This window comes from Pestalotiopsis fici (genome assembly GCF_000516985.1).
Source record: "Pestalotiopsis fici W106-1 unplaced genomic scaffold PFICI_Scf_5, whole genome shotgun sequence".
NCBI classification, from domain to species: domain Eukaryota; kingdom Fungi; phylum Ascomycota; class Sordariomycetes; order Amphisphaeriales; family Sporocadaceae; genus Pestalotiopsis; species Pestalotiopsis fici.
This window is the reverse complement of record NW_006917095.1, coordinates 2,317,248-2,452,829: the sequence shown is the minus strand read 5'-3', so window position 1 is coordinate 2,452,829 and position 135,582 is coordinate 2,317,248. Positions and strand designations below refer to the sequence as shown.

The window sequence follows — 135,582 nt, the reverse complement described above, 5'->3', positions numbered from 1 at the left end:
CCTCCAAGCAGCCTGTGCCCAAAGGCTATCTTTATATGACGAAGAAAACCGAGAACCAAGAGACCAATTTGAAAACCCAAGAAAAGAGCAAAAGGAAAAGATTCACCGTTGGGATATATGTCGTGAATCAAACAAAGATGCAGCGTGGAAGCACACACACACACACACTGATGGAAGTGGGATTGATATTCCTATTATACAACCATCTGCGAAAAATTGTCCACAGGGGATTCGCCCGGCGGCAGAGCAAGCAACCAGCGCAACACCATCCACCCATCCCTGCAAGAAGATAAATTGGTCGTACAGCAGGGTACACTGTAGGATCAAGAAGAAAGGGCAAATTAACCCACCCATATCGCATGGGGACCATGTATCTTTTGGCCCACTCAACGGCGCGGGGATACATGGCCTCGATCAAAAAGCTCATCTTCCGCAACCGCCCTGGGCAACGTCGCCGTGGAAGGACAAGCCGGGGAGAGGAAAGAGGTGGGAAAACCCGGGAAAGACGACATGATTGGCCGCTGCATTTAGACAGCCCCTGTCCGACGGAGAACGGGTAGACGACATGGGTTGATGTATGGAACAGCCAAGCGATCTGCAGCTAGGGGGTCGTCGACATGGGGTTGAGCTCGAGCGGCCTATCTGACTCGTCCGTGGCCGCGGCCCAACCTCGTCCTGCAAGCGCCCTTGGGGGGTCGACTTGCCATCGACCACCACACTACTCTATTTCGTACCACTTTATTTCATGGCGGGCGTACAAGATGGTATAATTTTCCCATGTGTCTGTACAGCAGCAGGTCGCTAGCTAGCTGATGGACAGGCTGCGAATTGGAGGGAACGCAGCGGCAAAACGCTTCGTGTTTTACACGCCTCGAGGGCTCTGATGGTCAGGTAGAAGGTCAGGGAGGCCGACTTCCAGATGCCATTTTGGGAATATCGTTTGCTGCTCTGGTGACCACCTAGATGCTCCATGGTGGAGGGTTCTTGCAAGAACAAAGCTGGAATCTTGGACTGAGTTGCAATCTACCTACTCATTCAGACGTCGTGTACTACCCAAGATGAACATGGAGGGAGGGCGAACATCAGGTCATGTTGACGCTGAGTTGTTGCAGTAGCCTTGAGGTATGCATTGCAGTAGCTCTTCAACAAAGCAAATGGGTCAGAGACGTCTCTCGGGTATGCGATCCAGATTCGATTTTTCAATGTTCTTGGGAAGCCTGATGGACCTTTGGGTCAGCCAGCAACAAGCAGCCAGCTCATTCATCGTTGCAGTCCATGGCTGACGTGCATATCGAGAGAGTATTCCATGGTAGGTACAGTATGTAGGGCCAGTCCAGCCAGACCAGTCCGGTTCCCCCATCGCCGCTACGGGAATACCCACACACAATATCGCTGCAAGCTGCCGATAGGGTCAAAGAGATGGCGCGGAGAAAAGAACTGAGTGTCTTTGCTGCCCCGTGGGTCACAAGCCAATAATGGCCTGATGTTAAAGAGGGGAACACAATAAGAAAGAAGAGCATCTGTCAAGTACGGACCAATGAAGCGCGCGAAAGCAAGGGTATCCTACAGAGACAAGTGTCCCACTCGCCGAGATCTTTGCATCTGGAAGAAAGGTGGGTTAATCTCGAGTCTGCAGGGTGCCGAATGAGAAATTTGCCCGATATAATCTGCGCGAGGGTGGAGCAAACAGCGCTGGCGCTTAGGTGCTAGAAATAGAACAAGCGCGCAAAGACACCAAAATAACTCTCTGTGGAAATCAAGGTTAAGCTTGGCTTTGGATCTCGACCATGCCGGATCCGGTCAATTTGCCCACTTTCTTCTCCAGCCAATAAACAAACCTTCTCCAGCGTCTAAGTAATGTAAGTCATGGTAGAAAGCCTTGTTTTCCGCAGCATCCATTGTCTTGACCAGGCGTGGCATCCGATATATCTCCATATTGGACTGCCAAAAGCGGACATACCGCAATATAGTTCGGCGGCTGTTGAACTCGTCCATCCTCGCCAAAGTCAAGTATGGCTTGCAAATAGATATCGAAGAGAGAGATTTATTACATGGAGAACATTACTACGCCAACTGGTGTACATGGTAACCAACCCGCCTCTGGAGTTTTGCCAATTGTGACTGGTTCGAGCTTTCGGCCAGCAGCATTATTCCAAAGAAACAGCCAGCCAAATAGATCTTCTCATTCATATGATGGTGGTATCAGAGCCTGTTTCTTGTATTGACTACTGAGACAGACGTGGACGTGTCGGTCTCGCTTTCAAGCAAAGAAAAAAAGTATGGCCGCGTGGCAATCTGGGGTGAAGCAGAATGCAGCTCGCAGTCCACCACCGTGCGTTCATAGCCAATCGCTTGTCTGCCGGGTTCGGATTATTGCAGCAGGTCAATGTTTAAGCGCTCCCTTGATTACATTGCATACATGAAGAAAAACACTGGTGGGTGTGTGAGAGTTATGCTCCATTTTTAGGCTGCTTGGTGCTGCCATCTTCGCGGTTTTCTTTTCCTTCCGGCGCGCAATCTATCATGTGGAGCACAAAATATACTTGAATCGGACATTAAGAACAGCAATATCACTTGAGCATGTCGACACATTGTAAAGATGCCGTGTCCCCGCCATGACATTGCCAAGTGTGTATGTTATACATTATCGCTGAGACACTTCCGCAAATGGAAGCGTTAGAGGCTACTGGTCGTACAAGTGTCCCAACTGGGCATTGATCACATTAAAAGCCAGAGTCTTCTTTCCACTCTCCGTGGCTCGATCCGGTGCCTCCTTTGCCAGCCGTCCCAGCCAATGCTGCAGCGCCGGCTACGCCTTGGCTCAAATGGCTCGCGTGCTGCTCGGCATCTGATGTACCCATCCAATACAGTGACAGGAACACCAACAAGTGTAGCGCTACACAATAGGCAGCAAAAAGATTCCGGCTTGTTCTTGAAGCAAGAACCATCCGCGTCACTGAGTAGACGACGCGCTCAGGTAAGCTCATGCGCTTGTAGGCCCGTGCTGATTCCCGACCCCGGAATGCTGCAAAAGGCGAAATATTTGATTCGTATGCTTTTCGGTATCTATCCAGAGACATCCCGGGGTTTCCAGAGCCTCCTATTGATACTGTCGAAGGGTTGGGGTTGCTGGAATAGGCAGAGGACGAAGACGCCGTACCCCGGTTGTATGTTGAGACGTATCTCGTCTTTTCATATAGTTGCAGATTATCTTTCTGGAGTGCGGCGGTCTCTGACCGCAGCTGAGATATCGTACGGTGAGATTCGGACAGCTCATTTTCAAGTTGTGTTATTCTCTTCTTGAAGCGGTCACGCTGAGCAGTAATCATCGGCAGCATGCCAGACCCGCCTCCATAGGCTTCGCCGCCGCCATCTCGAGGGTTGAAGCCAGAGATGATGGAAGACGTGGGCGAGGTCCTGCCACCCCGCCTACCAGGCGCAACCGAGGGTGCATAGCGGGCATAGGTTCCAGCCACTGAAGCTCCCGACGGGAAGGCGTTCTGTCCCTCTGCTTGTAGATTTGCCAAGTCGTTCTCGAGCTGTGTATTGAGGTTCTGTGCTCTCTCCAGATCGGCATTGGTCCTTGACATTTCTTCTTGCAGGTTCTCCAGTCTGCTTTGCAGATCTTGATGCGATACCCGCAATATAGTCAGTTCATCACTGAGCTTCTTGTTTCGCGCTAAGAGAAGCTGTTCCAGCGTGTCGCCTTTACTCTTGCCAGCACTACCGTTTGAATCGGCTTCTGCCATGACTGCATCATCATCGTCACCTGTAGCAAACTCAATACTCTTGAGCACCTCGAGTTCCTGCTTGATATCGTCATAGTCGTGCCATTTCTGCACCTTGGCCTTGAGATTGTCACGGTCTTCCTTGAGCAGACTGACTTCTCTCTCCAGGCCTCGTAGTTTTATGTCAATATCGCGCTTGAAGCCCTCCTTCTCCAACCTGGCTGAATCGAGTTTTCGAATCAAGGACGAGTTCTCGGAACGCATGCGCATATAGTTGGGGTCGTCTTCGAGGACGGGAGCTTGAGTAGACACTTGCGATTTCGACTGTGCCAAGTCCAGGCGCAGCTGCTCATTGCGTGCTTCCACCTCGGCAAGTCGCGTGCTCGTCCTCTCCAGATCCGAGTGAACCATTTCCAGCTCGGCGCTTGTGACGTGCCCTCCTTGTCCCTCGGATTCGGCATCTCCAGACCCCTTCAGGCGTTGGTTGACTTCATAGCTGGCCTTGATCTCAGTCATCAGCCTCTCCTGGTTCTCCACCTTTTCTTCCAAGGCCTTCTCCTTTGCCTCCCAGTTGTCTCTCTTTTCATCCAGGACAGCAGTCCATGATGCCTCGACCTCCTTTACTTTTTCGTCCAGATTGGACTCGAGTTGTTTCCGAGCAGCACTTTCCGACTGTAGTTTCGACTCGGTCTCTTCCAGCTGTGCGGTCAGCTTCGTAATGTTCTTTTGCAAGTGCTCGTTCTCCTCGGTAAGCTTTGGGAGGGTATCTTCAGACACCAGCATGGAGTCTACCGATGCTTCAAGCAGGGGATATGGGTCTGGCGCGTCGGACAAGGCCGAGTACACCTGAAGGAATGCCGAATTTGTTGATTTAGAGTGGTTCGTCAGAAGGTCGATAAAGGTTTGGTAAGCTGCAAGGCATATCGCATTTCAGTTCAAGTCCTTAGGTGGCAAGTTGCATTTGGGAATAGCAGGCATTACTGACCCTTTAGCAAGCCCTTTATTTCAGTCAATTTGGTCGCATCGTCCAACTTTCTAAAGTCCTTGGTCTTCTGGGCGAGATCTTTTCGTTGAACGGTGGAGTCTCGCTGGTAGGCGACAATGTCTGATGCCGTGTTGTCCAAGGTCGAGACCAGTGAGGTCAAATCAATGTCTACGGTCTGTCAGATCCAGCTCAATGCCCCATACTCTCCCCCAAGCATCAATGTTCTCTTACTTCGCCATGCGGATATGGCATGCTGGAACTTGTTGGTGCTTTCGACGGCGGCAGCAGACGGAGCCGAGGGCTTGTCCGCAGTCGCTGCCTCTGGCATGTCGAGGGCCGTGTATTCGGACACGTCGGCCATTGTGGCTGTCAGCTATGGCAGAGGTCGCTGCCTCGATGACGGCGGCATGAGCAAGTGAATGAAGCTCTGCGCGGATCTATAGATCTGCCAAAAGTCCGGACTATGCAATCACTGAAATGTTGCTTCTTGTCCGTCGGGGAGGTTTTCAAGTGCTGAGAAAGTGTTGGACCATATGCAGATTGCATCAGCTTGTTGCCAGTAGGAGACGATTGAACGTGTTCGCTAGCACCAACGCCAGTTGCCAAGAGACACATATGCAGGGGTCCTCCTAAGCTATGCTAAAAGAGTGGGGCTACAAGACCAAAACACCAAAGCGAATCATCACGGGCTCATCACAACCATCACCACAAGCACCAGTCTGTCTCACACCTTGACAGTATGATTTGCTCATTTAGAGACGTAAAAAGACATCATTTCGCAACTCATGTATTGGCGTTTTTGTGTGTCCTCTCTTGATCAAATTTGATCTTGGACAGACTAAACAAGCCTGAGGCTACCCTCTTTCTTCTCACTACTGACTCTCAAGCCCAGAGACATTTCATACCTTTTTTTGATCGTTTTCCTTGAAGTTGGCCAAATGACCAAACTTCCATTTTCTTTCACAGCAACAACTGCGCCCCTCCCTTGAGGAGCAGGGGAAAGCCAAGTGTGTCTACGCGTGCGAATCCCATGTGCCACCAGGCTCAAAAGCAGAGCAATTCATCGCAAACCATATGTACTCCCCCGTTCCATACTGTGTTTGAACAGGGTTTTTGATTGAACCAATGTCCGGATTCCACCGCCCTCCGTCCTACTGCTCATATGTCTCCTTGTCAGTGGCCAACGATGATGACAGCAAGTCTCGATGGCGAATGTCCGATCGAAGCAACCACCCCGTTGATCATGAGCAACCCCATTACACAAGACCACTAACCCCAGTCAAAATGCAATGTAGGCAGAAGACATGACAGCAGAGGCGGGATCAGACGAAGCGGCGGATCTGAGCCTGCAGGTTGGCCATGTGAATGTCTCGAGTCGAGCCGCCAAACTGCGAACTGCCACGAATACCCTGAGAGCTCTCCTGACTGGTGCCGCGAGCGCCCAGATCAATGCCCTCCTTATGGACACTGTCCTCCTCTGGGCGACGGCGCTGTATCTTGGCTAGGAGCGTGCGCATCCAGGTCGGCAGGTTTCGCTCGTTCAACTGCCAGTGGTAGGCCTCCTTGAGGTGGTAGTTCTCTGGCACCCATCGATGGCCTGAGGCGTGAACAATGATCCAGATTGTGGTATTGAGGACGACGTAGTTGAGCATGCCACTAGTATTGCATGGTCAGTCTATGCAAAGAAAAACAGAAAAGCAATTGGGCTGGGACGTACGCGATCAGGCCATAGGCGACGCTGTAACTCATTGGCATGAATGCAAGAGTGACAAATGACGGAAGAGAGTCACCGATATACGCCCAATTGATCTTGACGACCTGACGAATCATCATGCAACCGACCTGATATCCCGGGATGATTAGTTGTGCAAGTCAGAAAAAGAGCGAGCGACTTGACCTACAAGAATGAGTGTGCAACCAGTGGCCCAGGGCGGGATGGAGGCAAAGATGGGGGCAAAGAAGACTGCCAACAAGAAACAGATACCGGTGGTGATTGCAGTCAGTCCAGTGCGGCCACCTTGCATGATTCCCGAAGCGCTCTCAATAAAAGCGGTCACAGGAGAGCAGCCGAGGAACGAACCGATCGAGATAAAGGCGGCGTCTGTGCAGTACGCAACAGTTGAGCGAGGGAAATTGCCATGATCATCGACGACGTTCGAGAACTTGGCCATCGAGGCCAGAGTGGCGGTACAATCGATAATATCGACGTACAGGAAGGTGAACAGAGCGAGGACAAAGTGGGTTCCAGCGTTGCCACTAAGATCCCAATCATGGAGAAACGTCAGGCTGCCGATCGGACGAAAGGTAGCCACCTGCTTGAAGAACTCGAATCGCTCATTTCCCTCGTCGGTGTAGGGAAAGTAAGTGAAACTGGTGTCGCGCCTAGCCAATGGTGAGTACGATGTGAGATGAGATGATATTGGGGCACACTTACGGCCAAGAAATGACGGTGACCAGAGCGATGCCAATGACGATTGCGCTTCTCATTCTGAAAGCCATCATAACCGCAACGAGGATGCCGCCAAGTAGAATACCAATCCACATCTAAATGACTCCAGTTAGACGGTACCACGATGAGACTTTGGCAGTCCATAACTTACAGCAGGGTTCGTCATGACACCTCTTGTACACATGTGTGTCGTCGAATCCAAGTCCTCGATGCGGCAGCCGCCGATGGCGAGAGGCGTGTTGACTCCACCCGTGATGGCGCCGATACCAACGGAATAGCTGAGGCCGACCATGGTGAGGAAGAGACCGATACCAACGCCCGAAGCCGTCTTGATGGTGGAGGGAATAGCCCTGACCAGCCACTGTCGCATTCCGGTGAGAGCTAGGCCCATGAAGATCAAGCCTTCGACAAAGACGGCAGTGAGAGCCAGAGGGTACGAGACCATGCCACTTCCATTGAATCCAACGACCTGGTAGGCAAAGTATGCGTTGACACCCATACCGGGGCTGGCTGTATTAGTACTTGTATCGATAATACTTGGCAAGCCAGAGCTGGGAACTTACGCCAAGGCGACGGGCAGGTTAGTGAACAGACCAAAGGCGATGCTGGCGGAACCAGAGAGAAGAGCGGTTGCAGTGACAAGATCGCGCTTGAAATCTGCATTGTTGAAGTCAGCCAGTGATTATTCGTCTCGAAATCGGCAGTACTGACCAATCTTGCACTGATTGTAGACGTCATTGTCCTTGCAGAAAGTAATCTTGTCATCACAGGGACAGTTTCCGCCAGTCTCGGCGAGAACCTGAGACTGCGGCGATTCAGTTAGTCTCTCGACTACAGGACCTTGCAAAATAGGTAGACGAGGGGATAGTGGACTTACATTGACAGCGAGAATGTAGGCCATAGTAGCAAAGGTGGTTAGACCGGCACGAAACTCCTTGATGAAGGTGCTGTTGGCGATCTCGTTGGGCTGTAAGACGTTAGCAAAGGCACAAAATCGACCTGCGCCGAATCCCCATTTGAGTATCGGAACGACATATAGATACAGATCTTGATGAACCTAGAGAAGAAGCCCATGAAAGGATGGATAGCCGATAGGTGTTTTGACTTACATGACCCGAGCCTTCGAGTCGGAAGAATCGTCCGACGCGCGACTGAATCAGGCGAACCTCGGCATCGGCGGCCAGACCGCGGGCGACGTCGCCAACAAGGCGGGCCCAGCGGAGGATTACCATCTTGATGTATGGCGCGGTACACGGGTCCTGCGTGGAGTAGGGCGACTGCAAGATTACCTAAGTGAAAACAGGGCAGTGTTGGGGGTTTCTGGTTGATGCGTTACAACGTATTGATGACTTCGCGATGGGACGGATCTATGCAGATCCGCCAACCTGAAGAATGGATGAAGATACCAGAAAAGATCGAAATGATGCAAAGAGGAAATGGGAAAGAAACGGGATGGAATGAGGACTGCCCGGGCTTGATAGCAGTCAGGTTCTCCGGGCTGGAGCTGGGTGAATAAAGATCAACTAGGCGGGCCGGATGGTGGTACCAGATTGTTGGCAGGTCTCAACCTGGGAAATCGGAAAATATCTGTGAGGTTGGCTGGTCTTTTTTCGAAAACAATCAAAGGAAAGAAGGGAATTACGGGGCACTCTGTTTGCAGAGACAGTCTAGCCAGCCAGGTTGTTGGAAAACTCTGCAACTGGAAGGTTTCCCGGTCGATGGCCTTGATCGAGGACGACGAGATCAAATATGGCGACGACTTCAAAGATCTTCTTGGCCTTGCTTCGGTGGATTGAGACCATGTTCTGTTAGGGGTCCTGCATCGCCTGTGGCTTTCAGACGATTCAAATAGGGCCCTCAGGAATCCGTCGACGAGAGGCGTGATACTCTCTACGCGACTATATCTCATGGGGTTGACTGATCTTAGTATACTGATCATATTTGGTGGCCAAAGTAAGGAGCTGGGATATTGCATGACAGCCGTCACGGGATGCCCAGAGCCGAACAGCATGACATCGATCAAAGCCCAGTCGTTTTGACGGCCTTTGGCATTTATCAAAGAGAGATCAAACCTGCCATTGTAGAAAGAAATCATCGTGTCCTTCTTGTCATGAAAAGCTGTGACTTGTAACTGGACATTGAACACTAGGTAACAGTGGACATTGGCCTGCCAATCTCGGAAGAGTTAAACAAGGTTTAGGGCATACTCTCCTGTCTTCTTGTGCTGACATGCTTTTGTCTTGACATAGCGACTATATCGAATACAATGTCGAATTTCATGTGCATTTTGTGGATATCCAATATGGTCAACACATTCACCATGATCTGGAAAGGATACCGTGCTAAACATGCGGCTAAGCATACTTCATGTCGGATGCCGGCCAGCAGCAGGAGCCCGTAGAAACGTGTGATGGCCGCACAGGCAGGACATGGGTAAATTCTACGCATAAGCACATTGAAATCATATGCAAGTGACGGGTGTAGTTAAAGGTGAGCGCCTATAGATGGAACATTTGTCCGGTGCAATTCCGTCTGGAATATCTTTCTTGCACTTGTCCTTGCACAGATGGAAACTGGGTGAAATTCAAGCTGGGAACCCGTATATTACCCTGCAAGTCCTAGATGGATCATTTGGAGATACAATGAGTTCCCTTCTGTGGGTAAGAGTGCCTTTTGCCAGGTAGGGTCACATGAGACAGGTAACACAAGTGGTCGGTTACGGCATCTTCAAGTCGCACCCGGCAGAATGAGCCAGGATAATGGTGGACAGATGAGACGATTAATTGGGCGATAGTGCACATCCTTTGTTTCTCTCGGCTCGTGTATGCTGTGTGCAATAGGTCTCGGAATGCGTTCTTGCAGAGATGATTAGCTTGGTGCTGCATGTTATTGGCGTGTCTTGATTAAAAGCTGTTGTCTTTTGGGTATATTGCCAGATATTTACAGTACTTTTCTATATCTCCGCAGCGTTATCCATCATATCAACGTCTGATTGTTGATTAGGACATGCGCAATGGTTATTTGTTTGTGATTCGTCTGAATCTCGGCCCATAGGCGAAATCTCAAGATAATCCCACGTGAAAGTGTATATACGTCTCGGCGTCGCCTACAAAAACGACACAGAACCGCCTCCAAAATTGAGCAGATTATTACTTCTTTCCAGTATTTTGCATCACTGTCAAGTCGTCCTGGTGATTTGAGTCCACTAACTCCGCTTTTGCCTTTGTGTGCTGCAATGCTTTCGAGTTGTGTTCGCTGTGCCAACCTACCTAGGTAATTTTAAGCGCAAAGAGCCAATTACAGAATTGGTCTCTACGATGATAAAGAAGTGTCCAATCACGGCTCCTCTTGAGTGCCTGCGCACCAATCCGAGCTGCCACTGCTATGAGGATACACCTCCAAACATGGACTTTTCTTGCATTGACATTTACAGCCGGAGAAGCACAAATCTGACATGAACCAATCATACAGATGAGCCATGATGCTGGTCTACAATTAATGGCCTTCATCGATTTGCCATTCCAGCTTCAGAAATTGATTGACTCTTTGTGCAACCTGCTCCCCTCTTTCTGTACGCCCTGGCATCAGGGGCAAACTGCGGAGTTCAGCAGCAAACAATTCTTGTGAGCGTGCCCTCTTACTTTTCCACACACCAGGACGTTTTATAGGTGTCTAGTAAAACTGAAAATCCGTATTTGCGGCACGATTCATTGTTGGTAATCCAATCAGATGGGGACGTGAATCATTTGACCTTTCAAATTAAAGACAAGCATAACTGAAAAGCTTGTCTTGTACACACGTACAGAACAAGCCAATGCCCATCCATACCCTCATACTCACGTCGAGAACACAGAGAGCTCAGAGCTCCTTGCATTAGCTCCTATTCATCCTACCTCATGGTTGATCAGAACAATGCCGTGTACCAGCCGAGCAGACCATGGACTTGGTGGCCAGCTCTGATCTCAGCCTTGCTGCTAGATTTCCTGGCTTTTTTCTCGATTAGATCCATGGGTAATGACATGAGCTGATGCAGGGGCCATAGGTTCATACAGTTGGCTAGTCTCCAGACTTCTTGTTCACCAGTGATTGGCATCTACCAACAAAGAGACTTTGCAATATTCACGGCACTCTATTCGTGAGATCGACGTGATATCACTTCTCTAGTCAAATATTGGTTCACAAGCTGCACAATTATCGACAATAATTCAGTCACAGAGCCCTCCTTTCTGTAAGTCCGTCTACTACACAAGTAGCATCTGTAATGGTACTTACTCAAGATGTCTTGATGATGCTATCGTCGCTCAGCCTTGCCAGATCCAGAACCTATGTAGTAGAACACGTGAAGCACTGAACCACATCTTCCCAGATCTCGTCGTCAAGCACGAGGCAAGCTTGACAGCAGTCCGGGCCCCGGCAACCAATTTAGAAGTCGTCGTCTTCTGTCCACGGGAAGGTGCCTAAGGCAAGGACCTGCTTCGTTCGTTCAATTCCACCACTTCTCGAATTCTGCAACTACCTGCAGCTTCCCTTGGACTCGAAGCTTGACCCAGCAGAACTGCTTTCTTCCACTCCTGCACACCCAAGCCTCTGCTCACAGGATCTTGACCTGTGCAGCTTCATTCTTACTTGTCCTCGAACATCTATACATTGAACAATTTCTTTTTACTCTGACTTGGAGTCTCTTGAAGTTCCGTCATAGAAACGCGCTCCTTTGCCTGGAAGCCATACCATATTTGATCCAACAATCACCACCTTCCGTCCCAACATCACCATATTTCACGTGCACATTCCATCTTTCGTCCGAAGTCTACCTTGTTTCCTCTGGCGTCTACCATATCTCGGTTGCAAGTCACCGTATATCGAAGAGAAGACCACTCCTACCTACAACTAATGCCACAGAACCAGAAGCCGTGGTATCACAGCATGACCGACTAGCCCGAGTATCAAGGAGGCAAGACTGCTTGATATGCGCGTTGCAACCAGAGACTGAGCAACCAATCTGGAAAAGCTACGGCACGGAGATGGTAGCATCTTCTGCTTTGATCTGACCTTTCACATAAACCCTTTTCAATATCGTGTCACGAAGCAGTTGCGCGGCGCAACAGTTTCTACCAGCGCCCACCATGTATGACGTCTATTGGAACGATGACAAGCCTGAGCTCGTCGGCGAGCGAAATGCCCGCAAGGAGCGCGAGAAGCGCGAGGCATCGGACAAGGCAGCATCAGAGAGGGCACCCTCGGTGCGAAGCGATGATGCCAAGAACACTAACAAGCGACATTCATTTGTTTCGATGCCTGGATCTGGTCACAGCGAGAAGAGCTTTGGATTTCTATCGATTAATGGTCGAAAGCGCGCAAGCACGAACACTGGAGGCTCCATGGAAGTCAAGTTTAATGCAAATGGCTCCAAGAGAGCTGCTAGCGACGAGAGCAGCATCATTGAGGATAACACTGAGCTCAACCCCTCATTGGGAGGAGGAGAGAATGGTGTAAACGCAGGCATTCATGGAGCTCAAGACGAGCAAACGGCAGGCGACCAGTCCTGGATTTCTTTGCGAGGTAAGTGGCCCACCCTGATTTCGCACTTGATGCTGGCAACTTATACTCATTTGCGCATCACAGAGTCCTCAGTCTCTCATTGGGCGACCCCTTCCCTTGCCGCCTCTAGTACACTGGCAAGCAGCTCGCGCAACTCGCAAAACACGTCAGACAATCGAGACTCTGGAGATTCGCGCAGCATGGTGGACTCAAAGTTGATCAAGTCTGAGCATCATCTCCAGCAGCTGGACGCATCCTCGTTTGTCTCTCAGGACAAGCAACTCACCGTTTCCTTGCGACCTGCTAATGACAACGGTGACAACAGTGTCACCTCTGAAGTTCGCATCACTTCAGATAGCAAGAAGGCTCCCATGCCTGCACTGAAGCCTCTCATGCTTGGGTTAGTTTTTTCTTCGTTTGTTTCTTTCCAGTTTTTCTTCCCAAAAATCAGCTCCTACCACGAGCTCAACTTGCTGATACCCTTTGACCAGATCCACTGAACGTTACGAGGACGTTGACAACTCTATGCTTCTGTCCTACCACGAGGCAACCTTTCCCGAGGGCACAGTGTTTGGCCAGCCCGACGAAGAGCACGATTCATCCAGCATCTCCGCTGGTCCGTCCTCCCAGAGTGTTGGAGGAAATCAGACAGAGTCTCAGCGATCCTCAGTCTCCCTCGATTCAGTCACCCTCCCGACTCCTGTCGCTCTCCACGCTCTCCCTCCTCCTCCTGGACCTCCTCCCAGAGGTCCCCCTCCTGCCCCTCCCAAGGGAAAGAATAAGCAGAGAGCTTCCGCAAGCATTACCCAGAGCGCCATGCCGACTCCTTCGCCCCAGGCTCAGAGACGCCAGGTCCGAGGACCTGTTCAGCCCCCTCCTCTGCAGACTCCCATCGTCAGAGACAGCGTCTGGAAAATCACTTCCAACTTGACAACCGTGCAGAGAGACATTATCATGATGGCCACCGCTTCTCCCGAGGTCCTGCTTGCCAACGTCAAGGCTGATCCGCCCGCTCTCAAGAACGCCAAGATGTATGAAGAGCTCGAGGCTATCAAGAAGCGATGGATGTTTTCCTGTCTCTACCAGAACGATGTCTATGCCAACTGGCTTCACCAGAATAACTTTGACCCCCAGAACGTAGAGGAGTCTGCCAGTGTCACACCCAGCATCCTCGCTCTGTACGAGAGATCATGTGAGTTTGCCCTGTGGAAACAAACAAGACACGAACTTTTGACTGACTGTTGTACTGTAGCTTCTGCCTCATTCCTCGCAGGTTTGAACCCGACCATCAGCCTGACTCAGATCTGGACCGTTCCCACTCAGCGCGAGTTGTTCCCCAATCTACATCCCGTTACCGCCCCGACTCTGCAGGCCAAGCTCGGCTTCAGCAACCTCAAGCACGAGTCCTTTACCTCGGTCACTTGCCTGCGCATGGGCTCCATGCTAGCCAAGTACGACGTGCCCATTGTCCTGGCCGAGATCTACAAGCTGCTCAAGCCGGGCGGCGCCCTGCACGTGACCCTCATGGACCCGTGCCCCGAGGAGCAGGTCTGCGGCCCCCTGATGCGCAAGTGGATGCGGGACAACCTCATCGTCGAGCTCGAGAAGCACGCGCGCACCACGAGCCCGAGCCGCGACGTCCCGGCCTGGATGAAGGCCGCCGAGCTGCGCGGCCGCGGCAGCCACTATACCCAGTACCACGTCCCCGTGGTTCCCGCGGGCTACGACCGCATCCAGGATGACAAGCAGTGGGAGCCCGCCATGGGCGAGGCGCGCTGCCGAGTCATGGCCATGCTCTGGTACGAGATTTGGGGCAATCTCATCCATGACTGCAAGTGGTGGTGGGACGATGAGGATATCCTCAAGGAGTGTGCCGAGTACGGAACCTACTTTGCCTACTTTTTTGTCACGGGCGTCAAGGAGGCCAAGCCCGCCGCCAAGAAGGCCAAGAAGGCCAAGAAGAACTGATTTGAGGTTTTCTTGCTGATTCCGTCTGACCATGAGACTTGGAGGACAACTAGGGAATCGGAGAAGGTACTGGGAAGGACGGCTTTTTTTGCTAACTTTCCAGACCTTGGAGTTGGCTCACTGAGCACATGGCACTGCGATTGACATTATGGGCGTTGATGGATTGACCTTTTGAGCATTCATGGACAGAGACGTCCTTGTGCATTTCCCCCCAAGCTGACCCAGGACTCTGCTTCCGTAAGTGGTCATTTCTATAAATCCCTTTCGTTTTGTACAGTCATTCTGAACAGACTCTGGGCATATATAGACGGTTGAGCTCAGAACCAGGCAATGGAGAGGGATCACGACATTGAAGAAACAGAAAATTACAAAAAAGGATATGGGCAATGGACGTAAATAAGCACTCCATAGACTCCAAAAATGAGTCTCTAAATAGGTAGCTGCCAAAGAAACAATGATCTGAAATAACCTTCGCGATGCCGTGACTGTTCCCATCGACTTTCAACATGTTATAGTCTTCTGCCACTGAACTGGAAGATCAGACTTCTCTGCAGAGTATATTGATAAACCCTGAGAGGAATGAGAATGCCAAGTAGGGTCGGTCGATCAATTGCAAGCTTAGCACTGTAGCTTGGGATCTGTTGTAGCTCTGATCCGGACACGGCAGCGGCTCTTTTTCGTCTTTCGGCCCTGTCTCAACGAGATTTATGTCCTCTACTATGTAAATCACTATGTATCAAAGATCTACCCCCTGCCTTGACTATTGCTGATCGTGCCAAGTTTGCGGAGAAGTTGGTCTTGGTAGTGTACTATGTAGTATCCAAGGTGGAAGTGGAGCACGTGCATAGTCTCATGCGATGCCCTACCCATTGTCAATTGACCCACCGGCGTGGCAACATGGTGTATGTCCATGGCAAAACATGGCAGACACGGGCATCACAGCCGGGATTACGAATTAACATTTTGTCACGTATTCCTTGACGAAATGCAGTGTATAGAAAACCCGCACTGGTCTTAATGGATACTGCTATAGCATGAAAAAGAAACAAGAGAGGTCGTGTCATGGATCTCGAAACCAGGTTATGACGATGCCATCTACAACTGGATTAAAGTCTCATGCAACAGGTGTCTTGCCAGCCTCCATCACTTTAGGTCCGGCTATCGCTGTGAAAGCGTAGTTCCCATAGTAGTAAAAGAGGCAAAGTTGTAAAATCGGGCAAGGTCTCTAACACCAAAACATCCTATACCAATACCAATACGGTCTAGCCCGTCTATCTAGACAAGATGTAAACAGGGTTCGTCTTCAGGCACCAAATACTTTCAAAAAGTGCGAGCTTTTTTTTTTTTTTTGCCCAGGATCATTGAAACGGGACCAAGGTGATATGGCTGTAGACTGTGCATAAGCGAGCTGCGTGAAGAGAGCTTCAGGGCAAGTCAGAAAGATTTTGCAACCTCACAGCTAAAAGCTCTTTTTCTAGTGTAATGGCAGCCGGGTGTATCCTAGACGCAAGCCGGCTTCCGCTTTTGTGTATTCACTCGGGCCGAAATCCAATTGGCTGTGCTGATTCTTCCTAGAGATTATGATCGCCTGGTGCCTATAGAATTTCTCTCGACTATTTGCATATATCGAGATGAATCGAGATGATCTCAGTAGTTCTGAGCAGTCTGCAGGAAAGACTATGGATTTCTCAGTCTAGCGTCTCCCAATGATATACTGTCAGAGTCTGTGTGTGCTGATTCTTGTCCCCTACAGCGGGCGCCCGACAAGGGACAATAGGAGGGGCTACATACCGGGGTCCGCTGACCCGGAGAATATCTCCAAAGTTGCATGACTTTTTTCCCCCTACATAGCATGGTTGGAGAAACGGCAGCAGGGTAGTATGAGATGCGGGGAAAGACGACACCTGAGAACAGCAGAGGAAAAAAAGTACATTGGGTTCTCCAAGAGTACTTTGATCCTCCGGGCCCAGAAGTCTCGTCTCCAGAACTCGCGAGGAAAGGGGGAAAAAAGATCTATGGCGCATCCATTGAGATGAGACGGTGTGCATCTTCACCGGCCGGAGGAGACCACATGGCAATGAGCCGGGTTAAGCTGCTGAGTGGCGGCGGCTTCGACTTGTATTCCCACCGCTTGAGACCAATTCCTAACTCTGGGCAAGCCACAACGTGGGGAGCCACATTAGAGAGAAATTTAATCTCATCTTTTAAAAGTACGCTGAGAAGAAACATAAGCACTATCGTCCAGCCCCGAATCCTTATTCGAAAACAACCGCCATGGTAGGGCTGGCGCCAGCGATGCGGTGAAGTCTTACTAATAGAAGGACTGATGACAGCAAGATGCAGCCAGCAGAAGTAGATGTTTAGACAAATTCTCAGAAAATCTCTGCTCTGGTATATAAATGGTGCTGTAGGGGATGCAATGAGCGTATTGAAGAAAACATGTCGAGTGTATTTGCTTTCGAGAGTCCATAGTACTGAAATATCACTTTAAACAATATTGATCGAAAGCGAAATTGCTTTTTGCTTTGACCATCTCATTCTACAGCCTCATATAAGCCAACTCTCAGTGGATTTCTATTTTTTGTTTATTATGATCCTGACGGCGCATTTCTCACTTTCGCATTTCAGCTTTATGTCTTGTAAGTTCTACAACCATTGCTTGACAAGTCGGTCCCGGTCGAAGAGGGTGACGGAATATGATAAACTCCAATAAACGGCTGCCCTCCCGCTGTCATGAGAATTGGGACGGAAATAGTATACAAAGGTAAAGTGTTCAAGGCATGTGGAAAATCTACGGTCGGCTCGCCGGCGTCTTGAGGCACTGTACAAATGTGACAATATTTGGCATGGTATTCCCAGTCTGGTGATACAGAATCTTTATCTGAGGGATGACTTGTTGTTTTTCAACACATTTTCAAGATGCCTCAAGACTAAGCCTCCACAAAATCCTGACGTGTTGCCGTGTATTCGGTGAGACATTCCTCAAATAATAGCCACGACGTGCACAGCGCGTAAGTAAGTATTTTTGGGGCATCCCACAGACTCAGCTGAGCAATAGCGCTATGTTCCATCATGATCCTGCTCACCCAAGCGCGCAGTTCGGCAGCCTTTGAGAATCAAGCTGTATCAAGGTGCTGTTCCAAGAAAAAAGAGGAAAAGTGTAGAATCATTTGTTTCACTCAACCTGACAGGCTTTTGTTACGGATGGCTTCGATATTGACTCTACACTGGACACATGCGCGACTCCCACGCCCTTGTTTGATTCTTACTTGCTCTTAATCGAGATCATCTGGCACTTCTTAATTTTGTATCATGAATGTCTTTTCGTGGGATAATAGTATCGTCTAAACACGACCGACTTTCGTAAGCCGAGAGGTTTTCTCCGTGGGCATTATAAAATGTGGGCCTCGGCTCGGCATTCCCTCATCCGGGAGGAGCTCAACAATCGAGCAGCAACCACGGGACCAGTTGCTGCGCACCAATCAAGAATTGATAATAGTAATTGAAAAGAAGCGAGGGATTCACCAGTCGCATCTTTCCAATGACCCTTCCATAGCCCGCGATTACAGCCTTCTTGGGAAAGGTTAACGAAAAGGCGACGTCCCTTCAGATGGTGTGCATATTTTGGGGTTGCAGATAGAAGGTTGCGTCCGTGCCGATTGGTCCGACGTTGACTAGAGAGTGGTTGAAGACCCTAGATATTGCTTTCATATATACCCGATGCGACCAGACAAACCGCTCGCTTCGAATTAATCGATTGGGCCAGAAGTAGAGACGTCGTAGTAGGGTCTTCTTCAGATGCCAAAACAAGATACCTCGGCGTCGGCGCGGCGCCTTGAGCGCTTCGAATGCGCCAAGAACGAGAAGAATGGCATCCTCCTCTATTGCGATGGGATCATCTGAGTTGTTGAGGCGACTCCGCTTGGCACGAGTTCTGTGTAACATATTTGAAGATATTCGGGGGAAGATGGTTAGCAAGATATAAATCGACTCATGCCTATCATCGTATCTGGTCTATTGCTTGGACCAGATTTCCATCGTTCTACCTGCTCCAAGAAAAGACGTTAGCGAATTTTCCTTCTCAAGATGAAGTCGACATCTCTCATCGTAGGCCTCAGTGCCGTTGCGACAGTGTTTGCTCTTCCCGAGTATCTCAAGAGAGACGGCAACGACACCTGGGTGCCCCAGGAGTGGATTGCCCCTGGGCCGGACGACTGTGAGTCTCCTGACGAGAAAGAAGACGCTGAACCAAAGCTCATTAGAGTAAACCCGCAGCTCGCGGTCCATGCCCGGGACTCAACACTCTGGCCAACCACGGCTACTTGCCCCGCGATGGTCGCAAGATCACCCTTGATTTCCTCAGAGACGCCATGCTCAACGGCTTCAACATTGCCCACAGCGATGCGGAAGGCCTGTTTCCTCTGGCGCTCCAGACCAGCCCAGACTATCCAAACACGGACACGTTTGACCTGGAGGATCTAGGTCGCCACGATATCCTCGAGCACGATATCAGTCTCAGGTATGAAGCACAAACTATGAAGCCGCCTTGTCGAGTAGGCAGCGACGCACTAACCTCGAGCTCGTGACTAGTCGTTCCGATGCTTGGTTTGCAAGCCCCGACCCTTTCAACGAGACCGTCTGGGCCGAGACGACGTCGTATTTCACGACCGACTTCATCACCGTTCAGCAGCTCGCCGACGCCCGAATGGGTCGTCTGGCCACATCGCAGGCCACCAATCCCAACTTTACCCTCTCTGGCCTGGCCGACGGCTTCAGCTGGGGCGAGTGTGCCTCCTTCTTTGAAATCATGGCCGATGGCACTACGGGCACGGTCAACAAGACCTTTATCGACTACTGGTTCCGTAAGTCTCCATTTAGGACGTGTTTTATTTAGTCACACCCCTATACAAGTATTGTAGGTAGTGGCAATGTGGAAATGTGCTGATGACTTGACCGCAGGCAACGAGCGAATGCCCACTGAGATCGGCTGGTCCCGTCGCCCGACTACTATGCAGTCCTCTGAGCGCGAGTACTACACCATGTTGTTGATGCAGGCAGGTGGTGTCTTGCACTAGATACCATTTAAATCCGATGTCAATATATAAGGTTCCGACCATGTTTTGATGATTTCTTGAAGTCAATAAATATGATCATTGCCTCGTTATCACAAACTCGTACCAGTAGGGCGCAGACCGCGCTCTGGAATGGGAAACTTACCTAGCATTAGGTATCTTCACAACATACGTGACAAGCTGCCCTCCAGTTACGGTCAATGTTTCCCCATCAAACAAACATGTCTTACGGAACAGTTGGCTCCACTTGTATCATTGAGCGCTCTGATGACGATTGCACCAGAGGTCTCGGTAGACGTATCACATTGATGATTGATCAGAGACACGAATATCGTAACTCCGAGTCTAGCCACTGACAGCTGTTGTGAGCCAGAAAAAAGAAAATATGTCAGCGGCAGTTGGTGGGAGGGTATGGACGCGATACAATGGGCAGGGATGACGCGGATGATCCGGTGGACCTGGTATATTCTGAAACCCTAGGCACCGAAGCCACTAAAATGTAGCGAACGATGTCTGTTCTCAGTACCCTAAACACGGGTAATTTACATTGTAGAGATCTGTGGTAGCGCCAATCTCCACCACCCACTGCCTTCGTGACTGTGAGCGTGCTGAGCTTTGTGTGCAGACTGAGAAATACATGTGCAGTCCTGGCGACTGTGCGATGTTTTTGAACGAAGCAAAATTATCATGTAATTACTCTGAAAAAAAAAAAAAAAACGTGAGGACGCTGTTTGATGAGTCGAGGACATGTATTCAGACCTACCTACCTAGGTTAGGTATGTAGAGTCAGACGCCAAACATGAGAAATCGCAGACAAAGTCCAAATACCGAGGAAGTGGTGTGATGCCATGCTGCTTTTGAACCCTGAAATGAACAACATGACTGACTCTCTGGTTTGATGTGATGAAATTGCCTCTGCATTCATGCAAAGGGCAGACGCACCCAGGCCCGGATAGAATAGGTCTCGGCTTATATTTTGTAAACAGGGGGACCGAGTCAGGTTGCCTGCGATACATGATACCCCGGATTCGAAGAAAGCCCCAAAAGCAGATTAGGTGGGCCCCTTTAGTAGCTCGCTGCAACCCATGAGCGAGTGAGAATTTCTATACTCGAAGCGGATTGAACTGACGCTGCCCACCCTGGACACTTTGGATGAGAGACTCGCAACCCAACTCGATGATCTTTGATGCGCGAGATGCGTGCTTATGCAACTTAATTGCCGTCCTCGTCAGCTACTACGGATTAGCGTGGCGTAACAAGTCGATAGTCGCGTCGTTCATAATTCCAGGCACCCTGTGATTTTGTCGTCCGATCTTACGCGCAACATGATCAAAGCAAAAGAGATGTGGGACTTTCGGCAGATGTCGTTGTCGAGACTTGATACCTGTGCCCTCCCAAAAGCTGGACGATTTTGAGTGTTGGGACAAGATGGATGGAGGGGCGGCACGGAGGACATTTCCTTGGTAAGAGTATGGACCGTATCCAGCATGCCGTTACGCATGGCGGGGAAGACGCCGAGTCGACCAAAACCCCAGCCCACGTATATCGTGTAGATGTAACCCACAATGATCTGGGGTAGACAAGCAAAGACAAGCAACGACATACCTTGGCATCGGAAGCTGGGCTTGTCACCAAGCATTGGAAACTGTTTCGTGCCCGTGTCTAGCGGGTCGATTGTTGTGCAGGGTTTCTGGGGGGGAATGCAAGGGGGAACAACGACCAGCGCCGAGGTGATTACGGAGATTTGGGTCATTGTTCAGCAACTTCCTAGTCAATCCCATCAGACGCCACGAGGCAGGGAAAGACTCCTCGGTCGGATGCACGGAATTGAGGCTATTTTCAATGATCCAATACATTTCAGAGCCAGACCTGTAAAGTACCTAGGTAAGTAGCCGACACGGCTGGCCTCTACTCTAGAATGGATTGATTCTCCTACTCCTTCAAACCGTCAATGAAGGACATGATTCCTCTATCTTCTCACATATTGTCTGTGTATCTGTTGTAGCAAGGCACAGAGTTTGGAAGGAAAACAGCGCAAGACTGTGCAAATGCAGGACACTTTGCGCGTCAATTTGTGCCTTGCCAAGCAAGTAAGGGGGTGATAGATATACTATGTATCTAGATTTTTTTTTGTTAAAGTTCAGATATTATCCATGGGTACAACAACAATAATGCTCTAGAAGTGCTGTGCCTCGGTGTTGCTTCTGACTGGCGGGCCGATTTCATCGTTATGTGACAGTCAAGTGTGACGGGTAACCGAGAAACATGCAGAAGTCTTGCAAAAGACTTCGTTACTTGCCTGTTCACAGATAAAAAGTGTGCTCTAGAACAGCAGCACATACATACCTACGTGGAAATGAACCCTTGTGCTGACACTGGCCCATGTCATAGTGGCGTTTTTTTGTAAAAAGAAGGTCATTGACCTCCCTGATTGCATCGAGACCGCAGCAGCAGCAACGGCTCCCCTTAGTACGGAATATTTTGCTGATAGTATTGAGGAGATCCAGTGGCTTGGAACTGACAAAACTCGCTTGTGGACAAGCCTGGCCCGTCATGATCAGCTCTAAGCGCAATTACGCGATGTTACCTAGGGTGGTGACATCGCCGCCAGTGTTTGCATCGCCCTTATGCAAGGGGTTGGAGAGACTGGAATTTGCACTTTGTACTTTCCAAACTTTGGGCATTCTTGACTCCTGACCCTCGGCCCAAAGATTCGTAGAATGGGCACAAAAATGGATTAACTTTATGTCTGCAAATAGATGTACGTCATGCACAGAGAGGATTAAAATATAGAAAAGTCTGTATAACTAGGCATTTGAATTAAATAAAATAATAATTGCAGCATGGCTATAGCTAATGTAAAGCATCGCTGATTGCATCCGGGTACAAACCCCATCCAACACAAACTATCATGGTGTCTGTCGTTTCGACTCATCATCAGAGTTGAATCTAGAGGGGACGGCCAGCTCCGTCATGCTTTCTGTGTCATATAAATGTTTTGGCTTGCGACTGGGTCGTTTATAGCCAGGATTCCTCCCAGAAATGCCTCCCGAGAGAGTGCTCGTAGTGCGTTCCGAAGTTTTTGAACGGTGCCTTAATTCGGAAAAGAAGTACTTGCATGCCGACCATGAAGTCGAAATGTAGATGACGGCGTTCCAAAAGCCCTGCAGCGGCAGCACAATTGCGCTCATGAATTCCAGTGGGATAGAGGCCTCGCCTGGGTGAACAACGCTAAACACACGATTCGCCGAAGATGGAATCCATGTGATAAGAATCGCCGTAAAGAAAAGAATTGCGCAACGAGCGTATGACCATGCCGCTGTGTTGGCTTCGAATGCTGCTCGCCGTCGAGTCCGAGGTCGAGCTGTCGATGGCTCGCGGATTTGCACATTTCCTGAAGCGGGCAGCTTGAACTCTGCGCGAGAGAGGCGGTTGGCCCGAACTTCGGACGATATAGTTACTGAATACGCAGCGCTGGGTCCGGCGCCGTGAGAGGACCCTGCGTTTTCTCCATCGCGTCCGAGCGTTGTAAGATCGATATTGTCACTACTATCGACGGCATCTTCAGTAGTGACCATGACTTCGGTGGTCTTGTGTGAAAAGGGGTCATCCATTGTAAGGAGATCGGGATCATGGCTACTATTGAAGTAGTGAAGTTGTTTCCGCTTCTCATAGATATCGCGCCCTGCCCGGAGGTATATAGCAAAAGTAGCTATGATTATGAGCCTGCGAAAACATCTGTGTTAGAAACAACGACATGCCAGTATTGACATGGGTTCTTACCAGACTGGCCCGTAAAAGGTAGCGATACGGAAGATGTCCCACTCCTGCGCGATCCAGCACCAGAGCGCCGCATTTCCATACATTCGACCCCTTTCATCCGAAACAAAGATGAAAGAAAGAGCAGGCACGAACGGTAGACCATAGCAGATCAGAAAATACCATATCTCCATCTTGCGCAGTCGTTCGGCGTCGAACTTGTAGTAAAAGGTGAGATATACATTGACAGCCATGGCCAAGGTCCATAGTGCATCCGCCGGCAAGAACCTATGTCGACAGTTAATACAGAATAAAGAGATATAGACGTGAAATTGTTTCGTACATCTGAATCAAGAAGGCCTGAAACTGACAGCCTGCCGAGTCACGCGCATCGACAAACTGTCTGGCCATGAGCGTGGCAATGTTGGTCATCATATTACCAAAGGATGCATAGAATACCAGTCGGTTAATAGGCTTATGGAAGGCCTTTGACACTGAAAAGGTAAAAATGATGAATATGCATCCTATTATCGATAAAACAGAACCGGCACGTTCGATGGCATTTATGGCTATCTTCTGCTCCAGACTCAAGGAGCCAGGATTTGTCGACGACATGGTGGAAGAAAAATCGGCCAGCTTTCTTGCAGTGATCGTCGGATTATAGAACCTGATCCCGCGTAAGAAGGATTCAGGTATGCGCAAGGGAAGGAGCGCACAATCGCCGGAGGGATCCGATCTATAACAAAATAAATGCTGAGATCATTGGTAAAGATTTGAGAAAGTATTGGGATATCCTTTGTCGACGTTGGTCAGAGGCAACCAGCCAGTTGAAGTAATGTCGAGACTCTGGGGGTAAACCTTGCTTGTACGATGAGATGACTCGCTTTCGAAGAGTTCAGATGGAGAGTCTTTTGGTAGAGTCACTCAAGGACTGCACTACCCGGGTGTTGGTACTGATCCCCAGCGGTTTTATCCGATGCTGTTTATTAAAAAAAGATTCCCAGCAAATATGACAGCACAAATATCGGATATCCCAAGAGGCAAACGACGTGGAAACAGTTTACAAGAAAAAGGTCAGATCGGTTTCCAAAGGCGAGGCCCAAGAAGGACAAAAGAGTCAAAGCACCGACTGAAGGGAACCATAAGTAGCCTCAGCTTAACCACGAACAAGATCTCCCAAGTCGATCAAGGCCATGTTCGCAGCAGGGGTTGCAAAGGGACGACATATGAAAACGGCGAAGAGTATCTTGATCCTTGAACAGGGGAGTTAGTGAGGTCACATACGTGCCGGGTGGAGAGAAATGTGTTCGAGAGCTCATGGAGACCGGGCAAGGGGGGAAGGAGAGGAGGCCCTTCATAGTCTAGTCTGGCTGGCAGAATTGCATCGTATGTATTATTGCTGACTGCTGCTGCCATGGCCATTCCGTCTCAGCGCGGCTACTTCAAGGATGGAGGGAGGGATACACTGGGCTAAGCAACCCGTGTGTACCTTTGGGCCAGGAGGAGTACTTGTCCGCTCGGACACCTCGAGACAGGGCAGGGCAGGGGTGGTTCACAAACGCGGGGGGAGGGAATAGGCGAATGAAATGGTCTGAGAAGACTCTTTTGAGGTTTTGTTGCTTTCCCAGCGCTGTTTGGCTAATGAGTTCGTTGCTCATCATATTTTCAGCCAGGGTAGACTTTGGGACCCAGCAGCAGGGAACGACGCATCCTACCCCAGCTTGGCATCTCTCGGGGGAAAGGTTTTAGTGTGCAAACCCTGGTTCGGCAACGCACAATTGGTTATAGTGATGCATTTCTCGGTTGGGCACCACCCCGATTCGACCTCATCCGACCGACTAACTTACCTAGCAAGTGACTTTGACTGTAACAGGGTCTTGCCGTGTTATGTTCCCAGCGAGCTCAAGTGGTAGCGTCACATCCATGGCTGTCGCTCCAAGTCGTCTCCAGGTTTGAAAGATTATGGCTACGACGGGGTTGAGATGGGAGATTGTTGATCAAGGGCACAGACGAACAAAATCAACACGTTGCGACACTAGTAACGGCAACCAACGCAAAGGCATTGCTTGCTTCATATCCGTAGGGCAAGCTGACGTGCACAGATGCTGCTGCTACAGCTGCTACTACTGCGCAGTGATGTGCTTTGCTCCAATGCCGTAGCGCAGCGCGACTGACCAGCTATGCCAGCTTTTTTACTATCAAGACAATGTACTGCATTGGTTCAGGTAGGCGAGCTTGGCGAGGTATGTAGGTGTGCTTGTGATGGTCGTACCGGCCCCCCTCGCAGCGGCACGCTTGTAGCGGCCGCAACTTTAGCACTCGCTCGGATAGCTCCAAGTGGTCATCTTCATAGCTTTGTCTCAAGACGGAACGTCAAGTGCGCTCTTGTTTTAACGGGGCCCAGAGGGAACATGAGACCTTTTTAGGTTGACGGGCTGGAAAAGAAACGTTCTTTCGTCCCGAAACAGTTGCCCAATATTCAATTTCCAGGGAGCTCCTGTAGTAGATGAGATGCGTCTTCCCGCTTGCGCAATCGGTGCATCGTCCAGCCGTTGACGCATGGCAAGCGTTAAGCTTCTTTCTTATCTAGTTGAGAAGAAAAAGAAAACAAGAAAAAAGCACCCTCAAAGACACTTGACCAAATCAATGTGGCGGCTAGATTACAGACATTAAAGTGAGATCTCTTCAAAATAACAACCAAAGGTTCTCAGATTGCTCGTGAGGCTTTTCCTCCGCTGTCAAGAGGCCATAGAATACATAGGTAAGAGAGTGGAAAAAACCACAATCCCGAAGTGACACTACGCTCGTGCGAGTACCCAGCACGGTTTTTTCGTGCCAAGGAGAGTAGGATCGGGTCAAGTCAGCAGTAATGAAGAGCGCAGCCGTCCAGATCCTCATCCGGCCCTGCCGGGTCTCGACAGTGCTCTGGATACCTATGTAGCCCTTTCACATCCTCCCACGACTCAAAATGGAATGACATTGGCTCTGAGCTGCTGCGATGCCATGGCTGGGGAATGCAGTAATATCTAAAGAAAGTGTATAGCCATCACTACTACTATCATTCTTGTCGATACACTCGTATGCATTGCCTCTACGGTACGTTGAGCAACTAACCGTGTCAGAGTTTTACAGCATACACAGTACGGATGTTTGACAGGCGAGGCGAATATGGAGTTGTGTAAGGAGACACAACACCAAGCAAGCACTGCTCTTAACGACGTTTGCTTCCCTCGGGAAGTCCTGCAGCTGCCCATGAGCCTGTCAAGACGTCCATGTGTACGACAAATGACTCGATATCATCCAGGTCCCACCTCTTGACAACACTCTTCGTCCTCCTTGTGTGCGAGTCAAAGGACAAGACTATCATCAATTCCACTTACTTGACAGGTCCATGTTTAAAAAGCTGGGGGTGGATTATCTGGCATGACATATCTCTCTCGCACCAAGGAGATCAGTCAAGACGTCTACGTGGTGTTTCCGTCGGTTTCACCAGTCAATAACACATACTGAAACCAGTATTATTGATATATGCCTTGCATGGACGGTGATTCCTAGCTGGCAACTCTCATTCACACAGCCCTTTGTTTGAAGCCTGCTCTGTCAATTTCTTTCCTTTTTCTCTTATCGTAGTACCATCGTTGCCTTCGGTTTCAACCGATTTGATTGCTTGAGCGACTACAAGACAACAAAATCTTTCAAGGAACTGTACAGGGCAGAAACAAAGCTGTAAAATGATATTACTTGTTCATGCTATTCTTTCCTACCCTATACACAACTTTTTGACTGATGGGACTGCCATCGGAAAGATAAGATTCATGAGATCCATTGATATGGCAACTTCTCAGTCAAGTGATTCTTAGTCTTAAGCAAAGATCCATCTTAATTCCATCATGGTGTTCCGGTATCTTCGCAGTCCTCGTCTTTGATATTGAGAAAGTTTCACGGAAGCCTGAGGATCCCATTCTTTCAGTGTTTGAGATGCAAGAGCGGGAGTGCTGCTGAACTCCAAGTGTCGCAGAAGAACAATGGTGTCCAAAGACATCTCCATTCACATTCTCTTTCAGGCAAGTGAGAATGTGCCAGAACAGATAGATCGATAGTACGGGCAGCAGTGACCACGCTTCTATAATCACATTGCTTCCCAACTTACTTCACCGGCGTTCTAGAACATTTCTTTTCTCCTTCTGGTCGTCTAGCACCATTTCGTACTCAACTACAAATACTCTTCTACATATGCAGCAGTGAGCCGCGGCATGACAAAAGCCAATGTAGATTCTCATTTCAGCTATTTACAGGCTTTGGACCTAATGTGACCTAGATGGCGAATATAAAGTCCCATGTCGAACCACATCTCAACCAATGTGATTGAAACCACGAAACTCAAGAATGGCTCGCAATAGAGGCAACAGAAGCAGGCAAAACAACCGGCGCGGCAGAAGTGAGGAGGGTAACAGTGTGCGTGACAGCTGGTCAGCTCGAGGCGGCCACACCAGCACAAATCATGATTCCAAGTTCGGACGTGGGCGGCAGCACGACAGGCAAAACAATTACCATCAAAATCGCCGCCACCATCTTCATCAACATCACGCCTATCGCCCTGGTCAGCAGGCATGGAACTGGCAGCAAGGTCTGAGCAGTGAGGAGAACGACACGACGGATAGCTCAGACCTGGACACGTCAGATGCTGACATGGTCAGCTTGAATCAATTCCCCCCAGCCGAAAATAACGTCTTCTCCCTCCTCCTGCCCCCAGCATCAAGATCTGCGGCAGCCGCGACGAATAGCACGTTCCGGTGCTTGCGAGGCGACTGTGCCCGGATCAAGAAGAACCTCGACTGGATCAAGCGGAGGGACCGGCGGCTCCGCCGCATGATCCGACTCGCGCTGGAGCAGCTCGGGCCTCATCTCTACGACTTCTTGTTGGACAGCGACGAGGAGGGCGGTGGCCATGATGAAGACGTCGAGGACGATTCAGACTCGATGGACTGGACCCCAGAACCCACTGTACACCTCGTCGTCAACGCCACTAGTACCCCCAGCCTCGAGTTCTCGCCCCACGAGCGCACCGGCGAACATACCGGCCTCGGGATCATCTGGAACACGACTCCCTATCAGGCTCATTTCCCGCCAGAGCAACCGCCAGAGCAACAGCCATCACCATTGGGCGCTTCCCAACAACTGTATCATCATCAGCAGCAGCAGCAACAACACTCGAATATGAACATGGCTGGAAGGCCGTCGCCACAAATGCGTCAGCAGCCACAGTCACCTTATCACCCACAATACCAACAGCAGCCACAACCATTGGAGCACGAATTGTTGCATCAGCAACAGCAAACATACAGGCAGCATGCACCAGCTGTAGACTGTGTCTCCAGGATGCATGCTTATAGATCCGATGCCCACGTGTAGGAGCAAATACTGTGAGAGCTGTATGGGCCAAGAAAACGTGGTATGCACAGTGCAGTGTTCGTGATAAAGGAGCACATGTGCAATCTTTGACTGGGCCCCAAATTCTCTGAGGAAATCACTTCGTATTCTCAAATGGTTCTGGTGCAAACTTTGTACCGCCCGAATTGAGAGATCCGTCAGACGGAACATTCCGGTGCGCTCCGTGTATTATACTTTGGGATATGCGTCTGAGCCGTTGGAGTTGTTTCAATGCGGGTCGAATGCATGACGGATTTGATTGATGTGTAAGCAAGACTTGCAGCAGATAGTCACACAAGATCATAGAGGCATGAGTTCGGTAGGTGGTATCAGCCGTTTTTTTACGCCTTGCCGCCGATGAGAAAATGCATAGAACTAAGCAAAAATAATGACCTGTTTTTCCCCAACGCCATTTTCGCCGATGCCTGGTAATATAGGCGCCAACCACAAGAACCCTGAAGGAGTATTCACACATTAGAGACTGCTACACAGCACATCATCATTGATCCAATCTCTACGCCCAAGGGAGTAGTTATTTCGCCTCCTGGTATTGACCGATAACGATACAGTGATCTCTGTTTGGGTATTAGTACAGGAATGTAAAGGGTTGCGCTAATGGTATGGGGAGAACTGACCTCTCGTAGGGCTCAAGGGTAAGCTGCTCTTGAGGCTTGATGCGCTCTGCCCTCAGCTTCTGAACCTCTTGTGCGAAGACAGCCTCAGCGGGAGCTGTGCTGTCGATACAGTTGGCCTTGATGGAGATAACAACACCACCACCAACCTTGAGGAACATGTGGGCGTTCAGGGCAACGATACGGGCCTGGTCGGGCTGGGCAACGTCGGCAAAGATACAGTCGACCATGGGGACGAGCATTCTGTATCTGAGAGGGTGACGGGCATCCTCAACAATTGGGATAACGTTGGTGCGGTTCTGGGCCATGTTGACAAGATCACGGCCAGATCTGTGAGAGAATTCGACGGCGTAGACGTTTCCGGTCGGGCCAACAAGGTCGGCAACGTGACTGACGGAGGTACCAGAGGCAGCACCAAGGTAGAGGACCTTGGCACCGGGGTGCATGTAGATGCGCTCAATACCACCTGTTTATTGTATTAGCACATGTCACTTGCGAACCAGGACTCTCGAACTGTTCACAGCAGTTTACAGTAAGAGAGCGACAGACTTGGTTCACTTACCAATAATACCAGCAGCCAGCTTGCTGCGGAAGGGGTTCCATACACGGTACTCGACCTTGGTAGAAACAGGTGCACCGTCCTCACCCTTCTCAGAGTTCTCAACAGTGATGCGCTTCTCTCCGTAGACCTCAAGGCCGGGAGCCAAGCTGCGAGTCAACAACTGCGACTGAGGTTAGTAATTTTCCCACTGCAGAAGATACAATGTTACTTGCGTGATCCTCCTTTCCTCTCGAGACAAAGACACCTGCGTGACGGTGGGGCTCCTGTAAATCTTGTCAGTTATACCATTTCGCGAAAATCTTGAGCAAGAGTGAACTTACAACGACAACCTTTGCGCCGCCCCGGGCACCACCTCTGGCACCTCCACGGCCGCCACCACGAGGAGCTCCGCGGCCACCACCACGAGGTCCTCCACGGCCACGACCGCCGCCAGGAGCACCTCCACGACCACCGCGGAAACCACCGCCGCCGCGACCACCACGGTCGCCGCCGCCGCGTCCTCCTCTGAAGCCACCACCGCCGCCACGACCTCCTCTAGGCTGGAAACCCATTGTGTATATTTAATAAGAAATGATCGGTAGCGAGATTCGTATCGATGGGAGGTAAGGACGAAAAGTCGCGATCGTCTGGTGGGGCAATTGGTGAAGAAAAAAAATCCCAAATGTCTTTGGCCGTTGCCTCAAATCTTGGAGCGAGCGACACCTCTGCAGAGCTTGACGAAAAAAAAAAGTTTCTGGAGCTACAGACTCGGTCGATAAGATAATCCGCGGTGGGGGAGCCGATAAGCTATCAGTGGGCCCTCGACCCAATCACAGCGGGGCGGGGCGCTTTGGCTAGCTGAGCAAAAGTTCGTAGGGTTGTCATTTTTAGCTCGGGTAAACCACGGCCACCAAAATTTCAGCGGGAAAACTTCAATTCTCTGTTTGGGTATCGCTCCGTCGAACTGCCTTCACATCCAGACCCGAACATTTTTCGACGACAACCCTCGACACCATCTCTTACTAACGTCAACAGCAAAGATGGTATGTGCATCTCGAATATTCCGAAACGATTGGCAAGAGGAGGAACGGAGCTTGCGCCGCTGCCGAATTCTTGTTGCTCGAATGCGCAGCTCCGCTGGGACTTTTCTGCTGGATATGGGTACAACTTGGCGAGATGCGGAGGGCTGACGATGGATTCCCTTGACAGGTTCGATACGCCGCCACAGAGATCGCTCCCGCGAAGTCGGCTCGCGCCCGCGGTGCCTACCTCCGTGTTTCTTTCAAGAACACCCGCGAGACCGCCCAGGCCATCAACGGCTGGAAGTTGACTCGCGCCGTCAAGTTCCTCGAGAACGTCCAGACCAAGACCGAGGCCGTGCCCATGCGCCGCTACGCCGGCTCTACCGGCCGCACTGCCCAAGGTACGACTTGAAAATGAGCATTGGCATGTCATTTTGAAGCACGCCGGATGCAAGAGCATTTTTATTCATGCGACAATGCACTGGCGGGGCGGAAAAGAAGAGGACGCACGACCGACGCACATATATCGAAAATTGACTAACGATAATTCTACTCTCCAGGCAAGCAGTTCGGTGTCTCCCGCGCTCGCTGGCCCACCAAGTCTGCCGAGTTCCTGCTCGGTCTCCTCAAGAACGCCGAGTCCAACGCTGACGCCAAGGGTCTCGACACCTCCAACCTCATCGTCAAGCACATCCAGGTCAACCAGGCCCCCAAGCAGCGCAGACGTACTTACCGTGCCCACGGTCGTGTATGTTGAAAGAATTCCAGTCTTTTGCAGACGAGAAGGACTTAAATACTGACTTGACAACTAGATCAACCCCTACATGTCGAACCCCTGCCACATCGAGCTGATCCTTACCGAGGGTGAGGAGGTTGTTCAGAAGTCCGAGTCCGTCGTTTCCCGCGAGAACGCCCACCTGAGCTCGAGACAGCGTGGTGCTCTCCGCCGCAAGGCTATCACTGCCGCATAAATGTGTGGCATGAAGGATTTAGGTGATGGTTGCATCGGCGAAGGTCTCGTTTGAGGGTTGTATTGCTTTCACGGCTGGTGTCAAGGCGGTCTCAATCGTAAAGCATGGGTTTGGTTCAGGCATTGCGATTTGCGAAAATGGTATATCGCAAAAATTCCCAAAATAAAAGAACTTCTGAACATTTGCGGATGAGGGTACGATTAAACAAAAAAGGGCAACTGCTACCTGTGATGAGTCTTATGGCAGCTAATCAAGACGACGATTCTTACGAGCCAAATGCACACCCGGCAACCTGTGGCAGACTTGACATGGTGCATGTGGGAAGTCTACTGATATTGAAAAACAGTGACCATAATGCCAGCGGTAGGACATCGATGGGCGGATTCAGGTTGTACCAATATCGCCAAACTTTGAACCAATCCGCAATAACACGCCGAGCGAGCTTTTCACCTTGATCAACAACAGTACTACTCTGGCGTTGACATTCATCTCACTGCCGACACCTCGATGAATCTTAACATCAATACAGACGCCATCCCTGCACATTATTCTTCGTCTTCTATTGCTGAATCGAAGGTGATGAGCGCTACGCATTTCAAGATCACACGATGTCACCAACTGCATCCGTATCTCAGGAACGGCTCTAGATCGTCAAGTCTTACTGATAATCATATTCTTCAGGTGGCGATGTTTTCTTCTAAGGCTAAGCTTAAGTAAGGGCTCACAGTCCCTGTGGGCGGACTAAATCGAATGATTTGAAAACCAACAGGTCAAAATTCGCGTGGGATAATGAATACACGTGATGATGGCAGACGGCTTTGGTCAGGATTCTGGCTTCAATCTCCCGGATTTGAATAGCTGCAAGGATTCGTCAGTCATACAGCATGCAACAAGCCAAGAGTGACATTAGCTAAAGGCCGTCATGAACGCTCTGGGCCACATGAGGACAGTGTGCATTGGACCAACCACATACCTGCTATTACTCTGCATTATGTAAAATCCACACACAAGGCTCTGCCCCAGCTCTTCCTGCTTCAAGATCGGTCCGTGTATACCCACAGAATGTCCAACTTCTGCCACATCGGGAATAAACTCGATAAACTCCAGAGCTTCAGCTTTCGTGGCACCTTTGATATTTCGTTCGGTGTTTTTTTCTGACTTCTCATGCTGTACCATAGCTTGACTTCTCGATGCATAAGAACAGAATTACTGCCATCTCCTACCTGAGTTGACATCGAGATGACTACAGAAATGTTGAACTTGGCCCCAAGCTCGACCAGACCAGCCATTGGGTCCGGTAGGCTTAAGCCCAGCACGATGTTGTTTGTCTTGGCAATTGATGCTTCTCAGGTAGCCTCACCGAGTGATCTTGATCCCCATGATCATGTACACGGGAATTTTGCGTGGAACTTCCCCAATGGATTGAGGAGCTGACTGAATACTACAGCGTGGCAGCCATTAATCTACCGACGGGGTAAAAGTTACAAAGCTGATGGTTTCGAGCTCCCCAACGCAAACAAGTAGTCTTGGCGTCGTTTTTTTTTTAATGCCCATTGCAGACTTTGGCACCAAAAGCCGCGGGAGTGAATATTTTCGCCCCAAAAGCCAAACTATAGACCACGATCGCTGGTAATGTTCACCTGGGAGCCACTGTACTCCTTCTTGTAGAATCAGTCTGCTAGGAGTGGCTCTGTCTCCCTGTTAAATAATTTTGAGCTCTTGTAGATTTGATACAGTCGTTCCAAACTGAACTCATTCTTTCATGAACTCGATCTAGTACTCATATCATTAGCTTAGTCTGATGACGACCACCAAGCTCCTCATATCGAGAACAAGGGCAAAAGGGCTGGCGACTTACGCCGCCGTCTACACGATTGAGAGCAACTGCGGCGTGGATGAATTTATCGGTGCCAGAGTCTGTGACTCGACCAGTACGTGCCCTCGAAATTCCGCCACAGTGTACAAACTCTGTTATTGAATAATGCAGTTCCATCACAGAGAGTTTCCGATCTTTGCCAAGATATAGCTCAAAACCACTTGCCAGAAGATGAATGACTTGTATTGTGCTTTCACCGACTGCTGGATTCCTGCAACACTGTAGAAACAGCAGTGTAGGAGGTTACTCTCATTCCCTTTGCTAAGCACCATATCCTTGATGAAAATGGCAGCTTTCATGGTACGCGTTACATGCAAATAAATTATAATTACCTAGTAGCTAACAGAGAATGGAAAGCACGGGCAGTTGTGATGCAAGCTGTTGATGAGCTATTGGAAAATGCATAGAAACCACTAGCAGAGCCAGTCGAGAACCAAGTAGAGCTTCAAGATATAGTCCAAGAGTGGACGTAAAATTGAGAGGATACAGGCAGGTTCGTTGACAAGTCGACCATAACAAATACGCAGTAATATATAGTGCCAATCTGAGCCAAGAAACGACCTGTGGGGACATGCCGTCCCCACGGGCCATGTTTGTATACTCTTTTCTTTCACACAGACTAATAGTTCAAACACATTTTTGTTAGTGACTTGGATTAAACCGCGAATATCCTCAGACTCGCGCAATCTTATCTATATATAAGTGAAGTTTGAGAAAAAGAAAAAGGAAAAAATCTCGAGCCAAACGCGTTGCTACGTAAGCATCAGCGAAATTGAGTTTCTCCAAAAACCCAGTGGTACTATACTATTGATCCAACCAAAACCCTCATGACGTCTTTCATCGAGTCTTGCGACGTCATTTACACAGGCAAATAGGACATCATCATAACCACCCTCATCGTATATAGCTTTTTACAACGATCACATTTCTGGTTTCTTTAATACATGTCGCATAGCTAATTGGTTACCCGTGACCTCTGACACTAATCCTTGCCAGAACCAGACAACAGTCAACACCATATCATCAGACACACACACACATACACACACACACATACACACACACACATACACACACACACACACACACACACACATATATATATATATATATTAAAACCTCCATATTATCAACACATCCATCATGCCTCCTTCCGGTACCGAACAGGCCAAGCAAAAGTTCCAAGAGGGCATTCAAAAGACACGAGCGCCCGCCGACCGTATGTCTCTTTGTTGCACTTTTCCTCAGACCCCCTCGACTAATCTCCATTTTTTCGCATAATCGACAGCCTCAAGTGGTCCGACAGGTACAAACCCGAAACTGGGTGATTTCGTGTCGAAGCTCGCCAAGGGTGAGACGGAGGCGTCGACATACACTGCTAAGGGTGGACCGAGTGGAACCGACAGGACAAAGGAACCAGGTGGTTTGTAGGTTGTGGGCAAAAAAGTATGTATGGATTGCAAGATTGAATTTTCGATTGGTACAGCCGGTTTTCTTTTCATGAGAAACTGCCTTCATTCTCTATATTTGTGGTGAAAACTGTATATCCTAACTTGTGTACATTATGTTCGCATGACCCTGGAAAAAAGCAGAAAGCAGATGTAACGCCAGCTTTGTCCAAGGAGTTGTTCCTTCCATGCATGACTAACAATAAAACTCATGTTTTCCATCTTCATTCCTCGTGTCTTCACTTTCTCAATGTGTGTAAATCATAGACTCATTGGCCACAGACTCGGGAATTACTCCTAAGGATTTTAGTCATGGAACCGCTATTCCCGGCGCTCTCTACGGTACCCAGCACCTCTTCTCTTTCTTCTCTCATCGGCATAGTCAACGACATCTGTGCCGCCGCCCTGACTGCTCGAGAGACCAGGAATGACGTGGTGATAAGACTTGGTGCCGAGGTCGCTTTCCTCCTCCTCTGCGATCAGATAGCTGCTGCTCGTAATCTCGCTACGTGAGCTGCGTCCAACACTCTCCTCGACAATGGAGTCGCCGTGTCTGAAACTAAACTCTCGACCAGGCCGGCTAGCTGCGCGGCCCTTCTCTTGGAGTCGGCGCGCCTCGGCTCGGATACGCTCCTGCTCTCGTGCCGCATTCCGATCCGCGACACTGTAGACCTTTCGGATACCAGCTGATTTCTTCTCGGGTGTGTTGGTCGGGGTGCTCTGGCGATCGCTCAGCAGGGTCGAGCCGGCGGTGGATTCGCTGGGGTTGGTCGAGCCGTCCCACTGGCTACCCTCGGACTCCTTGTTCAGGCCACCGACACGAGCGGGTCGCTCATGGCGATACTGGCGCATAGCATCCTTGGCCTCGGCTTCGGCCATCTCGTCAACCAGCGCGCCATCTTCGCCGACCTTGCGGCCGCTGCGCGACTTGCGGTCCTTCTTCTTCTCCTTCTCACGCTCGCGCCTCTCTTTTTCCAACTTCTTCTTCTCCTTCTTGGCCGCACGCTTCTCTCGGGCGCCAATGTCGCTTGGCCCGGCTGTGATACCCGATAGTGTGGAACCTGTGTCGCCGCTGAGCTGCGTAAGGCCACCCGTATACTCGGTCATGCCGTCGTCGACATCCTTGTAGATGCTACCGCCGCCCAGCTTGGTGCTCTTGGTCGCATTGCTGAGGATGGTGCCGTTAGGTCCCGTACGGCGCAGCACGGTGGACTTGTAATCGTCCCAGTCATTTTCCTGGAAGTAGAAGCCGCCGTTCTTGGCCCAAAAGAAGAACCAGATGCCGATCACGACAAAGGCAACACCAATCAGGGCAAACAGGGCAAACATGGCATTGTTGTTGATGTTGTGCGGATCGATGACGCCGCGCGACGGGTCCACGTCTGTAGATGAGGCATCATCACGGGCGAGTAGTAGCGAGCGTACCTGGAGTGGTCCGAGATGATCGACTGGAGAGCGCCCGTCAAGCTTCTCACTGGTGGCCGATGAGCTCATGGCACGCGTGAGCAGAGTGCGGGCACCAGCTGCAATTGTTGGTAGCAGCGGTGCCATTTTTGTTGAAGATGAATATGTGCGAAGCCGAGTGTTCAATCAGGTTGATAGAAAAGAAATGAGTTACTTGACTCAGGAAGAAAACGAGATGACTCGGCTGGTAGAGACTGGTGAGTACCAGCCAAGTCAGGGAAAATAATTCAAATTCCCGTCAGTTGGTGGTCAGAGACGGGAACAATCAGGCGATGCTGCACAAAAGGTGGAATGGTTCTGGCGACGGTCGAGATGATGCAGTTGGCGTTTGTTTGCTATTGACGCAGATGATTGCATGAAAATGGAAAGAAAGTATCTTGCAACAGCCGAGTTCCTATGGTGATTTGCAAGGGAGATCTGCATAATGCACGGGGCTGGGTTGGGCTGGATGGTCTCTGGACATATCGGGGAGGTTGGGTGAATCAGATGTCAGAACCAGGGTGGGACGTCATTAAGTAAACAAGGGCCCCACCGTTGCCAGGCAACTGTGGACTCCTGCAAGGGCTGCAATGGAAACAGCAGGCACAATTAGGTGGGCAGCCCACTGGAGCTTTGGGAGGGTCCATCACTGGAGAAGCCGCCCAGACTGCTTGAGCTCTTTGCGTTAGTGCTGCCATTCAATTACCTGCCCCAACTCCACCTCCGCATTTCAATCCGAATGGGTGTCCACGATCTGTTGCTATACTCCATGTACAAGGCGGGTCTTTTGAACAGATGGAATCCATTCACTTTGTTCAAGCTAGAGTTGCTCATGAAATCAATAATTGTTCAAAACAAGACAGTATGACAGTCTCCTAGGCTTCTATTGAAGTATATTCCCTCATAAAAAGCCATGTTTAGCCTGATGCAATCTTGTTCTCGCTAGTAAACGGGTGGGTCAATTATGAGTGCATACGCAGTATGGTAATGAGCTTACTGTTTATTGTGTAGATGAGTACAGTCCAGTATTCTTTTCACCCCGGTCGTTTTCAAAACTCGGTGAGTATCGCTTGCCGCTTATGGGAAATGTTTCGCTACTTGAATAATCTGCATGAATTGTGAAATATTAGGCGCCGGCTTTACTCAATGAGCGACCTCGAAATTTGGCCCTCCGTTTCCAATTCTACTCAGACTCGAATGCGCAGTCATGAAACAACAAGTCCACAATGACAGCCACATACCTGGGTGAAAAGTGCTTTGAAAAGTTCACAGGCAATGGCACGGCTCTTGTGGGCTGTAAACCATCTTATTTTATTGGGTAGGAGAAGGGATTGTCCCGTAGCCATCTCGTATATACCGATCATGCCATCTGTGACCGTAGAAAGTGCCATGTCAAGCCATCTCAAGGCTTCTCTGCCCTGACTTAGATCCGCACAACTCCAGCATTCCAGTCTTTGCCTCGTTGTGCTACCAAGTCCGAGTTGACGCTCTCAAATAAATAACCAACTCTTCCAAATGCGACTGGCAACTTTTCCTTCCCATTGCGATATGTTCACGCATCCTTGCCTAATGAATCCAACTCCCAGCCTAAAAATGGCCTTTTCCACATGAAGAACAAAATCCATAATCAGTTAAGATGGCGTTTTCGTCGTGGTGCAATATCCCTTGCCAACAGAAGTGTGAACTTCAAATGCACTCGTAGTCTATCAATCCCAAAGAAGCTTTACTCCATGCAAATGCGAATAACTCGGCTGTAAAGCACAGGGTATCGCAACAAACGACATGGCACAGCCACCTCTTGTGTAAAAGCTCAGCGAAACGAAACATCGCATAATCGATGAGATGAAAATAAAGGAAAAGTAAAGGGCAAAAGAAAAGCGCATGATAAACCTCAGGCAAGCTTGCCTCCAGGGGGTTCAAGGCCAAGCGTAAGAAATCTGTATCCAGCCAACGGACTGGCCTGCTCCATGACAATGGAACAGACGAGTCTCTTCATGCCCCCGTCATCTCATCAGTCATTTCTCATATACACAAAGCCAGTTGCATTAAATCCTTCCACAAAAAAAAAAAAAAAAAAAGTGGAGGGTGAAATCACCCTGCCTTCCCATCTTCGCCGTCCTGTTCTTCTGCGCGGCAAGCACTTTTTGTCTCCCTCTCCGTGCATATTGCACAAGAATGTAGATGCAATCAAGACTTGATGAAGGGGTGGAAAACACAAATGGCAGCGCTCAATGACAATCATAACGAACAATAGAAGGAAGGAAAAAGAAATCCCCAAAAACAGAATTGGTAGAAAGGGTGTTCCGCATCAGAACCATAAGCTCGTAGTGGGTCCATCAAACGAGTATAGCTTCGATTTCGCAACAGACTATGTGTCGTATACGTGGTCGTATTCATCGTCATCGTAGGGGTATCCGTGATAGGTAGCATATTGTGGGATACCAAAATACGTCGCGTTATCAGGATAGTCCGCTGCATGATCGTGAGGATTGGGCGACATAATTGCGCGAGGGCGACGCGCATGTGCGGATTGAGAGCTTGCCCGCGGTCGTGTGCCAGATCTCTCCGTCCTGTGAGCATGGCTTCTGAGCTCGTCGCCATAAATGGTACCACGATCGCTACCGCCACCGCCTCGCCCAAAGGTCATTTCGCCCCCTTTCACACAGTTGATCTTGGCGCCGCCATATTCAACTACGGTACCACTGGGGACTTTGATAGTCATATCGTCATCATTGCTGCCAGACCTCGTTGTCTTGGTTGTCTCGGACTGCCGGAAGCTGCTCTCATCACGACTACCACTGCTGCGGGTAGAACGACTGCTAGTGCTGTTCTTGACTCGGCGGAGATTGTCTGGAGTCAGAGGTGCAGGAATAGCACTCGCGACAGCATTTTGATATCTGTTTGCGTCATTCATCTTGTCTTCGACGCTATAAGACACGGAGCGACGGTTTGGCCGCCGAGTCTTGGGCCCAGCGGGTTCAATTGCATATCCTTCCCCGGGGTACTCTCCACCAAGGCTTTGGCGCCGGGTGGTGCTTTGGCGCCTATTCCTGATAGGGAAAGCTTTCATAAAGTCGATTGCCACGCCATGTGGCGCGTCACGAAAGAGATCAGACTCGCCGTCTGATGATACATCATCGAACCCGACCGACTTTCTTTGTGATGGCGGCGGCGGCGGCGGTCTGAAGTGTTGACGAGGGCCGACCGTGGAAGGGCGCGGGGGTGGAGGCATTTGCCTTCGATCCTCATTATTCTTAGTCGTCCTTTTGGACAATGATGGCTTCCTGATAACTGTGCTTGGCCTAGAATGGGGCGATGGTGCGTCGAAATCGGTATATCGGTCCTCATATGACGATCCATAGTTGCCCATCGAGGACCGCGGCCGCGCTTCGAACCTCGAGGCTAAACGGTCGGCACCACCAGTATCATAGTCGGCTCTTCCAGTAAAGTAGTCCACAGGATAGGCCATGGGCGATGTGCCAAGTGGTGAAGAGCCTAGTGGTGGCGGCCCTCCCCATTGGGGAGGAGGACCATACGACAATGGACTCGCTTGGAAAAAGGCCGACTGCGAGAGCGGCGGTGCCATGTAGCTTTGAGGGCGAGAATTGGCCCGGGGACGCCCGGAGGAAACTGCGATTGCGCGATGAGGCACACTATAGTGAGCAGAGTCTTCTGCATAATGGTTGCGCATTGACGGTGTTGTTTGCGCAGTGGTTATGCGCGGTCGTTCGGGCACCTCTTTGCCTTTGCGGCTCGACCTTCTCTCCCGGTTCTTGTGACGACTGGATGACGAGGCATGCTCCGTCGCATCAGAGTCATGTGGTGATGTTGTCGCTGTCGCGTGGGTCCTCTGGGACGATGACTTCTTCCGACCAGTGTTCGGCTCTTGCTTCACAGGGCTTCCAGCGCGGGAGGGAGCAGCAACAGACTTGGCAGTCTTTTTGGTATGAGGCTTGACGGTACCGTCTTCGTCGGCGTCCTCCATAAACATGGCCTTGCTGCTAGCCATTTCGATGTGTCGAGACGATTTCGTTGGTTATCGCATCTACATCAGAGAGGGAAAACGTAAATATGTATGTACACTGCTGGTTGAACTTCTTGAGGGTTCGGTTAAGGCGAAGAAGGAGCAGCGCCGGAAGCAGCAGCAGCAGCTTCAACTGCAGACGACGGGAACGACGACTGCGTGAACTGTGCGCTCCTTGTAGAGTCGGGTTTCGAGTACTACTCGTGGTCGAGAGTTTCTCCAATAAGCATAAAATCGAGTTGAAGCCAATTGACAGCGGGGCAGCGACGCTCTTGTTAGCGCAGCGGCATGCAATCGACGAATGTTCCTTGGGTCTGGCTGATAAGCCGCTGTCGCTAGAAGGCGGGGCGGACCTTAATACGTATTGGATGATAGTCCAGAGATTGGACACAGCAGTAAGCAGCAAGAAACTGATGGGGTAGGGTGGAAAATTGTCGTGGGCAGCTTTGACAGGGTTTGCCTTAATTTTGTTGTTGTTATCTTCTTCCTCTTTTTTTTTTCCTGGGGCTTTTGCTTCCGAAGTAGGTGGTGGTGTGGCAGCAAGAGTAATACGGACGGACGTCTTGCTTGCAACGGCGGGTTGCCAGGTCAGGCAGGGAATGGCGGCGGCAGAAGACCTTTTTCGCTTGTTCGCTTGTTGTCCAGCCGTCTGTCTCCAATGCTAGGTTGGGTAGGTATAGACAAATTTTGTATGCTGTGTCACACCCGTCCCAAAAAGAGGGGAGATAGGCAGTGTGAATGGACAGAGGACGGAATGGGCACAACTCTGACCGAATAGAGCCGTAAAGGGCAGAGTTCAGATTGAGAGAGCTCTATCTTCTCTCTCTCTTTCTTTCGCCGGCAGGGATTCGGAGGGAGAAGGGAGTCACTCTTTTTTTTTTATCGATAGTGGTCGCAACGGGGACCTGGGGGATCCTTGGTGATCGACTTTTAGGGACCGATGTCACCCCAAAGAGAGCTGGATTTTCTGATTTAGATGCCAAAGTCTTCCCGCACGCGGGCAGCGGATCGGTGGGTTGTTGGTTAAGGTAGCTAGTAGCTACCCAAAGGTGGATCGGACTCCGAGTTTGGCTATATTCTACCCACAAAAATATCGAGAGGAACGGGAAGAGGGGAGGGGGAGAAAAAAAAAAGAATGAGCAAAAAGAAAAGTGGATTTTGACAGGATTCGTAGCGACTGTCTCTTTTTTCTCTCTCTCCGGGTTCCTAGATAGACGTCTGCTTATTGTTTTAACTTTCTTTTTTTTCTATTCGTTGCAACTTTGAACGGGTCATTGGTGACTTGAATCCCGTGTGTAAGGATGTTTGTCGAACTTGACGAGAGCCAACTGAAGGGGTCTTTTTCGGAGTGGAGTTGGGATCGAAAACCCCCCTGTAGCTAGGCAGAGACTAAGAACTGACGATTGAGCGAGTATAGTCCTGAAAGTTGACACAATATTCACCGTCTGATCTGATACAAGACAGTCAACCGAGACGTTGGGCTAGCGTCGAGTTAATAATTGCCCTCTGCCCTGTGTCGCGGATGAGAATGGCTGAACCCTGTTTATTTTTTGATTTTTCTTCCCTCTGGAAAACAGTCGCCGGGGGCCATGGACAGGTATAGAAAGGTACCGCACTCAAATGGATCTGAAGGGTTCTAGAAGCCAGCAATTCTACGTACCGACTGCGGGTCGAGGAAGAAAGCAGACGAGCGACCAGCGACCAGCGACCACAAAAAAATAACGCCGGTCTTTGGATATTGCGGCGGGAAGAAGCCGGATAGAGGGGAAAGTTCTCCAGCTAGTCTTTGCACTCGGACGCTGGGCCGGGAGAAGCTGGAGAAGGAAGGGTGGTGGTGGGTGAGAGAGGTGGATGCCCGACTGAGCACTTTTGGCCCCTTGGGTATCAATTCGGCGCTTGAGCGACTGTAAAACAGACCAACGGCGTTGCGGCAAGCTGACGTCGTGGAATCAATGGGCGGCAACGGCAACTTGAAGCAAGAATCTAGAACCAAATTCAAAACGCTTTGCTTTGTGATGCACCAAGAATTATGAGTCGCATAAGGGAAAGATTGGAAGACACGGGCCGTCTCTTGGGAACGAGGGGAGCAGGTAGGCAGCCAGAGACAGAAAGACCCGGCATACATGAGCGACGACAGACGTGGCCATGGGAATACCCGGGAGGTCTCGAGGGGACGGGTCATTGTATCGTCGACTCCTGCTGGGACTGCAGCTTCTCAACGGCAGCCTTGAGATCCCATTTGCCAGCAGGCACGGTAGGCAGAACAGTACATTAGCGATGCCAGCACATACAAACACCGGACCCTTTCCATCGTATTAATGATCACGTACTCTGTATGCACGTAATCATTCAGCCTGGGCTACCAATGTCTATCTTGGGATCTTTTCTTCTTCTTCTTCTTTTTTTTTCTTTTTTTCTCTTTTTGGGTGTCAGTTTGCAGCAATCGTGTGTCTCTCCTTGCCGTGGGGTCAGGCCGTGTTCAACGCCAATCGCGGGGTCGAGATATACTAAGCAGAGCATCGTCAAAGGGCCTAGTATCCCGTCTCAGATGTTGGTAGATAGAAGATACAGAGATATGTCATATGTAGGCATGTATGCACGTCACATATGCAAAATGTCATTGTGCATCAACATGCTTGGATCTTTCCAGGCACCAGAGTGTATTCAGTTCGTCCACGCCAATTTGATCATCTTTCTCCCTTGACACGGCGACAACTAACTTTGAACGTACTAGGTTAGCTAGGTAATATACCTCTCGTCCCGTCCACGTTTATACCAACGTTGGCCTGGACGAACAAATTATACTTCAAGCATAATTCAGCATTCCGTTGCATCACAGAATGCATGTTTCTTCTGTCTTCCTGATACGAGAATCATCTTCACAAATCCTCCCCAGAATGTTTCAGTTTCTTAAGCGTGCGGTATTATTATTCTTTCCAGCTCTGCGGTTCATAATTAGATTGTTCATGAAACAACAAGTCTTAGATGATGGGACATGATAGTTCGTGATGATTCGCATTGGGATGCTGCACAGTATCCCAGTAGCTGCATATCCATTGGCTTACAATGCATCCACAAGTTCTGTGCCTTTTTCATCACACATGTCAGTCACCTACGTCAACTGTGGGCGACACTATTGTCGATCAAGCAGCTACCCTCAATTATGGTGTATCTCGAAAAGAGTGAAAACCCGTGGTCAGGATTCAGGCTCCAGGTCTTCTGCTTCCTTTCAAGCACATAATGGGGAAATCATTCTTTTTAAGAATGCTAATTCACGCCCATTTGGTGAAAGCAGCATTCCGCGCAAAGGAAGGTAGCTGCATAGAAAGCATTGACGCAAAATGCGGGCTTCCGAATACAGCTTGGTCAAGTGACAATATCTATTGCCTCCGGGCCAATTATATAAAGACCTTTTTGCTGCGAACATCGGCATATGCGAGAAACGACCTGGCCGGTGGAGTGGATCTTTGTCGTCAAGTAAGATGTCGTTCGCTTGGTTGAAATTCCAAAAAAGTGAGGCTTAGAGCATGCAGCAGAAGAAGTTGAGTCTGCGGCAGCCTGTCTGTCAACCACGAGGTAGCAGATCTCTTTGAACCCCCTCCTACAATTCCTCACTTGATCTTTACTACTGAATAGCTTCGTACATAGAACATACAACGTGTTTTACTCATGCTCTGTGAGGCTTCATTTGCTAAAGAGATTGAAAAGCAAATTACCACAATAGGAAATCTGAAGACGGGCGGTGAGATTCAATGGGTGTGTTGGCGTCGAGAGTGCAATGCGCTCTTTTTCCCCTGGTTCACTTCTTCGCTATCAATCTGACCTCATGTTCGCGCGACCACTCTGATGCCGGACCCCCCACCCTTCAATGCCGAACGCCAGTGACTTATTAGCTGTTGTGCGACCCTAGAATGGCCAGCAAGCATATATAGGCGGTGATTTCCAAGCAAGTGGCACAAAAACCACATACGTGTTCAATCCGGTGTTGTCAAGTCCATGATTGTGGCAAAATCCTTTTGTCCGTGTTCAAGACGTCTCGGCTGCGGCAATGCATTGCATACCTAACTCTGGGTAAGCGGAAACTGCCAACAGTTCCAAATCTTTGCCGTATGCGGCACGATTACAGCACTCAAGACAGCGGCAGACAGTTTTGCAGCTCATGCGGAACTGCTATGACGAGGTCTTTTTGCAAGATTGATACAGAGAGACAGTCTGAAACATGGCTTTTGCTCGGGTAAATCATACACGTCTTGGGTCGCCGAGCCGCCGCGTTGACAAGTCCGCGTTCAAATTGATTGATTGGTTCAGTTGCTGGAGAGTAATACATGCTATCATCATTCGTCAGAGAAGATAGCTCCAATCAATAAGTGTGGCGTTAATTTGGCTTGTCTGCAGTTATTCATTTATGAACGTTTAGAACAGATCACTATGAAGCAACCGGCAACTATCGTCCCTGGATTCCGGTGTTGCAGCTTTCAGGACACCTGCAATACTTTCTTTCAAAAATAAAGCAAAAACCAATCCCAGTAAGCAATATCATTTCGTTCTGATTGGCCAAAATCAATATCGTGGTCACTCAGGAAGATATGGAGGTCATCAATTCTCTGAAGCGCCGGTCGCAAGACAATGTCGTCCTAAAGCTCAAAGATAGACTTCAGCAGAAAATTAGACTCTTTCTGTAGTAGTCTTTAAGAAAGCAGATAAACATACATGGGTAGAGGGATTCGAAGCAGTTACACCAAGAACGATACTTCCTGCTTCCTGTGTCAGTGGTTATCAATGTATAATGAGATTGAAGTATGAGTATTATGTCTTGCTGCTCCAACAAATTTCTCCATTTGCGTTGATTCTGATGATAATTACAGTAGACTCTTGCTTGGGACGAGCACAATACAGCTCAAATTCCACTTGGGTAAGTCAAATTGCTGCAGGCCTATCGAGTGATATATCCCATATGACGAATCAGTCTCGATTTATCCCTGTATTCCCGAGTTGATACACGCTTCCTGACTGTTAGATTGGCCAACTGATCGATGTTCTCGTCCAGTAAACAGCGTTTGGTTGAAACGGACTGCCTTCAAAGATACAGACTGTATTCGACCAGCGGTAACCCAATGCATTTCCTCCGACTTTGTTGAACCACAGCGAAAATCACAGAGTTGATGCTTCGTGCGAGATAAATATGAATAGGGTAACTCATTATGTTATTTTGATGTAGCATGGTTCCTATAGTGTGGAGAGCGAGTGGCATCACGAAACCTCAATCAAGAGGATACCTATTAGGTAGGTGCTCCTGTAACTCGACCAACATCACAGTTGAACACGGAGTGTCAAATTGCGTGAATATCATTTGACTTTTATATTGCTGATAATTTCGCCAGTTACTGAATTCTTGTGGCAATCGATTGTTATTGTTTCATGGTGGTCTTCCGTCCGGCTGCATACGACTTCGTCAGTGGTATATGTGACTAGAGCAGCGTAATAATGATGGCAGCATGGCGGTGACCTACAGGCAGATAAGATATGCTCAGAAGATGCGATAATGTGAGTTCAGAAGATATCCTTATGGTTACATGAATTGAAAATGTGTAGTGATATATATCAGCATTTTAATACAATGCCATTGCAGCTTTTGGAGCACAAATGGACGCCACCATAATTGCTTCTCAAGTTAATATATAACAGAGAACAAAATTAGCTATTTACATACTGTTTAAAGACATTATTTTATACTTCCCAGAAGTTAAAAGAATATTAAAGCCCCATCTCCAATATCTGTATCCGAGAGTCCTCTAAGAGAATGGACGCATTTATTTAGGTTTATTTTGGAGATAACTGCCACAAACATGAATTACTATTCATAGGTGGCAATCATGGGAATTTCATACCCATCAATTAGTAGGCAGCTTTGCTGATGGCTATTCCAGAGGCTTCCGTTTTATAACGAGCGACGTCAACAGCCGCAGCCTTATCGGTCTTATATAAACAGTAGTCAACTACTCGACCTCCATTAAACTTTTGACGACACTCACATTTAGACTCGCCTGTGTCCTCCTCTGAGATTACAATTGCCCTTTGCGAACAATGATTGGACCGGCGTTATATACAAAATTAGTCAGACTGCTAACACCAGCAGTAAACTCATCCCACTGACCAAAAGGACTGGCGCGGGCATGATGGCTTTGCCCAAGCTCCGGTTCTTCGGGTAAGCAGGATAGTTGAACTGAGTTAAATTTTAGAGCTACTTCATGGGTAGTTCGCGGGCACTATGCAATAAATTTCCTAGAGTTCGCGAATTATACCACTGGAACGTAAAGTGAATGGCTCCTGAGTTTTCCCGACAACGCCCTCGACGCGGGGAACATGGAATATTTATGGCCTCAAGTCTTGATATCTGTCGCCGGTGCGATTGTCATCAACAGATACGAATAGCGTCCGTCGGGATCAGATGGATGTTTCTAGCGACGGCACCATCTCAGAGCTCAAGGTACTGAACACGAGCACTCTGAGTCACCATGCTCAAATGTGCAGAGCAAGTCTCGTTCATGATGATTAACTGCACTTGAATCTGAACTGAAAGCAGGCACTGTAATCTCAGCAGAACATATCGTCCATAGCAATGCAACGTCCCAAGCTCCACATTGGTAACTTTTCCCTACGTCTTGGATGCGGACAATAGAGCAACTGTCATTGGCTTTGAAGCGGTTGAGCGGGTATTTTCAAGGCTGCAAGCGCTAGCTATGCGCCTTTAAGTGGCTCCTATGTCTTGCTTTTCCGCCGTCGGCCACGCCGTCATTATAGACCCAGCATCATGACTGTATCCACTGCCTTCACCAGACCAGCTCTGCCGAATTGTCCATTCTATACCTTATACCTCCAACGCCAGTCTGATGCACATCTACGAGACGAGAGATGTCTATATTCAAGTTTCTGAAGATAAACAGCAGTAGATCAACGAGGTTGTTCTAGATGGAGCCCTCTAAGTCATGGGCAGCGTTGTACCACATCCTAGCTCAAAGCCGGTAATTTTGCATGGAGTGAGACGGGCAATCGCGATCGCTCCAAAGACGATTCTAAAAGTCTGAACATGAATCTGAAAGTTTCATTGTTGATGTTTAGAATGATATTTGAACGAACAAATCGACAAGTGTCATGAGAGAATACACAACGGCAGATGCCGGCCGTTCTGCCAATTCCCGAGGTCTCTTCCAAGTTGAACGAGTGCCTGAGTCGCTTGGCAGCCACCGAAGCGCCATTTCCCCACCCTAACAATCCCCCGTCTCATCGCTCACTCAAGATAAATATGGCTACATTATTAGATAAAGCATGATAGGATTGAAATCGGTAGCTAGTGTATTCCGTAGATGAGATGGGGGAAAAAAAATCGCATCATCCCCGCAAACCTTTTTCGTTTCGCTTGGTGGCACGGTGGCTAGGTGACATTAATCCTACAGGCAGAGCCGCCTCAGCATGCCTATTCTAGACCTGCGCAGCCCCGGCCGTTTCTTGTCCTGTCCTGCATCGCCCATTGGTGTGGTGGTATCGGAAGCAAGGATACAAAAATCTAGATGGCCTGACTTGCAGACTTCTAGAAACTCGAGACGAGACCAGGCCGCTTGGCTCTTATCTTTGCGTTTTTCTTGGGTGTGCCAAGTGAAAACCTGGGGTGTTCCGCGCCCGAGATTCCCCGGACTTGCAGGATATGGCTACCAGATCAAGTAGTATGATCGACGGTCGCACAGAAAGATCTTTTCCCATCTCGCTGCCAATCTGCGCACAAAACAAGCACTGAAGCTTGACAAACAACCATCGGCAACAAGGCTATGGCCGGAGTGTGCCACACTCGAAGCTTCAGAGGCTGGGGTTGAGCATAGCTCGCCACGGTGGCCCTCTTCTTTGGAAGGGAGGGGTGACGGAAGGCGGCCTGGCGCTCAAATACTCGGCAGTCGGAGGATGCGCTCGCCTGTGCTACGTTCAGCTCAACGTTGGACGGCGCGAGATAGACACAGCAGACAGCTGACAGACTACAGAACACAAGAGGCGGTACACAAGAGAAGGAAGAGGCGCAAGAGGGCCCGGTCCGGACAGGGTCGACATGGTGCCGGGTGACGTCTTTTGTGCAGTGGACCGCGTTCTAGTGTTTCCTAGCGTTCTGGGTAAAGGAGTTTAGGGGTCTTCGGTGCCCCCGCATTCGGCATCCCCCATGCTTGTAATTGGCCGGGCTGTACTGGCCTCGACGGGAAGGTTAGGGGGGATGGGGTGTGCGAGGGTGGGCTTGTGGGGATAGGCTAGGATAGGCGATGCCGCTACTGTGGTAGAATGGCCACCCTCGGCGTTATTCCCAGTTGACCGCATCTCATGTAGGGCGTGTGCGAGCCTTACATATTTGAACAACGTGACGGATCAACGGGGCTTTTCAATGCGCTTGGGGTTAGATGTTTTTCTTCTCTTAACCACAAGACTGTATCTAAAAACAGATCCGTCTCTTGTAATCATCTTTGGTCCGCCATTCTTTGAAACCAAAGCTACCATTCACTCAGCCACATGATCTGAGTACAACCTGCTCGTGATTTCTCAACTACCTCGAGGAGCCAGCGACTCAATCTTGACCCATCAATTGAATCGCGACCCCTGAGAAATCAGTTCTTGACACTCTCATTTTCTTACTTCCTTATCATCAGAAAAGGAGCAAGCATACCAAAACGCCCTCCCTTCACACAATCAACCAGCCATCATGGGCTTGTGGCGAAGAAAGCACTCGGGGAGCTCTGGCGAGAGCAGCAACAGCGACACATCGGGAACCGTTACACCCGTCGGCAGCAGCCAAGAGCCGGAGCTAAACAGCAAGAGATCGGTGCGCGTCATGCGGTCCTTGACCAACGGGCTTCGGTCAAACAAGCCGAAAAAGGCCAGCATCACCAACAACTATCAAGAAATGACGCCTCTGGAGAGGCGGATCAACCGTCCCTTTACACAACAAAACCTGGAGCACCAAAGAATGTTTGACGACTTCACATTTGACTTTGGCAAGAGGAAATCGAGTTACGGGGGCCGGAGCATCATTAGCGGTATTAGCCCGTGCGCATCGCGGACGGCCAGCATTGACTCAAACTATGCTCCACATTCACACCACCAACACCACGGAGATCGGAGAGAGACACATGCGCACTATAGAAATTCGCTGGTCGAGGATGTACCGTGGGAAGTATCAGGCGAGGAATCCGACAAGGACAGACCCAGCATGCCCCCAGCCGATGCTTTCTCGAATCTTTCCCTCCACCACAGGAATTTCCACTGAAGTGGGCATCTGCCAGCCTAAAGTGGCTGGATACCAATTTGGTATATGCATGACCGCGTGAACCGGGTGCATCACATAATACGATTGAGCAACGAGACATGCAGGGCTGAAGCCTGGAAAGGAGGCATGGCATTATGAGCATTCACGGTTTTTTTGGTCTACATGGCGTCTAGGATTGGTCTTGGGTATAGATCTGGATATGGATGACGGTTCTGTTCCGTTACGCATGATTACGATTGTAGAAGACTACAACATGGCGAAGAATGCATGTGGGATATATCTATCTCACCAAGATCTTTTAATTACGAGCTATCTACTACTTCATCAGCTGGCTCATCCATGCATGAGCTGGAGAGAGGCAGTCACTGGTGAAGAAGCAATTACTACAAGTACTGCAACTACGTCCTGCCGATGTCTTCCTTGTATTGTGATATCTTTGACTCATCACCAAGCATCCCACCAAGTTTGCAAAAATGTTCGAGTCTGCCCGTTACCTTGGTCAAGTATACGCAGCCAGCAAAGATATTCGTGTACGCGCGAGTTCAACTGACAAGGTGCTGTCATATACATGAGAGCGCATTCAGTTATACTTTTCTTGAAAAAGAAAAAAAAAAAACCACGCAGATTATTGGCCACGGGTCATCACATATTGAGCCTCACCTGAGACATGTTCATAGACTGCATATGAGCTTACAAGACTGTAAGTAATACCTAATGAATGGCCAAGAGGTTCCTTTGATAGTATTGGAGCCTTCCTTGACCTTTTCATATCAGTATAGTCCATCACAAGACTTGACTCAATCATCTTGTAGATCATGACAATGAGCTTGTGTATTAGTCAACTAGGATTATCAAGAGGCCCGGCAGCCGGATTGTAGACAGCCCACATTTTGTCCTTATTGGGACATCTCATGTCCATGTTTGTCAATGTAGATAAATGCACTTTTCTTTGGGCGACTTGTCTTATCGCAATATTCAAATATGATCAAAGAGGGCGACGAATCATTCTCGACTATCATAGCCATAGAGCTATGTCCGTGTATACATTTGACAGATCGGGAAAGTCACTGCCATTGTGCCACTAAATCAAGACGTATGCTACCAATATAATCAAATTCATGTCGTTATCCTTCTAGGCGGTGGTATGTGAAGTTGATCAAGGTGCTTGCCTCCCATTGTTTTACCATTCTCTCACGTATTCTTGAATCTAGCAATGATTGCAGACAAGATGTGAATTGACCAAAACATTCTTTCTTGATCGATTGGCCTTCACACCAAGCAGTCATCCACTTGGTGAGCAGTAGGCAGACAAGGCTCTGATTGTCCACTATAGTTGTGCGCACTGGTGCTGTGCGTACCTTCCGTTGCTAATCGTTGTTGCTTCTTGTCGTCGCGCCTTCCCTCACGTCCGTGTTCACATCATCTTGGCCCCGTTTCCCCCCTCCACTGGCGGCCGGGGCAACCAGAACCTTGGAGGATTCAGTCACCATGACCGTTGACTTTTCTCCCATCCGTACCATTTGAATTTCATTGAGATGTATCAGCCCACTTTTTTTTCTTGTCCCAGAAACCTCTTTCGTCAGGTACTATTTGCTAAAAGAATCCCACCACTTGCTCCCGTTTCGCACCAATCTGGAGAGTACTAACCGAAGGCATCACGCCCACAACTGTTCTCCTCGCTCATCGCCCAAGGCACAACGTTCTGCTTCGAGATTCAATACCAAAAATTATTTTTCTTACTTCTTGTGACGCGTGTCACCCCCGAAACACCGAAAGCGTTCACATCAGCTGTTTTCATCCACCAAAGCTCACTCACACTGCCTCGGGCAGCCTCAACTCTCTGTGGGCATCAATCCACTTTGCTGCCAAGCACGTGCGGCGTCACCAATCTGTCAACTACAACAACTCCCCTTGATGTACAGTGCTTGTCTGTCACGTCAATGATCTCCAGGCTGATGCACATGTTCAGGTAGTTTTCTTTGTCGCCAACTAGTCTCAACTGTCGTCCCTTCCTGAACCCAACTGTCCACGGCGCCCCAGTACCTGGCAATCTTCGACACCATTCGCCACCATGTCGACCTACTACGAGCTTCGAATGCTCAACAAGATGAGCGAGTACACCATCAACAAGAATGCCCAAAACATGCTCCGCTCCCATGATGAGTGGAAGTCTGGCATCATCGATGAGAGTGAATTGGGTCGTCGCGTTCGCATGTCCCGTGAGAACAGAGCAGCAGTGATCCAGACCATGGTCAAGATTGCCTCCATCATGCAAAAAAAGCCCGAGGAATCAAAGTACGTCTTGAACATCATCGAGATGTGTGGCGAGATTGTCAGCATTGCAGGTAAGCCTGCTACTTCATGTCCAGATATCTACCACCTCGAGCAGTCTACTGATCCAGCATAGACAAGCCTCTTTCCGACGGGGGTTTCCCGTTCTTTATGAAGCTGCCTCTGGAAGTCCGCCGTCGAATCCTCGAGCTATGCCTGTACAGCAGAGAGTACTACTACAAGGCCCGTGTTCTGACTCACTTGCACAAGAAGACGGACTGCAGCTGCCCCAAGGACAGCCGATCACTGATATTGATGCCACACATCGGTGCTCTGGCAACCGTTTCCAAGCATTTCAATCATGAGGTTCTGCAATGTCTCTATAATACCAGCGTAAGTCTGGTAAATGATCAAGGTTTGTTGGACAATACTGACGCAGGCGCGTAGACCATCTCCTTCCAATGCGCTTGTGAGATGGGCGCAAGTCTTCGCAGCTCTGCCTTTTTTCGCAATCATGTTCACAGTTAGTTTCACAGAATTTTCTTGCTTCCTTTCTCTCCGTCACAAAACGTTTCTCTATCTTTCCCTGAAACATGGAAATTTTCAACAAAATTCTCTTTTTTTCTTTCTCGTAATATAAAGATCACATACTGAAAACCTTTATGACAGAGATCCTATTCCATTGGTGGGGACCGAATGCCGACAAGGACATCAAGGAACTGCGCAATTGTTCCGTCGAGGACTTGACCGTGGTGGTTGCGAAAACGACGATGAAGGAGCCCACCAAGCGCGAGAAACTCATCCGTGAATCCTTTGCCCGTCTTGTTGCCAAGGCATCCTTCCCCGAAGCCCTTGGATTCGAGGAACTGTCTTCCCTACGTGGTCTCAAGAGTGTCCATGTGATGCTGGCCAATAGGCGCCGTGTCACCGAGCTGTGCAGCATGGAAGATCAAGCAGGATTGCAGAGATGGTTGAAGAAAAGAATTGTTGGCAACTCTGAAGGCGGAAACTCTGAGGGCGATGACTAATCGCCAACTTTAACGTCATCCTGGACCGTCCAAAAGGCGTGGACGAGCAAGCAACATGATTTCGGCTTGGGCGATTCTGTGATATTTTTTTTCATTCTGCGTTTGGGCATTTGATGAAGCGACTCTGGGTCGGTGCACCCAGCAAAAAGGTTCACCAATTGCTTTCCTGCGCTGTGACTTGACACAGACAGCGCACTGGCAGACTATTATTGCTCAGTGGATCAGTGGTTATTGTGTTTGAGGAATGGTATTTGTAATTCATGTAATTAACCATAGTATTCACTTTTCTTATACAGAGAAGAGCAAACCAACTCCCTGCACGCTTGCCGACACCGTGAATTGTTAAGTTGCTTTTCAATCGCTCTACCCTTTGCCACTACTCTGCTGGCGTACTGTGAAACCTGGCACTCCCCAAGGCAAGCTAACTTGGTATCATGTGTTTCAACCCAGCAGAGCATGACTTGCCTCACCTCCCGCAACTTGTCGCCTGCATTAACTCAACAACAGAACAATCAAGAGCCCTGTGCCATTGCCAATACGGGCTCCATGCCATTGGCCCGAGGCACGCCGTCAAAATCGCCAAACCAGTCCTCGCGATTTGCACAAAAGAACTCATACTGTGGCTTGAGGCCCGACTTGTCGTCAAGAATGCCAAAGGGAATCGTGACATATTTTTCCCCACCCATTCCGGACTTGTTTCTGACTTTGGAACCGCAGACTCGGCACTGTTCATGTTAGTATATTTTCTTTCCCATTTTTGTGGACACTTGTCAGGGGCCGTGGAAGAGGGAAGGGAGATTGAGACGATTGGGGCGGCAACTTGAGGTACTTACAAAGAATCTTGAAAGCGGGCTTCCTGTCGCAGTATTGGAAACCTGGAATTCCTGGATGATATCGGGGGATGTGCAGGTAAATTCAACGTCCTATCCATACAGAGAAAACGCCACAGGGTTAGTTTTTGTGAAAAGAAAGGAAAAAAAATTCACACTTATTTGCGGTAGAGGGAATTATTCTTACCTCGGCCTGATAGGTGGCAGATGAATTAAAAAGAGTGCCCGTGGCTTTTTGGCAGTTGATGCAATGGCATAGATTGACAAAAACGGGCTGTCCTGTGACTTTGACTTTCACGGCGCCGCAGAGACATGAGCCCGTCTTGGGGGTTGTTGTAGCCATTTTTCTTCTTCTTTTTGTTTTTCCTTTCGCTTTCTGGGATAAATTTCAGCAACGTTGCAATGTGGTGACCTTTTTGGGTTCCTTTGGAATCAAATGTGGGTAAAGACGTATGTGTAATACAGGTAGTTGAAGAGAACAATTGGGCCCATTGAACCAGATACGTAAGTAAGACTGGACACACGGATCAGGTCTCGACTCAAAAGCAAGGACAAGATGGGTCAAGAGAGAGGAGGAGATGATCAAGTCGAGGAGAGAGACTATATTTGTATAAAATCATTCGAGCACGCTGATTGGACAGACTTATTCTCAACGGGCCCCGTTCATGTTTACTAGGTATTAATAACTCCAGTGCATGAGGACGGGGTTCCTCAACCATGCAAGCAACAACATCCCTGCAACCGGCAAGATTGCCCATTCAGGTAGCTTCTGAGCCTCATATGCCTACATCAAGTCATTGTCTTGAACACTCATCCACGAAAAGTTTCTATCCGCATCCCGATTGTTCCACCAAGGGGTGATATTGAATTGCCCGTGCAAGGGGTAAAGAGATCCCTTTCATTATAGAGTATTGTGTGTACGTATTTGTCAATTTGTCCATCTCTAGCACAATGTGGAATCCACATTCGTAGAAACAATTGGCCGGTCTGACAATGTAGCTTCTAAGCAATGATAAACAAATGTTAGGTCCGCCCGAAGGAATGCCCATCACACCGCCCATTGCTAACTTTGCCTCGACCCCTGTGACGACCATCTAAATATAGTCAATAGAAGAGGGGCATCATAAGAATTCAAGGTTGTCCTTCGCCTCACAGAAAATATGCAACGTAATCAAGCAAATTTAAATATCTACAACTGCCAACGTAACGGGAAAGTGAGCAATAGAAGGTCTTATCCGTTCTAGTGAAAACATTATTATTTGTGTACTGTAAAAACGTGTACGACCAAAAAGAGGGGGTATCTCATGCCAACATTGCTTCATCAGCTTCGTCCTTCAACTATGAATTGTTATCCACCATGGACAATCACGATATCATGTTTCCTAGCCACACAAGAGCGACAATCCCCAAAACTGTTGCACGCACGTCCATTCTCACGAGTTGTCCCGACTTGCTAAGCCAACCAGCCTCAGCATATTGACCGCCACCTGCTGCCCGTTCCTTGCTAGCTAGGCCCGAGTCGCCATTGACATCCTCATGTGGTGTTGTGCTGTAGAATAGTCGCTTGGTCAATGCCTCCGTGGCATATCGCGCATAAACACTAATGCAGATGAACATGCCACCGATGAGGAGTGGCTCAAGGTATTTGTTCGGTACAGCCAACCAGCTGCGACTTCCAAAGCGGTCTCCCAGACCCATACTAAGCTTCGCCGTTGCATCGCCTCCCAGCCAGATATGATACTGAAGAATATAGAGCTCCAGAGATATGCCTCCAAATGCTGCCGGCAATGCTAGATGTGCGTTTCTCAGTCGCCTATGCGAGTTTCGCAGAATCAGAAAGGAAATGATGGGAACCCATGATGTCAGCGCATGTACTGCATTGTACATTTCCTTGCTACCTATTGCCGTCTGTGTGACGGTAGTGAAACAGAGGATGAAAAGCGCGGCGCATCCACATGCCAGTGGCTTGATTGGCTTGCTCAGAGCATCAGGGAACTCCAGGATGGCCAGCAATGGGTCAATGGCGCTGGAATCGCCAACCCGGGGATCTACCAACTGTGACCATTCTGGAATCACAGAGTTGGCTCTCAGGACAGACATGCGATGGACAATTGATGCCGTCATCATGCCAAAAAAGACGATATAGCGATCAATTCTCAGTCTGAAGCTGACCTCTTTCGAGTCCCACTGGCTGTGAAAGACGACGCGGCATATCGTGCTCAACAACTGCAGAGGCTGCGGGATGAATATCACAGGGGTTGCAATGATGGCTGCGAGCACCAGCTTGACCAAGAGTTTGAGAGGATCTTGGTTGTATCTCTTGAACACCCGAAGAGTGACGTACACAACCAGGTACCAAAACGTAATGATTGGCGCAAAGTAATAAAAGTTGTAGCTAGTGCTCATCATGTATGGCAATACCGCGCTGAGGAAATTGAGGCGGAACAAAGTGGCGGCCACCCGGCGGAACGAGAAGTCTTCCGTCTTCAACAGGTACATGGTATGGCCATAGCCAGACAGAAAGATGTAAGCTGACACAAGCACTCGTATCAGCTTGTATACCCACAAGGTCTGCGAAGCATAATTGAAGTGGTAGATCAAGATCAGACATTGCATCCAACCTTTCCACTCGTTCGACTGCTCGCGGGAAAGAAAACCCTTGTCGTTCTGTACAGTTGACTCGCGTCGCGATTTCGATACTTGGTCTGCGGGCTGGCTATCACTGCGCCATGAGAGCAAGCTTGTTGCCCAGAAGATGCAGCAGCTCATCAAGAACTTGAATGAGTCATAGTGCCGATCGAGTCGGAGGAACTCGTGTCGTCTGTCAGTGACATGACAGTAGACCAATATCGCGAGAATGCAGAAGACGAGTCCGGGAATATTGTCGGATCGAAGCGAAAATAATGAGCTGACACCGTGGCGAACTCCAAGGACAATTGCCAAGATAAAGGCAGCCGCAATCATTGACTTCTGAAGCATATTCAACTTTGGGTAACGAACACAGCATGACGCTTGTTGAGGAATTCGATGCCCGGTCGCAGAGTTGCAGCGAGCGTTGAGAGCAATGTCAATTTTACGCTCAGCAATTCGATCCAGAACGTGGATTCCATTCACCTCGTACGCGCTTTCGTCCCCCTTGGTCATTTGATTGTAAGCCCAAAGGATATGAGACTGCTCTTCTGAGGACCACTTTGCAAGGTACGCATTCATCCTGTCCACCTTCTCGGGCTTGATGGTCTGAGCACGGTCAGCAGAAAGCGAGTCGTACCAAGGTTCTTGCACGGGTGCGAGAAGAATTTGATTCGGAGCCAAATCATTATTTCTGCGAAAGTCCTTTGTAGGAGACACCAGGGAGTCTTGCAAGGTGGAGCCGAAATGAATTCTCATTGCTTCGATGCCACGTTTGAAGATGGCAAAATAATCGTCACCGCCGTGACGAGCAGCCCATAGGCCCGGGGCACCCAGAACCACGAGAGCAGCCGACTCTTCATCCTTTGATTTCACAACTCCATAATCGGCAAAGGTTTCCTGGGCTCGAAATTTCAAGAGCTCGTCGTGAAGGTAGGATGAGTTGAGCCATGGGTCCCAGACGAATTCCAGCTTGACGCCCTCGGCTTCAAAGTAGAGATTGTCGTGTTTGCTGTCGTCGACAACTACATCAAGCAAGGCAACGTGAGCTTTCATGTGGTCGAGCCGGGTGGCAGCAGCCCAGTAGACCTGTCTCATGGTCGAATCGCCGGCAAAGACGACCCTCCGACCACCGAGGCAATCGTGGAACTGGCCCCTCGAGTACTCAATCATGCGACAATTGTGAGGTTCCCATTTTGCAAAGTCCTGTTCAGGATCTCGGGGTCCTGTATGAGATGCCCATGCTCCGTCGCTCAAAAGCGTGCGACAGTGAAATGGATCATTTCCTGGACAGTTTGTTTAGTAATCAATTTCTCTTTGCAAAGTCAACAATATCGTGTTGAAGGGAGTTGTTAAGATTGGTATCGTACTTGAGAGATATGCCAGGTTGCACCAAATGGCTATTGTGATAGGGATGAGCAGAACAGCGAGGCGATAGATGGTAGGTGGCAATCCTCTAGAAGTGTCCCGTGGCTCCGATGCCCTTCTGATCTTTTCTGGCGGCATTGAAATTGTTTGGATTAATCAGTTGAACACCTAGTCTTCGCCGGCGCGAGACTGATGCTCAAATCTGTCGGGGGCTTTTTGTGGTGAAAAGCGGCGTATCGAATTAAGAAATCATCAAACGGCACCAAGCTCACCAAGAAAAGAAAGAGAAAAGTATTGGTGAGAATTGGGCGATCCCCCAAAAATTGATGAGTCAAAAATGGATGATCAAGAATCAACCATTGGAATAAGAAGAAAGCAATCAAACAAACAACCGACCACAGGAGAAAATATGGGTGAACCGGAGTAAGAGGAAGGGTCGGTTCGTTGTTGCACTCTTTCCCCCGACGACGACGAAGACAACAACGCTACTGTTATTTTTTTCTGTCTCTCTCTCGCAAAGGAATCGCGACAGACCGTTTTTTCGGTGGAACCCATTATTATTTCTACAACTAAGATAAATCCCATTCCTGGGCCCTGGAAGGGACCCCCAGAGAGGTGGAGGGTCCCTAGGCGGCTTTGCCAAGACGATAGAGTAGCTAAGTGGCGGACCTGTATCTTGAAAAAGGTGTGGTTGTAGAGGGAGAGCAAAAAAAAAAAAAAGACCGAACATAAAGAACATTATCAAGGAGGTCACCTACCTGGGCCTTACCTGGTCAGCGTTATTTCAGAGTGCCCAGACAGACAAGCTGGGGGGGTCGAACAAGTAAAAGCCTGGATCGAATAACATTTTTTGGAGGGATGCTGCATTTGGGTCTTGGCCTCGTCTGTACGTATAATTTTGATGTGGTTCTGCTGACTGGAGACCTGTCGTGTTTCCTTGGCTCCGAGGCTCCGATAGGTCCGGACCGCATCTAACATCCAGTTCAGAAGAAGGAAATATGGCACGCGAGCACATGGTATCTTTTTTTTTTTTCTTTCTCTTGTCGCTTTCGCGTTGCTCCATGGTCGCTTCTTTTCAGCCCGCTCCCGCAGCCCTGGGAACTTTCTGGCCGCGTAAAGAGTGGGCCTTCTCCATTTTCCAAGAGATAAGAGAACAGGCGCGTCGAGAATCGACCTCGTAACTCCGGACACAGAGAGCCCATGGTAATGTAACTCTCAAAAGGGCCGGCGGCTTCACTTCTTGTTCAATGCGGTAGGCCTTGATATTTGTCCGTAGTCGCGTGTAAGGCTTGAATGAGGCTTCTTCTCATGGTAGTAGTATTATGCACTGCCAAGGTTCCACACCTGGAAAAAAGAGCAGAGGGCGTAGATGTAGAAAAGAAAAGGGACAAAAAAAAAGACATTTCTACAAATGAAAATTCAAGCTGACCGGATCAACGACGCGGTTTTGCTTGGCAATCATCCCAAAACTTTGAAGGATTTCCAACGTGTCGCCCGGTTGCCAAACGATAGGTGGGTATCATTACCCCAGGCGCGCCGATTGGCCCGAATCCAGCAACTTGAGTGGACCAAGCAGCCGCCCGACCACCACACACAAATTTCTCTCCGTCGACCGAAACATACACATAATAACGTCTGCTCCCTCATCTTTCTAATCTTTCTGCCAACGACGCCCTGTTGAAACCCAGCAGCTTCTGCAAGAAAGCTTAAATCACCACACCTTGTGTGTGCAGGGTGGTATCCCCATCTTTTCCTCAAGAGAAGCTTGACAGTCAGTCATCTTGTCGTGGACTGTCCCAAGCCCATTTTCTCCTTGCTGCCGCTCATGCCGTCCACCTCAAATGTGTCGCATTGGCGCAAGCAAGCAGCTTATTCCAAAAAGTCCTGCAAGCCGAAATTCGTTACCACATGCAGCAGCATCCGGCTACGACGGCATTCCGCCTAGCCAGTGCCAAGAATATTGAAAGACATTCTGGACCAAGTCTGGGCGCGCATCAAAAACCGCCAGCTGTGCCTCTCTACAACCAGCCTTGCAGCTAAACCTATCCTCTGCGCCAGGCTGGCCAGGCACGGCGTAAGGGTTGAAGGGGTACCGGCATATCGGCAACCTGTGCCACAGACATACCTAGGCAAGGTAAGGCAAGGTAACTGTGATTGAACGAGTATAACTCCTCTTTTGCTTTCTCCCTGTTCATGATTAAAATCAGCACGTCTTTTGCCACGCTCGGTCAGCCTTCGTTTATTCCAACGACTGATCTTGAGCCGGATACCCTCGTTATTTATTCTCGAGCGTACCAGACAAGAATAAACCAGCACAACATTCTTTGAGTGCGATACCTCCTGGCCTATGGCGTGGAGCCCTTCGCAATTTCTTGTTGTCACATCCCGAGACCTATATTGATGAGTGTTGCTACCCATGATCCTCTGGTCGACTCATGAATGCTGCTTCCACTTGAGATTAGAATGGATCACGACTTAGACCTCGAGAAATTGCAGTTTCCGCCGGACCAGCACCCTTACAATATATGTCGGCCATAATTACGACAATACCATCTGGCTTCGTGACTTGCTTTGCTTTGTAGTACTTAACAGCACTTGACATTCTTGTTCACGACAATGGCTCAAGACTTTGTTGGATTAAACATTTGTTCTTGTGCTACAGCTCTAAGGATGCTAAATAAAACAAACACTCGACCATGAGAGCACCTCGTATACTCCGGTATGCAAGTTCCCAAAGACTACCGACACTTGTATGTCCTTCTTGTGCTCAAAATCCTCGGTTTGCAATTTATGCGTACCACTCACCAGCGATCCATCGGTTGAAGAAGTCCAGAGAACCCTCGGGCTGGTTGAAGGGAACCATGTGGCCAGCCTCGTAGACACGAATAAAGGTCAGGTTACCACTGGTCTTGAACTCGCCGTACTGCTTATCGCTGACCTCCAGAGGACCCATCTTGGCTTCATTGTACTTCTGCTTGCCAGACCAGACAAGTTCCTCGGTCCAGGCCTTGTTGCCGAGCCAGTTGCAAATGTAGTCGGCATCACCAGCGTAGATGAGAACAGGAATCTTCTTGAGAATGTCAGGAACAAGCAGATGGAAGGGCTTCGACCAGTCTCCGTTAAAGAGGAAAGCACGGTTAACGTCGGTGTTGCAGCTCTCGTAGTCAGTGACCTCGGCACCAACAGCCTTGATGACCTCGGGCTTGTTAAGGTACTGAGAGATCCAGGAGGTCTCGGTGTAGCAAAGGTTGGCCTGGTCCTTGCACTTCTCACGGATATCGTAAACGTTGTAACCAGAGCGCTGGAATGGGCCAATCAGAGCGTTGTTGCAGTAAATAGCACTGGGAACGCAAGACCAGGCACTTCCAGAGTCGTAGCAGTTCTGGATCAAAGACTGGCACCTGGGCAGAGCATTGTCCATGGACTGGCATTCGCTCTCGTCGAGGATGGGGCCGTAGTGGCTGCCATCATCGCCACAAGCCATGGGGCGGTACTCGGCATACTGAGTCTTGGGGTCAGTGAGGCCGTTACCGATGGCGATGCTCTTGAGGTTGATGTTGCGGTTCTCGTGGGACAGAATCTCATTGGCAAAAACGGGGATGTAGTGGCCGGCGTACGACTCGCCGGAAATGTGGAAGTCCTGCTGGGCATACTCGGGGAAGTTGTGGAAAAAGAGGGTCAGAAGAGCGTAGATGTCCTTGCTGGCAGCAACAGTGTCGGAGACAGATCTTCCGCTGTAGGAGTATCCAGTGTTGACGGGCTGATCAATGAAGATCACGGAGGCGTTGGCGTTCCAGGAAAAGTCGTTGTACTTGAGGGTAAGCTTCGAATTGACGCTGGAGGGTCCCAGTTCCATGAAGAGACCCATCATGGAGGAGCATCCAGGGCCACCGTTCAACCAGAGAACAACGGGGTCGTTCTTGGGGTCATTTCGGGACTCGAAGAACCCTGTACATGGATAAGTTAATAAAAAGCTAGATATGATGTAGGACAGTTTCATAATCACTCACAGTAGAACAAGTGCTTGTCGTTGGCCTCATCATCGAGGTAACCACTGTACTGCTTGACCTTGTCGACGCCGAGCACCGAAGGGTCAACCTTCTTGGCTCGCAGGTTGTATGCCTCAAGCTGGCCGTCGATGACGCGGTGCTCCTCGCCTGCGGTTTTTGTCCACATGGATTGGATGTCAGCACCCTTGACGACGTGGTCCCACTCGCTGTCAGGTCTGCGCTTGTGTGCCTTGGGGCGGGAGATGAGGTTTTGTGCCTTCTCCATAAAGCCAGGAACCAGAAGCTGCATCTCGTCCCAGAGGCCCTGAGCCTCGGTGGGCATCTTGCCGAGGGTCTCCTCGATCTTCTCGAGGATGGAGCCAGCCGACTTGGAAGTCGAGTCAACAATAGGCTTGACGGCATCCTGGTAGCCGCCCAGGACAATCTGCTCATGTTGGGCAACAGCAACAGAGGCTGCGCCGAGCAGTAGCGTCGAAGTCGCTACTCTCATGGTGGCAGTGATAAGAAATGTGAAGCTTTGACAGAAGAGAGTGTGGCCGTCAGAGCACAGGTAGCAACAAGACAATCCAACCGAGATGGATTTGGATGAACCAAAACCCGCGATGAAGAAGGAATGGGTGTATTGTTGATGAAATGATGGAAGATGGAGAAGAAATGAAAACAAGAGCGAGGAAGAGAAGCTCTGGGGTAGATAGGTTACCTACCTAGATTGCATGAAACGACCTTGAGGGCGCTCTGGGCAGGAGCTCTGGGGGATTGGAGAGCTGACCTGACAACGGATCCGTCCGGTGGTGCCTGGCAGCAAGTCTTGTGCTAGCATTCAACCGCTACAATGTCGCCAAAATCTGCTAACACGCTACTTACCTGATTCGGTCTTGACTTGTCCGGCTCCACCGCCAGCACACCGATAGAGGAGGGGCCCTGTCACTGATAAGCGTCATAGGTCACTGGGGTCTAACTGACTCGCCTTGCGCCTTGAACGAACCGCCCCAGCCAAGCCAGCAATCCGAGGGTCACGAGAACGTCCAAAGGCAAGACGCGGACCATTTGAGTGCTCGCCCATTTCAATGGTCTGGGTACCTTGCATCTATGATTGTGAATCACATGCCTGTTTTTATGCAGCCAGCTAGTATCATATGTGCACATGCATTATACATCTATAAATTATATGACCCCAGGTATGCAGCTCGGCATGATGCAAGGTGATTCATCTTCTGTAACAGAATGTCTCCAAGACATGGCCTGTAGAAAGCAGCAGTCACTTGGTCAGCAGCGCTAGGCGGGTTCAGGTACAAAGGCAGCTTTGGCGCTACACAGGTCCAATACTCTGGGAACTTGTCCCGCATCGCTGATTGCCCCGCAGAAAAGAAATATTTTGTACATAATCAGACAGCAGGAGGACAAAAAAAAAAGAGTCACATTTAACAACTCGCCTCGTCTCTTTCGTTGCACTCCTTTTTTTTCTTGTGTGTTTTCATGATACCCGACTATTCGTCACAATGTCGAGCAGAATCAACCAACCCAGCAACCAGATCAAACTGACCAACGTGTCGCTCGTGCGACTGAAGAAGGGCAAGAAGCGCTTCGAGATCGCCTGCTACAAGAACAAGATCCTCGAGTGGCGCCAGGGTATCGAGACCGACATTGACGAGGTCCTACAGATTCCAAACGTCTTTCTCAATGTCAGCAAGGGACAGACGGCTCCCAAGGAGGACCTGGCCAAGGCCTTTGGCAAAGACAAGCCCACCAACGACATCATCCTCGAGATCCTGAACAAGGGCGAAATCCAAGTCGGCGAGAAGGAAAGGGCAGCCCAACTCGATCGGGTGCACAATGAGGTCATATCCATCGTTGCCAGCAAGTTGGTGGATCCGCGGACAAAGAGGGTCTACACGACCGGCATGATTGAAAAGGCTCTCGACATGCTCAGCTCGGCGGCGCATCAGCAGCAGGGCGACAAGAGCGCGACGGCGAGCGGCACGGGCACACCGGCCACCACCGAGGACGGAGAGGCCGGCAAGCCGAGAGCCAAGGAGCACACCTGGACCGGCGTCGTCACGACCAAGAGCGCAAAGAGTCAGGCCCTCGAGGCCATGAAGGCTCTGATTGCGCACCAGCCCATTCCAGTCTCGAGGGCGAGAATGCGCCTGCGAGTCACATGCTCGACCAACGTGCTGAAGCAATCAGTCAAGGCTCCCAAGTCTGCCGAGGGAGATGGTGATCAGAAGGCGGCGCCGGGTACAGTCAAGGACAAGATCTTGAGTTATATCGAACAAGTAGAGGCCCAAGATGTGCTGGGTTCAGAGTGGGAGGTGGTTGGTTTCGTAGAACCAGGTGCCTTCAAAGCGTTGTCCGATTTCTTGGGCAACGAGACCAGAGGACAGGGCAGAGTCGAGGTTCTGGATATGGCAGTCACCCACGAGGACTAAGCCGTATGAAATACCCCTTGACAATAAGAAGTATGAAAGGCATGGTGGCATGACCTTGTGATGATTTACGATGCAGATTCCCGAGGTTAACATGGTAAAAGTTTCAGCATCACCGGGCATAGATAAAAAAAAAATTAGCGTCGCAATGTTCATGATTCGCAGTGTCCCGACTCGGAAATGCCATGTCGCTTCACTGTGTAATCATAGCGTGGATCCCATATCACGTAACTTGAAGAAGTGTGGTTTTCATATTCAGGAACTGATGTCTCTTTTTCATTCATTCGTTAGAGTACATCAATGATGCCGAAACCCTTGGCAAAAGCAAATGAACCATGACGATTTTTTCCGTTGGGTAATTCCATGTCCAGCCTTCACGCCAATCCGATCTGCAATGATGACCAGAACCAATGAAACCACTCCTCCACTGCTGCAAGCAGTTTAACCACCCTTCTTCTTGGAGACACCGACAGTCCTGCCGCGACGGCCGGTAGTCTTGGTGTGCTGACCACGCACACGGAGACCCCAGTAGTGACGGAGACCACGGTGAGCGCGGATCTTCTTGAGGCGCTCGAGATCGTCACGGAGCTTGGAGTCGACACCGTTGGCGAGAACCTGGTAGTTCTTGCCGTCGACAATGTCGCGCTGTCTGTTGAGGAACCAGGCGGGGATCTTGTACTGGGTGGGGTTCTGGATGATGGTGACAATTCGCTCGAGCTCTTCCGAGGTGAGCTCACCGGCGCTGTTGAATACTCGTTAGTCCACCGTCCATCGCTTCTTCCATCACACCATTCTCGGCTCTTCGGAGTTGGCATACCGCTTGTTCAGGTCGACATCGGCCTTCTTGCAGACCAAGTTGGAGTAACGACGTCCGACACCCTTGATGCGGGTCAGGGCGTACATGACCTTCTCCTCACCCTTAACGTTCGTGTTGAGGAGACGCAAGATCTATCCATTATAAGTCAGCCAATTTTGTTCTGATGCGATTTTGTTCGGGCTCGCGGGCAAATCGATGTGCAGGCGTCGTCGCAGAGAGGGAGAAAATCAGCCCATGGAGGAGAGGATTTCTCCCAGTCGCGGGCGGCGCCGTGTAGCATCGGATTTTTCGGCAGTCGGGAGACCGATGGAACGGGGTGAACGGAGTTGACTTACGAACTGGAAGTTCGTCTTCTCTCCCGAAACCAACGACATGATGGGCAACTGTTGATTTGCTGTTGCCTTGAGTGTCGTTTTCCAGGATCGTGAGATTCGAATTGAGGATGAAAGAATTTGGGTCGGATATTTCTGCAGGGTGGGACTTTGGTCTGTTGATTAGGGTTGGGTACGAAAATGGGAAAGCGCTCTCAAAAAGTGTGGGTGGTCAAAGCTTTGACCACGTGATCTGCATCGGAACCTGCCTTTCCAACGTCGGCAAGCTTTTCTCTTATGTCCAAAATTCCAGAATTAATTTCTGGCGTAGAAAAATACATCCTTCCAGTCCAGAGTGATGCATATTATCACAACAACAGATACAAGCTTGAGGCCACAGGTTGGCTGTATCACACCATGTCTCTGCTGAATTTGCACTGACTTTTTCACCAGCCGTCATGGCTCCCCTGGACTGTACCAAATCCGCCACTGCCGTCGTCTCCCTGCTTTAGGTGCAGGTTTGTTAGAGTCGTTCACCCATCTTCAAAATAAGGTGCCAGGCAACGACTTGAAGATACATCCGATGCAGGCAATCCCTAGGACATGGCGGCATTGCCGGCATTTTGAACGATATGTGTTCTCTTGTGCAAGTGGCAGTCGTAAACCCCATCACCATTCTTTTCTCTCCGATGAAAGTTCATCAGTATTTTCCCTTCAGCCTATTTGGGCGGCCTATGATGAACATTATTTTATTTCTCGATGAGGTATAACCTCCTGGGAGTTGTATTTACACTGAAAATTCTGAGGCCTTGTTCATCCACTTGCTCTATTACCTTGGCAATTCTCCGACGAAATGGCCTTCAAGGTTATCCAGGAAACACCTACCAATAGCTAGATATTAGGGTAATACAGTCAAAATCAAGTGCATTGAGTTCTTGACACATTCAGATTGCATTGCAGCCAGGTGATTTCATTCGCTCTGTGTTATGCTTCTCGTGGCAAGTCTACGCAGATCAACCTTGTGAGCTTTGGGGCACACGATAAACGACGTCCTCGTCGCCACAAAGTTGAGACTCCAGTAGTCTAGCAGCATAGAAATAGGGTGCCCCCTTTCACCGGCCGGAGCTCCGAGCATTTACGCTTTCGTTCTCTTCCAGTAGGACCTTTCTGGATCCATGCTGGGTAGGTATATAAGCAGTCCAAGGTCCGACGTGTTCGTGCTCGTCGGCTCTTGATGCAATGATATGAACAGCACAAACGTGACCACCAGAAGTCACGGTAAAGTCTTGACCATGGAACAATCTAGCCCCCAGGGCCTTCCAGACACCGGCCAAACCGCAGCTACCAACTTTTCGAAATTTCGATGCTTGCCGGCCGAAGTGCGCTTCATGATATGGGAGTGTGCCATGGACGAGCATCACCAAGTTATCAGCGGTGGCAGAGCCCGTAAACCCAAACCCACCGCACTCCTTTGGACGAATGCAGAATCTCGATACTTGGCTCTCAAGCGTGGCGGTCATATCATAGTCGTCAAGAAGATCCCACTTGTGTCATCATCGTCTTCCTGCCCTGCTGCTGCTTCCGACACAAGCTCGTTTCACACAATTCAGGAGTCGAGATACGAGGAATATGATTTTCACCTCTATTGGTATGAAATAAGCCAGTGTATCATAAATAATGGGATGTACTGCCTCGATCCATTTTTTCCATCAGAGAATGAAGTTCATCTCGGCACAATGGACCCAGAAATGGCAGCTGAACTCTACAAAAACAAGACGTATAAACAATTTTCTGTGCGTTCTAGTTCACCCAACATCACTAACAACAGTTTCCGCGAATCGTTGAGATGTGTTCCCAAGACATGCATCATGAAGCAGAATCGATTCCGCAGCTTGGTCCTCGGGCTCGAAATTTGGTGTTGCACTTTTGATAATCATCGCTGCAATGATTATCGGTGCTTCCTCTTTGACCGAATGAGTACCATCCTCATTCACCCCTGCGATCCCTGCGATCCGTATACCCTGAGGCAAGATCTAGAACGGGGGGTTGTTGAAGTCGATCCGCGCGGCCTAAAAGCAGCGACCCGCGGGCTCTTTGGTTACGATAACCATTTGATCGTCAATCTACTAGACCCTGCTCAGGTCGGACGTGCCATCGGGATTCTGAGTGCGGATGAAGCCACCAAAGCGATTGGGGCCAAGATTCTCATGGTTTCGAACGAGATCCACACCTACACGTTCTACAATGGCCGCTTCACGTGGTGGGAAATAATGGTCAGCGCGGCCCAGCGCATGTGGCTATGTTTCAATTATCGGAGACTCTCTGAGGACGAGAGAGCGGGTTTAAGCTATAATCCATGTACTTGGACATCATACCCTGAACCATATGACTGGGACCAAGACGACCCTTGGGTCAAGGGCATACTGGAACGGCTGCCTGTCCTGCTGCCCGCTGTCGTGCTGGTTCTCCAAGCTTGACGATCAAGAATGGGATTCGGCCATGATAGCAGTGCGAGTTGTATTTGGAGGAAATCGTGGAGTCATGACTGCATCAAGGAACAGAGAGTGGTCTCTCTTTCCACTTTGAGTTTCACTAGTATATTGATTCTAGCAGACAAAAACAACGTTCGTGAAACTGATGTATTTAAGCATATGAAGTAGAACGCTGTGGACTTGAACTTGGTCAGCCTAGATCATCTTTGGCGTTTTGCAGCTCCTGCAGACCATCAATTGCTACATATCCCATCACACAGCAGGGCCTCTACCAATCCACGTACGGTAACTCCGAAAAGGCCCTTTGCGCGCGTCGATATTCTTGTACTGCCTCCCGGGACTCAACTCGAGCTGGTTTGTGCAAAAGTACAGCCAACCATCCAGAATGGCCGCGGAATCGGCATGCTGGATGAGGCCGCTGCGCACCAAGGTCTTGACAAGGTAGTTTTCAGAAGCGACGGGGCCCGTGCCGCCGGCCGGCGTCCCATTGACCTCCTCGGTGGTCTCTGCCTGCTGCGTGTCGACATAGTAAATGGCGTTTTGCTCGCTGGCCAGCATGTACACGCGGCCGCGGTCGTCGGCCGTGAAGCCCGCCTGCTCCGAGCCCAGCTGGCCCGGGTCCCGGACCGCGGCGAGCATGTCCTCGTCGGACAGCGAGGTGTCGATCAGGGTCTCCTGGGAGATGTAGTAGAAGCGTCGCGACGCCAGAACGCCCCAGTACACGTTCCCCGACGCCAGGGCGATGCCGTCGGCGCCCGTCGTGGCGTACGACTTGATCGTGCCGTTCCAGATGTAAATGGGCTCGCCATTGTACGAGCCCACGTACGTGGGATCGGCCTTGACCACGGTGGTGTTGTGGAGCCGCCTGGTGACGCTGCCGTCATCGAGATTGATGGCGAGGACCGAGCCCGAAGCCGACTCGTCCGTAATAAAGGCGTATCCGCCCAAACCCAAGGTGTTGTTGATGCGCACGTCATTGGCGTTCATGTAATCGTAGAAGAACTCATCCGGGATGATGTAGGTCCGTATAGTCTCTCCCGTCGTCTGATTGAACGAAATGATCTTGGCGCCACGGGACGATGCCGTCTTGGCGCCGGGTATGATCCCCGAGTCCACGACCCAGAGCTGGCCGACTGCATCAAATACCACATTTTGCACATTTATAAAGCATTCCGCGAGGTCTTGATCAGCGGTGCAATTCTGAATGGCAGCATTGGGCCATGGTTCTTCAGACGTAAAACCCGTGGCCTTGGCGACATTGATGGGCGTTGCTCCAGCGTTGCGTGGGTATGTCAGGTAGATGCCCAGGCTGTCATCAACAGCAAAACCCGTTGGCGCACTTTCACTTTCATGAACAGCCTCAAGTTCAGGTCCAATGATTGTGAAATCTGTTGGGCACACGCCAAGAGTGGCATTTGGATTATACGGTGCCACTGGTGGGCAAGTCTCGGGGAAACCCTGGGCGACAATGGCACGAGCCAGAAGCGTCAAAACAAAGACGGAAAACATGGCGCAGCAAACTTATATCTTCTTGACTACTTGATTCGTGTGTGATGTTAGAGGCTTCCGGGAATCCGCACCCCTCCTTTTCCAGTTGAGTTTTCCCAGCAAAGTTGATTGCTTTTTAATGACGTTTATGTACATGCTTCTATTGGTTCGGATTCGACTATAAACGCCGGCAATTGTCCGCAAATCTGCGGGGTGCCGGACAAACGTGGGGTTTCGGCAAATGGCATCTGCCAAAAGCGTCAGCCATGCCATGGCCTTTGCTTCTTGTAGTGATTTATCGATATGTTGTCGTTGAGAGCCGAGAAGGATACCATTACCTCACGAACAGGCCGGCTGGTTGGTGTGTTTCGAGACACGACAATCACTATGTATGAATGAAAGATATACAAATAGGGAAATGCGTGCTAGTTACGGACGAGGACCCAAGAAAATGATCCTATCATATTTCAAGGGCTTGCTGTTCGGCAACACACGTTGACGGGGCTGATCTGGTGATAACTTCTATTTTTCGCCCAAAAATTGTTTCCGCCATTCCTAATTTCTGTAGGAAGTTGTCGAATTGGACTCACGGCAACGTCTTCAGGACTATGAAGCATCAGTCAGCGGCAGTTTGTGAAATGCAAGATTTACAACTCATCCATCAATTGAAACCCTCGTTGAGACCTGGCATCTGGTCAATACGTCTGGCAGCAATATTGGTTCCTTCTACTCTCTGTAACACATACTTGATGCCACAGGTCAACATATTGATGGACAGAAAAGGTCACCAAAGGGAGACCCATCACTCAAGGCTACATGATTGAGAGTCGTCATTGACAGCCATATTGTTGCTTGTGAGAGCAGGCTGCAAATCACTTATTACCACGGTGGTGGCTAGACTCAGTACCCAATAAAAGTCAGACTTGGGGTGAAAATATACAGAAGAACTTCTGATCGCATTTCCTTTGTTTGCTAAATACAGGTCTATGGATCAGATTACTGTCGGTTGCAGTCAAAAGTTGTGAACGGCGATGTAGGGGTTCTCACGGTCTCTTGTCGGCTGTTCGTCATAATACGAGCAATGCACAGCCAGGCTATAGTCTAGATTCTGCTTACGGATCCGATACGAGTGCGGGAGAAAATGTTTGGTTGCCTATTGTTCAGGATGCAATGCAATGTAAGTAAGCAATAAGCAGCAATCACGTCGCGGTATTCACCACGATTGAATCCTGCGCCAACTCGTTTTCGGCAGTGCGCTGCCCTCTTTCGTCGTCATGGCCCGCACAAACGCCTCTCGGGGGGTGTCGCTCCCGTCCATGGGCAAACTATACCGTGGTATGCTCTCTCTGTGGGCTCAATGATAGACTAGATTTCGTCCGATCTTATGGTGTTTGGCTGCTGCACAAAAACGTGGCCCGGAGCTATCGAGATCCGTAATGCGATACGCTCTTGGTTTTGTCGAGTTTGGACATGGGACTCGGGGGGGATGGGGACGTCTGAATAACCTACAACTTTGGCCCAGCGGGCGCCGGGGGTGGGCTTCGGGTGGGGTGGGGACTCTATTCTTTGTTCTTTTTTGGTTCGCAAGGGTCTCGATCAAAAGCACCATGATGGTAATTCCGTCGTTTATGCAATAGATTAAAAGGGAGATGGGTCCAGAAAAACGATCCCAAAGGACATGGGCAAGTTGAGCAACCAAGCTGAAAGGGAAGGAATAACAGATGCAGGGGCAATTGATCGCCGCCAAGGAATTTGGGGGTTCCCATCCCGCTGTGAGCTCACCAAAGATTAGAGGTTTAGAAGCAGTCATCATAAGCTTGTTCTGTTGTCATCCAACCATATATTCTTGGCCCCATTGACCCGTAGACAGCCCGTAGGCGCATTCCTGCATCTCATCAGTGTCGTATCATCTTTCTCTCCAATTCGGCCGGCGTTCTAGTGTGTCTTCACTGCGCCGTGTCTCCACTCTACGTCAGCGGCAGAGACACACACAACCAAGAGACACAGAGTGAATGAAATCTTGTTGCACGAGATCAGCGAGGCCCAGTACTATGCTCGCATCGCTACTACATTAACCTAGCCTAGCACACCCACAACAACACGGGTGCTGTATTATCGTGTTGTATCACATTGACTGCGACAAACACACTCAAAATACACAAGACAGTAGAAAGAATCGACATCAGATCAAGTTTGTATCTATTGCGGTACATTTTTCCATCCATGTGGAGGGTACTTAATTTTACCTAAATAGGTAGAGGAAGCTACAGATTACAGTGCCGCCCTCCAACCTTGCTGGGTGTAAAGTGAGTGGCCAGCAGCAGAAGAGTACTACTGTCAGTACATTAAAAATGTTAGCCAAGAGAATGCTCAGCCACGCTCTCGGGCGGCATGTGTGATGCTCATGGTTTCGCATTGGTTTGGACACTCGCGACGCTTGACCCTCTGATTGGATTGTGGCTGCTGCTGTTCCCTTGATCCATGCCGGCGGCACTCTTCTGGGTAGTAATGTAATGGCACTGCAGTCACTGTATTCCGTAACTGTGTCGCCCATCAGTGATCACCAGTGTCTTGTTTTGGCGCCCGCGCCGCAATCATTGTTCACAAAAGAGACTTCGCCGGGGGCTTGGTTTTACTCTGCCCTACCCGCTTGTGATTTTCCCTTCCTTCTCACCTCTTGAGCCTCCAAGGGGACCCCGCCGATTCTTTTTATTTTTATCTCTTCATCAAGGCCAAAAACAAAATCCCGAGGCGGCTTCTGCTTTGATCCAAATCCCCCAAAAGTCCCCAGTCTATCGAACCTATGCATGGCTGAGCCAAGCATCGCAGAAAGGGGTTGATGAAACAGGGCGATCTCGACATCCAAAGCGGACAAAGATCCTCGTCCCCCGCTTAATTTGCTTTACGCCCAGCGCGGGTGTTGGGGTGTCCCTCCAGCTAAAACTAGCTGCCAATATCCATCCAGCCATCCATGCTCATTCGAAATTCATTGAATTGCATTTGCTTGCTTGCTGCTCGCTCTCTCTCCAAGCGCGCCTCGACCCTCGCCCCAGTTAAACCGCAAATCTAAAGAATACGACTTTGTACCTTCTCTCTCGCGTCTCCGGGTCTCTGCCTAAACATTTCATTGTTCGTAGCATATTCTCTTCTTGTCTTTCCTTACTTTTCGTATTGTCCAAACTACATCTTCTCTTTATTCCTTTTTTTCGCCTTGTCGATTCGAGCTTGATCCGATCCGCTACTAGCTTCCAACTATCTCATTTGCTTTTACGTGTAATTGAAGTGGCTCGGTTGATTAACAAGCGACAAAAATGGCCAAAGTAGACGACGTCGAAATGGCCAAGAAAAAGAATGAGCCGACCGGGCCCTTATCAGATGCAGACCAACCGCCGACAGAATATCGACCGATAAACTGGAAGAAAGTGTTCTTGACGCCCAAATATATACGTATGTCTGTTCCGCACTCTCGTTGACGATCTCCGTCTATATACCCATTCTCCAGCGCGCTGGCTTCGGGGGCCCTCTTAAGCTAATTCGACTCCACCGTCTTTCAGCATGGCACATTCTCATGATTGTTATCATTGTCATAACGGCTCTAATCACCATATACCACGACAAGGTCGTCGAGGTCCGTATATTGTACTGATATAGTCTTTGGCTTGTATTGTTTTGCTGACCATCACCGCAGATATTACGACCATTTTCAGAAAAAGTACGCGATGTTCCCGCAGGCTGGCTCATACCTATTGCCATCTTGATCGTCATTTCTTTCCCGCCGCTGTTTGGCCATGAAATCATTGGACTGCTTTGCGGTGTTGTGTATGGACTATGGGTGGGCTTTGCTATTGTTGCTGCCGGCACCTTTCTCGGCGAGGGTAGGTCTTGCAATGACCTTATTCCAAAGTGTGGACAACTAACGAAGCTATTTAGTGGGAACATGGTTTGCATTCAAAAGGGCGCTCAGGAAAAAGGCAGAGAAAATGGAGAGAACAAATCTCAATTATGCTGCTCTGGCACGCGTAACCAGAGATAGTGGATTCTGGGTATGACTATAACTCGACCCGCTCCTACAACACAAGGGTATACTCTGGGGCAAGCTAACCTTTACACTCTAGATGGTTTTCATCATTCGCTTTTCCATCGTGCCCTCACATTTCTCGACGGCCGTCTTTTCTACCTGCGACGTCAAGTTTTGGCACTTTTGCGTCGCGACATTCCTGACCCTGCCAAAGCAGATCTTTATCGTCTATTTGGGTGTATTGCTAGTGGCGCAGGACGAGAACAACAAGACCCAGACCATTGTGCTGGTCATAACCTTTGCCATTACCGTCGTCATGGGCTATTACATTTGGGTCAAGATGAAGAAGGCAAAGACGATCTTGCTGCAGGAGCAGGCTGCGCGACAGACCAACTACAGCATGGAGCGGCTACGACAGGACCAGGGCGCCAGCACGGCGGCATTGACGGCGAATGCGGCAGACGGCAGCGGCAGTGGCAGCGGTAGCGGCGACGAGAGCAGCGAAAGGACTAGCATGATGTGGGAGAACCGGTCCGACGCGAGACAGGATGTTCCGCTGGGTTATGCGATGCGGCAGTCGCAGGATATCGGGGTGGCGCATGGAGATCCGTATGCATATCCTCGATACGAAGGCGCCACACCGACACCAGAAATGTCCAGATATGATACGGGCATGTCGCGACCGGAGATTTCGAGATACGACACGGCAGAATACCCGACGGGTCCATATCAACAAGTGGAAGTAAGACAGGCAGCGCCTGCTTACGCCATGGAGCAAAAGCCGTATTACCAACGAGCGGCACGGCAAGAGTCGACACCGACGCAATCATCAACAGACCTACCGCAAGTGGGCAGGGAATGGGTATAATAACATGATCAGGGTGCCACTACTACGTCTTTAGGGTTGTCATTTTTGCGAGGCGTTTGGAGTATTTTTGGGGCATATGGCCCGACCATTATTCAGATTTTTAGATGCCACCATGGCGTTAATCAAATTTTGAATCTACGATCAGAACGCATTATTGAGTGGTGGTTTCACAATACGTAGTAACCTGTTGGATAATTTGACTTTTGGTCTGACAATCGGCTTTGAGTGGAATCTAACTAGTTGACACGAAGTGTAGAACATATTATACACAGCCTCATGCAGTGTCGCCCAACTGCATACGCTCTTGCAGATATTGTGTCTTGGGCAGCAATTCGAGTGATCAACGGGGCTGGGACCAATGTCTAAAGGTTTGTCATTGGTTGATCACTATGCCCCCTTGATTGACTGCATCGGCGAATGTGTTGCAGCGAAAACTCAGCCTTGCTTGTCCTACGTGCTGTAAGACCTGAAAGCGGGCAGTATCGTGATTTGCCCGTTACATGAGGCTCGACGAGGCATTTTGCGAGGCACATCTCAAGCGGGAATTGACCGAGGTTGCACGAGGACCTTTCTTTGATTTCTTGTGCTCTCATCTGATCGTCAAGACTTTTGGTATCCTTTCTCGAGACATTGTACTGCTACTATAGTACTGGTGTTTACTCATTAACGTCACTTGTTCAACCATTCCATACAGCACCGACTGTGTCTGCCCCACAGAATGAACGATCGGCCACTTCCGTGATCGTACTGGGCCCAGTGAGCCATGGCCGACCCGGTCGGTATCGTCGGCACTGCCGTGGGTATCGTATCGCTCGGCCTGCAGCTCTACGACGGAATCGCGACCTACTTTGACGCGCTCGATGGTCGCAAAGATGATTTGGCCTCTGCACGAGCGCAGCTCAACAGCCTGAGGGAATCGCTGAACACAATTCAATCCGCGTTACCCTCTTCGTCGACAACTAGCACAGGGGCGGGCGTCGTACCACCTATAGTCACAGAATGCAAGAATGAGCTAGACCAACTCGAGGTTCTCCTCCAGGAGTTGGTCGGGTCGAGTCATCCAAGCAATAAGCTGAAAGAAAGAATCAAAACCCTCAAGTTCCCATTTCGACGGGACAATCTGATGAAGTTGGAGGATAGACTTCACAAGACAAACAGCGTGTTCCAGACTGCGTTGAGTGTGCTGAACTTGTTAGTCATCGGCCAGATCCCTTTGTAGCTTGAGGCTAATACATCGTCGGCAGGAACAAGTCACTTGATAATGATCGCAGATTCGCGAACGTGGAAGCCGCAACCGCACACGTACCTACCATCAGCACAAATGTAGTCCAGATGTCCGCAGACGTCCAAGATATCAGGACAGATATTAGTCAGATATCTCATAACGTCGACAATGCGATCTCTACGCTAGACTCTAGCAGCAGCACCATGACGAGTCTCGCAGAAAACTTTGCAACGTTCGCTCCAGCAACTACTCTGCAATTAGGCGAGATACATCAAGACATGGCCACATTGGCACTGCAAGACGACGTCCAGGAACTGGCTAGGACGTCCGTTCACAACTCTGATATTCTCTCCCGCGTGGACCTCTCAGTGACGCAGCTCGTGGCAACGGCTGGCCAAAGTTTACCACAAATAAGCAATAGCATCGCGTCGATAGAAAGACATATGCAAAGCATTTCGGCCTTGGAGCAGAGGCTCCAGGCGCTCTCGTATCTGGAACAGGCTCTTGACATCCAGGACGGCCAAGCACAGGACAATCCCCAGCTCGCTTTGCAACGACTACTGGCTAAGCCAAGTCAGACACGGGAGATCTACGATAGTATGTCTAACTCCCTAGCCATGACTAGTTATCACGGCTCAAGCACCACTGCTACTTATGGATGGACTCTCAATACACGGTCCCGAAGCCAGCCTTGCTCTTGTCTGTATCGAAGTAACCGCAAGAGTACCAGCCGAAGATTCGGATCACTCTGGCTTCGAACTGAAACAAGCCACCATGGACATGGCCAAGACTGTGAACTTTCGAGTTTAAACATTCAAAAGTCGCGTCGCTGGTTCGGGTTGACTGCAGCTAAACCGTCTTCATTTTTACCCTGGGCCGTGAGACTCTCTTTTGGCATCACTACAGGCGCTGGTGGGTTCAGCATCAGCCCAGGCATCACTATGCGGCCCGTAGTAGATGAGCGTCAGTCGCCAGTGTTCCGAATCTTGGAAACTCTTCAATGTTTCCTGTTCTACCAGGCGGTTGACAATGCTGAGCTTTCCCTTGCATTAAGTATCACCAAAGACATCATCTTGCGACTGTACGGGAAGAAGAAAGCATCCGCTTACGAGACGGATCGCCATGGGAACTCAGCTGTTCTCATAATGGTAAGTATGATGAGTTATGCAACCATATCTTATGATTCCATCATAGATCAGCAGCTTTTCGTTGAAACGATCAGCGATTTTATACTGGACCTTGTACAAGCAGGCCTCCCCGGGGACGTTTGCAATTTTGCGGGCAGGTGAGTAAAACCAGGAATCTTGTTATCACAGGCGAAGTCTTCGCTCTTGCAAGTTCTCACAGTGAGACAATTAGTACACCACTCAGCCTACTCGCCGTCAATGGCAGTGCGATACATACCAAAGAACTTCTTCCTACTCTATACAATGCCACGTCTGATCCCGAACACAATGACCCTGGCTTTGGATTTGAAATGAAAGAACTCACCAATTATCACGAGCCTAATGATCCGTCACTAAAGGCGGTTTACGAACGTATTCGGGTGGAAAGTACGTTGCACATGTTGATAGAAAGAGAGAAATGGAAGCTGACGATTTCAGTTTTCGGTTGCGGACCATTAACTGCAGCTATTTCTGGCCGGAGAAGCGCGAGAGAAATCAATGATCTGATCACTGCCAACACTGCGCGTGAAGTCAATTTTCTCGGCCAGACAGCCTGGCATTTAGCGGCAGGAACAGGCAATACCAGTGTGTTGACGGCGCTTCTGCATAAGAAAGACCTACATGGTACTATCCACTTTATAGATATGGCAAGAAATCATGCCGTCGAATATGCAGCAGCTTACAGTGGACGATCTTGCTCTAAAGGACGAGAACCTGTACTTTGTTCTGGGTGCAGTTGCACTTCAGCTCTTGACGTCCTGCTTCGTACAGAAGGCTACTTCGACGGCTATCTTGAAAGGATTTCACGTGGTTGGTGGTGGTCCCTCGCAGACATTTTCAGTTTGGGATCTCATTCGGCGAAGCGACAGTGGCTTATTGAGATCAAGCTTAGGCGTGCCGATCTTAAACGCTTAGCATTGGCATACCTGGGTGCTGAAGATATAAAACGCTATAAGATCGATGGCGATAGAGTGCTGGATTACCATGGGATTAGGGTAGTCAAATGCCTCACGAACATGGGCATCAAGGTGCCTGCGAGACTCCAGAACAGCTTTTTTGGACTGGATCGATATCTTTCGGTCTATCACATGCTGTTACGCGTCAAGGAGCTAGATAGAAATATTGCTCAACTACTGTTTGACCTTGGATTCCACGATATAGATGAGCCGGACGAACTGGGTTCCAATACAGTAATGGAATTGTATGCCCACGGCCGGGGGGGTGCAGGAACTCTTCTTTGGTTTGTGGAGCATGGGATTGATCTTCAACGGAGTGTCTCATGCACTACATATAAGGGCAAACATACCAGTCCTTTGGCAGCCCATCTGGTATCTTGCGGATGGCAATACCATCCTCTTTCGATAACCTCCGAGGATGTACGACTCATTTCGACCATGATACCTGTTGACGGAGCGGATATGTGCCAGTGCTTTTGCACTGAGACTGGATGCACCACAGCCTCAATTTATTTCCACGAAATCTGGCTTGGAATCCGGTTCATAGCTGTTGCAAGGCCTCACATCGGATTTTGGCACCAACAATGGCAGACTACCGAGGATGTTGTATCAAAGTTGGCAGTGCTTTTCGTTGACCATGATATAGACATGACAAGCCACCGTCACGTATGCTTGGCAGCTTTGCGCATGCTCACCTTTGAAGCTCTTGGGATCAGACATACATGTGGCTTTCGGCTCGATTCGGTGAGTGATGACGACGTTGAAAATATATGGGAGGAAGACACCGATTTGATCATGCGCCTGACAGAGCTGCAAATCGAATGGGAGACTAGCTTTGATGACTCTGGAATGACCTTCGACACGTTTCTCATTGAGAAGTGGGCCCCACGCATGGAGATTGTTTTTCGAGAGCTGGACGACTACGAATTGACGGAAACGGAACGTAAAGATGCAGAGGCATTGGGCGTCGAATGGGGGGACACTTGCGAGGCACAGCACGACGAACAGGACTATGATATACGCGATCCATGCAGCCTCCAGGACTATCTCAAGGCAATACGCAAGATTGCAGATGAATGACATCTCGAAACAATGTATTTTCCCTTCTAATTTCCTCTTGGTCTCATATAGCAACCCTTGAACTACACTATCATATATACCGTCGCGCCCCATTCCAACGCTGTGCTGCTTCCAGTCCATAGTATAATTCCATAGCTGCAACTGAGCAGAAACAGCGCCAAGGGCTTTTCATTCGTGAATGTCATTCGGCCTCGAAAGCTCTGTGAATCGAAATCCCGGAGATACTGCTAATAGTGCGCGTATACTGCCTGCATCGTTTTCTATTTTAAGAAGTAATGCAACCAATTTCAGAAGCTGCAAATGCAGAATTACATCTGCTGGCTTCTCAAGAAGGATCACGTCAAACGCTCTCAGCTTTCAAATATCGACGCCTGTTCATATTGCATATTCAGCGCTCATGCGTCACAACATTACTTCGTGACGAGTCAATAAGGACACAACTATTTGCTAGACACAGAGAGGGCACTGGCTTGGTACAATGCTGAGAGCTCAAGCAGAGCTGGTGCTGGCCTTACCTACATACATAGTCTCTCCATGCCAACCTCAACGGGCAACGGAGAGCATATGTATCAAACAAGAATGGCCTGGACAACCAATGATGATGACGTAGGTTACAAAATCTCGAAATGTATGCATTTGCTCATGTAGAGTCTTGGCCGCCATAGCAAGAACTTTTAACGAAAATCACCAATATTGCACCATGAAAAGAATTTGCTTGCGATGCAGTACACAACAATGTGCACCACATAATGTTTCTTGAGTCTGAGAGAGTATGTAATCCGTATTCGTCACCATCTCCGGGGGGAGAGTGTCAAGCCCCCCAATCGTCATTAAAATTCATTCAATATGTACAAAGCCAACGCTTCTTTGTCCGCAAACGCCAGTTGATGCTTTCCGCAGCCATTCAAACGCCGTAAGCTATCCGTGGATAGTCCACCATCATGATTTCAACCCATGTCGTGTCTGTTCGTCGTGGCTCTTTTGAGAAAAAGGAGAAGAGTGTTCCTCTTCATTATGAGGCAGCCTTCTTCTTTCGGCCACCTCTTCCTTTCTTCTTGGGCTCGGCGTCGAGATCCTCGTCGCTATCTGTATTCTCGCTCGCCTTTTTGCCCTTTGGCTCTCTCTCCTCCTTTTCGCTGACCTTTGCCGTGATTTCTTGCAAAAAGTCCCACTGTGGGTTGTTCTCGACAGCCTGCTTTAGCATCTGGGCCGTGATGCGCTTCGAGTTCTTGTCCTTGGCCACATCGGCGCTCTTGCTGACGATTTGTACCATGAACAATTCGAGTGCCTTGCCGACGGCAATGGGAGTCTGCTGAGCTACCTTGCCCACTTCCTCGTCTGCCTGCATAATTCGCTTGATGCGCGCAGTGGGGAATTTTGTTCTGACGGGAGAAGGCATGATTTCTGGTTGCTGCGCCACCTGGGCGGCAGCCGATTTGCGCGGCGGCATAGCGACCGCTGCTGAGTCTTGGGCTGGCTGCGGTTGCTTGTGATCGTAGGCAGGCGGGAAATGGGAGGGCTGGAGCTGACCGTGCTGCTGGACGAGTTGCGGTGATTGCGGTGGTAGATAATGGTTGATTGGGCTCTCGGCGTAGTTTGCGTAGTAGGGTTGTGGACCAGAGTGACTTGGTGGTGTACTGTGTTGTTGTTGGGGGGACAGGATGTACGCTGGCAGTGAGGATTGAGCGTGGGCAAAGAGGTTTGTGGGTTGTTGCGGCGAGGAAAAATATGGTTGCTGGGAACGGACAGAGCTGGGCGACGGCGCGGTATAAGAATGATGGTAGTTGTTATAGGCGGTCGCGGGAGACGAAGAATAAGTTTGGTGGGGCTGTTGTGGCTGACCGTAGTGCGAAGCAGGCTGATGCTGGTGCTGGTGCGAGCTGTAAGTGGATGACGATGGCGAGTATCCAGAGAGGGAGTTTGGATTGGGCGCTGAAGTGAATGATGCGGCGCGGCCAAGGTTTGGATCAGAACCTCCCGACAAGAATGACGAGAGGTCGGGCGACTTTGGCGCGTACGTGCCTTCTTCGGAGGACATTTCTTTGTTCTCTCCGTCTCTTCTTCTCTTCTCTCTTCTTGAGGCTGTTTGGTAGGTACGAGCCCAGCCCACGTCTCACACGCAACACGGAGACAATTGGTGCAAATGTACCCTGGAATACACTAGAAAGAGAGCTTGGTGTAGACACTTTTTGACGTCTCAATGTCTAGTGCTGCCGTCCGTTGGCCTGTGGATAAGTGATCAAGGTACGACGTATGCAATATGTACCTTGGCTATAAGAGGCGACGTAGGTATATATCGTCGACAACCGGGTATCTTTCTGGGCTTGGTGGCTCGTCACTAATAAGAAGTGAGCTTTCTGTGAGAACAGCTGCTCTTGCTGCTGCTGTACAATGAGCGGCGAACAGGGGTGCTTTTTATCGATGGAGGGGCTAATGCAAGACCTCGATAGCTTCGAGAAGCAAGCGAGCGAGCCGGATGAGACAGACCAGCAAGGCCCTTCTTCGTTTGCGAGTGTGGGACCTCTCTGGTTCGAGGGGACTGTTGCAAACCTATATATTTGTCCGTCTCCCAAAATCTTCCCTTCTCTTAAACTTTTATGCTATCTCTATGCAGATGCACAGAAGATGCATACTAGGAGGGAAGCGTGTTAGGCCAGGTGAGCCAGTATATTCGAGGTATCTAATTTGAGATACCTCTTGAGAATCTTGTATCATATACTTGAAGACCCTCAACTGTTTGTTTGCAGTTTGACGAACAATACGGTTCCAAATGTTTACAATGGTGGGGTCGTGCTACTTTGACGATCAACGACGTCGACCTCGAACCCTCGAAATCCGGTGTACGACTTTGAATGAATAATAAGAGGTTCCCAATATATGCGCTGGATCAAGTAATGACCGACAATTCAAAATGGGCCTGGATTGGGTTGAACGGGAATCAATGGACAAAGTCGGAGGGTCGGCGGTGGGGTGAAGACTGATTGGAATTGGTCGGTGTGTGATTTTCGAGCTTGAAGTGGGGTCATGGAAAAGGTGCTTGGAAGGTGGTTTTTATTTTTTTTATTTCTTTTCTTATTTTCCTTTTACTCCCTCGATGAGTGGCCATCATTCGGGCGGCGCCTGACCTTTTTTAAATATCCAGTTGGGCCAGACTACCTAGTACTACTACCACCCAAGACAGGACGGGTCAGGGGTCGGAGGGAGGAACGTGTGTGTGCCAGGGCACCTGGCTGGCGTCTCTTGGTGCATTTGGCTGAGAGCTTTTTTCTTCTTTCTACTACCTATTCTCTACTTGTACACTCTTCTTGCTTGAGCCCAGCACAGCCACCGGAATACCTTTTTGTCGCCCAGCTTGCAGATCACTGGAGCTTGCAGCAAGGCAAGGCCCGTCGCCGACCGACCCCACGCAACGCGCTTTTCCCATCTGTTCGTCTTCATGTTCGTGATTGATTATCTTCAACGGCGCTACCACCCGTCATCCGATGCATCCATCATTGACAAAAAAACATCATTACGGAACATGGGAATCCTTCAATGCTCATCTTGAATCCGCATTATTACACAGTGTACAATACACTTCCCACCATTCTCGACTTGCGCAATGCTGTCGTCACACGTGCATCGAAAGCCAACGCTCAGCCTAAACACATTTGTCTTGCAAACAGAAGGAGTCATCTGATCACAGTTTTTGCTTCTGTCATCACCCGCGTCCCCCTCTCCCCTCCCCCCCCCCCCCCCTGCCACCCCTCCAGGGCCAAGTTCATGAGTTAGGCAACGGGAGTCGACGCGCTAACCCAACGAGTATGTAAGCTCAAGCTAGGCGCGCTTACACAACCATGCAAGTTTGGAAACAAGCTGAAAGAGGCAGACAACTCTTCTGTGTCTATCAAATAAGCTCTTGGTTTTCTCTCTCTCTCCCTCTAACTGCAGCCTGGAACGAACGGCTGTCGAAAACCCAGGGTCGGGGTCCATAATCTGCAGCACAGGGTTGTATACATATCAACTATCGCCTGAGCGTGCAGCGATTGCAGTTAACCTGCCGATGAACCATGAGACGGTCTGCTCGCGTCATCTGCATCTTACGCCCCAGATCACAGCGAGGCTGGGGTCGTGCTGCAAGGACACCTGGGGCTCGATGTAGGTAGTATTTCGCTTTCATTTCTTCTTCACATTGCCACAAGGACAAGTGTCCAAGTAAACAATTTTATTCATGAATGATGACAAAAGTATCAAAGAGCTTTATAAACGGGAGATCGTACATACAGGCCGGATCAGAAGCCGAGTAATACTTTTAGTATTTGCTAAGGTTCCTCTTTCGTTCCTGATCGATCCGTGACCTTTGACTTGATCTAATCTGACATGAGGACTTCTTGAATATCTATTATTTTCATTAATTATTACAATGTTTATTTCTTCATCCCTGGTAGGAATATGTTCTTTCTCATGTTGGCAGTGAATCACGAACGCATTGTACAACACTCTTCAAGCCTTTTTGTCTCTCCTCAGTGGAACTTGCCAGGAACAGTGCTGCCACGGGCCATGCGTGTATCCCACCGGGCTCGCCCTTGCTGCTGACTGGCACTTTGTTCTTCTTCAGGAACTCGACCAAACTCTCAATCTCTGGCGCAAACACCTCTTCTGCGCCATAGGCAAAGTACATTCCTCCCTTGGGACAAGCTCTCTTCCACCAGGACACGTCTCTGCAGTTCCCTGGAGATATCATTGGATCGTCTGCTCTTGCATGCTTGCCGACATATTCACGCGCATACTGATGCAGGTTGCCACTGTCGAGGTAATCGCTGGCCGTATTTTGATGCCTCTCAGAGATCAGAGTGACCCAAGGTGATATAAAGGCCGCCATTCCCGGCTTGGGAAGCTGCCAGGAACCGCTCTCATTCATCTTGCTCTGATCGTACTCCCGGTTGGCTATATGCAGGAGAAGGCTCATCTGCACCGTGGCACCCGCGCTGTCGCCACTGATGCAAATTTTGGAAGCGTCGCCTACTGTCGAAACGACATGATCGTAGCCGGCGATGGCTTCGTGGAGCTGTTTCGGAAATGTGCCGTCGGGAACCAACGTGTATTCCAAGGCGAATACAGCCGGGTTGTCGAAGCCGCTTTCGCCCATCATGCTTAACCATGCCAAGAGATATTCGAGGTAAAAGTAGGAGGATCCCACTGTAAAGTTTCAAGTCAGTCATTCCACTATAAATACACGAAAATCATTCAGAAATTATATCTACTTACTGCTGAAGCCGCCACCTGTCATGTGTTAGTCAATGTTGTCAATATTTTTCATTCATAATATGAGGGTATCTCACCATGAGCATAATATATGCAAACATCTGGTTTCTTTAATGGATCCTTGATCAACCAGACGCCCTTGAATCGTTTCTATGATTCATCAGCCGTGGCCACATCAGAGCTCTTGTGTGTTTGAGAAAGTCTTAACTCACATCAACATGTTCATGCCAATGCACCGGTTTCCTGACAATCCCATGTCTCAACATGCGAAACCTCATAAACGGCAGCGCCACCGCCTTGGAGAAGAAAACCCTGCCGACCCTGGGCGACACATTGGCAAACGCGTACCGCACGCAGCGAATGACAAAGTCCTCGAATGGGCTGGCGACCTGCACAAAGGGGCTCCTCTGCGCGTGCGGGACCACGAGGCGGTCGCGGAGGAATCCATAGGGTAGGCGGAACACTACACGTTATTTAGTCACAGTTCTATCACCCGCAAGACTCTCGCAATGATGCAAGGCCATTTATCAATAGATGTATATATTCACGGCTGGCTTACATAGAAACGGGAGACATTGTAGCGCCGTGGCCACGGTCCCAAAGAGGCCCACGTGAATGAGGAGCTGCGGCGCCAGAAGGATGCAAAAGACGAGGCAGTCCAGGTACGAAATGGGTCCGAGGATCATGTTGAGACTCGGAGATCTAACCGGGATCGGCTTCTCATTGCCAATGGTGTAGAGTCGAAATTGAAAGAAAAAAAGACGGATAAAATGAGTTACTCCAACTACCACGATTGAATTCTTGACCTCGGTTTTCCAATTTCGGATGACGAGATCAAACCACACTCAGTAGTTTGTAGTCAATTGATATCATTGACCAAAACAACTAATAATCCTTCATTGAGTAGGAAAAAGGCACATGTTTATGAGGTTGTCCCAAAACTGTCAATGAGATTTAGTGGTAACTGGTGACGTCTAGGACTTCCATAGCACGTTACCCGGCGAGCCCGCTGGCACTGCCGGTCCCCTGGGCGGGCGCAACCTCCCCACCACAATCACCTTTTACCTGTTGCCTGCAGTTTACTGTACAAAACACGGGTTACCTTAGCATGGAAAGGGGTTCTGTGCCGATACTCTCTAACCTTACTTCCGCCCCGACCATTCGGATTGGAGATTGGAGAGAAGAACGCTTCAATTTATTCTGCAAGCCGCTCTCTCTGAGTTATGAAAGTCAAATTTATGCAGGTGTCTAGTGCAAGCCGCAAGGAACTCTTGGCAACCTTTGAGATACCGCGTCAAAAACCGAGACCCCGAGAAAGAGCCGCAACCTTGGTACAGAACAATTACCAGGGTCAATTCGGAACAGTAAGCGGTGGTTCGATAGCAGAAACCATCCCAAGAGCAGTATCCGTATAGACCCGAGTGTCCATAACCATACGGCCATAGCATTCACAGCTTTCAACCTGAACCAGACTGTAAAATAAATCATAGATTTATCATAACATCATCTATTCTGAGTTTTGTCTATTAGATATATATGACTCCAATATATGCCAAAATAAGCAATGGAATTTCCTTGAACAAAGGATCAGTTAGATCAAATGTTGTTCTTGAGACGCCGAGAAATGCGTTGAAGCGTTCCTTCCGGTCTCTTTTAATGTCGACATCTTGTACATATGACCCCCGAGGAGAGGGTTGGATGTTGCCGCATGTCGAATTCTGCGCATGTGCATCATCTATTGACTCTGTTTCATGGACACGCAGCTTAGAAAGCAAAGACCTGGTCCTCCAGCTTGCTGACAGGACGGGCCTTCTTGAAGCCGAGGCTCTCGGTAGCCTTCTTCAGGCCACTGACCATGGGCGGAGGTCCGCACACCAGAATCTTGACATCGTCAGCGGGCTTGGGCAGCCATTTCTGAGATCGAGTTAGCATTCGGATATATAACGATTTTCACTTTTGGTACTCACGGTGATCATGTCAGCAGTGACGTAGCCAACACCGCCAGTCCAGCCCTCCGGAGGCTTGTCAAGAACATAGTGAACGCGGAAACCGCTGTCCTCCTTGGCGAGAGCATCGAGGTCCTCCTTGAGCAGAATGTCCTGAGGGGAGACGTTGGCAAAGATGAGATCAATCTGGGTCTTGTCACCAGTAGCTCTTCCGCGGATGACAGCTCTGACAACCTGGAGCATAGGAGTGATTCCGGTACCACCGGCAACCATACCAAAGTGGCGCACCATGTTGGGGGTGTAGACGAAAGCACCCTTGGGGCCCTTGACCTTGATGTTCTGACCAACGGCAAGGGAGGCGAGGTGCTTCGAGATGTTACCGGTCGGGTACGACTTGATCAGGAGATCAATGTAGCCAGGCTGGTGGTCACCAGAAATGGGAGTGTAGGATCGAACAATCTCCTTGGTGGAGCCATCGGGTTGAGGGCAAGCAGCGCCAATCGAGATGTGCTGGCCAATGGGCAGGCCAAGGATGGTGGTCGGCGATGGGAGGTTGAAGCGGTAGCTGGGAAGAGTTAGTTAGGAGAAAGCCTACGTGCAAGGAGTAGTAGACGTACATGGCGGTGTTGTGGGAGAGAATGGTCTTCTCCTTGAGCTCGAGGTCTTGGAAGGTATCGGGCTTGAGGAAAATCTTGGGCACTGGTCTCGTGTAAGTCGATTGGCATTGCTATCATGTAATTCAAGGGACATACAGTTGTTGAAGTACTTGAAGCTACCCAAGGCGAGAGCCAGAAGCACTGCATATGGAGCCCATTCCTTCTTGACAATCAGGGTGCCAAAAATGAGCAGACCAGACGGGATGATGATCCCGTTGAGGTTCTGACTCGAAGTCAGGGACGAGGCGGCGCTCATCTTGAAGGGTCGCAGAAGCGATTGACTGGTCAATGTAAACAATCAACTTCAAAAGACAAAACGCCTGAAGAAGAAATAAAATAGTCGACCTCGAGCTTCCACTGAGAGGGGACAAAGAGCGGGCTACTCCACGAGAGGTTGCGAAGTAAGCGACGGGACTTCTTAAAGAGTCGGCGTGGGAAGGAAGCTTGGGGGCCGGGAAATATTTCTAAAATCAGCCCACCTTGACCTCAAGTGTTGAGACAGTGAGAAGCTCCGATGCTGGGGGAAGACGCAGACAGGACCCCTGGGCAGGCGACAGCTGCAGGACACTTGCGGGCCCTCTGCTGGAAAATGGGGATCTGGACCAGAAACCGCGAAACAGACACCCAGAGCCCCCGCAAATTAGCGGTAAAACCAACGTGCCAGGTGCCGAGGGGGCCCCATTCAGCACTGGTGGTTAACTTGCCGCAACAGAGTTTAGCGGGCACCTCACACACGACACGTCCGATGCAATGCGATTCGAGGGCGGTTTACATACCGTTCCCGTCCTGCTGGTAGATTTCCGCCGGTAGTGCCGCATGAGAGATTCCAAAGCAAAGTTGCAGATCCTGAATCGCACACCGGCCCATCTGATAGAGCCCCGACGTCACTGTTTCTAGTCATGATTTAGACTTTACTTTCTTGCTGTATACTTGTCTGTTTCTACTAGCGGAACTCCCTAGTCCAGGGCACCTGCCATCCTCGCCGATAAATCGGAGAACCATCTTTTGCATACCGACCAGCTTGCCTTTTGTCGCCGAGAAATCGGAACCCGACCCTCTCTCAATCATCTGTTACCAAGGCATACACCCCACTTATTGGACAGTCTCCTTGGATCTCTTCGAGGTTTACCGAGAACTCCCTCAGTAACATAAGTGGGGGTCACCATCACTCGTTTCCCGTTGCTTTTGTCGGAATCGGAACGATCAGCATGGGTGACCATATCGAGGAACCGCCGTTTCCTTTGACGGATGTGGACAAATGGGTACTTTCTTTGACGGACGAGGAATTCAAGTATCATGACTGGGAGGATATGCGCAAGATCATTAGTGAGTTATGGATTGATGGACTTCATTAATCTGTCTCATCCTCTTCTTATCGGTACATCTTGGGCTGAGCAACGGCAATAGAGGAGAACAATCTCTCAGTTCTGAAGCGCAAACCGTCCGACCTCCGTAGATATATGAAGTGGACGGCAGAGACCAAAGCGGAATATGGCTCCATGACCCAGTATCTACTCGCTCATCGATTGCCACAGACTTGGGGCGCTCCTCCCTTCACACCCAAGTCCAGCATCCCGTTTGAGGACCCATCCGACTATAGCGTCTTATTGAATGACTGGCCCTACGGACTGACATCTGATATAACTCATATCGTGGTCTGGTCGAGAACACCAATCAAGACCGACTCCGAGACTGGCGACATGACCCCGGAGAGCAGGCGCATCATTCAAGCATTTGTGCAAAGGTTCTTCATCGATAGATTGGGACCCGGCGGGGAGGGCCGAGTCCTTTGGTTCAAGAATTGGGTTGCCCTCCAAAGCGTTCCAGCGTTGGAACATATCCACCTGATGGTGAAGGACGTCGGACAGGACATTCTAGATGAGTGGGCCCGAAAGCTCGACGGCCACGAATAGATATTAGAATATAGACCAAGTCGAAAAGAATGCGACCTTATTCAGCCTACACTCTATGCCGAGCACGTCCAATCTGGTGTTTACGCAGCTCGCCGTTGCTTGCGATTGCCAGCACCCTGTGGCATAGCGGCACCCTCGGGAGGCGGCTGCATGCCACCGGCCATATTTCGGGCAGCACTCAAGAATCCCCAGCCCTTGATGACTGCAAAGACTGGGACAGCCAACCATAGAAGCCAACCCCCATTTCCAAAGAGAACGACCGTGATGACGCTGGCCCACGTGACCCAAATGGTATCCCACATGTATTCCGTCAGGCCAGGTGCGTTCAAGTCCTCCCCAGCCGTTTTGAGAGCCTTGGTGGTGGGATCATACTTTGGACGGCCAGTAGACTCGAGAATGTATTCGCAGATGAAAGCCGGGATAGAGAGGATGACATAGTAGAGCAGAGACCGACGCCGGAACAGGATGTTGGAGAGCACAAATAATGTGTTGACAATCAGAGTTCCAAGGTGGAGGTTTTTGAGAGCCTCTGCGTTGGACTTGGCCCTATCTTTTCTTGCCTTCTGAGCCATTCTGAATCCGTGCCTGGTATTAGACTTGAATGCTGTTCAGGAGGTAGGTGACGTGGAATGACAAGTGTCTTTTATGAAATGTCGTGAGAATCACTGAAGCCCTCGAGAAGAGTTCTGATGACGTCAGGCTGTGGTGTACTTCCAGTGAAGTGAGCGCAGTTGGAGAAACCAGAGAACCAAAAGTCGGTCTATCCGAATGATTGTTATTATTATCGTAGTATTCGGATGATGGATGGAGAGCACGCACAAAAAGGATGAGGCTGAAGTGGGATTCGGGCGGACTGAATCCAAACCAGGTCGTGCGAGTGGCTAATGGGACGTATTAGACTTTTTACGGTTAGGCGCCCGCATCCCTCCCGATTGATTGATTGTTGCTGGGCGGCCACAGCACCGGGGTCTTGGAAACTTGGGCGGCCGGTTCCAGGCAGGCGCCCAACCAATCACAGGCATGTTTGGCGCTTCTACCACAACATTGAGAAGCTCGGACGGCAACCAGGGAACGCCTGTCGACGGTTCAATGTTATCCATGCCACCTTTTTGACTTCAGCCTGCAAGCGACAGAGAGCAGGTCATTTTTTCTCTCCTGGATGACGATCGTGGAGGCTGCCCATAGGTCACTTGCAGAGAACAGTCTAGAGGACTCTCATCTGCTAAAAAGGAGCGGTCAAATCTCGAAATCCTACGCCCCGGACAAACCGACATGCAGTAACGGGCCAGCAACTCTCGTGCCCAACCTTCGATTTTGGTGCACGCACGTCGCCTCAGATGCGTGAGCGAGGAAGCAGCGAACAGGACTTTGCGCCAGCCCTCGTCCTCGTCCACTACAACCAAGAGCCTACCCGACTGGCCAAGGCCGTGCTCTAGGTTGCCATATTCCAACCACGACTTTCAATCCAGCACATTCATCCAACCTTCGCACCACATCGCTCGATCCCTCTTGGACGTCTTGCCGCCGCGTTCACAGACACGGAGACTCGCCTGCACAGTTTGTGTCGCTGTAACCCGGCCCACAACAGCGGGCTCGATACATTTGCAGGAAACGGTTGACCATTTCCACACGCCCGTACCGACTGTGTCCACGGCACCTCATGGCCATACACAAATAGCCTCCGTGTTTTTGCACCGCCCTAATCATCACGAGTGACGTTCGTCATGGGGCTCTCAGCACAGGCCGTGACAGGCCAGCTGAGACAGCTTATTTACTATCATCTCGACAATATCAATTACGAGAATGCCCTATTCTACGCCGAGAGACTTGTTGCCCACGATCCGCGCTCCAGCGAAACCGCCTACCTCGTCTCCCTCAGTTACTTTCGTCTGGGCGACTACCGCTCCGCGCACGAGTTCAGCAAACCTCTTGGCTACCGGGGCGTACATTTAGGTTGCGCATATATATTCGCTCAAGCTTGCCTTGTCCTCGAGCGCTATAGGGATGGCATCGCGGCCCTGGAAAAGTCTAGAGGACTATGGACCAATAAATTCAGCTTTGGTAAACACGGCCCTTCAACTCGGGCTTCGAATCCCGATTCTGCCAGCGTCGCCTGCTTGCTTGGCAAGCTGTACCGAGCATATGACGACAAGAAAAAGGCCATTTCGTGCTTTGAGGAGTCGTTGAAAATCAATCCCTTCATGTGGGATGCTTTTACTGCATTATGTGACATGGGTGCAACCATTAGGACACAAAATGTTTTCAAACTGAATGAGACGCTTCTTCAAGGGTTCGAATCAGATCAGACAAGTGGTGTCCTATCGGAGCAAAATGGCACCAATGCACCCGAGGTTCCGATATCCAGGAAAGCAACACAACGAAATCTGAACCATGGACCATCGGATCCATTTGAGCCCCACAAATCCACGGATAGTGACGCTCTCACAGGCAACAATCTGCTTTCGACGTCGATTACAGAGAACGATTTCATGCTGAAGATTAGTGCGGCACGTTCCAGAATGGCTGGCAGCACGATACCAGTGCCAGATGGCCTAGACGCGCCGTTGACGACCAATATTGATGCTCCGTACATTGCTCGGACAGGATATCCTCCTGAACCGCCGGCCCACGGAGCACCTCGAAAGACCAAAACTGCCGCGGCAACCGAATCCTCAAATATAGCAGATGCGCCGCCCAGGGTGGGCTACCGACTCGGGACGAGGCGCACACAGCGGCAGCAGGAAAAGGTGCAGGAAGAGCAGTCTGTAGAACCATCACATCCCCATATGTTGAGAGCTTCCGCCTCGGCAGCAGTTTCTGGTATCGAGAGGAAGCGAACTGTCTCCGGCCAACCTGTCCAGCCACGGCAACAGTCTGAAGAACCTGGAGCACCGCCAAGACGAAGTACAAGAATCAACATGTTCAAAGGTACCAGCACAAGGACCAACTCGGGAGCCGCAACGGTCGGCGCTGTTCCTGCGCGAGAATTGAAGAAGGCTAGGCCCCCAATTTCAAGGATCATGCGACCGACCTCTGCTGCCGGAGCAAGTGTCGGCAGGGCCGTAAGCGGGAACCGGAAACCGGTAGAAGATCATGGGATGGACGTTGACCACGCCGAGGCACCTAGAGTAAAGGAGTTACATCCACCACCCCCGGCAGTGAAAACCGTCGAGCCAGAAGCTGCCAAGGTAGAAGAGGCCTTGAAATCCCTCCTCGGTCTCTTGAAGGCTTTCGGCTCTGGTTATCTCGCTTTGTCACAGTTTCAATGCTCAGATGCCCTGGTGGCGTACAACTCACTGCCTTCGGGTCATAAGAACACGCCTTGGGTATTATCACAGATGGGTCGAGCCTACTATGAGCAAGCGTCATATGCAAAGGCCGAGGAATGCTACAGGAAACTGCGCGTTTTGGCGCCTTCTCGGATTGAAGATATGGAGGTCTACTCGACTATCCTGTGGTTCCTCAAGCGAGAAATCGACTTGTCCTTTTTGGCACACGAGCTAGTTGACTCCTCGTGGAATAGTCCACAAGCATGGTGTGCACTGGGGAATGCATGGTCTTTAGCTCGCGACCACGAACAAGCGCTTCGGTGCTTCAAGCGCGCCACGCAGCTCAATCCCAAGTTTGCCTACGCATATACCTTGCAGGGCCACGAACATGTCGCTAATGAAGAATACGACAAGGCTCTCACGGCCTACCGCCAGGCTATATCGGCGGATCGACGTCATTACAATGCATACTATGGCATTGGACGCGTGTATGAAAAGCTTGGTAATTACGACAAGGCATACGCGCACTTCCATTCTGCATCAGTCATCAACCCCACGAATGCTGTTCTGATTTGTTGCATCGGAAACGTCTTGGAGAAGCAGCGCCAAACTGTACAGGCGTTGCAATACTTCAGCAAAGCCACGGAGCTGGCACCGAATGCTGCCCAAACACGATACAAGAAGGCACGTGCCCTATTGGCACTTGGTCAGTTTGAAGCTGCACAGACGGAGCTCGAAATTCTAAAGGACCTTGCGCCCGATGAGGCCACGGTGCATTTCCTCCTTGGTAAATTGTACAAATGCCTTGGCGACAACGGCGCTGCCATTAGGCACTATACTATTGCTTTGAACTTGGATCCAAAGGTATTTCGGCTCCCCTCTCATGCTGACCGAAGATACTCGAACGCTAACTGGTGCTCTTAGGCAAATCAACAAATCAAAGAGGCAATTGAAAGCCTGGAAGACGAGGAAGGCTACGACGACTCCATGATGGCATGATACTAATGTGTTGAGTCTTGCATGAAACTGCATGTTGGGAATGAGCTCCCTTTTGTGTATGCATCTTTTCAGCAGCATGGTATCGGTTCTTGGCAAAGTCTGGAGAGAATGTGCGATTTCTGTCCAGACTAGGATTATGAGGTGACGAGATCAGACAGAATGACTTATTGTCTGAGCATGATATTGGTTTGGCATCGCAAAGGCGTTCTGGGATCAACAGGAGGAAACAATTCGGAGTCGCATTGAATGTCAGGGCTTAGAGTTGGCCTGCACATGGCAGCCGGTCATCTTGTTTACAGGTAGCAGTATCACACAGGATTGTGGATATGTAAATTAAGAAAGCTGCGTTAGGACGCCTTTGGGGCTGGATGAGAAAGAATTGACGACAACTGTCTTCAAGAGCATATACTATAAGAATACCAGAGAGAGGTGATACATGATTTTTGCATTTCCCGGGTTCATAAAACGATAAAACGACTATAAATGTGCTAGCCAAGGTTTCCTGGCGGGGGATCTGTCTAGCACATGGGGTTCAAGTAGTATAATCGTGGGGACCAAGCATGTGGTTCAAGACGTATGCTGACTTGGGCCAGATGGCTTCAGGCTTCGTATTCCACTACATGAACATTCCGCACCGCAGCTGAATTCCGAGGCATTTATTCCAACAAAAGAGGAGAATTGAACAAAGGACAAGGCGTGCAGTAGTCTCCATGTCTTTAGTCAGCTTACCTCAGCTCCAGCACTAATCAAGCTAGGAGATCTGATTGATCAAATGATGCTTAGGTGAAGAAACATGACGAGCAAAGCCCAGTCTACCCTCATCATATCAATCGATACAATCTTGTCGATTCCAATAATATATATAGTAAGGCCCGATGTTGGAGCAAGGACGAGATGATACTTTGTGTGCAATGTTGGTTATGAGTTCACGTCCAGTCGCGAATAGTAGACCGACTATTGTTGTTGAAGCGACGACGCACAGACCCGATTGGACAGAGTCGCGTCGTTATATATGGACCTGCATAGACAGTAGCGCGTGCACGGGCCATTTTTAGACTCGGTTATCCGCCCGAAAAACACAGCAAAATAACAGCCAAAAAACGGAAGCTCCTGCACCCCGGATCAGAGACTCGATAGGAATTAAAAAGAGCGACCCCCAGGCAGGCGCTGATTTTTTAAAACAACGGGCAATTACCACCCCAAAGCAGACTAGTGCTTCAGCAAACCCGCCAAATCAGTCGCAACCCAAGGCTGCACAATCAGTAACTGCTGTGTCCCTCACAAATAAATCCAAAGCCCCCAGGAACCTCGCCCTTCTCCCGTTTCTCCTCCCTTCCCCTTTACAGCAATCAAAGCCAACATCAATTTCATCAACAATCGACCATCGCGTCATCAAGTGCATCCACTTTCCCATCAACTAAACACATTCGCACTCAACCCCATTAATCAAAATGACTGGACGTAAGTTGCATACTATTCTCGCGTCTCTATTTGCATCGCAACTACGCGTTGCATCAGACCTCGTTGCCGTTGAGTGATCTTGGTGGGGTGTGGTGATGGCTTCCAATATGACGCGCCTACTTCATCCATACCCCACCACAACATTACGACGCGACCCCTGATGCATCGTGTATTGCCACATTGCCATGTCATTCTCTCAACAAACTAACGCATCATCTTCATAGGCGGCAAGGGCGGAAAGGGTCTCGGAAAGGGTGGTGCCAAGCGCCACCGAAAGATTCTTCGTGACAACATCCAGGGTATCACCAAGCCCGCTATCCGACGTCTCGCTCGTCGTGGTGGTGTCAAGCGTATCTCTGCCAGTAAGTCACCCATTCAAGTTTACTATACCCATCGGACGCTAATCCTTTTCTTCACAGTGATCTACGAGGAGACCCGTGGTGTCCTGAAGTCCTTCCTTGAGGGTGTCATCCGTGACGCTGTCACCTATACTGAGCACGCCAAGCGCAAGACCGTCACCTCGCTTGACGTTGTCTACGCCCTCAAGCGCCAGGGCCGCACCCTGTACGGTTTCGGTGGTTAAGCGATGCAACTCTTGCATTGTCTCCCACGGGAGTTCTCTCAATTCTGCGATTTGCGGTAATGGTTGGCATGATACACTACTGGCGTTTTGGACTTTTGCACAAAGGGGGATTATGGTTTTGCGTATGATTTGAATAATTGCGAATGGGCGTTGTCGAGCTCAGGATCCAGACTGGATGAGCCGACTAAAGCATAGCCACGCAAACTAAATTACATGATACTGAATCAACTCGCGCTTTGCTTCGGCGGCGTCAATAAGAACAAACAATAGCGACGTCTTCATTCCTCTATCCGTGATAAAACTATGTGATGGCGGAATTCGAGGCGACTGCACTCGAAAGTACCGTACATGTGACCATGATATTCTGTCGTGGCTATTGTCTACCTGAACTCCGTAACGCCAGGCTCGATGGAATCATTAACTTCTATCTCCCGTCTTGAGTGTACCGTTCACTTTTTCCAAGCCCTTGCCAGAGCGCAATGAGAATCCTCATGCCTCTGAGCAAGTATACGGCTTATGGTGTCCAACGCTATCAACGCCGCCACGCAAGCAGTCTGCATGACACTCTGGGTTGAAGAGCATGACCGAGCTTTTAGGGATCATAATATCGTTGAAATGGCCCTGTATTTGCTGTTTCCTACGAAAGAACAGCTTTTACAGGTACTTTCTCCCCGCGGCGGCAACGCGCTGCCGAAAGACGGGACTCGTGACCTCCATGTTGACGCGGTAAAAGGGACTCATGCAGGCCTTTACCCAGTTCTCGTAGACTTCAGTAAAGAAGCTGCGGACGGCCTCTTCGGTCTGCGGCGAGGTCGGGTTGGCGGCGATGCTGGTGCTCGAGGAGCGAGCCGACGACGACGAGGCGGCCGAGGGCTGTACGGGCTGGTGCAGCAGCAGGAACTTGATGTTGCTGGGGGTTACGAAGCAGGAAATGTACGAGTTGAAGAAGCGGTCGACGTGCTTGAGGTACCTGGCCGGATGAGAGGTCAAAAAGTTAGTCTCGCTGTATTTCTGGTTTGACTGCTCCCTGTTGCGCCCATGTTCGTGAAGGACTTGAATGGAAATCGTGACCGACGTACATTTGGCTGGTTCCCCATTGCACCTCTTCCACAATGTCTAGGGACGAGTGCACGATGAACTGGTTCATGTGCCGCGACTCCTCGCTAAAGCGCGACTGCCCATCGCCGCCCTGCTTCGAGGTTCCAAACTCGTGCTCGAACAGCGGGTTGTCCTGCGTGCCGACGATGACGAAGTAGTATGACATGGTGAGCGGTCGACGCAATCGTGCTGAAGGCCAGTGTTGTAAGTGATGTGTGTCGAAGAGTTTCGTTATTGGAATATCATGGGTATCATTCGAGTTGGGCGCAACTTGTCATTTCGTGATTCGAATTATCCCCGGCCCCAGCGTACGGGTTCCGATGTTCAACACGGCGCATCACGGGCGGTCCCCTCTGCGAGTTGAGAGCTTGCGGAACGAGCTAGCCTGGGGGGTGGTTGTCCCCTTATGGTGGGGCCGTATTCCATTGTGGAGAGAGTGTTTTTTTTGGCTCCGGATTTCCATGGACATTGGCATTGGATTGTGGCACGTGCACCCAAATCGTGGTTCTCGAACTTTTTGTGAGCCTTCCAACGCGAGGCGGCCGTTTCTTGGGGAAAGGAATCATTTGTTCGATTCCCAATTCTTCCAACCACCACAACTCCCAGACACAATGTTTGGCTTCGGCGCATTCAGGGCGACGAGTGCGCTCTCGTCGGGTCTCTTATGGTACGTCAGGGTTATACTGGGCAAAGCTTCTGGGCTGCGAGAGGCTTCGCCAAGGATATTCATTGCCCATCCCAGGAGACACCTCCTTCGTGGACCAATTATACTGACGTTTCTTTTTTGCGATTCAACAGGAAGACCCCATGGCGCCTGTCAAAGTTCCAGAAGCTGAGGCAACGAAGAAGACTGCGGGCCGTCGACTCGGTGATTGCGACCCTGGACGCTGCGCTGGCCAAGAAGGGCGAGTCGGTCAAGAGCATTGAAACGTGGAAGCAGGAGATGCCGACCGAGGCCGAGATGCTGCCCCGAGACAAGTACACCATGTTTGACCGCAAGGAGAAGAGATACAGGAAGGGAATTCATAGTGAGTTTTGGAGCTTTCATATTGCCATTCTTGCCAGGGCGTGCAAATGGCCAAGATCAAACCTTGGAAAGGATGCATACCGACGAGCGAGGAACGCGTACAACTTGTTTTTGGACCGTTGGCTGACCTGGAGAAAAACAGAGCTACCAAAGTGGACGAGAGTATCACAGAGAGTCAACCCTCCGGGTTACTAAGGAGCAAGCCTCGGTGGAGTGGAATACATCTATTGTGGATGGCCAACACGAACAAACGCATCCATTCAGTCCTCAAAGCATCCCTGCTTGGGATATTGACATATCACAAACGAACATCGATGCCGGGTACGGCAGGTGCAGACAAATAAGCAGTCTGTAACATTAGGATTGCAATGTATATTACTGTAACAGATCATTCGGGCTTCAGAGGACAGGCTCGCTGTACATGAGATGATATAGACGATCTCAATGTTTAAAAATAAACCATCTCAATGTTCTTTTTTGGTTCCTCTTTGCTTCTTGGTCGCTAGCATTTATGGCAACACCTCGATCCTCAAAATCACAGGCTTTCGTTGGCCTCTGCCGAGGGTATCTCATGTTATACAAGTCAACTGCTTTAGCTGCATTCCAGGTACTTATCTCAGCCTGCCGTAGTCCTTCTCCATCTGCTCATCCTTGTCATGCTCGCGGTCCCGCTCGTTGTCTCTCATTCTCTCGGATTGGATGGCACGGCCAAGACCACCACGGCCTTCGTCAAAGTCATCTCGGTACTCATCGCGCACTTGACCGCCCGACTTGCCACGACCGTACTGTCGGCCCTCCTCAAAGCCCGGATCCAGATCCGTCCTGATGATACGCTCGTCCAGTTTCGTGCCGCCAATGTACTTGAGGCAGTCTAATGCGTCCTGATGCGTGTAGTACTCTACGAAGCAGAAGCCGCATGGCGTTTTCTGGAACCGGTCAAGACCCATGATGAGACGCTTGATTTCGCCGCATTTGGAAAAGAGATCATAGACCTGCTCTTCAGTTGTATAGAAAGAACTGTTTTATTGTTAGTATTCAAGGCTGAAAGAAATGGAGGAGGCACATGTGAGTGAGTGAGGTAGGCCAGGCACGTATTCCAAGCCAAGCATCATTTGTTGTCGCTGCGCTCATGCAATAGATTCAAAGAATGAGCCCAACGAATTGAAGCTGGTTCCAAAAGTCCTACATCCCGCCTCACTGAAAGGGAATGGCTTACAGATTGCCAACATATAATGTGGTGGCGTTAGCAAGAGGGTCTTCTTCAGGCTTGTCCTCTGGTTTCTGATCAATCATCTCCGCGTCTCCATCTCTGTCGTCGCGGCCGCGATCATTCCGCCTGCGCTTATTATTCTGTGAAGGTTGGGTAAGTATTTGCCTCCAGACGGAAACTTGCAGTAACAGGTCTGAGATATGTGGATTTGACCAAGCAAGTAGACTTACCCTGCTCTGATAGTAGGCGCTGGGGCGGTCCAGTCTTTCGACTGTGTTTCTGAAACCACCGCGCATAATGACAGTCTTCTCTTCTGCAGTCAATTGAATGAAGAACGAGTTTCAGCAACTGCGTCCGACCGGAGTATCTCAGAGAATTGCAAGGTTGTTGATGATGAAAGTGGTGAATGATGAAAGGCTGAACCAATAAAACCCAAGCCCCTGCTGAAGGAAAGGCTGCGCAACTGCTTGTTGGAGCTCGGGCCCTTTTCCGGATGCTGGAGCTTCCACTCTTTGGCTCTAGCCTCTAGAACCAGGCAACGGAACGCGACTGGGCGCGCTGCAAGACTTGCAGGGATGCGCCTGTAGCTATTCTCTTTTGGCCTGAGCCCGCTAAAAAGTGCTAAAGTTTGGAGCTCTCGTTGCTCCGGCGGCTTCCAGGCTTGAGCAGGGCGTTCGTGCAAAGGAATTCTCAACCTTCGTCACAAACAATTGAACCGCGACCACACCCTCTTGCGACAATTCCAGCTTTCAGAGTGGCTCGCAAGAGACGGAGTAATTCCTGATCTGGCTCTTCGCAGCGCAGATGCGCAGCCTCTAATACCCCATACTCCCTACAACCGCCTTGCCAGAGGGAAGAGAGAAAAAAACATGCCTAAAATAAAAGGTTGGACGCCCGCCTGGCTCGACAAGCCTGCTCCAGGCTCAAACCTCTTTGCACCCGCCAATGTCGACAGCAAGAGCTCTCCTTTTACCTCGAAAACGAAGCCAAAGCCCGGCCCTACGCGCACGATAGCTCAGTCTGGGTCTCAGGTTTTTGTCGCTGTCGGAAAGGAAGTCAGATGGGCCGACCTGATCGACCTCAAGGAAAGATGGGAGGAGAGGACTTCAAGAGGCCGCTCTGGTGCCAGAGTCAAGCGGGAGAGCTCTGGAAATATGAGTGAAGACGATATTCTCAAGGCTGCTGCTGAGGAAGACTATGCTGGCTTCCGCGTGAGTCCACTACAGCTCCCGCCTAACTAACTGGGTCCTAACATTTAATCTCCAGACCATCAATGTTTCTGTCGGATCCGACATCAAGCAGCTAGTCATTTCTCCCTTCTCAGATTACCTGGCCGTGTTAACGACTCATACTGTTCGCATCTGTGCTGTACCAGATCTGGCCCACCTGTCACAACCCAACAACGAAATCATCAAGCCGAAGTGGTGGACTTTAGGACCAACGACTCACGTTGTGGATCGGTCGCCTGTTGCATCTGCATTATGGCATCCCCTTGGAGTCAACGGCTCAGCCCTGGTGACGGTCACTACTGATGCTGTGGTCAGGGTTTGGGAGCTCAACCCTCTAGACCGGTGGTCCTTTGATAAGCCCACTCTAACTATCGATCTAATCAAGCTGGCAGATGGCACGTCCTTGGACCAGAACTTTTCTGCCTCGACTGATGTAACGCGCAAGGGATTTTCGGCCGACTCTTTTGAAATGGATGTCGCTGCCGCATGCTTTGCTGGCCGAGGCTCGGGCGGTTGGGCGCCAATGACACTATGGGTTGCAATGACTGAAGGTGACGTCTATGCTCTGTGCCCGCTCCTGCCAAGCAAATGGGCTCCTCCGCCTACTCTTATACCATCTCTGTCAGTTGGCATTGTCGGCAATCTTGCTGCCGTTGAGGATGATCCGGCTGTCTCGGTCGCTCGAAAGCTCTTGGCACAACAGCAGCTGGACTGGATGACCGATCTGGACAACCAGGAGCCCACTGAGGTGGACGGTCCCCTGGGAGAAGCACCCGCCGAGATCTACAACCGACCCAGCAGACCCGGCATCGTACCGCGGCTTCAGGGCCCGTTTGTTCTGGACATGAGTCCGGAAATGGAAGACGACCAAGACACGGAGTTGACGGACATCTTTGTTATTGGTCAGAAACTGGACACGGCCGAGTTGATGATGGGCGAAGATGAAGAACTCGAGGTCGATGACATTGATCAAGAGGGGTTATCGCTCAATGTCATCTGTTTGCTCTCGTCGAGCGGTCAATTGCGCGTGTGTCTTGACACTGATGGAGTTGAAGCACAGTGGCTACCGCCGCGGAACAAGTTCAGAATAATCAGACAAGAGAATGAGCCTGAGCCAACCTTGCTAACATTCCAGACTCTCGACACTTTGAGCAGCTTGGAAATGACAGAAGGTGCCTGGCCCATGTTCAGTCACGACGTTACTTCGAGATACGCATTCTACGTGACCAACCCTTCCAGCATAACATATATTTCACTATCGCCCTGGGTCTTCCGACTGGAGAAAGAGCTTCAAGGCGACTCTGATGCTGGATCCGAGTTTAGAATTGATCTGTTGGTCAAAGGTCAAAGTTCCAGTCGCGAAAGGCTGCACACCATTGACGGTGGAGTGGCCAAACCGATACCAGCAGTAGTACCCATTCGGGATCCCGACCTTGGTTATCTTGTTCTCACAGCCACAGATGACGGACCTCTCTGCATTATTTTTGATATGCCAGTGTACGACTTTGAGCCTATCAATTCAGCCTCGCCGAGTCTGGAACGAAGCGACGAGGTGAAACCACTGGACTTCTATGAGCCACGGCCGACCTTCCAGGCTCCACATGTTTTTGAGAGGAACTCCGATTTGCCCGATATGCTATTGAAGCTCAAGACGAGCAAGCACAAGGCTATTGTTGGGCAAGAAGTTCGCCTTTCACCTGCCACCCTTCAGGTGTTCACCGACGCCCATCAGATTCTGAGTGGCGAGACGCATCGCCTTGGAACTGCAGCATCAGAACTGTTTCGCAGGCTTGAGACCTTGCAAGTCGAGCTCAGGAAGCAGATTGCCAAGGCAAATGAGGTCAAATCTAGAGTTGACACCATCACGGGCGAAGACCAGGGCAGTGACCCAGAATCCATCAATACTGCCATCGAAAGGAGAATTCAGGCTGCCAAGCAAAGAGGTGAAGCCTTGAGTCAACGCTTGGAAAATATGCGTCGCACTGTGAGTCGGGCAACCACTCGGGAGCTCAGCGACAAGGAAAGAGCATGGATCAATGAAGTTAGGGGTATGGATGCCAGTATATCTGGCTCAGGTGGTCCCCCTGCTGATGGAGTGTCCCGGTTCAAGCAGATTGGAAAGAGGTATAACGAGGCTAAATCTTTGAAAGAAGAGCTTGCATCCCAGGCAGAAAAGATTGCCCCGACAGCAGGCGACGGTGAGGAGGCTGCTACTGCAGCTTCTGATCTTCGCATACCTGCTGATATTCGGAGGAATAGGCTTAGTCAAGTACGAAGCCTGCTTGAACGTGAGACGGCATTGGTCGACGCGGTCAAGTCGAGGCTGGAAAAACTCGCTGTCAATGGTTGATGGACATGTTTTAGATGGTCGTACTGAGGCGGAATGTAGCAAAAAAGCATGTCCTATCATGTAGTTGGAAATCAGGCTTTGAACAAATGCCGAGCTTGGGCCATGACCTTGGCAATCGCATGATTTCATGGGCAGAACCACAGGGTTGTCATTTGGGCGGTACGACGTGATGGACAACTACTGGATGCTCACACTGTACGAAACGTGCCTCGCTGCGCAGGTGTGTGTGGACTAGCAAGGATACCCAAGCTCGAAGCATTTCGATAAATAGATAGAATATCCCACGTTCTCTCGTCGATCACTGCCGAAATCAGACCTACTACCACTTCAGCTTGCTCCCAACGTTCAAGAAATCTTGGACAATGGGGTGCAGCACTTGAGGCCTGCAACACATGTCACAGCGTGTATCGAGGTGCCGTCGTCGCTCATGTGGTGGTGTTGATGCCTGCTGTACTGTATAATGGGTTGATATAGATTGGATCACGGCCAGGGACAAATCCAGAAACACTGCCGTCTTCAGCCCTGATAATTTACCAGGTTTTGGCTTCGTACGAGGCGACGTGTGTATGGCAAATGCCAAACACAACATGAGAACAGAACCAGGCTGGGGAAATGTCTCAAGCTAGTTGGCTACGACGCTGATAAGACCTTCGGTACCGCAAAGGCATCCAGGTTCAGTTCAGACGACTGCCGGACCCAGGGGCCCTTCCACCATTGAAGCCCAATGACATCTTCCCAGGTAGGCCATTAACGCGTTTTCACCTAATCACCAATCATCTTCTAACCCCTCTGAAGATCTTATATGCCAAACCAAACGTTGCTATAGTCTGAACGCACACCTTTCGAACTAATGCGTGACATACAGATCGGACTTCAAAGCGTCAACATCATGACCTTGATCCGATAGATCATATCTCATTGACTCGGCGCCAAAAGAAGATTTGACGGCTCATGTTTCACACTCGATAGAAAGCTTGCCAGGTGTCTCGCCGAGGCCGATGTGGTTTTCAACGATTCCCCAAGTACAGCGAGCCCACCAACAACACAGATGCAGTGTTACAAGCCCAAGAGAAGTGCCTACCCGTTTCTTCTCCAGCCTGCCCACCATTTGGGAGACGGCGGCAGAGATGAATGGAAACTGGTTGCGTTCATGTGACACAGCTGCTCGTGTGAGGGCCAGGCATCGAAGGTAACAGGCTATTGAGGAGGGCCACTGCATCCTCGATGATCTTGAATGGACCAGCATCCATTTGCGTAGCACCCTCCACGGGACAGGCTTTTTTTTCGTATTGCTCGCCGCCCAGAAGTGCCCAGGTAAGTAAGCCTCATTCAGCCTGCAAAAGAAAGTACAAAAGGGCCTACATCCCGTCCATGGCTCTTTGATAACCCATTAATCTTACTCTCATGATTGTCTACTTGTCCAGTCTCGAGCAAACCATTACAGTCAAAGGAATGGCCCCATCATCTCAGATGTGTTTTGGTAGGGTTGATCACTTGAGCCTAATTGTCGGTATGTTCGACGACGGTACCACAGTCACTAGGAGGAAGATTATTCTAGCTGTGCTAACATGACCTAGAAAACAGCCAATTCATCTCCAATGAAGGCGCCGAGGTTTCGGTGATTACGATCAAAGAGGTTACGGGAGAATGGAAAGCGATTGTATTACGCTTGAATCACGGCGTTCGTGAGGCGCTCCTCTCTTCCGACCCTAGCGAATCGATCCAAAAAGCCATCGAATCACTACATTTGAAGACTGCAGAAGCTGCAGCCATTTACGTCAAGAACAATGGATTTAGCCTCCTTCCTGATCCGAACAAGGACGAAGACGACTTCAGTGACGACGAAACAGTCTCAGTAGTCTCGGAACAGAATGGTAGCTCAAGTGATGACGGTCTATCGGTTTCCGACAGCTCGGATGATGAATTGGTCACTCCAGCCTCGTCGTCATTCAAGGGCAAGCGGTCTGACTCCAAGGCGTCCAAGAAGCGAAGCAAGAGAAGCAAGGCCCGTCGCCCACGTAGCTACGAAGAGAGCGAGGTTTCTGACGAGGATGTCGTTCGTGCGCCTCCTGCGAGATCGGTAGGACCCCGGTGTGCACCTCCACCAGCTCCCCCAGTCTACAATTCTTCATTGAGGCCCATGCATCCGGGCCTGGCGGCCATGCAGCCTCCTCAGCTGCCCAGGTCTCCTGTCTTACCCCCGGGTGGCATGCACGGCGTGCCGCCTCACCCAGGGATGCTACCTCATGGCATGCGACATCCTGGAGTAGTGCGGCCGGCTCGAGTGTATGAGCCCGCAAAGCCGGTACATGACGTCCGCATCACCATCAACTGGCTTCAGCATGGTGAACAGCGCATCTTTGAGTCCACCAATGCCTCCATCAGAGCCTTGCAAGATGCCGCTGTGCTGCACGTTCGCAACCACATGAGCAATTTTGACAATGTCACGCCCATGGACCACTCACCGAACCGAGCGTGGAATCTGAGGGCAGCCGTCAAGCAGGCTTTCTTTGGTGCCGAGGCCTACGACATGAGCAACTACCGTGGTGATGATTTGACAAAGCTCTTCAGCGTTTTGGGCAAGACAGACATTCCCAGTTTCGAGATTGAGGTGGATTATGCGGTGCCTCCTCATCCTCCTGTACCTGCTGGACACGTCATTGGTGGTCCCATGCACAATCATCCCGCCACGGCTTGAGCCTGATTCCTACGGCGACAAGTGATAGAGGATGAAATGGTAAGGCTTCTGCATCTGCATTGTTGAGGTTATCATGGCCTGCTTGAGCAGCACTGTCGGCCGGACCTATGCAGCAGCCGCCCGTCATCATCTCATGACCGTTCAAAATCACTTGCTATTCGATGACATGACAAGCTGTGCAGGTAATCTTCATGCTCGTCGACGGCGAATGAAGAAACAAGAGGGACTAATCTCTGTCCTGACTGGATCTTGTTCTACGGCCCACAAAACTTTCACGACTCATACACCCGAATACGTGCTTCCCTTAGTATCAACGAGTTCCGATATGCGGTGGAACGTGTCGTACGTTTACACGTTGCGAAGCGTAGCATTCAACTGCTTCGGCCAATGCTCCATGCAGCCTGGCGCAAAGTTCAACCCTTTTGCCAGTCGACGTGGCTTGGGAACCCTCCTTTCTACACATTTTCTCTCCCCCCGCTGCCTTTGTTTCATCCCGAGCGACCCTCTTGGACGCCGAAATCCGGATCTTCACATTGTTTTTGACATGCATCTCTAACGCATAATATCATGATCTTATCATTGGCTTGTTGGTTCACATTAGCGTGGTCATTAAGGTTCAATATTCTACATTCAATTCCAACACACACTCTCTCTTTTGCTATCTGCTGTATTTACTGGCTCTGATTATCCCATCTGGCACACCCAAAAACAATATAGAAACGAATGATTTCGTATGATTTCTTCTAGTGCCACATATCCATCTGTATCTAGCCGGTATCTGTATGCAATATTGCGCATGACGACTGCAAATTCATTTTTAGCGATTGGACAGAAATACTCAACCGTGAGATCAAAAGGGCGGCAGCATTGCAGAATGCAACTCATCCCGTGTCTATTCAATTCGTCGGTCGATTTGAATTATCTGTATCAAAAACCCTGTCCCACATGGACGGTTGTAACGTCTGCACCTTGACAGTATATCTTTGCTCTTGTTTTCCAACCGACTATATAGCCCGCCTCACTTTTTTGGCAACCCCAACATATGGAGTCGGTACCCGTCATGTGATGGCATATAGGGTGGGTGGGGGGGAGTGCTTTCATTACCCCTTGTCCCTGGAAGCATGTATCCCCCCGACTTTGACCTGCAGCGAATGACACGTCGGAATTTCCTATAGTAGAAACGAAATGCAGACGTTTCTGAACCCGTTTAGCGCATCTGTGAATATAAGAAACGTCAACAGAGAAACACTGAATGTGAGAGCCTCATCGGTCTCATTGAAACTGGGTAAGGGAGTAATCAAGACTTTCATAAAAGCGGTGAGAAAAACAAGAACCCGATAACGGAGGGGATTTATACTGTGTAGACTCTATATGCAAGCCACTTTCCAAATTCTCGATCCTCTGGGTCTTTTAACCAGGGGGATTTGCTCTTCTTCAGTGACTGCAATATAACCGGGCGTACGTGGCTTGATAAAAATGATTGAGGATGTCCATGGATGTTCTATTTTTTTTTTTTAAAAAAAAAAAAGGGCGAGTATTTGCCGACATCTATAAAGTGCAATCGTCGTGAAGTCCCGTTTTACTGACGAATACATATCTCTCACCGCCTCGCCTCACCTCACCTTGGCTTGGAAGCGTGGGATGACAGCCAGGGTTTTTCCCACGCTGTCAGCATTAGAGAGCCGGATTGAGGACAATTTTGGCATCTCTAGGAATCAAAATACACCACATCATGTCATTTAGTTTTATCTCCGAAAAAGATCGAGGAGAAGAAAATGTGATAACTTTTAGAAAACCCCCACGCTTCCGGCTGTTTTACCCAGGGTGTGCATTTCTCTGCAGATCCTCAAGGTGAGTGAATGAATGCATGGCTCACCGAGAAAGTCTACATCCTTGCCCTGGTCTAAAAATGTCCAAGGCAGTCCCTTTTCGGGTCCGTGAGACTTTCCCCGACACCGACGATGGGGTATCATGATTTAGAATCGTCGGAGCCTCGTTATTCACCGACAGAACTTGGCTTGCTTTTTGCAGACACGGCTCGGATCAGCCGGAAACTTTTGTGGCATCAGGAGCAGAAAGAAGGCTGAAGAATCTCCCAAGCTCGCATATCTTCATCAGATCGCATTCTCCAAGAAGACTACTGCAAAGTAAGATCTCTCGTGGATCATGTTGCCATCGTTGCAAATCAACGAATGAGTGCCACCCAAGGAATAGACCGATGATAAACGACTATCGCGCCGTTTCGAGTTATTGAAGGTGAATGTATTAACATTGTAGGGCCTTCCCCTTCTGTCCCAGACAGAGGGAATATATTCAATCCAAAGATGCTGAAAAGGTATATACAAAACAATATTTCCGTCTCTTCTCATGACTGATTTCCTTCGTGGCTTCATACTGATAAATCCCAATCCCTTTATTTTTTCCAACCCAGGGAATCCCTTATATTCCCACTCAAGGCACTCCACCGCTTCAAGTGTGGCGAAGGGGGCCCTCCTGATCCGCCCGGCGTCGTTGGGGCGAGCAGATCAACGTCGGTGCTCTGGGGCGACGGTGCCTTTTCCACGGCGACGAGCTCAACGTCGCTCCAGTTGGCGTTGCTCGTGTCGAGGGTGATTTCCGTCGAGTTGCCAAACTTGCTGTACCGCCTCAGCACCTTTTTATTGTTGCGGCCGCTGCTGCCAATCGTCTTGTTGCCTCCACTGAGGTTGCCCTCGACGTCCCGCTGATACGAGGCCGGCGTACGGTTGCTGCCGCCGCTGCCGCTGCCCTTGGTTCCCAGGCTGCCCGAGATGGTTTGGTGCACCATGGACAGCAGGGCTCGGCACGCCGGCATACAGGCGCATACAATGCCAATGGAGATTTCAATCATGGACCAGTAGCCCACTTCGACGTAGTCCTCTGCAGTAGAGTAAAATGTCAGTCTACAGCCTAGTAAATAAACACGGAGAAAAGTTCAGGCTTGACTTACGAGTCACATTGGTGGTGGAGCCAAACTCGATCATGGATCGTAGACGCAGAATACTAACGAGGGTAACACTACACGCACGAGTTAGCACATATATATCGTCAAACAATTTCCCTTCCAAGCTTCCAATTGATAGTAGATAGCCTAGGGTCACTTACAAGAAGCCGACCGCAAACATGGAAAAGACCTGGAGCTTCTTGCGCGTACTCATGGTCAGTTGTGCCAGGACGGGAAGTGGCAGGATCAAGGTGGTGACGTCGAAAAAGATGTTGGCCCCGGCACCCGACCAGCCGAGGTAGTTGACGTTGAAGCACTTGGCCTTGTACTCGCCGTCCCAGCTCCGCCAGGCGCCGTCGACGGGACTGCACTGGAGGATGACGGCCAGGCTGAACCCAATGGCGTACATGGCGTTGAGCGAAATCATGACAAAGACCATGTACCGGAATGTCTGCTGTGGGAACACTCGCAGGTAGAAGAGAAGAATGGAAATCTTGCTAATGGCCAGACCCACGGCGTAGAGAATCTCTTCCCAGTAAAAGTACTGTTTATTGATTGCATCAGCATTGCTTCTATTGCTGGTCGTACAGTTGGAAGAAATGTCAACTTACATATAAAACTTTGTTAATGGCATCAGGCGATAGCGTCCACATATCAAGTCCCAGGCCGTTTGCTGATAGGGGAAACGTGAGTGCGCTCATGGGTATATAGATGAGGACCACAATGAAGATGGACCACTGTGAGTTTGGTCAGCATATCTCATATGCGCGCGGCCATGGTTGGAAGCTGGACAAGAAGTCGGCTCTAGACTGAAGGTGGCTTTGAGCAAAGCGTAATTGGAAATGGCTTACATCATCGAGTCCCCACGAATGCGTTCTCAACCGCGCGAGACACCGGAGGCCAAAGGCGACGATGCCAATAATCAAGAAAGCAAGTCCCAGGTGCCAGACCAGCGGCCTCCTGTCCTCGCCAACGTATCCACATATCGAAAAAGAATAATTCTCAGCCCCTGATTGAAACTGTGTAAGTTCTTGGTATCGGTATAGTCGGTTTCGGTATTTGGCCGACTTCAAGAGTGGGAAGCGGCTTACTCAGTGCCTCCCGAATTGTGCAATTTGATAAGAAGCATGTCTTGAGGCTATCTTTCACGGCATCGCTGTTACAAGCGCATGTAAGATTGGCGCCGCATGTCGATGCAAGCAGGACGTCTGAAAGGCATTCGAGCTATGAGAAAAAGATCTTGTTAGTTGATTGTTCCATCTTCATCCAAAATCCCACCAAGTACATGTAGCTCATCCAGTCTGGGATGTATAATCTTGAAAGAAAGATTCCCGGGGATTCCCGCACTTACACCACACGCCGGCGGCGACACTGATGATGATGACGAGGTTGTCGAAGAAGTAGCAATGGCGGTCACGGCGCCATAGATCAGGAGCACCGCCCACGAGAGGGCCCTCATTTCACCAGTCGACAATCGAAAACTTGGTGCTTCTCGAGCAAGACAATCTCGGTTTCCAGCAAGTTTGCTTTCCGTCCAATACTCGATAAACAATAAACAATCAATGTTTGAGATACCACCAGGGGCAAAGGACAGGGGAGTAGTAGTCCACGTCCATGCAGGTCGGGGATTTTCTTTTTGCGGCGCAAGGTTGATTCTTTACATATGTTCGAAGAAGAAAGAGAAAGCAGAACAACGGCAGAAATTAAGGGTCGTACAACTCTCAACAAACAAGAAACACCAGCGAATGTAGCTCAGGTGAGACTAGTTTGACCAGTTGGACGGACAGCAAGTCGGGGATTTTTTTTGATGATCTGCCTTGTGGGTAGGAAACGTGATGCCTTTTCTCTTCATGACGAAGAGGCTAGAACCTAGAGCACTCGCGGGAGAACGGGAGGGCACAGATAGTGCATCCGATCGTCGCTCTCCCAGGGCTGAAGGTTCCTTCGGCAGATGCAAAACACACTCGCTGGCACGATATCCGATCGTTCTCTCGTACTTCTGTTTCCACTTTGAATTAGATATTCCATGCCTTTGACATGAGCCTATGTCTGATCTAGGCATATCTAAACATACCGCTACCCGAGGCCGTCGACTGGCCAGTGTGTAAAGTAGGGCCGCGCTCAGGCGGCACCAAAATAGTTTGGCGGCGGCGACTCGTGGTAAAGCCTGAGCGCCGCAGGACGATGCCGTATCGAGTAGTCTGATAGAAGAATATAGACGTCTTGGATCAATGATGAACAGATCGATTAGGACGTTCTCTTCTTTCATCAATCCACGACAACGTGGAGATGCTTTTCTGGAGAGCAGCAGTGGGGGAATGCTACCATTGACGCGATCGATCAATCACTAGCCAGAGATGCCCAGCGATATTCTGTTCATCCTATCCATATTTCCCAGTGTGTAATTTGGGCACGTAAACCAGGGTTCCCCGTCTCCATGATGCCGTGATATGATCAGGGTTTGATCGTGAGCCGTCGTAGCATTCTAGTTGCTAGTCCAAACAGCCGATCGAGACTATACCGACTTCCGGACAGGATGGTCTAGCACAGGTCAGCACTTGTTAGGCAAAGACAGGGCCCTTGCGCTCTTGGCAGATTCCCCTTGCAGGGTAATAGCTGCACAGAAAAGGCAGGCTAACCCAGCCCGATTCGGCCACTTGTGCCTTAGCATCGCTTATTCTAGAGGCGGAAGCCGTCTTTTTAGGTTGCATCTTCCCACAGATGGCTCTTGTCTGGTTCCTGTCCCGTCTTTCAGCTAGGTAGGTATTCATCACAAAGTGTGCCATCGCAGCCATGAGAGAATCCCTATTGTTCCGCCAGCATTGGGCTCAAACTTCGAGTAAGCTTAATTCATTTCTCATCACGATGGCGGTTTTTGGCGTACTTGATCGACAAGACCACGATCGCCACAGCGGGCATATGGAAATAGGTACAAGGCAATATTGATTGCGGCGCTACCAATTCCGCACCTCTAGGCTAATAATACCTACCAAAGGTCCAACCCCAGTCCCTGGCAGTCAGTCGCGTAAGGGGACCTTGTGTTTGGAGTTTATTCAGGAGTTGCTGCTAGTGGCGCGTGTCTGTCTGTCAAACCTGCCAAAAGCCGTAGCATGTCTTAGATGGAAGAAAACGGTGCAACGGTGGTATCGTCGCATCGCAGCAGCAGCAGAGCCGCAATGTTTCAGAGACAATGACCCAGATGTGCGGAATTAAAGTGATTATGATTGAGCACAGGGAAAGAGTGCGGAGCCAAGTAAAGAAACAAATGAGAAAAGGCATGAAATTACACCAGGAACAGACTACAGTAGGGTGATGACCATCAAGGTGGCAATTTGTAGTGAATACTGAAGTTTACTAAATTGGCTGGCCGTTGCTGGACATGTAGGTGACCTCATCAGTCCTCCCCACAATCCGTACAAACTTTACTTGTACGAGTACGACAATGGATCAGACAGGGTCATATACCTTGGGAATCAAAATAAGAAAATTCAATAAAAAGGCAATATTCTTTTTCCACGTGCGCAAGTTTCGCAAGATCGGCGTCCGATTTTAATTATTCCTCAATATGTACACGAGCCTGGAGCAGGACCCGCGAGATTGTAGCAGTCTGCACCTACGTACAACCAGCAAAAGACAATAACAGCTGCGCTTGATGAACTGATCATTTAACCTAGCTCCGTCATAAATTTCCCTTTTTATTTCTTTTTCTTCCCGTCTCACGCGTGACCATATGAGATATCGAATCGAGTCCTCGCGCGGGGTAAGAAGGCGCTGAACCGTTCCGTCGTGGTTGCCGCGCCCACGGACTGGATGGGGAAAGGGAAGCCACGTTTGCCTTTAGACTCCTGCACTGGACGAACAATTGAACCGATTGCTCATACGAAAGACACTCGTACTTCTCATCCTAGCATCCAAGCATACCTAGGCATGTTTTCCAGGCAATAAAGGCAATGGTGTCTCCTGCGGAACTATCACCGGATCCGCGCCTGCGCGGCAAGACAGGCCATTACGACAGAGACGAGATTGCTTCTCAGCTAGGAGCCTTTTATAAATTCTTGCCTCATATTCCATTATCGTCCATTCATCGTGCACCTCCCGAAGGCTGGCCTTCCATCACGGCCGAAGTCCTTGAGAAGCGGGGGATCCACAAGACGCCCGAGGCCGTCGAGCTGCTCCGCCACCTGCCGTACATTGAAGGCGATCATCCCTGGATCGCGCCCGAGGCCTTTCCTTGCGACTATCGGATCCTGGGCGGTCAAGTGTCTTCCCGCGATACTCCAGGTTGGGTCCAAGATGTGCAGCAGGATTCGGGAAATGTGACGTCGCCCGACGGGTCCCCGGCTGGTGTAGAGAAGTGGCCACCCTGGGTGGTGCAGCTGACGACGGGCACCGATCGCGAGGGGAGCTGCTACATGCTCGATACGACGGACGGTACCGTGACCAAGTACTGCGCCGTTGGGTACTTGTACGAGCCGACTTACAATGAGGGCGATCCACGAGCCTGGAGAGACCGTCTTTGCGGTGAGGACACTGTCACCTTGGTCGACCAAGTCAATACATGGCGAAGAGAGTACCACCAGTTGAGATACCTCGGCATCCCTGATGCGGGAGACGGGAATGGCTATCCGAGTCTGCACTTTCATAGAGAGGAAGATGGGCCGGATAGCTATGACTGGAAAGAGACTGAGGTACGCGCTTGCGTATATTCAAATACATTTGCTTATGAAACCGGTTCTCAGCTAGAGCTGACACTTCCCAGGAGTTGCGGTCGATTTATCGCAAGCACGGCTGGCCAGACAACTACGACAAGGAAACCTGTCGAGAGGCACTCAAGGCATGGTACCTGGCTCAGTGATCTGGTAGTCACTGGCAGCTTAATCAAGTTGTTACTCTTACATTTTGAACCATGCGCTTGATGTCCATGGGACAGACTTGCATCATAAATTTCAATCTTGCTTGCTAATATTGATACAAGATGATTACCTGTATAGTTGACTTGATTAGTACTCACTATTTCAGGTCCTCCGATTCAGGGATCTTGATAGACTATCATGCATTCGACTAGACTATGGTTTCCCCGTCTCTCCCGGAAGATGAGGCAGGATAAAGTTTGAACCCGGTTGGCTAGGCGGCGCGTCGCTGCCTCCTTGATTCTGCGCAACAGCCGTGGGGTCTGCTTCGATCTCGATTGGTGAGGAAGGAGACACATTCTCTCTCATGCTTGCGACGATGGCCTTGAGAGCCTCTATCTCGAGAGAGCAAGTGTCGTCAGAGCACTCGTCGAACCCAAAGAGCGCACGCAGCTCCTCCCGCGACGCTGGCGTGGTAGAGTTTGCGTCTACGTAGACCAGTCTGCTGATCTCATCGAGCCAGTCCCTCTTTGCAGCCCCCTTTGCCCACCCGGCTGTCAGACCCGCCTCGTCTTGATGAGCATTAAACCAATCATCGCCATTCAATAGGGCGAATCCTGGATGGTTGACGCCGTTGATGGTGGGCTGACACTTGTTGTCGACCAGTCCATCATCGACCAGATTCTGTAAGTTGACGAAATCCATTGTGAACCGCTGCCGTTCAAAATTTGCCCTTACATAATGGTAAATCGTAGTGACGCGTTTTCCTCGCTTTCTTTCCGAGCTCAGGTTGTCCCAGTCATAGTGGGCAACGCGGCTACAACCAGCAAATAAAGCTCCAGCCTTAGAGTTATCGGCTGACTCAATCAAACGAATACGCTGTCCACGATCCCTGAACCCAGGTCGATTTCTCTTCAGGTCATCCCGAAGACTGAGAATCTTTGAGTAGCCATCATTGACGTCGCAAATGGCGGCTGGGGGATATTCATCTGGAGAACATTTTCCACCTGATGGAAGCCTTGCAAACTGAGGAAGAAATCGAGCAAGATCACGTTGTCTTGTATATGAGGCACTTACGGGCCGCTTCTTGTCATCAACGCGATAATAAGGGCATGTGAGAGTCCTAAAGTCTGCATAATGCGCCGATATGGAATGGTAGTTGAGGCAAGCCTGGGGATGGCCGACCGCAACGGCGCCGTCGCACACGATGGAGTTTGGGGGGTTGGGGAAGCTGTCGTGGACTTCAGTGACGATAGTGACGACGGTCTCTGCATCGCAGTCGGCGCGCTTTTCTTTTAGTAGCCTTTTCCGAGTGCAGGCCGAGCTGGTCTTGGCGGGAGTCTGGGAGAAGAAGTTGAATGTCAGTATGTGGTAAAATCAAACTTGCAAGGCGAGGAGGATCTTTTACATGACTTGACTTTGGCGGTCGGGGCTTGGGCGTCGTGGTCGGCTTGTTCAAGGATATGGTGTGCTTTTTGCCAAACACCTTGAAAACGGCCTTGCCTTCCTTTTCGACACCCTTCACGCAGAGCTGAATCAAGGCTGGCGTGGCTGCAATCTCGGCAATATCCAATATCTCGCCTTTTGGTGGCAAGGAAACTATTAGTCTGATGCTCTTGAGCAGATACAACATCATACTACTTACCGACAATCGGAATGAGAGCCTCCAGTGCTTCCAGTGGTGCAAGTAGAGCGGGAACGGCAATTCGACAAAAGGCTTTTGCTGCGATATCAAGGGCAGCCTGCTCGCCCGCAGATATAGCCGCCGCCTCCCCAACGTCCACAGCCTTACCTTGAAGTGATTTTCCCGACGAAGACGGCTTGAACCCCTTGCAGCAGAAACTCTGAAGACCACCTGTACAGGTTCGGTCGCCCGTCTTCTTGTCGTGGCTGTTGGTGTCTTGAACGACTTCGGTCTCGCCGTCGTCGCAGCCGCCCATACAGGAGAGGCCGACGCCGCGGTATCCGCGCCACTGGCAGGTTCCCATCTTTGTACCGTCATCACAGCAGAGAGAGCGGTATTGGTTTGGCTTGCAACGGTCATTGGTGGATAGTTTACCGGGTTGACCATTCACTGAGGTGTGTGTCAGTTACAGGAGCATGTGAGAGAATGGAACATCGTACTCTGAGCGACTTCATTGGTACCTCGCTTGCAGCTTTGGTCACAGTCGGTCGTGTAGCAAGTTATTCCCGCGGCGAGATCATCACTCTTTTGCTTGGCGTCTTGCTGATCTTGTGTCGTCACGCCCGGGGCGGGTGCAAGACCATTGTCTGCTTTTTGGTTGACTTGGTCGATGGCCCAGACCTACATGTCGCTCAGCCGATATCAACAAGCAATCTGTCACGGCGCGTCAAAACTTACCATACTGCCTCCTAGACAACGCGAGTTTGCAAATTTTCGCTTCTGATCAAAGGTGTCATCATCGTCATATGAAATCCACTGATTGCTGTCCCATGTTATCCATTTCACGCCAGCAGTCTTGTCCCAGACGGGCTTGACCCCTTTGGAAGAAATCACGTCGTTGATCTCCTGCAAAGTCAAGATACCACTGGCATCGGAGCAGGGACCGGCTTTGGCGCCCCCAGAGAACTGGCAGACTCCATTGGGTGTATTACAGGCAGGATTGGTAAGGGTAAAACTTCTACCGTACTAGAGGCAAGAGTCAGACTGGATGAGAGCAAAGTCGGCAAAAGAGGCCGAGGTGCTTACCCATCCTAGGCCAAGTACAACTTTGCTGGGCTCAACACCAGCGCGCCATAGCAAATCGAGGCCCATGTCAATCTCTGTGATGTTGGTATGTGGCGCCAGATTTGGTCCGAGGAACTTGGACTGGGCGTCCCATACGCCATGAACTTGGGAGCTTGTCAGTTTCATTTTTCGATTAATTGAATGGGGCATCTGGTAAGACTTACGATCATAGGCCATAAAGTTGAACCAGTCAACATTAGGCTGTATGGCGGGCAGATCAAAATGCTGGAGGTACCAGTAAGACGTTGGTAGGGTCATGGATATTCCGTATTTGTTACCTTTGTACTGATGTTAGCTGAAATGAACGCTTGACTGATTTCTCTTGGAAAATCTCGAGTCAAAAGAGTCAACCTGTCATTTACTTACCAAACGCGGCTCGCAATTCCTTGACCAGGCTGACATAATTAGCCTTGTCAGCTGTGACACCACCTCGATCATCGGCCTGAGGATATTCCCAGTCCAGATCGACACCGCTGAACCCATAGTGCTCCATGAAACTAATAAGCCCATCGATAAACTTTTTGCGATTACCTGCGGAACTCGTCATGTCACTAAATGAGGACCGCGTAGGACCCGGATCCGTAAAAGACCAACCGCCCACCGAGATCCAGGCCTCCAGCCCACTATGGGTATTCTTGAGCGCCGTGAAGCGACTCAGCAGAGAGCCGCTGTTGCTGTCCATGGGCGCCATCTGGTACGACTTGGGATCGAAAAAGGCAAAAGCAAAGTTGATGTGCGTGAACCCGTTCAGGTTCAGGTCCTCGGGCAGGACAGCCTGGCACTTGCGCGTCGCGGCCCACGACTCGTAGTAGCCGATGGTGCGCTTGGCAATCGAGTTGCCGTTGCACGAGGGCCGGTGGACGCTGCCGCATCCGCCAAAGCCAGCCTGGCAGCCACTGTCGCAGAATTCGCTGGTTGATCCGCAGAATCTGGGTTGGCTTCCGTGTCAGATATAGATACTTGTATCCTGGCAGTCAAGCCAAGTGAGAAAGCAGAATCGGGGTGCGGATGACATACCCAAACTTGGAGCAGCAGACGTTGAGCGGACACTTCTGCTGACCCGGTTTACCGTATTGGCCACACTCGGCCTTGGCATCACAGTTGGAAGTGCAGTTTCCTTTTCAAGTCTTTGCTTAGCTGTTATTCGATAGAACCAGCGGTATGAGAACCTACCGGCTCCGCATTCTCCTGGAGAGTATCCGCATAGATTATTGTTCTTTCCGCCACAACATGCAGCGTTCTCACAGGGCGTCTGGGCGTTGCATGTTCCTATAGGCAGGGCGCGATTGATGAGAAGAGAGTCAGAGTCTAGAGAACGTGGTGCGATCAAGGTGGGTTGTATGATTCCGACATTGCCAGAACGGCATGGAAGAGCTCCAATAAAGCAAAAAGCTACGAAGAGAAGGAACAACATGTTGATGGTTACTGAGGGTGTTCTTCTTTGTCAGACCAAAAACACCATGGGCAATGAGAATTTTACATCAATTCGTAGCCATCTTTATGGCTTTGCACGAGTGAAGGTATCAGATATGAATAGACACTCTGCTGAACGACTTGTCTCACTTTACGGCTCAGTGTTAATTTGCAGGCAGCCTTGTCATTGCAAACCCAACGGTAACTTTGTGGGGGCGTTATAGTGATATCAAAACCCCACGTTTATAGTCATTGGCGCTGTCACGTCGCATTCCATCTTGTCCATCATTGGTTCGTCCCCCCTCGGGGTCCCGTTGCCTTGCCGCACCACCACCTCTTTTGCCAAGATTAAGGTTGACGAGACAAGTAAGAGTGATCTCAGTTGTTTTTCTTTTCGGAGCCCCCCTATTATTTGCACTCGGTGCCCACCTGATTCGGTGTCGATGTAATCGATCATACCACCCATTCTTTCAGTATGGAGTCTCACCGCCCTGTATAGTCCTCTTGGCACGAACGGGAAAGTTCACCACTATTGATTTTTCAAAAGGAAAAGCTGGGTCGCCTGATAACGGCTGACAAGCAAGGGACTTTGGGCAAGGGGGTCATGATATGAGACATGATATACGTTCTTTGCGCCAAGTATGGACGACATGTTGCCCATGCTTGATATGACCCTGGGGAATCCCCTTTGAAATGTGTGAAAGGCAAATTGGTAACTCGTTGGCCAGTTTGTTGCATGGTTATCCTGCTATCTAGAACTCAATATGGCTCGTCTTCTCATCAAGACGCTTACTACCTTGCTACTCTTTCATTCATGCTCAACGTTCAACCTATACCCGCCCGTGAACTCGGATAAGTTATCCAAGGCTTTGAATATCTCCACGGAATGCTTCGCTGCTCTGCACGTACCTTGGATCCTTCACTTCACTCCCAATGCAAGAAGACTAACACTATATTCTAGTAACCAGTCCCTGCCAGATTGTGACCAAACACTTTTTGGAATGGTTGGAGACTTTGAAAACTTTTGGTGGGAAGAAGACAACGTCACCACCTTGTGTAATGGCAACTGCCCTCAGGCCACTTCCGACTGGAGACTCAACGTCTTCGATGCTTGTTATGGCGAGTATATTTCTGCCTACGGGAAACTGGTTCCCGCCAATTCAGTCAGCGATCGTTTCTATGACAGCCTCAACATTGCCTGTCTGCCATCTGGGTATAAACCTTCTCTTGAGAGTTGTCATTAGGCATCGAGGCTGACTTGCGGGATAGTTCTGATGACTTTTCCTGGTGTCTCACAGAATCCCAACAATGGGTAGGCTCTGATATTGTTCGCCCCGACTGCAACGCCAATCCGTCTGCGCCGTCTTGCGGCGGCAACGTCTCGGCTATACCTGATAGTTCACAACGCATGGCAAATCTCTACGGTGACGATATTGTAAGATGAATCGGTCACGGAATGAGTAACAGACTGCTAAAAATTGATCAGCTATGTAACCAATGCTTTATAGAGATGCTCTATTCCCGGGTCACTTCAAGCTTACTAAGTAACGAGGACCACTCGGACTATCTCGTGGACCAACTCCAGGATGTGGCAGATATATGCAGCACACAGCTCCGCGACTTTACGGTCAGGGCTGTACCGACATACGCCCCAGCACCACCGGTGACTTCTATACCAACCACGACAACTTCAGGGGGGACGGCACCTGCCGCTACCACTTGTGCTGGCCAGGCAGTGAACACCGGCTCTGGCTGTGATGCTCTGTCTACCAAGTATAGGGTTGCTACGGGTGACCTACTGGCCATCATCAACAGCAGTACTTGTCAGATCTCTAGCACCGTGTGCCTGCCGGCGGCTTGCACCTTGCAACGTCTCACCGGCTCTCAGACATGGTGAGTAAAAGCAGTTGATCCTTTCCATATATGATTCCTGTCTCATGAATCCCAGTGATACACTTGCCGCGAGTCTAAAGGTAACTACCGTCCAGTTCCTGAGCTGGAATCCCAACATTATTGGACTATGTGACAGTCTTACCGTCGGACAATACATATGTGTTAGGTAAGTAAAGGCCCCATGTTCCCCAAATTTGCATCAGATGCACCACCAACTGACGCATGGTGGACCAGTGCTCCCGGCACGAATAGCTCCTACGCTCTGCCGCCGCCCCCTTTGGGTTCTGCCGCCAATGCCGGCAACCAGCAGAGGGGCGGCGCCGGCGGTGTAGTCACCCCGTCCACTACGGTCCTGGGCACGCTCACCAACCCGGCATCACAAGGATCCATCTCGGCGCCTTCGCCGACCCAGGATGGTCTGGCCAAGAATTGCAACAACTATGCTAGTGCCAAAGCTGGGGATACTTGTTTTGACTTTGTCAAGAACAATGGGATAAGCGCCGACAAGTTCTACTCGTGTAAGTGATTTGTTTGCTGCAATCGATACTAGTAATTAAGTCGATGGGACTAAGTACACCACAGGGAATCCCGTCCTGGGCTCTAATGGCGTCGACTGCTCGACCAAGTTCTGGGCCAACGAGTACTATTGCATTGGGACGCAAACGACCTCCTCCACTGCACCGGGACCGACGCAGTCGGGCATCGTGTCCAACTGCGCCAAATACGCCATGGCGCAAACCGGAGACGTCTGCTCTGTATTCGCCTCGCGGAACGGCATCTCCACCACGCAGCTGTACAGTTGGAACGCCGTCCTGGGCAGCAGCGGCCAAAACTGCGGCACCTCCCTCTGGGCAAACGAGTACTATTGCGTCGGCACCTCGGCCGCGGCTGCTGTCACCACGACAAAGTCCACGACGACGACGACCAAACCTGCAGCCGTTACTGCGCCGGGGCCTACCCAGTCTGGGATATCGACAAAGTGTAACAAGTACGCCGCAGCCATTAGTGGAGATACTTGTGGTGCGTTTGCGGCTCGCAACGGCATAACGACGGCAAATCTATATGCGTGGAACACAGTCTTGGGGCCGAATGGTAGTCAATGCGCGTCGTCCTTGTGGGCAAACGAGTATTACTGCATCGGTGTAAGCACTTGAGAAGGGTTTACTCGCGGTTCCCTTTGTCTGTTTGAGAGAAGCCATGAGGGTTCATCCGTTATCATCTATCTAGTCTATCGAATCGTGGTTTTCACCCCAGTAGGTAATTATAAGACTTTCTCTCAAGCCAAGATTCTATATTTTGAATCAACTTTGATAAGAATCCAGCATGGTTGGCTTGGATCTGTTCATTTATTCATTAGTTTGAGGACGACAATTTACCACACTTTGACTTCATTCATAGTTGACATGTCGAAAGGGACCTGGTACTCGAGATAGAAAGAGCCCCCTTTCCTAATGGCAGTCGACAGGAGTGACTCTGACAGCGAAAAGGGAGGCTAATTTGGCTTGGAAATATTGCCAAGGCTCGTGCAGGAAATGATAACTTCTCGACCCAGGATTCACGCTATAAGCAATGAAAGAGACCATTTTCTTTTTAGGACTTTGAGACAAGCTCGACTCCATCAATATGCTGAGACTGGCGCCATGATGTTGAGCTCTCCCTCCGCTTCAGGACCAGCGCTTAACCTTGGAGACAGATTCAACCCAGCATCACTGACACCAACGCTAGCCAGCTGGTCTGCCCTCTCTATATGTTCAATCTCCATCTTTTGGTCCTGAGGCATCTGGGTACCTTCCTCCAAGACAGAGCACGTCGATAGATACCCTAGTACGCATTCTTACTACAATCACTGAATATAATGCATAAGTGAATAATCGTGAAAGGCAGAAACTGAGACTAGGGATATTCGGCACATGGGGTCAACAGAATAGGCCGTTGCTCACTCGAATAGCGCCATCACTATAATAGCTTCTTCCCTCTCTTCAGGAGACAACCAAAGGAAAACCCACACGCTAAACCATCTCACTAGCCATCTAGTAGAAAAGGGCACCCAACATGGCAACTACTTAACAAGCGTCTAAATTTTCGGGTCAATCATCCGGTATTTGGACATTTTGGAAATAAATCACCGCAGGGCTGTCGACAGAGCCTGTCTATTCTCCACGCCCATGGGCTGGATATCTGGCCGAGAAGAGCGGCCGACCACGGTCCACACATACTTCATGGGACGTACAAGCCGGCTCTCGCACTCAAGGTTGATATTGTATTCATAGCTTGCCTTTTACGCATTTACTACGAAACCAATATCGTGCCTCTAGAAGAAGTGCTTATGGCATAGTCTGCTTTGGGGAGCCCGGCAAGCCGCCGCGCTCAGGGTAGGTGTTATTGGCTGAAAGGTATCGCGAGGAGGAACTGGCACATGAACACACGAGATATCGTAGGGAAATGTCAGGCTTCATTTTAGCTCATCTATATAGGGGCGCATTGCAGGGCCGTGGGTACTATCCCTCCCTAAAGTTGCTGAGGTGTACATTGTATGCATCACCTCAAAAATGAACTTTAATGGACGCCACCCACCGGTACAGGATTGTAATATATGCCGACTTTCAGATCCAAACATCTAGTGGAACGGCATGTTCGGTGTTGTCCATGACTCGATTGAAACAGGAGTTGTCCGATGGTGACTGAAACGGGAATGGGGTATCGAGAGGAGAAGGACGGAAATGCTGTTGGAACTATTGGTCAGCACCTCGGCTTGATCTCACAAATTCATTGATTTTTCAATAGAAACAGAATGCGAGTAACTTACCCTTGAATCACTCCACAACTGTGAAGTCTTGGATTGTGAGAACCATGAAATGGCGACAACTCACTCAACCCGCAGGCTGTCTTGTACTGAAATTTAGACCCATGCTGATATCAAGTTGGGGTGACTTTCGAGGTCGGAAGAGTCCACAGTACAGTACACCTGCCAAGAGCGTGTACCTTCTTCCTGTCAGGTAGATGTTGTACATTTTGTATGCCATGGCTCGTGAATGTCGAGTAGAGCTTGAATCGTCGTTTGGAAAAAGAGAAGACTCGCCACGGTCGCCGAGGTACTCTATTGGCATCATTGCATGTAGCAATAGTCAACGCAACCGATTCAGTTGCCGCGTGACGAGTACCAGTGGTCTTCTCCCGACTTGTTGTTGTTGTTACCGTCGGCGGCGGTGGAAGGCATCCAAGGATTGTTGCTATGGTTGTCCTGGCCAAAGTACTGTGCAGAATCCTGACCGTGATCCAGGTCAGCAGTCATTTGCTTGCCCATGGCCTGCTGCTGCTCCCCATCGCGGCGAGCATCCAGCCACTCATCGCAACGCTCATCGAGAAACTCGTCTTTGGATCCGCCAAAGTCCAGGCTGCGCAGAAAGACGAGCTTCTTCTTGCGGGTAATAACGTGCGGCCAGGGCTGGCGCTCAATGAAATCCAGAGCAGCCTTGTGATGCTTCTCCAGGTCGGCAAGCAGGTCGCGCACGTCGTCGACGGGGATGTCCTGGTCGTAGCGGCTCTTGTTGCCGCGGCCGTTGAGGGCCTCGTTCAGCTTGGTGGCAAAGCCGAGAGAGCTGCCCTTGAGGTGATGGCCCTTGCAGATGAGGGCAAGAACGGCGTCGAGCTCAAAGTTGGTCCAGTGGCGACCGCGGCCTCGTCGCTGGTAAGGAGGGGAGGACATGTTGTCTGCTTATTTCGCCTGCTCTTGGGCCCTCGCGACTGACTTGGAGTGTAGTCGGGTATCGGTTCGGTTGAGATGGTGAGCTGAGAAAGATTAAGAAGGCGCCGGATGGAATGAAAGTGGCGGCGAGGCAGGAAGTTTTCGCCAAGGACGAAAACAACGAAAACTTCGGACTTTTGAATAAAGGGTACAATCGAAAATATTCGATGAACCAATGGAAAGGAACAGGGAACAAGACACTGTTCTCCAATTTTCGTCCATGATGAAATTTTCAGCAACCTATTGACCAGTGAATGGTGGTGTTTCATGTGGAATTGCTGCCTGCTCGTTTGAACAAGAGCGACGACGAATCTTGAGAAGAATATCCACCCTCGGTACATTCATTAGAGAAAGACGAGGCGGGAGACGGTGTGATACATCCAGCCAACTTGTCTGTGGTCTCAGTTCTGTTATCAGCGGATGGTTTCAATCCATTCATTCTTGGTCTTTGCTATGTTGGAACTGCAACATCCAAATTTGACAGACAAGATGAGTAGTAGTACTATTTCTATTGACCTTGAATGAGCGTATTGCATCAACTCCAACTACAATTCTCCTTTTTGCTATCTTCTATCGTCGATCAATTACAAAGTCGTCGCTTGTATAAGCGTTGAAAAGCACCGATGACCCTTGGTAGTTCCTTGATTCGAACCTTGGGTCTCTACGCAAACCATCCTCTCGTCAGATCAGAGAGAACACAAGTTGAGAGTAGCAACACCAATGTCATCATTCCCAAACACTCTCTCCACAGCAAAGAAGGCATCCATCCCCTCACCTCTTCCAGTGGATAAACACTGCCCACCTCTCACAACGATCACCTCTTACATGTGGAGTTTCGCCTGTATTCACTTTTTTTTTCCCTTTCTTTTTTACATTTATCAATGACTATGCTTTCACTGATTGAGCCCAATCTGATTTATTACCATACTGATCGAGATATAAACTGTTGCACTTATTTGCTCCTTCCGCATCGGACCGGCCCGCAAGGTCGTACGATGTCAGCCGGTAAGAAAACCTGGAGCCCACCCCTTCGGCACATGCAGACGGCATCACGGTACACACAAAAGACATGAAAAAATTCATTGCAGTCGCATTGCAATCCTTTCTTTATTTCATTCTTGAATGCGTTTTATTCTTCTATTCAAGTTGCTAGTTTCGTTTCCGTTGATTGATCAAGTTTATCACGTCTCACATTGGCCGACACCACAGCCAAGCCCATCCACCCGTTCCGTCCGTTCCGACCTCTGTCATGGGGAAAAGGTCCTTACACGCCTGCCCCGAGTGGTTCATATCCAAATACCACTTTTCCCAATGTGCTCCAGGATATTTGAGCACTTCTGTGTATGTGCAACTTTTCCCTCTTGAGTTTATACACATACACCAAGCACCCAAGTCGCAGATGGTGTCCAACTCATTATACACATGAACGCAACAAGTACATGGCGTTCACAAACATGGCAATACCATGCCCCTCCCGATCGTCGCTGAGACGAGATGAATGTCGGTCTAGCGAATAACGAATGTCCTGATCCAACGCCTTGCTGATAAATAATTCAAGCAGATCAGAAAATTCCCCCCTTCCCAATATATACCAATCAAAGAAAAATGACCCCTTTTGTAGATGATCGCACTATGGTGCGAGAGGGTAGAAGGCTCCTGGGCGGACCTCACCGGTGCGAGCCCCTCCTCATTCCAAGGCCGGACCCAGGAGCCGCCGTGCTCATCCCTTCGGGACTAAAAACTCCAAAATTATCCATGCTGCCTAGGCCAGCGCTGCTCATTTCTTGGCCGAGCTCGTGTGCTTCCATATTGAACGGCATGAACCAGGCACTCGAAGGCTGGGTAAAATTGGTTGGTAAGCCATCGCTCACCCCGTCGCGGCTGGGACCACTGGCACCGCCGTTCATTCTGCTGCTGCTGGCCAACTCATCCCAGTCCGTCATGCCCTCTGGACCACTAATATTTGCCGTGGGATCCATCCCACCGTAAGCGTTGAAAACCATTTGCCGGTCAAGTTGTGGCAGCAACCCGGTATTGTTGGGCAGACCCAGCGCAACAAGATCGGGGCCGTAAAAGCCAGGATGGTTGCCGGGATGCGCACCGGCATGATGTCCAGCAAATGGGTGCCCGAGGCCATGTGTCACAGGGCTAATCGGAGACATCGCATGATAGACGGCGTTGGGTGCCGCGGCTCCCGTAAAGTGCTGAGAGTTGCGCCTGTCATGGGGCAACTCAAGATGCAATGAGCTGGGGTCGCTTGTTTGCGTCTTTAAGCGAGCTGCATACTGTTGCCGCTGAGCCTGGATTCGCTGCTGTACGTGCTCTGGAATCGAGGATGGCAGATCAGTCAAAAGTGGCTCCAGCTGTTGCGAACTGTCGCCCCGGGCAGCCAAGCTGCCTTTCTTACTGACAGTGGCGGCAAAGGAGCGTCGCTTTGCTGCTGACGGCCGCGCCGGCCCGCTTGCTGGATCGCGACCTTCTTGGCTCTGTGGTGGCGACAGCTTATTAAAGAACTCTTCAACAGTATATACATCTGGCTTCTGCCCGAGGACAGCATCATCTCCCGTCTCTTTCTTCTTGTTTCCTGCAGGATCCAGAAAGTCGGATTGGGATACCCCATGCGGATAACGATCGAACCAGTCTCCATACTGGAAGATGGGCGATGCAGTAGCTTTGTCCGTGGGCAAAGAGCCCTTTTGGGCAGCGTCTGCACAGGACCGATATTGCTCTCTCAGATTTTCTGACATGAAGTGAAACATTCCCCAGTGACGTTTCATCTTCTGTAGAAATCTCACATTGGTAGCCAAATTCTTCTTGGACGATTGCTCCACTGCCGCATTGCCCGAGAATATGCCAAAGATGTGTACTGTACTCGAGAGGAAGGCGCAGTAGCCAACAAAGGGGGCGGCTATGAGGTAGCTGTCCGAGTCTCTCAACAGTTCAGAGATCTTATTTGCCGCCGCGAACGCCTTGGCACCGGCTTTTGTGACAAAGGTTTTTGGCACATCGCTCTGCGACAAGCCCGATGGCGAGGACACTGCAAAGCGATTCATGAAGAGAATGTTTTGTTGTATGGAAATATGCAGAAAGAGGAATTGGTTGGCCATGCCTTCAGTATCGTGCAGATGGAGATTCTCGGATGTGTATTTGAGTCCATCGGGGAGCCCGGGGCTAAAGTCTTCGGCCTGCTTGAGAAGTGCAGAGTACCGAGATTCGGAATCCCACATTGGATGCTTGTCGGCCTCTTTGCCGCCCTGATTGAGAAAGCTGATAATTTTGCCCCAAAGCGCAATGGAGCGAATCATGTAAGCCGCAACCCCCATGTTGTCTTTGGCACTTGAAAGCTGACCCTGATCTTTTGGCACAGGATGTGGTACACTGCCATCAAGATCCTCTGTCGGGCCTGGCATATCCAGCTGGAACAATTTCTCCTTGATGGGTAGTTGGATTCGAAGTGTGTCTTCCTTGATAAACATGGGGCGATCTGTGCCGGAAGAGTTGAATCGATCCATCAAAAAGCAAGCCCACATGGTCCTCCGTCGAATTTCCCTGTCGATGAAGCTCAATTGAGTCGCAGGGTTAGTGCCTGTAGGGTCATATTCCAGATCTTTGTGAAGCTGCAACGCAAATGCCATTCTTATGGCCATACCGCCCAATGCCCAGCTCCTCCCTCCTTGGCACGTTCCAAATTCGTGCAACCCAAGGATCAGGAGACATGTCAAGATTGTGATGTTCGGCCAGTCGTAGCGTCTCGTGACAATCTCGCGAGCAGCCACAGCCCACTCCTCGCCGCGGAGAAAATGCGGCTTGCCTGCGAATACAGGATGGTTTGAGAAGCGTGCGGAAATAGCGCATACGGAAAGTACCAGTACCGGCGGCAAAGCGTCAGTCCTGTAATATGTTAGTAGTAGTTCAATAGCCAGTTGTTTCTGCGATGGCATACTTTAACTTTCGCATGTAGCTCGGTTTATGGAGTAGATGATATGCTTGGCCGTATATGTTTTCAAAGAATATGTCAGCCAGATGTACCTGTATTTCCTTGGTCGGTAAGACATCACGGCCCTCAACCAGGAGCTTTCCATCCTCCTGCTCTTGGACTTGCAACGATGTTGGTTTATTCGAATCCTCCGTCGTTGCCGTTGCCGTCGGCTTGGCTTTAGGTGGTTGCCGCGCCCAATTGTCAAAATCAGCCCCAAAGGCCTCATCCGCAGCCCGCTTCTTGGCGCTCTGCTTACTAGCGGTTGCCGAGCTGGGAAGCTGTGGTTTTACCTGGGCGCGCACCACGTTTGCTGCCGAAGGGTCTTGCTCCGACTTTGGCACCATCTTGAGGATGCGATCTTCCATTCGCTTGAGTCGCTTGTCCAGCATGGCCATATAATCCGTGCGCGGTGCAGCCTTTCGGGTAGTGACCTTGTACACGCAGGGAATGCGGGCCCGAAGGCAATGCTTGCAAGCCGGTTTCTCGCCTGAACACCGTATCTTCTTGCGCCGACACACTATGCATGCCAGGGGAAGTCGTTTACGCTCCTTGCCAGCCTTTGTTTTAAGCTCACTCCACGCCGGCGTAGCATCAGATTTCGAGTCTCGTGCGTGTCCATGGTCCTGGCCCTCGCCTTGCAGGTTGTTGGAGAAGCCAAATTCATCCGACATGTTGTCCTCGAGTGAATTGACACCGTGCTGGTTGCTCCCTGGGCTTTCCTGTTCGGATCCGTCCTGGGGTTGCGATTTGACGGCTTGTTCGTTGACTGCAAAATTGGAGCCGGACGCCACGGAATTTCGGCGGTCGCCCATTGACGAGATGGAACCAGCCCCGGTATTCGAAAATAGGTCAGCGGGCCCATGATCCTCCAAACCCATCATGTGGCTGCCCTCGGACAGCCCATGGTATGGAAATGAAAAGTCGGGAAAGTCGGGAGCCTCCATCATACTTTGCGGTCGCGTGGAATCTGCGAGACCATTTTCAGTTACTCCAAATGCGAAGCCGTTGAGGTCGGCAGAGCCGGGGTTGGCGACAGGAATCGCCGACTCTGGAAAGGAACGCGAGGTATCTGGATAAGACTGATGCTGAAGGCGTATTTGATCGGTGGACATTGCTCAGCCCGGGGCTACTGCGTGTTGGGGTGCAGCAGCTACCAGCGGCGAAGGTTTGCGCAAGCTGGCAGACGATGGGAGCATTCGCGACAAACTGTTCTAGGTGGTGACGAGAACTTGTTTTCTTTCTTTCTCTCTTTTCTTGTTCGTCTTTCCCCCTCTTTTTTCTTCTCTGCTTCGAATTTTGCCTTGTCAAAATGTGTCGATGCTACTATCTATGTTTGGGATCACAGCAGAGCTGTTCCTCCCACGACCCCGCGCGGCCGACTTTCGTAGCTGCAGCTTCGGCCTTCCGGAAAGAGGATCCAGAAGCGCTAGCGGTGTATTTTCTCGTGGTCTCGTGGGCATATGAATGTGTCTAGGAAAGGCGGACCGTCGAAGGGGGAAAAAAGATATCTTGGGTATATAGACAAGAGGATCGAGGAAATACCACTACAAGAGAGGGTTTAGAGTTCAAGAAGCAAGGTGAGTGTCCACAGAAGGCACATGGAGAACTTAGAGAGAAGAGAGCAAGATTGGCGGCGGGCGGTAATGCGACCAGGGTCTGCCGTGGCAGCTCAGATGGGCAGCAGCAACAGGACGGACGGGGGACAAGATGGCGTCTCTTCCAAGGGGGCAAGGTTTGGGCTGGGCTTTTTGGGGTCTTGGTATGTCCTCAGGGTTCAAGATTTCTAGCTGTAAGTAATGTAGGATGTATGTATGCTGTTGCTCTGATGTGCGCTGTGCGGCGGCGGTGCGGTGCTGTGCAGTGAAGTGCAGAGCAGAACAGAGCAGGGCAGTTGAGTTGCAAGCACGGTGCCAAGGTGCTCTGCAATGGCCAGATGCCCGCTACTCGGATTGGCTCAAGCTGGTACGTAGGTACTACGTAGGTAGCCACTACTGTGTACATACCTTAGTGTAGAAAGCGACAAGACAGATAGGGAGGGCCCAACAAGGCTTGGGGAACGAACATGGGGGTACATGGGGCAGCACAGACATGGAACATGGACATGGGCTCAGGGTGTCTGTCGTGGACATCCGACATATGGCGGGGACGCCACGCAGTCGAGTCGAGCAGCAAGCAACCACGACGAGGATTAGGCCGGTAGGGACGGTAGGGTTGCTGGACTGGAGCTCGGCGAAGGAGAAAAAAAAAAGAGAAAGATGTGGGGAAATCAACAGCAGGGAAAACGAGCACTCCAAGACGGACAGACTAAGGTTAGTACATTGTACTATTATCATTGTAATTATTGCCCTAACATCACTCATCACTGACTGATTGACCGACCGTCTGACCTCCTGATCCTTACTTGATACTATGTAATGCTACTACAACAATAATGCCAGGTAATGTATTTTATCCCGCATGGATACATGTGGTTACATGTCGCGAATCAGCATCGAAACGTTAAGTAGGTACTGGCCTCTGCTTTGCTTAAGTGGCTGGAGTAAGCGGCTATAGTGTGAACCAGGCCACACCTGGGAAGTTGGAGCGAGTCTAGATGGGTACCTCCCAAGACGGAATAAATGCGTTAATTGGGAGATTTATTAGCAAATACTCTTTTCTCGAGAGACAAGAAGAAGAAGAAGTAGAGACACAGGCAAAGCACGATCCAGTGCCTCGAAAACTGCGTGCCCATGTCTCAGAGCTTTTCAAGGCCTTACAAGACAAGACATTGCTGCCAACGAGTCAGGAGCACGAGCATAGGACGGCGAAAGAGCATGTATACAAGTTTAGCGAATCAGGGCGCGGCATTCATACTTTGAACCGAGGTTACGGGACTGCATAACGGTAGATACTAGGTAGCATGTAAGCACTGGTTTATGGGTAACAACCCTACATTACTTCGTACAGATGGCGAAAAATGACCGAATGCCATACTGTAGACATGCTGGATACTAGGCAAATTGAATCTACACAACCAAAAAAAAAAAAAAAAAAAAAAAAAAAAAAATTAAGGATGGTACAAGCCATTAGAATCCGAGTCCCAATTGAGCGCTGGCGGTGAACATGTCGCCGAGAATGAAGTTATCAAATAGGCTGGCTGGCGAAGAATGCAATGTCAAGAGCTTTTGGCAATATACCATAAACAGGGCGCAGACATAATATGCACGGCGTTCTTTTGAGATATTCGGTATAATGCCGGAAGCGATCCTGTGACTCTTCTCCCACCCGCCTCGCAGGGTCAAAAATCGAGAGCGCAAGGCGCGTGTCTTCGATGCCGTTCCCCAGGTGTTGCTAGTCTACAGAAGTACCCATTGCGATGAGAAGGTACAAGCGGCGGCGGTTGGTCAACTGGATGGCCAGCCCGGATCCGGGCGCAGGTGGGGGAAGGGACCAACGCTGGAAGGAAACGGAGGAGGAAAAAAAAAAAGAAAAAAAAAAGACCTTTGTTACTGGCTTCTATGCATTGATTATTGCAACGTGCTTTTGGGTGGAGTCTCGTTAGTGAAAAGTATATCTGGATTTTGCCTCTTTGTCAGGAAACTGCGCATTCGATCACCAATGATGTAAATCTGCTCTACTCAAGTGCTTGTCAAGCGAAAACTCCAAGAAAGAACGTCGGGGCTTGAGATATCCGCAACCTGGATACAGTTCGTCAACGGGGCCAATGTGGGGGCCGTGGCAGAAGGGACGCATCCTATGGGCACTCTCGTGAAATAGTGTACACATGAAGTTCCCCGCCCTGTGTAGAGCCAGTGAAGTGAATTTGGTATATTCCATGATGTGAATTGAGAAGTGCGGAGCAAGAAACGACAAACTACCCAACCGCCAACGTTTTTTTCTTTTCTTTCTTTTTTGCCCAGATATTATCGGAGGGAAAAGGCAGTCTGGACTCTAGAAGCAACCTAATTCCATCGTCTGCCTTGGAATGGGAGGCATCCAATTTGTATTATCCTTATTTACAACATCTTGATCTGGCAATTTATCCAAAGCGTTCCGAACCCGACTTTTTACTCATATGGTATGTAGTCTCTGTGATCACTGCAACATGCAGTGTGGGCTTGAAGGTGCAGATTGCCCCAGGGTCCGGGGACTCAGATTCTGACCAGAAAGAGTGTGTGAGAGGCAATCGAACTGTAGTGTAAAGAAGCAATATTGCAGATGGCAGCAGGTAAGCAGACATGAAGCAGCACCAACAAAGGCGGTTGCACGCCACTGGCCCGCCCAGCGCGCCATGCCATGCAGGTATTCCCAGCCAGGGTCGGCCAGTACACTATCTATTACTGCGTGCAGCTACATTATACAACGCTACCCACCTACATTCACACCACCCAAGAGGTCCAACACCAGCGAACAAGCATGTGGCACTAAAGCGACAAGATTCGACGAGACGGGTTCTAGCGCCCCTTGCCATGCAGTACGAGAGAGCGCACAGTACGCTGACCTGCATCTTGTAAAATGCAATGCCCGCCTATATTGCGCCCTCATTGGACATTGGCTTGCGGGAGGAGCCCCGTACTGGCTATGTAGGTCAGTCCGTGTGGGTGGTTTTCTTTGCATACATACCTACATACACAGTACCCTATGTCCCCCTTCTGCCAGTCGAGAAGCAGGCGGTGGGCGTCCAAGTTTGTTTAGTGGCATGACGCCGCATCGTGATCGACAAGAATGCCAATTGTTCGAATATGGCACCGATGACCAACCTACCAAGCCTACCTAACCTACATGACAATCCAGTCGAGCTTGTTCTTGGTGGTGGTGTTGTTATTACTGTGCGGAGGGTTCCTCCTCCCGCCCCTTAGGCATCAAGCACGAGTCGGTAATGGCCGTGCAGGGCAGTGTATGTACGTCCTCAGAGGGAGATGATCTTCATCTTGCCTTGCTCGTGTTGGGGCTGTGAGTTATAGTCGAGCGATATATTGCCATGACATGTACCTACCTAGATAGGTAGTGCAGTGGTATAGGTAGGTAATGTGCTGTCCAGCCTGGGTGGAAACTGATTGACACTGATGCGATCTGAGAGTCCCTTTCTTTTTTTTTTCTTCTTTCACCTAGCAAGTGGGGGACCCGATGAATATCTGCGACTTGAACCTGGAAGTGGGTGACGTGCCCCGATGAGTGTGTGGGGAATGAATGGGTCTGCTACAGTATTACTTTTTTTTGCCCACTGCCATCCGACTACTACTCTTGCTTCTCTTGACATCTCGGAGGAGGGTTTCAGTAATAATACCATACCTAACGGAACAATTCTAATCAGTATGTACACTAGAATGCGCTCCTTTATTCAGCTGTTGGCACGAGAATATGCTTTTCGAGACTTTCCTGCAGCAGACGTGTTTTGTGTGCCTACCTCGGTACATGGCAATAGCATGAAGCCCACTGATTTAATATGAGCATCATCAGCCCAATTCAGATGAAATGGCGAGCGGTCGACTACATACTATAGTCGTTAAGAGCACTACATAGCAACAGATTACTATGTAATTGTAAAATCAAGTGTACATAGATAATGCAGGCAGGTATGAGCACTGATTATTGCAGTCTCACAACTCTTGAGCCCTAGGATATATATATGTATGCATGTTTACTGCCGTTTCTGCAGCTTGGCAATGTCCGGGGTCTCCATTTTGAGCTTGTCGGAGCCTCTTTCTTCTCGGCCTAATGCTTTTATGGCACCCTCGTCCCAACTTTTACGGTAGACCTGCTCAACTATGTTGCAACTCCTACCTGGTGTGTGCATGTGCATTCAGATTGATTCGGTTGTCCCTCTTCCCGAGCTCGCAACATGTCAATTTGTCACCTTGCACGATCGGATCTTGTGTTATGCTCATGTCCCATGATGAAAGATAAGACATTATACGTAGAGCTATTCAAGCAATGGAGATAATAATATCTCTCACGTACATTTCCACCTAGTAGTAGTAGTAGTATGTAGCAGCTGGAGAACCAGAACACCCGTGATCGCCCGTGTATGCACGCCCAAGCCAGGTAGGTAGGAAGGTACCTGCCAGGCAGGCATGGTAGATAAATGCTTGCAAACATTGAACTGGAAAGAACGAGGCTCTCTCACACTCTTGGGTACCTACCTACGTAATCCATGTACTTGAGAATGCTCATTCAAGGATTGAAACTCGATTTCCTCCTGTGCCAACATAATCAAAGCTTCGCCTTTTCCCCCATCTCACAATTAGCCACGTTGAACAACCAGAACCGATTCGGAATTGTCTCACATGACCCCAAATCCAACATAGTCACAAATCACATACAGAACTCGCGCCTATTCCATGGTTACCACTCTACTACAAGCAGCTACCACAGTCCTTGGGCCGGCTAAACATGTGTGTACCATCACTTTGGCTTGAAGACCCTTTGTCCAACGTATCATGGCCTGAGCTGGACATTGACCAACCCTGTCCAATCTCATCCAACGACTCTGATTCGTCCGTGGGCGTCGGCGGTTTTTCCCAACGGCCCGCCTTTGAATTTTGGTTGCGGGACGACATCCATACAGACAAGCAAGGGCACCCTCTTCCAAATTCACACCCACCACCACCACCACCAATACTACTACTATGTACATTACCTACATTGATTGATGCCTGCAACCGAGCTTCGTTTCGACTTCTTTGTCATCATTATCAAACCATGTGCACACGCTCTCCCTCATGGCTTTTCGCCCTTGCAGCGCTGGCTGAGCCCATTCCTTCTTGGGCCTATGCACACCCCTGGCATCTCGCTTTCCAAGCTGCAATATACTTACCATCTTCAAATGCCATCCTACACCATCCTCCACTACCCGAGGCTATCCCTGTACCGGAAGCGTTTCACTGCTGCTTGTTTGCAGAGTGCCATTCAACCCCAGGCAACTCTAAATTCTCTAGCGCTGAGGCCTGTGATCATCTCATTTGGGCAGACACAAGACAACGAAGGAGGGAAGGGGCTAAAGGGAAAAAAAATCTCAAATGGATTTTCCATGGCGATCAGGCCTAGAAGGCCTGCCATAGATTTGGCTTTACACTATTTGATGATCCCTACCATTTTATCCTCCAAAACGACCAGGGTCACTAACCGCCGAGCAATCTGAATGCCAGGCTAGCTCTCCAGCCTTGCTGATCTGCACACACTACGGAGTTCGATTCACCAGAAATTCTTCACCTGGCAACTGGCCCTTTTTCTTATGTTGTTGAGCATCTGTTGTTTGACCACACACTGCATGCGAAAGCCGTACAGGGGTGCTTGCAAGATCGTTGGCATGAATTAATGAGCATCGCCGAATCTGTGCAACATCGACGCTGTATTGCAGTGACGTTATGTCATGACGTTGTGATCCATTTATACGCAAATGGACCACTAACACAGCAGTACGCCACGCAGAATGTAGAGGGAACAGACGTGTCAAGGTGATCGAGGGCATGCAACATTGTAGACTCCAACGCCATATGATCACTGTTTCGAACTCTACACAGTGTTTGATGCAAGCTCTGGCATTGCTGGCTGAACCGCTGGTGTAGAGCTCGTTGGACGTTTCGAGAATATCCACATTAGTTGATCGACCACGCTGCTAGGTTATATCGGTTTTTCCTTTGGCTCTACGCACACGAATGAAAAGTCTAGACCCAGAAATAATCAGTTCGCTCAAGTCCGGACCCATTTCAGGATGTTGATGACCCTTGGCAGAGACCGTTACATCCGCCTGACAGGACCAGCTCCACGCCCTCCGAGCCTATTCTCGGGCGTCTTCACGAAAGCGCTCGTCACCGCGGCTTGCTTGCCAAAAGCCCGTCCTCCAGGGGGCTTGTATATTGAAAACATCATCCCTGGGAGCATTTTATTTCATCTTCACCCATCCAGCCACTTCCGGCTCCGAAGGCTAGTATACGACAGTGCTCAAAAACTGCCCTATGTGGAAATCAAAGTACACTGCTACTTGCTTACACGAGATGATGAGCCAGAATCACTGCTTCTCATTCACCATCGGCAACTAGAATACTAATTTCGCGGGCTGTCCCGCCCGCCGCCTGCGTGCTGATCGCCAGTTTGCTTCGGCCATGTACCCACCCAAACCACCCGAGCCACTGTCCTTGGCGGCCCTTACGAAGCCTTGGGTGATACCTGACCACCCTCACTTACGCCTCTCACCGTGAGCGGTGACGCTTGCATGGGGAGGTACCTTCGCCTTTGGTGGGCCGATAGCAGACATTTTTTTTTCTCCATGCGTCGTTGGCAATCTTCTGAGCTATAAGGGCCCATACCCAGATGCTCTTGTGCGTATGGGTCAAACGTCTTGCCAAGCAAGATATAATATGACCATGATAGTGTCATCCGAGGGATTATACCTATCTCCGAAGATAAAAACCCAAAGACGCCGAGGAAACCAAGTGATTCAATGCTCATAAACAAGTATCGTACAAGCGAGTTGCGCTGGCTTCGGGGTGTCACAACCCCAGGTTTCCGATTTCACACATCGGCTATCGCATTTACACAAGCAGTCACGCATGAGAAATGTCTTTATTCATCATCCAGTGACTTGCTGCCCAAGCGTCCATCCGAGACACCCACGTCACCCCGGCGCGTTCGGAAAAGAAACTCGACCTCTCTATTCATTGTTTTGGTCTTGATTTCTTGCGGAAAACTGAGTAATTGAGATGAAAAGGATCCAGTTTACCGTAAGGCCACTGGCATCATCCATCACGGACTTCACGGAACAGTGCCAGTCGACCCATTCGTGCAGCAAAGCGGGATGTAATGGTTGGACAAGGACAGTTCATGATGCTTCTGCATGCATCAGGTGACGTGATGGGACATGCGGTTTCATCGTCCACTAACACAGATTTCGAAGAAGGCCTAGTAGAAAATCGATGCAATCGATGTCACCCTCGGATCTTCACCGAGCTCCCCGTAACGTGGTCAGAAACAAGGATAGAGATCCCTTGAAAACTTTAACACCAGAAAGCAAGGGGTATAGATATCAGGCCTCAGATACGTATGCTATTCGCCTCGGCCGTAGAATTTTGAGTAAAACGTCTCATCCACGACTTCGTACGCTATGCAATTGCACCAGGACAAGTGCCAGGGTCCCATGTCCCTCATTATAGCTTCGTCCGCC

The 135,582-nt window shown here is 50.0% G+C and overlaps 40 protein-coding genes across 40 annotated transcripts; 19 read left to right on the top strand and 21 right to left on the bottom strand.

The window, feature by feature from the left end:
• Positions 1-2,723: 2,723 nt before the first annotated feature.
• PFICI_08052 (uncharacterized protein) lies at positions 2,724-5,074 on the bottom strand (the record flags this gene model as incomplete). The annotated part of the gene is made up of 3 exons (XM_007836633.1): positions 2,724-4,639; positions 4,714-4,881; positions 4,945-5,074. The coding sequence occupies 3 exons, from the start codon at positions 5,072-5,074 to the stop codon at positions 2,724-2,726; spliced, it is 2,214 nt and encodes a 737-aa protein (XP_007834824.1).
• Positions 5,075-6,035: 961 nt separating this feature from the next.
• Positions 6,036-8,394, bottom strand: PFICI_08051 (uncharacterized protein; the record flags this gene model as incomplete). The annotated part of the gene is made up of 9 exons (XM_007836632.1): positions 6,036-6,369; positions 6,431-6,555; positions 6,615-7,095; positions 7,148-7,257; positions 7,314-7,668; positions 7,726-7,819; positions 7,874-7,967; positions 8,040-8,129; positions 8,272-8,394. 9 exons carry the CDS (start codon positions 8,392-8,394, stop codon positions 6,036-6,038), a joined length of 1,806 nt encoding a protein of 601 aa, XP_007834823.1.
• Positions 8,395-12,285: 3,891 nt separating this feature from the next.
• Positions 12,286-14,668, top strand: PFICI_08050 (uncharacterized protein; the record flags this gene model as incomplete). The annotated part of the gene is made up of 4 exons (XM_007836631.1): positions 12,286-12,721; positions 12,785-13,100; positions 13,192-13,892; positions 13,953-14,668. The coding sequence occupies 4 exons, from the start codon at positions 12,286-12,288 to the stop codon at positions 14,666-14,668; spliced, it is 2,169 nt and encodes a 722-aa protein (XP_007834822.1).
• Positions 14,669-18,754: 4,086 nt separating this feature from the next.
• Positions 18,755-19,743, top strand: PFICI_08049 (uncharacterized protein; the record flags this gene model as incomplete). Its single annotated transcript, XM_007836630.1, has 4 exons — positions 18,755-18,884; positions 18,944-19,187; positions 19,259-19,530; positions 19,628-19,743. 4 exons carry the CDS (start codon positions 18,755-18,757, stop codon positions 19,741-19,743), a joined length of 762 nt encoding a protein of 253 aa, XP_007834821.1.
• Positions 19,744-22,649: 2,906 nt separating this feature from the next.
• PFICI_08048 (uncharacterized protein) lies at positions 22,650-24,114 on the bottom strand (the record flags this gene model as incomplete). Its single annotated transcript, XM_007836629.1, has 3 exons — positions 22,650-23,466; positions 23,524-23,787; positions 23,843-24,114. The coding sequence occupies 3 exons, from the start codon at positions 24,112-24,114 to the stop codon at positions 22,650-22,652; spliced, it is 1,353 nt and encodes a 450-aa protein (XP_007834820.1).
• A 3,771-nt stretch (positions 24,115-27,885) lies between these two features.
• On the top strand, positions 27,886-28,911 carry PFICI_08047 (uncharacterized protein; the record flags this gene model as incomplete). Its single annotated transcript, XM_007836628.1, has 1 exon — positions 27,886-28,911. The coding sequence occupies one exon, from the start codon at positions 27,886-27,888 to the stop codon at positions 28,909-28,911; it is 1,026 nt and encodes a 341-aa protein (XP_007834819.1).
• Positions 28,912-29,461: 550 nt separating this feature from the next.
• On the bottom strand, positions 29,462-30,674 carry PFICI_08046 (rRNA 2'-O-methyltransferase fibrillarin; the record flags this gene model as incomplete). The annotated part of the gene is made up of 5 exons (XM_007836627.1): positions 29,462-29,504; positions 29,565-30,027; positions 30,124-30,283; positions 30,324-30,386; positions 30,444-30,674. 5 exons carry the CDS (start codon positions 30,672-30,674, stop codon positions 29,462-29,464), a joined length of 960 nt encoding a protein of 319 aa, XP_007834818.1.
• Positions 30,675-31,142: 468 nt separating this feature from the next.
• On the top strand, positions 31,143-32,095 carry PFICI_08045 (60S ribosomal protein L17; the record flags this gene model as incomplete). Its single annotated transcript, XM_007836626.1, has 4 exons — positions 31,143-31,145; positions 31,312-31,525; positions 31,685-31,872; positions 31,937-32,095. 4 exons carry the CDS (start codon positions 31,143-31,145, stop codon positions 32,093-32,095), a joined length of 564 nt encoding a protein of 187 aa, XP_007834817.1.
• A 3,019-nt stretch (positions 32,096-35,114) lies between these two features.
• Positions 35,115-35,402, top strand: PFICI_08044 (uncharacterized protein; the record flags this gene model as incomplete). Its single annotated transcript, XM_007836625.1, has 2 exons — positions 35,115-35,190; positions 35,260-35,402. 2 exons carry the CDS (start codon positions 35,115-35,117, stop codon positions 35,400-35,402), a joined length of 219 nt encoding a protein of 72 aa, XP_007834816.1.
• Positions 35,403-35,740: 338 nt separating this feature from the next.
• PFICI_08043 (uncharacterized protein) lies at positions 35,741-36,970 on the bottom strand (the record flags this gene model as incomplete). The annotated part of the gene is made up of 1 exon (XM_007836624.1): positions 35,741-36,970. The coding sequence occupies one exon, from the start codon at positions 36,968-36,970 to the stop codon at positions 35,741-35,743; it is 1,230 nt and encodes a 409-aa protein (XP_007834815.1).
• Positions 36,971-39,230: 2,260 nt separating this feature from the next.
• On the bottom strand, positions 39,231-40,871 carry PFICI_08042 (uncharacterized protein; the record flags this gene model as incomplete). Its single annotated transcript, XM_007836623.1, has 1 exon — positions 39,231-40,871. The coding sequence occupies one exon, from the start codon at positions 40,869-40,871 to the stop codon at positions 39,231-39,233; it is 1,641 nt and encodes a 546-aa protein (XP_007834814.1).
• An 8,749-nt stretch (positions 40,872-49,620) lies between these two features.
• Positions 49,621-50,184, top strand: PFICI_08041 (uncharacterized protein; the record flags this gene model as incomplete). The annotated part of the gene is made up of 1 exon (XM_007836622.1): positions 49,621-50,184. The coding sequence occupies one exon, from the start codon at positions 49,621-49,623 to the stop codon at positions 50,182-50,184; it is 564 nt and encodes a 187-aa protein (XP_007834813.1).
• A 2,071-nt stretch (positions 50,185-52,255) lies between these two features.
• PFICI_08040 (uncharacterized protein) lies at positions 52,256-53,483 on the top strand (the record flags this gene model as incomplete). The annotated part of the gene is made up of 4 exons (XM_007836621.1): positions 52,256-52,529; positions 52,592-52,848; positions 52,903-52,978; positions 53,125-53,483. The coding sequence occupies 4 exons, from the start codon at positions 52,256-52,258 to the stop codon at positions 53,481-53,483; spliced, it is 966 nt and encodes a 321-aa protein (XP_007834812.1).
• A 512-nt stretch (positions 53,484-53,995) lies between these two features.
• Positions 53,996-54,656, bottom strand: PFICI_08039 (uncharacterized protein; the record flags this gene model as incomplete). Its single annotated transcript, XM_007836620.1, has 3 exons — positions 53,996-54,208; positions 54,317-54,406; positions 54,501-54,656. The coding sequence occupies 3 exons, from the start codon at positions 54,654-54,656 to the stop codon at positions 53,996-53,998; spliced, it is 459 nt and encodes a 152-aa protein (XP_007834811.1).
• Positions 54,657-55,678: 1,022 nt separating this feature from the next.
• On the bottom strand, positions 55,679-58,447 carry PFICI_08038 (uncharacterized protein; the record flags this gene model as incomplete). Its single annotated transcript, XM_007836619.1, has 2 exons — positions 55,679-58,227; positions 58,312-58,447. 2 exons carry the CDS (start codon positions 58,445-58,447, stop codon positions 55,679-55,681), a joined length of 2,685 nt encoding a protein of 894 aa, XP_007834810.1.
• Positions 58,448-61,097: 2,650 nt separating this feature from the next.
• On the bottom strand, positions 61,098-62,809 carry PFICI_08037 (Carboxypeptidase Y; the record flags this gene model as incomplete). Its single annotated transcript, XM_007836618.1, has 2 exons — positions 61,098-62,257; positions 62,320-62,809. 2 exons carry the CDS (start codon positions 62,807-62,809, stop codon positions 61,098-61,100), a joined length of 1,650 nt encoding a protein of 549 aa, XP_007834809.1.
• Positions 62,810-63,818: 1,009 nt separating this feature from the next.
• Positions 63,819-64,748, top strand: PFICI_08036 (uncharacterized protein; the record flags this gene model as incomplete). The annotated part of the gene is made up of 1 exon (XM_007836617.1): positions 63,819-64,748. The coding sequence occupies one exon, from the start codon at positions 63,819-63,821 to the stop codon at positions 64,746-64,748; it is 930 nt and encodes a 309-aa protein (XP_007834808.1).
• A 438-nt stretch (positions 64,749-65,186) lies between these two features.
• PFICI_08035 (40S ribosomal protein S18) lies at positions 65,187-65,936 on the bottom strand (the record flags this gene model as incomplete). The annotated part of the gene is made up of 3 exons (XM_007836616.1): positions 65,187-65,487; positions 65,563-65,693; positions 65,898-65,936. 3 exons carry the CDS (start codon positions 65,934-65,936, stop codon positions 65,187-65,189), a joined length of 471 nt encoding a protein of 156 aa, XP_007834807.1.
• A 1,229-nt stretch (positions 65,937-67,165) lies between these two features.
• On the top strand, positions 67,166-68,350 carry PFICI_08034 (uncharacterized protein; the record flags this gene model as incomplete). Its single annotated transcript, XM_007836615.1, has 2 exons — positions 67,166-67,521; positions 67,678-68,350. 2 exons carry the CDS (start codon positions 67,166-67,168, stop codon positions 68,348-68,350), a joined length of 1,029 nt encoding a protein of 342 aa, XP_007834806.1.
• A 267-nt stretch (positions 68,351-68,617) lies between these two features.
• On the bottom strand, positions 68,618-69,874 carry PFICI_08033 (uncharacterized protein; the record flags this gene model as incomplete). Its single annotated transcript, XM_007836614.1, has 1 exon — positions 68,618-69,874. The coding sequence occupies one exon, from the start codon at positions 69,872-69,874 to the stop codon at positions 68,618-68,620; it is 1,257 nt and encodes a 418-aa protein (XP_007834805.1).
• A 3,290-nt stretch (positions 69,875-73,164) lies between these two features.
• PFICI_08032 (uncharacterized protein) lies at positions 73,165-74,739 on the top strand (the record flags this gene model as incomplete). Its single annotated transcript, XM_007836613.1, has 5 exons — positions 73,165-73,300; positions 73,408-73,481; positions 73,542-73,728; positions 73,784-73,896; positions 73,969-74,739. 5 exons carry the CDS (start codon positions 73,165-73,167, stop codon positions 74,737-74,739), a joined length of 1,281 nt encoding a protein of 426 aa, XP_007834804.1.
• A 763-nt stretch (positions 74,740-75,502) lies between these two features.
• On the top strand, positions 75,503-79,166 carry PFICI_08031 (uncharacterized protein; the record flags this gene model as incomplete). The annotated part of the gene is made up of 6 exons (XM_007836612.1): positions 75,503-75,930; positions 75,984-77,116; positions 77,159-77,249; positions 77,312-77,517; positions 77,569-77,715; positions 77,773-79,166. The coding sequence occupies 6 exons, from the start codon at positions 75,503-75,505 to the stop codon at positions 79,164-79,166; spliced, it is 3,399 nt and encodes a 1,132-aa protein (XP_007834803.1).
• Positions 79,167-80,178: 1,012 nt separating this feature from the next.
• Positions 80,179-81,204, bottom strand: PFICI_08030 (uncharacterized protein; the record flags this gene model as incomplete). The annotated part of the gene is made up of 1 exon (XM_007836611.1): positions 80,179-81,204. The coding sequence occupies one exon, from the start codon at positions 81,202-81,204 to the stop codon at positions 80,179-80,181; it is 1,026 nt and encodes a 341-aa protein (XP_007834802.1).
• Positions 81,205-83,607: 2,403 nt separating this feature from the next.
• On the bottom strand, positions 83,608-85,096 carry PFICI_08029 (uncharacterized protein; the record flags this gene model as incomplete). The annotated part of the gene is made up of 5 exons (XM_007836610.1): positions 83,608-84,344; positions 84,414-84,428; positions 84,488-84,560; positions 84,623-84,873; positions 84,970-85,096. The coding sequence occupies 5 exons, from the start codon at positions 85,094-85,096 to the stop codon at positions 83,608-83,610; spliced, it is 1,203 nt and encodes a 400-aa protein (XP_007834801.1).
• A 1,078-nt stretch (positions 85,097-86,174) lies between these two features.
• Positions 86,175-87,268, bottom strand: PFICI_08028 (NADH-cytochrome b5 reductase 1; the record flags this gene model as incomplete). Its single annotated transcript, XM_007836609.1, has 4 exons — positions 86,175-86,324; positions 86,378-86,921; positions 86,974-87,055; positions 87,109-87,268. The coding sequence occupies 4 exons, from the start codon at positions 87,266-87,268 to the stop codon at positions 86,175-86,177; spliced, it is 936 nt and encodes a 311-aa protein (XP_007834800.1).
• A 952-nt stretch (positions 87,269-88,220) lies between these two features.
• PFICI_08027 (uncharacterized protein) lies at positions 88,221-88,925 on the top strand (the record flags this gene model as incomplete). Its single annotated transcript, XM_007836608.1, has 2 exons — positions 88,221-88,338; positions 88,420-88,925. 2 exons carry the CDS (start codon positions 88,221-88,223, stop codon positions 88,923-88,925), a joined length of 624 nt encoding a protein of 207 aa, XP_007834799.1.
• Positions 88,926-89,005: 80 nt separating this feature from the next.
• On the bottom strand, positions 89,006-89,497 carry PFICI_08026 (uncharacterized protein; the record flags this gene model as incomplete). The annotated part of the gene is made up of 1 exon (XM_007836607.1): positions 89,006-89,497. The coding sequence occupies one exon, from the start codon at positions 89,495-89,497 to the stop codon at positions 89,006-89,008; it is 492 nt and encodes a 163-aa protein (XP_007834798.1).
• Positions 89,498-90,649: 1,152 nt separating this feature from the next.
• Positions 90,650-93,193, top strand: PFICI_08025 (uncharacterized protein; the record flags this gene model as incomplete). Its single annotated transcript, XM_007836606.1, has 2 exons — positions 90,650-93,058; positions 93,119-93,193. 2 exons carry the CDS (start codon positions 90,650-90,652, stop codon positions 93,191-93,193), a joined length of 2,484 nt encoding a protein of 827 aa, XP_007834797.1.
• A 1,451-nt stretch (positions 93,194-94,644) lies between these two features.
• Positions 94,645-95,237, top strand: PFICI_08024 (Histone H4; the record flags this gene model as incomplete). The annotated part of the gene is made up of 3 exons (XM_007836605.1): positions 94,645-94,654; positions 94,879-95,016; positions 95,074-95,237. The coding sequence occupies 3 exons, from the start codon at positions 94,645-94,647 to the stop codon at positions 95,235-95,237; spliced, it is 312 nt and encodes a 103-aa protein (XP_007834796.1).
• Positions 95,238-95,891: 654 nt separating this feature from the next.
• Positions 95,892-96,501, bottom strand: PFICI_08023 (uncharacterized protein; the record flags this gene model as incomplete). Its single annotated transcript, XM_007836604.1, has 2 exons — positions 95,892-96,207; positions 96,317-96,501. 2 exons carry the CDS (start codon positions 96,499-96,501, stop codon positions 95,892-95,894), a joined length of 501 nt encoding a protein of 166 aa, XP_007834795.1.
• Positions 96,502-96,946: 445 nt separating this feature from the next.
• On the top strand, positions 96,947-97,557 carry PFICI_08022 (uncharacterized protein; the record flags this gene model as incomplete). Its single annotated transcript, XM_007836603.1, has 2 exons — positions 96,947-97,002; positions 97,134-97,557. The coding sequence occupies 2 exons, from the start codon at positions 96,947-96,949 to the stop codon at positions 97,555-97,557; spliced, it is 480 nt and encodes a 159-aa protein (XP_007834794.1).
• A 416-nt stretch (positions 97,558-97,973) lies between these two features.
• PFICI_08021 (uncharacterized protein) lies at positions 97,974-98,868 on the bottom strand (the record flags this gene model as incomplete). The annotated part of the gene is made up of 3 exons (XM_007836602.1): positions 97,974-98,379; positions 98,579-98,712; positions 98,803-98,868. The coding sequence occupies 3 exons, from the start codon at positions 98,866-98,868 to the stop codon at positions 97,974-97,976; spliced, it is 606 nt and encodes a 201-aa protein (XP_007834793.1).
• Positions 98,869-99,441: 573 nt separating this feature from the next.
• Positions 99,442-102,151, top strand: PFICI_08020 (uncharacterized protein; the record flags this gene model as incomplete). The annotated part of the gene is made up of 2 exons (XM_007836601.1): positions 99,442-99,783; positions 99,839-102,151. The coding sequence occupies 2 exons, from the start codon at positions 99,442-99,444 to the stop codon at positions 102,149-102,151; spliced, it is 2,655 nt and encodes an 884-aa protein (XP_007834792.1).
• A 1,404-nt stretch (positions 102,152-103,555) lies between these two features.
• PFICI_08019 (uncharacterized protein) lies at positions 103,556-104,849 on the top strand (the record flags this gene model as incomplete). The annotated part of the gene is made up of 2 exons (XM_007836600.1): positions 103,556-103,661; positions 103,729-104,849. 2 exons carry the CDS (start codon positions 103,556-103,558, stop codon positions 104,847-104,849), a joined length of 1,227 nt encoding a protein of 408 aa, XP_007834791.1.
• A 2,413-nt stretch (positions 104,850-107,262) lies between these two features.
• Positions 107,263-108,512, bottom strand: PFICI_08018 (uncharacterized protein; the record flags this gene model as incomplete). The annotated part of the gene is made up of 4 exons (XM_007836599.1): positions 107,263-107,747; positions 107,818-107,885; positions 107,973-108,355; positions 108,423-108,512. The coding sequence occupies 4 exons, from the start codon at positions 108,510-108,512 to the stop codon at positions 107,263-107,265; spliced, it is 1,026 nt and encodes a 341-aa protein (XP_007834790.1).
• Positions 108,513-111,761: 3,249 nt separating this feature from the next.
• PFICI_08017 (uncharacterized protein) lies at positions 111,762-112,666 on the top strand (the record flags this gene model as incomplete). The annotated part of the gene is made up of 2 exons (XM_007836598.1): positions 111,762-112,499; positions 112,571-112,666. The coding sequence occupies 2 exons, from the start codon at positions 111,762-111,764 to the stop codon at positions 112,664-112,666; spliced, it is 834 nt and encodes a 277-aa protein (XP_007834789.1).
• Positions 112,667-112,877: 211 nt separating this feature from the next.
• Positions 112,878-116,824, bottom strand: PFICI_08016 (uncharacterized protein; the record flags this gene model as incomplete). Its single annotated transcript, XM_007836597.1, has 10 exons — positions 112,878-114,002; positions 114,070-114,242; positions 114,307-114,735; positions 114,786-114,966; positions 115,024-115,311; positions 115,372-115,514; positions 115,575-115,688; positions 115,777-116,339; positions 116,428-116,527; positions 116,584-116,824. The coding sequence occupies 10 exons, from the start codon at positions 116,822-116,824 to the stop codon at positions 112,878-112,880; spliced, it is 3,357 nt and encodes a 1,118-aa protein (XP_007834788.1).
• Positions 116,825-117,587: 763 nt separating this feature from the next.
• Positions 117,588-119,870, top strand: PFICI_08015 (uncharacterized protein; the record flags this gene model as incomplete). The annotated part of the gene is made up of 6 exons (XM_007836596.1): positions 117,588-118,036; positions 118,093-118,258; positions 118,310-118,716; positions 118,772-118,882; positions 118,951-119,234; positions 119,299-119,870. The coding sequence occupies 6 exons, from the start codon at positions 117,588-117,590 to the stop codon at positions 119,868-119,870; spliced, it is 1,989 nt and encodes a 662-aa protein (XP_007834787.1).
• A 1,985-nt stretch (positions 119,871-121,855) lies between these two features.
• PFICI_08014 (uncharacterized protein) lies at positions 121,856-122,422 on the bottom strand (the record flags this gene model as incomplete). Its single annotated transcript, XM_007836595.1, has 1 exon — positions 121,856-122,422. The coding sequence occupies one exon, from the start codon at positions 122,420-122,422 to the stop codon at positions 121,856-121,858; it is 567 nt and encodes a 188-aa protein (XP_007834786.1).
• A 1,706-nt stretch (positions 122,423-124,128) lies between these two features.
• On the bottom strand, positions 124,129-127,552 carry PFICI_08013 (uncharacterized protein; the record flags this gene model as incomplete). Its single annotated transcript, XM_007836594.1, has 2 exons — positions 124,129-126,352; positions 126,405-127,552. 2 exons carry the CDS (start codon positions 127,550-127,552, stop codon positions 124,129-124,131), a joined length of 3,372 nt encoding a protein of 1,123 aa, XP_007834785.1.
• Between the last annotated feature and the right edge of the window lie 8,030 nt (positions 127,553-135,582).